Below are 144179 nucleotides of genomic sequence, written 5' to 3'. Positions count from 1 at the left end.
GTAAAACTTCCTCTGATAGAAAGCAAGTTTTTTATTTTTGAAATCGTGGTCCTGTGAAATAACAATGACAAAATAGTTATAAGAATAACAACAAATTTTCATCACAAATTGTAACGCTGGCATTTATGTAAGTAAGCATTTCACAGTAAGGTCTACACCTGTTGTATATGGCGCATGTGACAAATACGATTTGATTTTATGTGTATTTTTTGTAATGAAGGGGACAAATTAAAGAATACTTCAAAGAAAGGAGCATTTAAAGTCATCTCACATTTTTGCCTTTGGTCTCTCTCTCCAAGCATGTTTTTTTCAAAGACTGGACCAACTAGAGCAGTTTGAAAAAGACCGGAGGCATGTTGAATGATTGTCAGCCATGCAAATAATCACTTACTTACACTCTGTGAGTTTGCTTTGGATAAGGCAAATTACCATTTGAAAATGAGCTGAAAAACACTCTAGGCAACAAGCTTGCATCATGAATTTCAGCTATTTCACCACAGCTACATAAATAACCATACACAAATGCTTACAAACATACACAAACACACTTCCATCTACAACATATCTCAGAAGTCTGTTACAGAGATATTACTGTACATGTGAAGATGACTTGCCACAGCATTGCCTTGCATTTAAGGTCAGTGATGATCAGTTTCTGACTGAAGAGTGAAGCACTGGCACTCTATATCGTGAAAACAAAGTCTCCCTCAACATTTCTTTTATGATGCTTATTATCTTTGTCTGACAATATGGTAAGTTATTTTCAAAATCCCCAAAAAGTCAGTTTAGGTTCTTAATTGTTGATACTACAATGCAAATAGTTATTCATGACACAGCTACGGAGTTCAACTCATCCTACTCTTCAGTTTCAGCCTCAGTCATTCCTCCTCAGGGAGGGTGCTTCAACAATGTACTGCTGGTTGTTGCTTAGAACAATGTTCAGATATGTATACTGTTTACATAATGCTTTAAGTTTTCCTCTGTGGCCAAAGTCTGGACTATATAGAACACTTACTATTAAAAAACAGAAAAACAGGAAGTTGCTGAGCTAGGACGAATGTAGCTACAATGCTGTTATTTCTCACAGTTATGTCTATCCAGACCTGACCTAAAAGGCATCATTTGCATTACAGTTGGATAAATAAGCTGACTAACCTCATCTTAATAAAAAATGATGACACTTATTAATATCATTGCATGAATGTTGGTGAACTGTCATGGCTGTCCTCGTGTTCTTCCGGGGCTTTGTCTTGGCTTGACTTGGCGGATTAGAAACAACTATGCTGCTTTTTAATCAAAGTGTGGTTATCCCTGGAGGGAAAATGACTGTCGTTCGGATTAAACAACCCAACCAAACAACATTCTGACATCGGGAAATTTGATTGTAAAGCACTGCTTGACACTGAATGTCTGTATGAGCCATAGAGTTAGTTAGAGGACTCATCATATAACAGGTTTGGGTCCTCTAACTAACTCTATGATATGAGCCATTCCAACTCTGTAGGCCTGTGGTCTAAGTCTGGAATGAGCACTGCGATGGTGGTGGGTGGAGGGACTCATTCGGTGTCGACTCCAAGTTAGAACCGCACATCTGCCACAAAGTTGGAGTGAAAAAGGAGAAATGAACAATAGACCTGATCAGAAAACATTGTCCATGCAATGGGTACATTACATGTTTTAGGAAACAGAATCAGTCTTTCCAATGCATAGTAAAAGTGTGAGATTAGAAAAGGAAGACTACTAAAACAGCACAACACTGCATTGTTATTGATTAACTTGTAATTAATTAAACTGCAGAAATATGTATTGTGGAACATTATGTTAACAGTGAGGCCATTTCTTGTTTTTTTTATAGCAGAGTCTAAAAGAGGTTTTCCTCCTCCCTCATCTTCTTTGTTAGTCCAGTCTTCTAGACAGGTGTGACGGCCTATGAGCCTGAATTGGATTGCACTGTATCCGTGTGAATAGCAAGGTGGTAGAAAAAAAGAGTATTCCTCCAAGCCCATTTCCCATCTGTCCTGATGATCCGTTTACTTGCTGAGTCTCTGGGATGAATTCAGATCTCCTGAGCACAAAATGAAGAGTTTCCCAGCTTCCAGATTCAGAGGTAAGCAAAGTTTAAGCTATAGTACCAAACTAATGCCAGTTTGATTAAATGGTTGAGGACACAAACAGCAGGGTGAGTTTCTGATCCCTGCAACAGTGCAACAATAGTTCTCTGGTTTACACTGGGATCTGTCATTATACTCCCATGACAGCATATGGAGCCTCTTTGAGAGAAACACCCAACACTGTCTGCAATAAGTTATTAAGACTGTAAATACTATACTTTCATAACAAACAAATATTTTAATTACAGTAGGGTAATTATAGTGTGTGTAGACCTTTTTGGCTATGGTTAAGCATAACTTCATGTCTTCATCACAGATCCAGTCCACAGTTTGTTTTCTGAAATGTAACACAGACTGTAAATAACTTTTGTTTACCACTACTAAATTAAAGCTTATTTGTTTGAGATTATGAACACAAATCATTGCGATGGCAATTGAAGTCCAATAAGGCCTATCTTAATCCCCCATTGACTTAAACAGTTCACTTAAAGGGTCCAAAAGTGCTGTCATACAGTATTTAACAGGGTTAAAGAAACAAACAAGGATAGATTGACTGCATAATTTAGGAGAATAACAGTTCTATTCAATGGAAAAATAACAATATTTCTTGCCACATTCGTCTTCTTATCAGTGCGATGAATAATCCTGCTCTTTCCGAAGAAGTGAGACAGACAGCCCCACTTTGAGCTGTCATAATTAACTGTCTTCACTCAACAATGGGCTTGTATTTCTCAAAGAGGATGCTTATTAACACATAGACATTATGTGAGATTGAAGTGCATGGATCTCTTAGGGACCACAGAAGCAACTGTAAAGTGTTTTACCCTATTGTTTATGTTTTGCATTGTTGTATGGTACCGTGGTGCCAGGCAACCAACCTATAGGCCGTTTAATTTCTGCTGGGCTAAGCACAGAGATAAGACAAGGCCTGTGCCCCCTGGTCTAAATCTGTCTGGCATGGCATGGCTCTCCCTCCCTCCCGTTCGTTACCCATGGGGCACATACACACCTCATTAACAACAGAGTGACCCTTGGCTATGCATGTGCGAGATTCACCGCCCTAGTACATAACAAGCACATTGCTGTGATGTTAGGATGAGGCCCACCTCATGGTTAGGGTCTTTTCTCCTAACATTCCAATAACAATGTAAAACTGTGACTAGGTTCATGCCCCTGGGGATTTTCTTGTTCAAATCACACAAAAAAGGGGTCCAAATGGAACAGGCAATGGAGATAAAGTAATACTAGCTGTATATTGTCTCATTATACGCTAATAGGAGAAACGTACATGGAAATGGTTATATGATGAATACATACGAAGTAACCAATCCTGAGTTTTAACTGAATAGGCTGATCCACGGTGTGTACATCAAGGTTGATTACACACCTACGTCGAAAACGAGATGTAGGGTGACATCGACCTAGTTTTGTTTGCATTGAATAACCCATATCCTTGCTCTTTTTCCCCCCAAAAATGTTGCTTTCCCTTTTCTCTTTCTCTGCCACGCAGGGCTAGGTCAGGTCAGAGGCGATGTGGTTCAGGCAGGTTGAGGCCGACAGGCCTGGCGAGAAACAACCTGGAACAAAAGACAAAGTATTCAGGTTCTGTCACTTGCTCCAAACATTCACCTTCACCCCTCAAGGCCTCGGCTCCCTCTGCAACACAAAACAATATCCCCCGTGGGGACGCTTCAACGGAGGCCTCTGAACGACGAACCACCGAGGTCTCGCCTGTGAAAAGTTTTGATCTCGTCAAGGGAAATCCCAGTGGGACCTCGCTGGTGAGCTCGAATGCAGGGAGTAAACGGTGGAAAAGGGTGGAACGCACCTGTTTTCATATGACAAAGTCTGAAGGGGCAAAGAGTCTCAAAGGAACGATAACCTTCACGATGGGTTTCAAAGGTCCCATGGTGACCAAACATTCTGCCTCTGTGGAAAGAGTTCCTTCTGTGACATCAGCACACGGGAGATTTAGGAATAGCGATACATATGCATGATTAGATTCATTGGGCTAAATATTCTCAGTACTGAGAGGCTGAAGGATATTTACAGTTTCAAATATTTTCAATCAAGTAATACATATGCTAATCAAAACAATATATGCTATGAAATTAGATGAAAGAGTATTATTTTCATAGAGCCTCTCATATACTGATGAGAGAAGGCAATCCTATGTATTGAGTTTTGCAGATAAGACTTTGAGAAACATTGGCATAGGCCTTCTACTCATGTCAATTCATTTAGAAAGCGACACGGGAGACCAGGGGTTTAGTCTTGAGAAGAAGAAGAAGTAAAAGAGTTTGTTGTTTCACCGCCTTTGACTAAGGTCATACCAAATTAACAGTCTTTCTACTGCATAAAAATAGCACACCATTAATTTTTTTCTCATAAATCTTAAAGGCTGACCTGATTTTTAATGTTAAACTACGTGAAGAAATTAAAGAGGAGAGGGGGAAAAAAAGAAAAAAAAACATTCCGATAAGCAGCCTGCCTGTCTGAACTAATTTTAGCAGTGTCGTCTGCACAGGTTTTCATGTGGGATCTACAAACCCTGAGATACTTTGGGTTCTGGCATGGAAACAATTAACAAAAATCAAAGGACCAAAAAAATGACTAGAGTATTTCTAAGTTGTTTGAATGAAAATGTTAAAAAAGGGCATTTTTTTTCATTATTTTTGCAGAGATTTGGCAACTTTGTGGTCAACCAATACTGCAATCCCTAGAATTGTAATCAATTTTCAGGTGATAAAGCAATAGCTAACAGTAGGGGGGATAAATTGTTTAATTACCACCACATTTGTTTGCTAACAGGCTTAGCTCTGTCTCAGCACTATGGTCAGTATTCAGTATTTAAATAGATACTAATTATTTCCAGTTGAAGGTCTTAAGATTTGTCAACTCTTGTGCAACACAATGATAAAGCACGGCTTCTTTCATAACCTAATCATTACAAGTACATTAGATGAGCATAACAGGCTAAGAGGTTACGACTTTATTAACATGTGTACCCACTAGTAAAGAGGTCTGGCATTAGCCAAAGACAGATTATGTCTTCAAATCAAGCCAGAACTGATGACCGAGTCTCCCTAAACACAGTCAATTATAGAATTTTCATTAGGGTTCTTTTGTGCTGTGTATTTGTTATTGTTAGCTTGATAACATGGAACACTGACTTTGGATTGACAAGGATTTACAGTGGTGGATTGTATACAGAGTACAAGCCCATCCCATTCCAAAGACCATGAATACCAATTGGAAAGAGTCTACTGAAAAGAATTACTGCAGTTAAATTGTGATTTTTTTTCTAAAACAAGGGAGAAAAGCGAGATATGTTTAGTGTACAGCAGGAGAATGAATAACATGCTAATCAGCCTCTGAAGTACTGATGAACTTTTCAATCACAAAGGATAAAAATGATGACTTGAAAGCAGCAATATTATTGTGATAATTGAGTGTTTTCACGTTTCAGTAATACTTATTTAAAGAAGAAAAAAGTTGAGAATTACGTAAGTAATTAGAATTGTCTGTCTAATATTGTTGACATTATGGAACACATGGTATCTAGGCTAATGTAGGCCTTCTACATGTGATTCTAAGGTCACTACATCTGGAGGAAAATATCTCCAAGGTTATTTTGCATAGGCTACTGTACTTACACTGGAAAGGAAAAGGTGGAGCGAAGGAATAGACTGGTTATGCTCTCTTCCTTCAGCTAGAGGAGTAGGATTATGCAGATGAAGTCCTGAGGTATTTGGAATGAAAGGCAAAGGGAAGTCCACCACATTATGCTAAAACCAGACCCAACAATGTCGGCTTTATTTTTAGCAAAACGAACAAGTAAAACAACTGCCCAAAAGTATTATCATACACAATGAAATCAAAAGAAAACATGCATTTTTGAATCTCTGCAGTACTATTCTTTCGCACATGAACAACTATAATCCGACAAGATGCCTGTCCCGAACTCTGTTTCCCTGATAGCCGATCAAAGTATCATTTATTGCTCTTCAGCTTTAACATAGTATCTCGCTTTTCCTCCATCGACCAGCCAACATATCACGGCAATTAAAGAACAAAGGAAAGGGTTACCCCCTAAAAAAAACTCAACAGTATGATGAACGCTATTAATAAAATGCACATCTAGTCCCTTCCAATGTGAAAGGCGAACCTATGAGTCTTTGAAGCTCCTCTGTCTCCCTAACTTAACCCAGTCCCTGCTCGTCTGTAGCTCTGCAAGGCCTTTAATGTGGTGAGCCCACGAGCCATTCCTACTGCCACACAATCACGTCACTGTACATCTTCAGAATGGGGATTATTTGCATTTCCTGGTCCATTTGCGCTTCAATCAAAAAGCCCAGGACCCGCGTACAAAAGAAAAACCACCCCCAAGTAAAGTAGTCCATAGACTCGAACCAGATGAAGCTTCTCTATTTTTACCTTTCCCTGCCAAGAATAGTCTGAGACATCCTGTATGGTTAAGGTTTAGACCCAGTGACTTTAAGAACTCAATTGACTGAGGTTTGCTGAAGGAACAAAGGCTTTTTGGTGAAGGAACGAATATCCTGTCCAAGTGTTTTTGTACTCCCATCTAATGTATTTTAATCTTGATCTTTGACCTTGCTAAAAATAATCCGAGAAGTTGCACGTTTATGTGGCTGTTCTTCATCTTATCAAGCCTCCTGAAGATATTTTATTATGATATAGAACAGCAGGTGCAAGAGGAAAACCTTTATCACATACCCTCATCTGAGATGTAAAGCTTTTCAGAATGTTTTGTTGACAGGTGTGAAATAACGTAATTAGGTACTGGGTATTTCACAGTTCTCTTCTCCGCTGAACGCTGCAAATTCCATAGTGATTTGTTGCTCATTAAGGAGTGTCCCCCTCTGGCAACAATTCTACACCTGTGACCATTCAAAAGAGGCTTGCACAAACTATGTACAATCAGTAACTACCGTACTCCAAATAGGAAACAGATCAAAAATATAACTAGAGATACCTATCAGCTTCTATGGTTATAATCAGATTAAGACATAAAGAGGTTGAACAAAATGACATTTATGCTGAGATAAGAGAATCCAAAATAGTTTCTTACTGCAAAATGTAAAGCACTTGCTTTGTCTTTGTACTATGGGTTTCTATGGGAGTACAATTCAAATAAAATAAAATAATCTGTTTCCTAACTACTCTCAGATCCATATGCATTCAGAACCGGAAATTGAGATTAATTAATTGTATTTAATTCTAACCTTTTTTATAAGTCAAGAGCTCTAGTGGGTTATTTCTAATTTAAAACTGGAGCTATACCAGCCATTAACGCCCCCCGATCCTTATTAAAGACATTTCAGGGCATCCCATAGCCACAAGGCATGGTTTAAATATATATCATTTAGTGTCATTTCGAAAGGAAGCTTTTAGAGAGAACAATTGTTACTCTAATTCCGTCCTTGCTTCTATGTGTTTTAGAAACAAAGATGTCATTTTAACTCGATCCGTTTACAAAGACAATGTATTTGAATGTGATCCTTTTGGAGGATGCATTGATATTACACAATTAACGGAAATTCTGAAATTGTATCAAATTGGTACCGCTTCTAATGATTGCCAGTCGACGTTCTGTGTAACGCTCCATACGGTAAAGGAGCTGTATAAATGTTTTGTTGTGTGTTGTGTGTTTAGAACTGTGCTTATTTGAGGCCAGAGGATGTGACAGTAGCCTGGGAATGTAAGCCAGCTGGAGAACCAACCATCTAGCCATCCAACCATCCAAGCATCCAAGCATCCAGCTATCCAACCATCCAACCAACTAACCAACCATCCAGCCATCCAACCATCCAGCCATCCAACCATCCAACCATCCAGCCATCCAGCCATCCAACCATCCAGCCTTACTGTTTCCTTAGCTAGCCAGGCAACATGTGGTTACCAAAAAGAATCGCATCAAAACACACCACAAATCAAACCAAACCAAAGACTAACAAAACAACTCATTTGCACACAAAGGAAAACTGAATTAAATATGGCCTTCCTCTGAAAATGACTCTTGTAAACAAGGAGCTGTGCTAAGATGATACAGCTGGATATCCACTCTATAAGCAACGGTAATCATCACTCACTGTTTTCCCCAGCAGCCAGCCAGTATTCCTCTCTCCCTCTACCAAACAGTCTTAGGATTCCAAAACAGACCAAACAAGGACGGAACACAAGTTCAGTTGGTAGGCTAAATTAAGTTGGCTTAGCTTAATAAAATGTCATTTATCAGTCTATTTCACCTTACAGTACATAGCATCAAATACAATTGATAATGGGACACTAGGACATCTATTAGTTACTGTGGAAATGACTGTTTAGTAGGTCGCGGTTCTGTTTCTGGGGGTAATCTCTGGTTATTCCAATGTGCCAGGTGTTCACTGGGGGAAAAAACGCATGAGTTTACTGGCCATTCTTGAATTCATGATGTCCCAATAAAGAAGGCTGTTCCCTCCCAGTCAAGTTAGGAGGTCATACCTCCATGCACTGTGTTGCCACCATTGGGAATTACGACTTGAAGTGATCAACAACAAGAGACGCTGCTCAAACTTTGCTTTTCAAAAGATTGTGCTCTAACTCCAAACTTGGAATAGAAACCGGAATAGTAACCCACAAAACAGTTGTTATGCCCCAAAAGTGAGACAAAAATTAGAGTTGATCTCCTTTCAATATGTTCAAAGTCTTCTAAATGTCTTGCTTGAATGAATGGATAAATATCCCCAAACACTGGAAACCATTCAAAATAGAATAATATTCCTTTTCCAAGAAAAAAGGAGAGAAAAAGATTATCGTATGCGAAGTGTTCTAAGTTCTTCATATTCATGTTATAGAATTTAAACTACTTCATCTTCTCCTCAATCCCCCGGGGAACGTTCTCACCAAGTTTTCAGTCGCACATTTTTTTGGTGACTTTAATTCAACTTGGCACATATTTCTTAGAATACAGTGAGGCTCAGGGGAAAACATAAATGTGGTCTCACTTGTTAGTGGAGGTTTTGTGCTAAAAAAAAAGATCAGACAATGGCTAAGGGAAAGGCCCGCCGTACGTCTTGCGAGGTATTGACACAGGAGCTATTGCTGAACAAAGTAGATCCGTGAGAAAGGAGAAAGGAGAGAGAGAGAGAGAGAGAGAGAGAGAGAGAGAGAGAGAGAGAGAGAGAGGGAGAGAGAGAGAGAGGGAGAGAGAGAGAGAGAGAGAGAGAGAGAGAGAGAGAGAGAGAGAGAGAGAGATAAAAGATTATCTTAATTATCATTCAGGAGCCGCTTAGAGCAGCACCTGTGCATGAATAATATCATTTATAGGCACATTGAGATGTGCATAAATCCCCTTAAATCATACACATTAACAGTATAACAAGGGATGAACAAGTCTGGTTCTCTCGCAGGCTCAACTCGGAGAGAGGGGTAGTCATTGTCAGCCCCTCGTCCACCTCAATAAGAATGTAGTTCTTTATTCAAAGGTGCTGGCTTTCTTTTCATTCCAACATTTGACTACTCAGTGTAGTGCGGTAGAGAGGTCATATTAGGCTACATATGCCCAATTTTCATGTCTGGTTTGGAGTTTCCGTTTTTCGGCACATGAAATATCTATTCCTTCACCCGGCATTAACTTAAAGAGGTGACAGTGAGTTCTACACACGCCATTGTCTAGATGTGAGAACCATTTGATAAACAGTATGAGCGAATGAATGAGATATTCCCATGTCACAAATAATCTGTTTCATTTATGTCAAACTTCCCCAAACCATACAGGATCAATTGGTGAATTACAATAAGCTTAGGAAAACAAACATTTAGGTGAACAAAGAGAATACACGTGCTGCGCAAGAGCTTGATAAATGCTAAATAAAGCATGGAACAAGAAGATCCGAGTAACCTTTCCTACAAACTGTACAGCATGTCTGTCTCCACGAACAATGCATATGAAATTCTGTGACGCCAGAAGACCTTGGAACAGCATTTATCGTTAGAGAGTTAGAGAGTTTAATATTCACATGTACAGGGTTGCAGATATGATTATAGGACACAGTGAAATTGTTGTGCGCCGAGCTCCAGCAATGCAGGACAAAGTGAAATAAAACAATAAAAAGAGATAACAATAACAATTGAAATAATAGTATATACAGTTGAAGTCGGAAGTTTACATACACTTAGGTTGCAGTCATTAAAACTTGTTTTTCAACCACTCCACAAATGTCTTGTTAAAATTCAAAAAATGATGTCATGGCTTTAGAAGCTTCTGATAGGCTAATTGACATAATTTGAGTCAATTGGAGGTGTACCTGTGGATGTATTTCAAGGCCTACCTTCAAACTCAGTGCCTCTTTGCTTGATAAAAATATGTGTAGACCTCCACAAGTCTGATTCATCCTTGGGAGCAATTTCCAAACGCCTGAAGGTACCACGTTCATCTGTACAAACAATAGTATGCAAGTATAAACACCATGGGACCACGCAGCCGTCTTACCGCTCAGGAAGGAGACGCATTCTGTCTCCTAGAGATGAACGTACTTTGGTGCGAAAAGTGCTAATCAATCCCAGAACAACAGCAAAGGATCTTGTGAAGATGCTGGAGGAAACAGGTAAAAAAGTATCTATATCCACAGTAAAACGAGAACTATATCGACATAACCTGAAAAGCCGCTCAGCAAGGAAGAAGCCAGTGCTCCAAAACCGCCATAAAAAAGCCAGACTACGGTTTGTAACTGCACACGGGGACAAAGATCGTACTTTTTGGAGAAATGTCCTCTGATGAATGATGAAACAAAAACTAAACTGTTTGGCCACAATGACCATCATTATGTTTGAAGTAAAAAGGGGAGGCTTGCAAGCCGAAGATCACGTTCCCACCCGTGAAGCACGGGGGTGGCAGCAACATGTTGTTCTTTACATTTTTTTTTCTTTTTTTCACTTTATTTAACCAGGTAGGCTAGTTGAGAACAAGTTCTCATTTACAACTGCGACCTGGCCAAGATAAAGCAAAGCAGTTCGACACATTCAACAACACATGGAATAAACAAACATACAGTCAATAATTCAGTAGAAAACGTCTATATACATGGTGTGCAAATAAGGTAAGATAAGGAAGGTAAGGAAATAAATAAGCCATGGTGGCGAAGTAATTACAATATAGCAATTAAACACTGGAGTGGTAGATGTGCAGAAGATGAATGTGCAAGTAAGAGATTGGAGATGCTTAATGTGAGTCTGGAAGGAGAGTTTACAGTCTAACCAGACACCTAGGTATTTGTAGTTGTCCACATATTCTAAGTCAGAACCGTCCAGAGTAGTGATAATGGACAGGCGTGCAGTTGCGGGCAGCGATCGGTTGAAGAGCATGCATTTAGTTTTACTTGCATTTAAGAGCAGTTGGAGGCCACGGAAGGAGAGTTGTATGGCATTGAAACTCATCTGGAGGTTAGTTAAAACCTCTCTGGGATAGGCGTCCCGGTAGCGGAACACTAGTTGACAACATCCGGTGAAATTGGAGAGCGCGAAATTCAAATAAAAAATCGTAATATTAAACATTCATGACAATACAAATGTCATACATCATTTAAAAGCGTAACTTCTTGTTAATCCAACAGTGTTGTCAGATTTCAAAAAGGCTTTATGGCGAAAGCATACCATGCAATTATCTGAGGACAGCGCCCCACACCAAAATACTTTTTCAACCAGCACAGGTGTCACAAAATCACAAATAGCAATTAAATAAATCACTTACCTTTGAAGATCTTCCTCTGTTTGCAATCCCAAGGGTCCCAGCTACACAATGAATGGTCATTTTGTTCAATAAAGTCCTTCTTTATATCCAAAACAGTCTGTTTAGTTGGCGCCAATGATCTCAGTAATCCACTCTTTCAACATGCATACAAATGAATTCAAAAAGTTACCAGTGAAGTTCGTCCAAACATGTCAAACGATGTTTCCAATTAATCCTCAGGTACTCTAATATCTAAATAAATGATCATATTTAAGATGGAGAATAGTATGTTGAATAGGGAAGATAAATAACGAAGTGCACGCACCTCATTCACGCGCCAACAAGACCACTTTTCTAATGAGAGACTCCTTGGAGTTCTTCAAACTACTTGTTTATTTTTCAAAAAACAAGCCTAAAACTCTTTCTAAAGGCTGTTTACATCTAGTGGAAGCCATAGGAACTGTAATCTGGGTCCTATCTATGTGTATATCCCATAGGCAACCATTCAAATAACCTGTGACCTCAAAAAAAAGTATTTCCGGATGGATTTTCCTCTGGTTTTTGCCTGCCATATTAGTTCTGTTATACTCACAGACATTATTTTAACAATTGTAGGAACTTCAGAGTGTTTTCTGTCCAATGCTACAAAGTACATGCATATCCTAGCTTCTGGGCCTGAGTAACATGAAGTTTACTTTGGGCATGTCAGTCATCCGAAATTCCAAACAAAAACCAGTCTCCAAAACAGGTTATAACACAGTGTTCAAAGAAGGGCCAGAAGTGTACAGAATGGTCTTGTCTGCGTAGAGGTAGATCAGAGAATCATCAGCAGCAAGAGCGACATCATTGATGTATACAGAGAAGAGAGTCGGCCCGAGAATTGAACCCTGTTGCACCCCCACAGAGACTGCCAGAGGTCCGGACAATAGGCCCTCCGATTTGACACACTGAACTCTATCAGAGAAGTAGTTGGTGAACCAGGCGAGGCAGTCATTTGAGAAACTAAGGCTGTTGAGTCTGCCGATAAGAATGAGGTGATTGACAGAGTCGAAAGCCTTGGCCAGGTCGATGAATACGGCTTCACAGTATTGTCTCTTATCGACAGCAGTTATGATATCGTTTAGGACCTTGAGCGTGGCTGAGGTGCACCCATGACCAGCTCTGAAACCAGATTGCATAGCGGAGAAGGTACGGTGGGATTCGAAATGATTGGTAATCTGTTTGTTAACTTGGCTTTCGAAGACCTTAGAAAGGCAGGGTAGGATAGATATAGGTCTGTAGCAGATTGGGTCTTGAGTGTCTCCCCTTTGAAGAGGGGGATGACCGTGGCAGCTTTCCAATCTTTGGGAATCTCAGACGATACGAAAGAGAGATTGAACAGGCTAGTAACAGGGGGTGCAACAATTTCGACAGATAACTTTAGAAAGAGAGATTTTGCAGCTCTTTCAGAACATCAGCTAAATGGATTTGGGTGAAGGAGAAATGGGGAGGCTTGGGCGAGTTTCTGTGGGGGGTGCAGGGCTGTTGACTGGGGTTGGGGTAGCCAGGTGGAAAGCATGGCCAGCCGTAGAAAAATGCTTATTGAAATTCTCATTTATAGTTGATTTATCGGTGGTGACAGTGTTTCCTAGCCTCAGTGCAGTGGGCAGCTAGGAGGAGGTGCTCTTATTCTCCATGGATAGTAAGACAGAACTCTGCAGGCTATCTCTGTAGTAGATTGCAACTCCGCCCCCTTTGGCAGTTCTAACTTGTCGGAAAATGTTTTAGTTAGGGATGGAAATTTCAGGGTTTTTGGTGGTCTTCTTAAGCCAGGACTCAGACACGGCTAGGACATACTGGTTGGCAGATGTCCTAAAGCAGTGAATATCCGAATATCCAACATTGTGGGGGTGCTTTGCTGCAGGAGGGACTGGTGCACTTCACAAAATTGATGGCATCATGAGGGAGGAAAATTATGTGGATATATTGAAGCAACATCTCAAGACATCAGTCAGGAAGTTAAAGCTTGGTCGCAAATGGGTCTTCCAAATGGACAATGACCCCAAGCATACTTCCAAAGTTGTGGGAAAATGGCTTAAAGACAACAAAGTCAAGGTATTGGAGTGGCCATCACAAAGCCCTGACCTCAATCCTATAGAACATTTGTGGGCAGAACTGAAAAAGCGTGTGCAAGTAAGGAGGCCTACAAACCTGACTCAGTTACACCAGCTCTGTCAGGAGGAATGGGCCAAAGTTCACCCAACTTATTGTGGGAAGCTTGTGGAAGGCTACCCGAAACATTTGACCCAAGTTAAACTATTTAAAGGCAATGCTACCAAATACTAATTGAGTGTATGTAAACTTCTGACTCACTGGGAATGTGATGAAAGAAATAAAAGCTGAAATAAATCATTCTCTCAACTATTATTCTGACATTTCACATTCTTAAAATAAAGTGGTGATCCTAACTGGCTAAGGTGTATACAAACTTCCAACTTCAACTGTACATACAGTACAGCAACAAATGAAGGTAGAGTAGATCAGCACACAGAAATGTCAAGTATTCACCCACTGCAGACCACAACCCGCGCTGTCAAAAGTTCAGTGTAATAAGGGAAGCCTTTGTGTGGTACTAAAATTCAACAGGCCTCCGTCTGGGTGGAATACTTCAGGCCGAACAATGCCAACAGAGATATGGCATTTGCCTCCATACATCATTAGCCTGCCGACCGTCCACTACAGTGGGATCTGTGTGTGTGTGTGTGTGTGTGTGTGTGTGTGTGTGTGTGTGTGTGTGTGTGTGTGTGTGTGTGTGTGTGTGTGTGTGTGTGTGTGTGTGTGTGTGTGTGTGTGTGTGTGTGTGTGTGTGTGTTTGTGCAAACCCTACATGTTAACGATGCTATTAATGTCATTTATGGGAAGTGAGGAGATCAAGTTTTTAACAAATAATGAATCTCACGGTTGAACTGTAGCAACCCTCTACCCCTCTCTAAATAACTATGGGTTCTTATGACTGCTTATAGCAAGCGGTATAATTAAGGGAGCTACATGTATAATTTTTCATGGTAATTTCCGAAAATGTCCATAATATATAAAAGCCTGACAGGCTTCTGTTGTCAAGACTGCACCCTCCCTATCTAACATCGTCATCTCCTCCTCAAGCACAACGAACAATGACAGACTGGGGAAAGCGGTAATGTAGAAATTGCTCTGTCATTTCCTGGTTACTAAAATTCTACATCCTTCCTTCTAATTTGAGTTTTTGTGAAAAATCAAGCACTGAGTAGTATAGGGAATCATTGCACCATCTAAATTGCTATGAAAAAAACGTTATGTTTTTAAGACTGTTTGAAGTTGGTGGACAAAAGTAAAATAGTCTCCACCATGGTCCGTGCCATCTGGGATCCTTGGGACATAACCAGCATGGTCCATGCTATCCTTGGATGCCGGATAGCACTAACCTCTCCACCGTGTTGTGGGAAATTGGATGTGTGGGAGGGGGAGAGTTGTTTATAGTGTTGTTTCAATTCCCCTAGCTTACATGTGGGCGAAACATTCTACATGTAGTACCATTAAGCAATAAGGCCAAAGGGGGTGTGGTATATGGCCAATATAACACAGCTAAGGACTGTTCCTACGAATGACGCAATGCAGAGTGCCTGGATACAGCCGTTAGCCGTAATTAGAACAGTAAACAAATCATTTGGCGTCATACCCGTGGTATATCGGCGTTCAGCGAATCAGCATAAAGGATCCAAACTACCTGGTTTTTAATGCACTATACTCATGTGCAATTAATGCATTACAAATAAATCCTGAGTGCCTCATATAAACTGTTGCCAAAATCATGAATACACTCCTAATATCTCAGATTTTTCTGCCAGTGTGATTTTGTAATTGTAGTGCGTTGACCTCAGGACAAGTGTCACAATAAGGTTAAAGAATCAGAATAATCCAGAGGAAATCAGTTGGTATGAATACTCTAATATTATGACGTCCTGGTTTATAATTAAATATTTGAACTCTGCTTTATTTTTCTCCCCACTGTTTGATTTCTATAACATATTGCCTCACAATAAATGATTCATGTCAATTAGCTCTTCATCTTCTAAGATACAAACTCATGTGATCCTTTCAACAACTATTAATTTCATAGCGACACAGAGCTCTCCCTAGAAGCATACTACTATTGCCTGAGGACATATCTCTTAAATAAAAGCATCAGATCTTTGCATACCTACGATTTACATATTAAAGGAATGGGAGATGAATGTTAGAAGAATTGGGCATAGCAGTCTAATCATTGCCTACCTCTGACTGGAATTCTAAATTCTTCTGGGTCTCCCTTCTGAGACATAACAGAAAGAAAATTAAGAGGATCTTTTCAAGTTCATTATTCTCGAGACTATTCGAGTGCTCAGCACACTTTTACTTGGAGCGATCAGACTCAGTTGGTTGTATGGTGCTCTGATTCTACTTCTGACAACTCAATTCCCAGAGTTAATGGATAGCCTGTATTCTATCAACATGGAGTGAGTGTCGTTGTCTTGGTTCTAATGAACCTGAAGATGCTCTTGACGTTTACCAGATTCACTTTTTGTACTGTATATACACTGAACGTACAAAACATTAGGAACTCTGCTCTTTCCATGACAGACTGACCAGGTGAATCCAGGTGAAAGCTATGATCCACTTCAATCAGTGTAGATGAAGGGAGATAAAGAAGGCTTTTTAAACCTTGAGGCAATTGAGACATGGATTGTGTACCATTCAGAGGGTGAACGGGCAAGACAAAATATTTAAGTGTCTTTGAACGGTGGTAGATGCCAGGCGCACCGGTTTTAGTGTGTCAAGAACTGCAACGCTGCTGGGTTTTTCACGCTCAACAGTATCCCATGAGTATCAAGAATGGTCTACCACCCAAAGGACATCCAGCCACCTTGACACAACTGTGGGAAGCATTGGAGTCAACATGGGCCAGCATCCCTGTGGAACTCTTTCGACAACTTGTAGAGTGCATGCCCTGACGAATTGAAGCTGTTCTGAGGGCAAAAGGGGGTGCAACTCAATAGTAGGACGGTGTTCCTAATGTTTTGTACACTCGGTGTACGTAGATAAACCTTTTGGATATATCCAGATAAACTTTTGGGATATTAGCCTGGCTTGGTATCCAGTATTTTTGGAAGAATAACTTTTGGAGGAATAATACTTTTATCACCATGAGGGTAATACCTTTGACAAGATGGAAAAAAATAACCATTTATGAAGTACTATGATACCACCTATGCCCAGAGTTACAGCATAGAATATAAATCTCATCCACTAATCATTGTGAGGTCATTATAATAGAAATTGCCCTTGCAATTACAATCTATGCAGATAGAAGGCCCAGCGAGATGGCATGAACGAAACGTATCGCCCTTATCAAGCTGGCACACCATTGATTCATGTGCCCTATGGGTATGCATGCCCTGTATATGGGTAGACAGGAAATGAGGTTGCCTGCCCACTAAAGATGCCTGACCATGGCTCTAATGGGTCAACGCCGTCATGGGTGTCACGGGCATCACTGCCATGCCATGTATCGTCACTTTGACCGGTCCTGAGTCTGACCCACTTGTCCGCCCGATCCACCCATCCACACGGGGCAGTGCGGCCTTCCACTACGTCATCCACAATTGGGCCTGACACTACAGAGGTCAACAGTAATGCAATCTCACCACAGGGCTAATTAGGATATGCCTTCATAGTATATCAGAGGAAGTAGATGAAGTATCCCCCAATTAAAGTCCCTCTCCGGGGAGACAGCAGATTGAAGCTCCACTGATCACTTAAATGAAGGACGGAGGAGACACTCATCTCAACAAACTTCATTCCTGTCCACTCACTGGCTAACTTCCGTTTGAAAGATGTCAGCAATACAAGCAGTACCCCGGAGAGATAGTGTGTACATGATTGGATTCAACAGTTACATGTCAACATTGTCAGCATGCCCGAAATTATACATCTAATCAAGCAACATTACTCATTGAAAATATAGATGCCATGTTATTAGAAATCCACATAATGTGGATAGTTCACTAGCAAATATCCAAAAGCAGCATTGTCTATCTATTCAACTTTAGTCCCTCTCGTGGAAGTTATCATGTTTCAATCTAATGTGCATGTCTCAAAGACAGCAGAAATAGAAGTGCGCGATGTTGTCTTAACTGTGTAAATGTATTCGTTTGAAGGCATCGGTACACACAGAGGGCTGTGGAGCATCACCCGTTTATGGATGGATCCCATTAAAAGTGTTTCCTGGAAGGTCATGTCTCATATTACACACGGGACAGACATGGAGAGTTACAGTCAGACTGGCTCTGTTACACACAGAACAATCTCAGCTACCACAGCGGTGCAGGCTGGTCCCCGCAGATAGCTAGCGGCTGCCAAGGTGGGCCAAGCCACCCACTTCGCTCTGGTATCCCCATCGGCAGAGCACAAACACAGCACAAACACAGAATAGAGACACTTCCCAACGTTCTTCTCATTCAATTCAACTCCAGTCTTAACAGAAACAATCAACTTATTTTTCAAATGGTTCAGTGCTGAATCAAGTCTCTGGCGTGAGAGGTCTCTGGTATTCACAAACCCTGTTTTTAATGAAGTAAAGACAACACCCACACAACCATCGCTAGCTTTTCCTGTGCAAATTTGGAGATGATTACAAGTGAGAAAAGCAGAGGGGGGCCTGGCTTTCTATCAAATAAATCATGTTTTTTTTCTCCTTCGTTCCTCTTCTTCTTGTCAACACATGTTTCTAGGTGATTAGTAATGATGTACGCTCACAACCACAACTAGGTCTCATTTACTGTAGATACGAGACAGATCAAATATATACTTACACCCTTAAATCAGAACCTGCTTGGTATTGACAACCGGTCAAGCTTACCGGTACATGAAGGAAACATACAGTATATTTTAGAAGAAAGATATACTGTAGATATTGCAGGGTAGTGATACAGGTGTCCACCCTACGAACCGTCCATGAATTAATAATCTAGTACTAGTAGCCTACTCAAAGGCATTCTGTATGTCCTGGCAGACAAAATATAGAATGAATTCCTTTACATAAATAGAGTTTAACCACATGAAATGACATGCAAATGAAGTATGCATAATATTATACCCAGTGAAAAAGTTGGTACTACAGCCTCAAAAACCTTCTTTTTAGAGTGAAAAGACACTTTTACAATACCATTTTTGTGGTTTTACGTAACAGCCTATGATTGAATAATACCCTCTCGGGAGTCTTTGATCTCATAAAGGGGAGGCAACTTTAAATGTTGTACAGATTAACGTTTCAAAGCAAAAGAATGACTGAGAACCCTTTTTTTTTTGCAGCATGAGTCAAGTATCATTACACTTCAAAAGTGCAGGCCTCACACTGAAGCTAATCATTAAATAATTCTCTGAAAGGAAATATACCTAATTATAGGGAGTCAAATGTATATTATGAATCTCTCTTGCTCACAGAGCTGAGCGCTAGCAAATACATATTAGCCGTTGGGGATTATTACTACGTTCACCAGCCTCACCACTTTCTGCATTATCCGCCAGATTTGTTCCACTGACGTCCATAGAAGATGACTGAAATGAATCCCATTGAGTACAATAATTATATATGCTTACATGCAGATGTCACTGTCCCTATCTCAAAAAGAAAGAGAGACACAGACACTGCCTTTACGAGATGGGCAGTTCAGTTAATAAAGTTACTTTTCGGGTCCGTCTCTATCAAAAAGTACATCAATCTCTTCAGTTAGAACAACGTTAGTCCATAATTGGTCAGTGTTATAGGTGCCCAGCTACACTTTATCATACAGTCTCCTTCAAACAGAACAATGTGCTCTAAAGACTCATTTTATTGAAGCATGTCGTTGTATTAGATAGCCAATTCCCCCTAACAAATTGATGGTAATTATGTGATATGATCAACACTAGCATACATACATGTCCATGGAATGGAATTATACTCCCAAAAAGTGCTTTATCTCAACAGTGTTTGTTATATTCTTTCTTTCTTCTTGAGATATTAAGCCATTTAATTACCGTTAAGAGCATTAAGGAGCGATTTTAAGTATAATTTGCAGTTCATGAACTGTTTTAAAAAATTACACTTAATGTAATTAACTGCTGTCATTAGGCCTAATCCCAGTAGGATAGGAGTGAATGCTTGCTTTAAGAAATTACATATACGTAAAATTGCATTAATTTCAATCCAACAAAAAGGTTTGGGCTGCAAAGGTTTGGCTCCCTCAATGGCATAATTATCTATTTCCAGAGTGTGCAGTGTAAAAACAGTGTTAAGTCCATTAACTCAGGCGCTTATTCACCGTGCATACTGTAATCATATACCTACCATGTACTAACCTCATAAATTAATTGGCAATGGCCTCTTCAGAGCCAGCGCTAAATGTTGTACAGAGGTTAGAGAGCCCATACAAACATCTGAGCTTCAATCAGTCTAGCTATTAACAATACCCTGTTTACTATCATTCAGGCTGCGTACAAATCATAGCTTGACATCAGAAAGGAGGGCAAGCAGACAATGAGTCTTGCGAGAGTTAAATGACTACATGAACCGTACTTTGAATTACATCGTCCTTTTTTTGTCTGGTGGTGAAGTATCTAATTAAAATAGAGATATTTTCCTGTCAAAAATAGTGGGGACCATGTTTAATTAAGTCAAGAGGACAGTAACATATTAGTGACATGAACGTCTAGGCAGTCATCCACCATTTGCATGATGCCTTTCATAAAAAATGCATGTGCCCATCTTGAAAGGATCACTATAATTTGTGAAGGATTATTGTGCACCATTGAAATTAATATCCCTGGTAAAGTTTTGTACAGAAAACCCTGAAGGTGATCACTAGCTTTCAGAAACCAGGCTATAGCCTTATCACCCTATATGGATAGGGGATCATGTGGTTAACCGTCTCATTGATAAGGTTAAAGAAGTGTAGCTTTGTCTTGGCCAATGGTTTAATCACCTCGGAATCATCCCATCCTTCTAACCTATGGCATCGCAGATTATCATTGTCGTTGGCCGTAACTGACCAGTAATTTAAATAGATATGATTACACCTACACCGGCATGCTGGGCCTAGCACGAATTAAACTCCCCTAGAAATGTGTAATGAGTGATGTTCCCTGTACCCAGCTGAGGCCCTGCAGACACAGCCATGATCCAGCATTCTAATCACCCGTCAGCCAAAGCCACTGTTGCTTCGCATTAGAATCTGTGTTTGTGCATATCAAAGAATCCACAAACGCGTTGGCAAAACACATAATCACTTTCCCATCAGAGAGATGGAGAGAGAGGGGGGGGGTTATAAAGGGGTGAAAGTATGGATGGATAAACTGTGCAGACTGGTGTGCAAGAAAAGAAAAACAAACAAAAAGAGAAAGGAAGTCTTGGTAGAGAAACCATCATATCACAAGACCAACACAGTCTAAACAGCTTACTTACATACAACGCCTGCTGTTCCTGCCATGCCTCCTTTCCATACCACGTCAACTATGCTGCTAGGGGTTGTGAACAAGTGCATCAAATAATACATGCAAAATAATAAAAGTCTATGCATCGTTCTTTGCTCCACACAATGCCCAACCCCCTCCAATTTTGGAGAACATTGTTGTCTTTGTGCCCTTTACTGCTCGCCTGCCTCCTCCCCGCTCTGCACCTGCTGCATTCATCAGAGTAGCGAATGCAGGCTGGGCAGGCTTGGACCTCTAGTACTCCCTCAACTGAGAGTGAAGGTATTCAGTCTGCTTGTTCTGACGCGTTACCTTGGAAATCAATACATGAGATGACGTTTAAATAGATCCTAATTGTATTTTATTGGTAAAGAATGTATTGTGATCAACACATACTAAACATTTACAGTTGAATATAGGTTGGTGTAGTTTTCTGTGTTACAGCCCTTTTGCTAAATCGAGTATTTTACATCATGGGGCAGAAATCCATGTGTGTTAGCATCTTTGTCGCAGATGGTGTAGCCTTTCATGATATGCAACACATTTAAATAGTTGAGAACTCCTTGGCTTGCCACCATTCTCAACAGTGCATTGGAGTACAAACTTCACGAGACTCTGCCCTTCAATAAGGATATAGTTCTGGTTGGGTGATTTTCTTTTATTATTATTATCATAATTTTTTTGGTCTGTTTTTGTCCCACCACTGGCACACTGGTGCACCACCTGCTCTGGGTCTCTTTCTGCTTGGGCCAGACTGAACAGCTAACAGCTGGCTGCTCTTCTGACACTCTGATTGGCTAATCCCTACTGGTCACTTGTGCTTCTCCTGCCTGCCTGTCATTGAACTTTCTCTCTCCCAGTGCCAGGTCTGGGCCTTCTTCACAGGGGCCGTCCTTCATACGCCCTGAGAATGATATGGGCAGCATATGGGGATATGTAAATAATTGAATGAGGTCAAAAGTCTGAGCTCTCCTCTCTACCTCTCTCACCCTGGATATATCCTGGATCTTATGTGAACCTCTTATTGTTTTTTTTGCTAAATGTTTACTAAACGTTTTGGAAATAAACAAAACGTTTTGGAAATAAGCTGCGTATCCTTTATTCAGAGTTAATTCTACTGAATGTACCTTTTATTCAGTTCAGTGGTACACACTTCTACACACACTTCTATTAGAATTTCCTTTTCATCTGAGAACTTGTGCATGCCAAGGGCCATAAAGTTTCCCTACATAATATGTCGGCGAGGTACAGTAGGTGTCGAGCCAATGACAATATGAAGCAACGTCACTATAGTAAGACTTGGAGATATGAATGGAAGCAATTGTGTACCCTGAAGGCAAAATCTACACTTAAAGTCTGAGTCTATACATAAAACCAGTGATGAATCATCCGAGTTCATACGTTCCAAACACACCACCAATCTGGCCAAAACATACGGCAATATGACATTATTAAGAGTCACTGTAACAGCATGTTGTCATTGGGTGTGTTTTCCTCCCAAACATTCGACCAGCTCGGTTAAGTACTTTCAAATGAAGTTTTAAAAGGAAATTGTTGTTTACTTCAAAATGATTGACTGGGGTAACAAATAACAATACTAACGTCATGATCTCCCTTATTGTGGCACAGAAGGGTACTAGAATGTGTCAAATACATTTCACCTGGAGTGTTCTATCGTCCTTGAAGGTATCTTCTTCTCCTTCACCTCTGATCTCTGTGGAAGCGTTGCATTCTTAATCGTCCCGAACAGTTAACGGTACGTGGTTAAATTCAGTGGATAATCGTTTAAGACACTCCTCCCCTTTTATCTGTGAGATAGCACCGAATGATCAGATGGCATCAGGATCAATATGAAAATTGGAATATGCAAAGCATGTTCTGTGTTTGGCATTGCTCAACCTTTTCCCTTTCATCTTAGCCTTTTGATGCTGCTTTGAATCTGCATCTGCAGTGTGAGCGGTTAATAGCTATAAGTATCTTCACACGAAAGTACTTTTAGCTGGCATCCACCTTTCATTTGAATGACTTCATTTGTTTCTTTGCTTTTTTCTGTAATGGTAATATGACTGTCAATAATCATTAAGTCTATTGAATGTTATAAAACTTTTGAAAATAATGATAAAAATAATGAATTATTGTGTGATTCAGTGTGTGAAAAATGTAACTCGTACTAGGAAAACTACCAATTTTGGGGGAATGTGGGTCTTTTAGTTTCAGACGACTCCTTTTCTGAGTGACAGGTGTAGTTATGTGGTTCTCTAGCACTGCTACAAAAGCATGAAAAAATGTTGAACATAAGGCATTTGTGTTCTGTAATTTGGCTACTTTTATTCGAGCATGGTCATTTCCAAGAGAAATTACAAATTAAAAATTCAATAATACTTTTACAAAGACATTTCAGGAAAGATTTTCTTCAGTCATGGTATCATACATTGTATCTTAACAGTCCCTCTTCATTTTTTTAGCAAAAAAAAAAAGATGAAGAAAGTGGAATTTTTTTAGTTAAAAATACAGTGTTTTCACAATATTGTATAAAAGTTCCCAAATTTGGAATTTCCAGTAATTGGAAAATAAAGGAAATAAAACAAAATAATATAGTTGAAAATTCGCATTTCACAATTAATGTTTCAAAACACAATAAATGCTCTCTTTACGTAAAATTTGCCCCAATGATCAACGCCAAGTTCATTTTTACTAAAATATATCTATATATTGAAGAACTATAATACTGTACACTACAGTATGAAATAAATAAAATTAGGAAATATAAAATGGGCCACATAAATAAAATGTTATTCAACCTACAAACAAAATGAATGCAATTTTGTTGTTTCAAAAAATTGTTTGGTGAAATACTGACAAAAGTTAATGAAATAAACCTGAAAATTGCACAGACATATGTAAACTAAGGAACTGCTGCCTAGTGTACTAATACTGACATGGGTGCTTCAAAGATCAAGGTGAGCTATCTCTTAATACCGAAGCTGGTGAAGAGGTACCGTGTGTCACCCTCCTTTCACACAATACAAGGATGGCACTTGCAGAAACACACAGATTAAAAGGTTTGCATATAAGGCTTTTTCTTATCAAAAACACCTTACAAAGGCTTTCTCCTTAATTGTTCACACGATCCTTCCATCTACTGTACTGTACTGTCAAACCGTTTTCCCTTCATTTCAAGGTCTCTTTAAGACTTCATTACCTTAAAATCAAACAGGTAATATCTGTTAAGTTCCTTCACAGAGAAATTCTGAGGCCTAAAACTGTGTGGCTAGCTGGCCTGACGACAGGGCAAAACTATAGACAACACATTAAGTGAAAGATAAGTAATACAACTGATGGACTGTAGTGTGGAGACTACTTATTTTTTCAACACTGTATAAATATATACATAGGCAATACTTTTTTATTATTTTTGTAGTGATTATAGAAGCGAAGTGCAATTTGTACAAGTCACTAGTTTGTGCTATAAAGACTATGGAACACAGAGTTTTTAGGATGTTAGCACCACACATATTTTTAGGCCTTAATACTGTACAATATTTTAAATGTATTCATTTATTCATTTTTCATTTTTGCATAATGCAGCCTCTTCTTCCACAATTCTCCCCCCCACCCCACCCCACCCCACCCCACCCCAAAATCAAACTTCAAATCAATGTCTCCTTGGGCAGACATATACAACCACCACCCCTTGAGTCCTTCAATACAAAGCTTCCTAGAAGCTTCAGGCACGTGCATGTACAGCTTCAACAAAGCAGCGTTAAAAACCAAGCAGGTAACAATAATGAACAGAAAAGTAAGATGGGAAGCTTTTTAAATGCAGTAGTTTTATTACATGCCATTCCCCATATTGTCCTCGTGATCCGATTTGGTTTCTGTTTTCCCGTCCAACGAACTATCGTCCATCGAGTGCTCTCCGTTCTCCTCCTCATCCCTCAGCGTGTCTGGATCTGTGTCCATGCTCTTGTTCTCGCTCTCCTCTTCCTCTTCCTCAAAATCCTCTTCCCTACGTCCTATTTTCACATACGTTCCTTCAACTTCCTTCTGACGATCTCTCATTCCTCCGTTCATCCCTCCTTCCCTCAGAATGCCCTCGCGGTCCTCCAGGTCGGGGTAGCCCTGAGGAGTCATGCCCTGTAAGTAGGCCCGGCTCAATAGTAGCTCTGTGGGCTCTAGGTGGCCCTTCTCCCGGGCCTCTCTCTCGGCCGCCTCCCTCTCCTCGGCCTCCCTCTTGCAGTAAGAGTAACGGTGGTTCATGTGCTGGGAGTAAGAGCCCGAGTGAGAGAAGCGCTTCCCGCACTTGTCACACTGGTACGGTTTCTCGCCAGAGTGCAGTCGTGAATGTTCTATAAGGTGGTGCTTGTGTTTGAATGCCTTCTTGCAGATTTGACACTGGTGTGGCCGTTTACCTGAGGAGACACAAAAGGAGAGGAAAGCAGACATGAGTTTCCCAGCTCGCTACGTTGTTACTACATTTAACACAATTCAAAACATCAGGAGGAGAACAAACAGAAACTAAAGGTACATTCAGATGATTCGAATGGTATGAAGCAACTTGAACTATCATTACAATATCAATGCTAACTTTGTCATTACTTATTTGTTTATTCTAAATGAGAAGATAAACAGCTTAAATAAACCACAGGGTCTGTCAAGTGTTTACACTATGAAATTCCCTCCTATCGCTAAAGCATGGAGGAACAGAATCACAAACACTTAACAAACAGAAAGCTGTGACAAATAAAGAAACAAATAGGAGATGAAAATTGAACAAGAGACTCCTATGGCTACGCTGATAATCTCAGTAGAATAATTCAAGTGTCTAGATGCCTCTGTCCCTAAATTATTTTGGGACTCTACTCTACTCTGCTCACCATGTAAGATGGGATACCCTGAATGCAAAAGTGTGAGACGAGAAACTCGAGCCGCCCTACATTGATGGAGTGAAATTTCATTACATCATGCTACCAAATGATCTGGCTAAATAAAAACTCTCCCAGCAGCCAGCAATGGTGGCTCGTCATGGTGTATATCATGGGGTGGGGAGTGTGGGACAGTTGCACCCCTTTTGAATTTACTACACCTCAGCACATCCGGAAATATAACAGTCTATCTGACACAAATCATAAGATAGAGTTTCTCCTTTGGCATTTCAATCTTCTCGTGACGCCACGTGTGCCACCAAGCACAGACACCAACACATCTGGCCAATTCCTAGCCACAAATAGCCCTGGAATGCCTTCGACACCTTCCATAACTGCTATACTTGCAACACACACCTCTTAGTACCACAACTAGATACACCTGCGAGCTACATAAAGCATGCGGTATTCTGCTACGTGCTGCATGTAGTCATGTGTGTAAAGAATGATGCAACTTAGTGAAAGCGTTTCATGGTGAGAAGTGTAAAAAAAAAAAATGGCGTCAACACACACATGTTCAATGGGTTAAACCGACCTATCACTGATTAGAGTGATAGTCAATAAAGGACCGGTTTGGTCAAGTGAAACTTTCAGCAGTCTGTCTCTGTCTCTTTATTAGTTATATGTGGGTGCGCTTAGTGTGTTTTGTAAATAATAATAGGGTTAATAAAGGAGCATGTGATGGATATAATTAGAAATGGCCAAGGATGACATTTACCTCAGACAGTGCCCTCATGCATTATGCAAAGCAATGACACAACATTTAGTTAGGCTCTTTCTACCCCATTTTGATTTAAGTACGGAGCTTATATATTCAGAGAAAGGTATTTCTGGCATAACCCTAATAATGTAATGTTTTGCTCTACATATTTTAGTAAGTATATCTCCTCACCCCTGTCAATGAAGAAACAAGTTAGGTCTCGATTTACATACAACTGAAAAAGAACAAAGCAAGAAAGAAGTGGGGAATGAACAAAATTAAACAATCGAAAGGGTTTAGTAACACAAAACATTAGAAATAAAAGCAACGGGGTAAGATAAGTGTTCCAGAACAGTATATACCTGTGTGTTCATATTTGTGTCTTAGGAGGGAACTGCTCTTCTGGAATGTTTTGTCGCACAAGTCACACGCGTACATACCACTTTCTGTCTTCTTAATCTTCTTCCGGGACAGACAGGAGTCTGAATCGGTCATGTCATCCAGTCCTGACATATAATCTGCTGTTCCGTCTAGCAGCTCCCCCTAGAAAATGACACATTTATCAATCCACACGTCAACTCAATTTAGTACCTCCTGATGTTTGCCTGAATGAAAGATTGAATGGAACTTACGTTTTGGACCTAATTACTAACACTCCAATACAGAGCGCAGGTGTAAATATAAAAGGCAGACTACACTGTAATGGTTGACAATCTACCCTGAATGTTTTTTTTACATTTTTTAATCTGTCCTCCATATATTTGAATCAGTCTAATTTTATACTTGAAAGAGTTTTCATTCCATATCTATCTGTTCTTTATAAGGGAAGATTAACCCGATAGGCTTAAACTTAAATTAATGGCGGAAAATATTATTACATTAGAAGGTCATAATAATAAGAGAAATCCCTTTGCGGGGCATATTGTCATATTCTTCTAATTTCCAACTCATAATGATTAAATCAAGAGGTGTTCTAAATGACCAATATTGAGAAGCACAATTGCTCTCATTAAGAAGTGCTCGCTCTGGTCTGACAATGACTCCTTTGGCAGGGACACTTTTTTTCTTACACTGTTTTTAAAGAACAGATCTACTATCATTCCGCAATCAATTTGAGCTAAATGCCCGTAGCTGTATTTTTAAAATCTAATTTAATAACTTAGAATAGGAAACATTATTAATACTTTTTTATCAAAATGGTTCCCTCTATGTTAAACAGCCTTCAGCATTCAGTGGGAATGAACATGGAGCCTGTGCATTATTAATCTACATGTAGAAACTCATTTTGGCTTTAGAGTGCAACTCTCTTTAAAATAAAATACAAGACAGTGGCAGAGAATTGGAGTTGGAGTCAGATCCTCTGTGCTGTGTGCAGCTCCAGGGCTTACCCTTTGCCTATTGCACAGATCACATACACTTTGTCCCTCACACAATTCACACAAAAAAAATACATAAGGAAAAAAAGAAAAAAGAAAGTAGGCTGAGACAGATTGATTTTAAAGGGTACGTAGTCTATGTTTTACTCTGGAATAGACTACACTGAAGAGCTGGAGACGTGATGCTGCCTGCACTCTGTGGTAAGGACAATTGACGGTGGAGTCTGGCAACAACTGAATCCCCCACATCATAATCTCCTCTGAAACAGCAATTATGTGCTGATATCGCTAATGACGTCTGCTTGGAGAACTGACTCCAGGCGCGTTTGACAGCTGGTTATCTACCTGACTGTGTTTTCTCCACGGTTCAATGTGCTGCAGGTGAGCTCATTAGAGTACCTTTTAATTAGTGGCACAATGAGCAGATTATTTTAGAGAATTTGAGAGGAGAGAGAGAGAGAGAGAGAGAGAGAGAGAGAGAGAGAGAGAGAGAGAGAGAAGGTAAGGATGGAGAGAGAGAAAGAGAGGGTAAAGATGGAGAGAGAGAAAGAGAGGGTAAAGATGGAGAGAGAGAGAGAAAGAGAGAGAGAGAAAGAGAGAGAGAAAGAGAGAGAAGGTAAAGATGGAGAGAGAGAGAGAGAGAAGGTAAAGATGGAGAGAGAGAGAGAGAGAGAGAGAGAGAGTGAGAGAGAGAGAGAGAGAGGGTAAAGATGAAGAGAGAGAGAGCGAGAGAAGGTAAAGATGGAGAGAGAGAGAGAGAGAGAGAGAGAGAGAGAGAGATAGAGAGAGAGACAGAGAGACAGAGAGAGAGGATAAACCTGAGGCTTAAAAACTCAACCACAAGCGGCTTATCTATTTACCTGGAAACCTGGCTTTCGCTGGTATTTTCTCCTCTGCTGCTGCTGCATTTCAGCAAAGGTAGCTGCTCCTGTTGCATAAGTGTAGGCCATGTGTGGTAGGAAGCCCATCTGATCCAGACCTGGGTATGGCCTCAGCCCAGGCATGCTGGCCTGCATCGGAGACATGAAGGTGGCAGGTGGGAACGCGCTCTGTTGCGGAAGCGACGTGTACATAGGTTTGGCACCGAAGGGGTTCATCCCGAACAAGGGGCTGGTGCTTTTGTTGAGGTCTCCATTGTGGTGGTTCTGGCCTCTGGCTTCAAACTCCTTCTTGAGATAGGCCAGGTTAAGTGGCTCTTCGAAGTGTTCTCGTGGGGAGGGAACACTGGAGTGGTCATGGTGGTTAATACTGTTTAGTTTAGGTCTGCTCTTCACGGTCATGGCATGTTTGGGCTCCTTCATGAGCTTTGGCAGTGACAGGTCCAGTGGTTGTTCAGACAGGTTCATGTTGAGGTTCAGGTCCTCAGACATCAGGCTGTTTGGAGTATATGAGCTACTCTGGGAGTTTTTGGAAGATGTTGAGGAAAGGTTCAAAGGTGAAGGTGTGCTGCTCCTGGACTGGTGGTCCAATTTGGAGTGGTCACCCATGTGTTTGGTGTGTCCACTGAACGTATTAGCCTTCATGAGTCTGAGCTGGTTCTCACAGCTGCTGACGTTGTTATGGAGCTCTGCAATGGAGGGGGACGTGATACGGTGGTCCCGGTTGCGGTCACGGTCATTATACTTGATCAGGGACACTGGGGATCTAGCTGCCATTGAGTCTTTAGAGGGAGTGTGGTTGTGGTTGCTTGCGGCTAGAACCATATCTGCATGGTTGCTCCGTTGTTGTTCTAATGGTGGAGTTCTTGGGGTGCCGTACTGGTAAACTTTCCTCTGCTCGAACCACTCTTTGACGAATTCCTGAGGAAGGCCGACTGCTATGGAGATCTTCAGTAGTTCCTCTGAATTGGGCTCCATGTTCATAGCGAAGTAGGCCTTGAGCACTGACATGTGGTCCTTGTACGGGTTGATGGGGCTTTTCTCAGACAGCATGGACGAGAGCAGGAGGGCATGCTTCTCTGTAAACATCCCCTGTTTTGTGGGCATAAGGTTCTCGCTAGTCTGGAGAACTGTCTTGATCTCCTCATTCATTTTACACAGGTAACGTTCATGCTGATGCAAGGGAATTGGACCTGGGAAGGCTTCTTTGCAGTATTGGCAAGCAAAGGGTGTAAACATAATGTTGTTCTCATGCATCTTATCCTCTGTACCTAAATCTAGCATGTGGTTGGATTTCTCGCGTTTGATAGTGCTAATTTGTCTCTTTGAGTCTGTGGTCAAGCTCTGGAGACAAGCTTTGGCTTCGTTCACTTTTTCTAATGTGTAGTCGATGATGCTTTTAGTGGCACCATTATGGCTGACGACTGGAAGACCAACCTGGTGACCCCCCTGTGACGTCAGTCCCTGTTTCTGCTCCTCGATCTGGTTGCCGAGCTCCTTCATGTAAGCTTTGAGCCTGGAGATCTCCTCCGGTTTGCAGTCCATCTTCTGCCTGCACACAGTGTTGTCCACGATCTGGAGCACCTTCTGGACCTCGCTCAGGTTGTTGCTCAGGGACGGGTAGCCCAGGAGCTGTTGTTCGATCCCCATCCCCAGGTGCTGCATGGGGCTCTGGGCTGAGCAGTGGATCCCTAGCGGGCTGCTATTTCCCCCCATCCCTCCGTTCATGAAGGGCCCAGGTGCGCCGAAGCCATGGGAGGCCATCATGAGTTTGTAGTCGTTGAAGTCTAGTGGTTCTGTTTTGATGTTCAGGTGGTGGTTGTTCTGGTCCTGGTGGTGGCCCAGGAGCTTGCCGTTTCCGTTTCCGTTCTCTAGCTTGTGTCTCAGCTGGGTGATGGCGGTGTTAGTGGGGGAGGACGAGGCTGATGTAGGGGATGAGCCTGTTTTCATGTTGTTGCGCATCCTCCCGTTGACTGCTATAAGGCCGATGCACTTCTTGCTGCTGATGTGAGAGCTGTAGGAGCCTGAGTGGGAGAAGCGCTTCTTGCAGTTTGGGCATTCGTATGGCTTCTCACCTGAAAAGAGACAACAATGTATACTTTAAAAAGAAATATCTGCCATGAGCGCATTTAGAATGTCATAAGGAACACACATATTCTCAATGATTAAATATAAGTGGGCTAAGGGGAAATGTATCAACAATGAACACCTTTAATGAATGCCAAACTAAAGTGTAAACACTGAACTGCTCAATTGTGAGATTGGCAGATAGAAGGAAAATAAGTAGCTCAAGTCATCCATTGGAACAGTGGGAGAGAGAAAAGAAAAACGCAATCGATTTTTGTACACCCTGTGAAGTTCACCACAGCCTTAAATCAAGGTTATGCATATTCAAAGTGGAGTGCACAGGCCCCCTTGCAACCCACCACTGTGAATCCGCAGGTGTTCCTTCAGATGGTGCTTGTATTTGAAGGCCTTGCCACATTCTGTGCATTTGAACTTGCGGTTGCCAGCCCCCTGGTTCAGCAGTTGGTGCTATAGAGAAAGAAGCAGGTATTTACATAAGTTCCACTAACAACATCACAGGGGGAAAAGAGTTCACTAAACAATCACTATCAGCCCTCGGTGCAATCGACCGACAAGCCAAATGTCTCACATTGCTACACAGCCCATCTTGCCTCTTTCTACTTCCAACTCCAACGAGAGAGTACAAGAGTGGCGCTGATAACAGAGGGAATCACATACCTTTTAATTTCCTGCCTCTCGAGCCAAGGAAGCATGCCTTTAGAATTTGGCAGCCAATAAAATAAAATAAATGAAAGGGGCTCTTTTTTTTTTAATATAGTTTCCCCCTCATTAGAAACAAGCAATCTGATCTGCTTTTATTAATTTGGGGTAATCACTCGAAAGATAGTCTGACTATTTCACAAGAAGTCCTTCCCTGTATTTCACATACCTGCAAACAACAGTATTTTTACATGAAGAAACAACACATTTCCCTAAATATTGAAACGTCTTAATTGGAACAGATTTCCCCTCATCATTTGAATCCTCAAACGTCTCTTTAATAATCGTAGACTATAGGATGGGACTAGGCCTCGATTCTCTGTTCAAAGGTAAACCCCAGTTGCGGCCCCTCAAATTTGCAATTCAAACAGGGGGAGGCCTCTGCCTGTTTCAAAATCCAAATATACTAGTAACAACAACAACGATAATAGCGTACGTGCAAACGGGAGGCACGCCAGACGTGCACAATTAATTCTGAGTAGGAGGTGAACACGTTAAATGCTTAGGCAATACAAAATATCTCTCAGCAGCATTCGCTACCAAGGCAGGCATAGCAGGAAGAAGCAGCCAGCGTCCTGATCCAGCCTGACAACTGCTGGAGTGTGCTGACTCTACCCACATTCCTGGGGAGACAGATGGCGTAAGGGAGGACACAGGGAGGGATTGTTCAAACGGCAGCAACCTTCAAAGATCGAGCAGGAGTGGGTCTGTCTGTCGGTGGGGCCGCCAAGCGCCAGTCAAGGACCCCACCGCTCGTATGTTGCTGAGTTGCATAAACAAACAGCAACAGCTGCTTTGGCTCCCCCTGCTTCCCTCTGAGGACCGCAGTAAACTTTAGTTGTGCCAATAAGATACAATCATTCTCTAATCCTAATTGTCAATGGCACCAACAACAGCAAATGTGTTTTTGGCGGAGGGGGACATGCTATCCTACATGACTCAGGGAAGGTTGGGGATGGGATGTTGGATGTTGTGGGCGGGGCGCATGGGCTGGGTATTCAAATATTATTGGCTCGTATTAATGACACATTTTCTCTTGATTGGTTAATTGGAAAAGGAGTGTTACAGGTTATTTTATATTGTTTTGTGGTGTTTATGGCGAGGGCATATTTTCCTAGGTAGAGACAGTTCTCATGGGACATGGGATTAGGGCTTGCCTGTAAGCGATGACACAACGATTCACTAACTGCACAACACATTTTATTTATTTTTTCTTTCTTTTTTTTACCCCAAGAGGACTTCAATTATCACTACTGGTTTTGTTCAGATTCACTTATGTTTTTAAACACGGATGGCAAGCAAATGTAACATCTATGATTAGAAGGTTGCTTTCATCCACACAGGATGTTGGATGTGATGCATGCAAATTGTCAACAAATTCCCAGCTTAGTTTATCTAAAAGATAAAACATTGAGAGTGAGTGAGACTCAATAATAAGTGTACATGTTGATTCTGACAGAAAACTCAGCAAAAAAAAAGAAACGTCCTCTCACTGTCAACTGCGTTTATTTTCAGCAAACTTAACATGTGTAAATATTTGTATGAACATAACAAGATTCAAAAACTGAGACATAAAGTGAACAAGTTCCACAGACATGTGACGAACAGACATGGAATACTGTGTCCCTGAACAAAGGGGGGTTCAAAATCAAAAGTAACAGTCAGTATCTGGTGTGGCCACCAGCTGCATTAAGTACTGCAGTGCATCTCCTCCTCATGGACTGCACCAGATTTGCCAGTTACCCCACTATTCCACCAAGGCACCTGCAAGTTTCTGGGGGGAATGGCCTTAGCCCTCACCCTCCGATCCAACAGGTCCCAGGCGTGCTCAATGGGATTGAGATCCGGGCTCTTTGCTGGCCATGGCAGAACACTGACATTCCTGGCTTGCAGGAAATCACACACAGAACGAGCAGTATGGCTGGTGGCATTGTCATGCTGTAGGGTCATATCAGGATGAGCATGCAGGAAGGGGACCACATGAGGGAAGAGGATGTCTTCCCTGTAACGCACAGCGTTGAGATTGCCTGCAATGACAACAAGCTCAGTCCGATGATGCTGTGATACACCGCCACAGACCACCTCCAAATCGATCCCGCTCCAGAGTACAGGCCTCGGTGTAACGCTCATTCCTTTGACGATAACCGCGAATCCGACCATCACCCCTGGTGAGACAAAACCGCGACTCGTCAGTTTTTTTGCAGTCCTGTATGGTGGGTTTGTGCCCATAGGCAACGTTATTGCCGGTGATATCTGGTGAAGACCTGCCTTACAACAGGCCTACAAGCCCTCAGTCAAGCCTCTCTCAGCCTATTGCGGACAGTCTGAGCACTGATGGAGGGATTGTGCGTTTCTGGTGTAACTCGATCAGTTGTTGTTGCCATCCTGTACCTGTCCCACAGGTGTGATGTTCGGATGTACCGATCCTGTGCAGGTGTTGTTACACGTGGTCTGTCACTGCGAGGACAATCAGCTGTCCGTCCTGTCTCCCTGTAGCGCTATCTTAGGCGTCTCACAGTACGGACATTGCAAGTTCTTGCACTAGCCACATCTGCAGTCCTCATGCATCCTTGCATCATGCCTAAGGCATGTTCACGCAGATGAGCAGGGACCCTGGGCATCTTTCTTTTGGTGTTTTTCAGAGTCAGTAGAAAGGCCTCTTTAGTGTCCTAAATTTTCATAACTGTGACCTTAATTGCCTACCGTCTGTAAGCTCTTAAAGACCGTTCCACAGGTGCATGTTCATTAATTGTTTATGGTTCATTGAACAAGCATGGGAAACAGTGTTTAAACACTTTACAATGAAGATCTGTGAAGTTATTTGGATTTTTACGATTTATCTTTGAACGACAGGGTCCTGAAAAAGAGACATTTCTTTTTTTGCTGAGTTTAGTACTGCATAAAGGAAATGCTTGATTTTAAAGAACATAAAATCTACTAGTTGAAGTGAAATTAAGGAGCAGATAAAATGTCTAAATTGGAAATTAACATAATCATTTGATCGTGAACATAAGACTGCAAAATCATATCAGACGGGGCCATCAAAAAACCATTTAGGGCCTCAATTAAAGTTATTACCATTAAAAGATCTGCATCTCCAAAATGCCATGAAAAATTCATAATGATTGCCAATCAAAATGATATATTTTCCTCCAAGGGATCACAGCACATTAGAAACGAAGTAAGTGAGGGGAACGGGAAGGGGAGAGGAATAATAAAGGGATTGAGAGAAAAAAAGAAGGGAGAAGGGCCTACGATCCTGAAAGTGATTGAAAACAGCAACAGCAACAAAAAAACGAGGGCACATGATCCTCACCTGATCTCTGTCGGGCTTGTGCGTGGCCATATGTCGCTCAAGCTGAGTGCGGTAAGCAAACGTGTAGTTACACAGGGGGCAGGCGAAGTTCTCCTCGTTCTTCTCGTGGCGGTACTTGATGTGCTCCTTGAGCGATGTCAAGCGCTTGTAACCCCGGTCGCAGTAGGGGCAGGTCAACAGTTGGGCGAAAGCATCTGGAGTTCCAGGTGGCAGGTCTGGGTAAGGGAGGTGGGGGGAGAAATGGAGGGGGGTGGGGGGGGGAGAGAGAAAGCAGTCCAAAAGGTCAGCAAATCAATGACAGCTAATGGGCGTACTGCCCGGAATGGTATGGGAGGTATCACTGCAATCTGCTCTACAGAGTGCCGTCGTCTCAGGCTGGCATCCATGCCCTGACACGCACGCGCACACACACACACACACACACACACACACACACACACACACACACACACACACACACACACACACACACACACACACACACACACACACACACACACACACACACACAGACTCTGCCTCCCCCCTCTTTTTTTTATATCACATACTAAGACACACGGGAAAATTCACACATACTAAATTGAATTAGCTTTTAATTGACCTATAGACTTTAGAATGTGTTGCATAACATACTTTTGGCTTAAGTAATTGTGTTGTTTCTTTGACTTTTGATTTAAGACAAAAATGAAACGTGCTATCTAATCTTACACTGTTTTACACTGATATCGTACAAATGTCAGTCTGAAATAAAGCACCTTGACCTGGTTTTTAAGAACACTACCTCACCCACCCTCCCCCCTCGTCCTTCCTTGCTCCCCTTAACCATAGTCCCCTCGCCTAATTGCTTTTAAGTGGCTTATTTAATACCATTTTTCCCACACTTTCATAATTTCTGAAGTACGTATCATAAATCCATTCTAATTCAATCCCTGTTCCCCCGGGGTTTGAGAGGTGTACTATCTTATTTCAGACCTCTGGCAGCTGCTGCTGCTCAAAGACTGAAGGACCGAAGGTAAACACAGAGGCATCCAGTGAAGAATCTGTGAGACCAACAGCTGCCCATGTCACTGAGCCACAGAGACCAAGAAGAGTCCAGCCACACCACTGCTGCTCTGTTCTCTTCTGGTGACGTACGTAGCAAGAGTCTCAAAGGAGGAGTGCTGATCCAGGATCAGCTCCCCCATGTCTATGTAATCGTATTCATTGTGGTCTAAAAGGCAATACTGATCCTAGATCAGCACTCCTACTCGAAAACATTTCAAACATATGGCCCCAGCTCACCCTTGTCCATGTAGTCTTATTCATTGTGATCTAAATGTCAAAATGTATCCTAAATCAGCACTCCTACTCTGAGACGCTTCATACATACAGCCCCTGTCCCCTGGTTCTGTTCTCGCCGTCCCTGGCTGGTCTCTGGATTCTTACCATTTTCCTCCTGGCCGTTTGTTTCAGGCGCTTCGGGCGTGCCCAGACGGGACAGCTCCTCTCCCTCGGGTGCTTCTGGGTAAATGATGGCAGTGTCGCCCCGCTGCAGGTACTCAGCGATGCTGACCACGTGGCTGTGGCTCTCGCTCAGGCTCTCCTCCTGGAGCTTGCTGCGCTTAGCGAAGAACTCCTCAAACTCTGAAGTGCAATCAACAACATTCTTAACTGAAAAGAAGAAGAGAAAGAGAGAAGGAGGAGGAGGGAGAGCGAGAGAAAGAGAGAGAGAGAGAGAGATGGGTTTTGAGAAATTGAATTCTTCACTCCCCAAGAGAAATGTGTGTTACAGCAATACTGAGAATGTGTCGGGTCTAAATGGGATGAAGAAACTCCACAACAGACATTAAGGTAGTGGTTGTGGGAGAATACATCTGAATTACTGTGTTATCTTGTCACGCAACAGCCACTAAAACAAGACATATGAGTTCATCTTAGAAAAGTACCACCTTATATCGTGGGAATGTATTTCAGATAAACATATTGTATTTACTTGCAATGTATTACCAGTTACACAATAAATGTGGGGAACACAATTTAAACTGGTCAAATGACTTCTAATTCTTTTTCATACGTGAAATGAAAATAATTTGTATTTTACAATTTTGGATCTTTGAGATTATATCTATTTAATTAAGCCTCGGTGTTTAAGCCTCTCGAAAACAACATTTTATTTTCCCATTGTGTAGCAACAGTACAATCTAATTCCCTGTGTATTGACAAGGGGTCAATAAAATGGCTCTGGTTAGTGGATTGGCTGTGGAGCAGATTACAGAGGACAAACCACGATGTAGCACAAAAAAAGCTTTAACCATAGTCCTTAAAATACTTTCTGAAGCTGTCTTTCTGAAATTGCTGAAGTCACACATTGTGTGTTTTCTCATATTCTCCAGTCCCTTCTCTTTAGGGAATCCCAAAGCTGCAGAGTAGAGATAGCCGTGGCTCCAATAGCAAACAAAGCTAATCAAAAGCGGCAACCTTCATTAGTCAACAGCAGATGATAGACTCTCAAAGGTTCACGTTCATTCAAAGCTATACTATACGGCATTCCGACAACCTGAGGCAAGTCTATATTCTATTACCCCCTATCATATCACTGTCATAAAACTTGTCACGTATAACATTGTCGTGCTAAATGTTACAGGAAGTCACGCAAACTAGTTGATTTGACTGGATGTGGGTAGTTACTTATTTAATTAGACATGTCCAAGCCAAGATACATTTTTATATTTGTGATTTGTTTGGCAGTGATTATTTTATGGGTCCAATTTGTGAAAGGTCAAGGTAGTGTATTTGGTTGTCAAAAGTGGCATGGAAATGTCACTGGTGCCAAAGGATCTTGTATTAAATCGTATGAAACAACTGTTAACTGGGCAGCTCAATTTCCTGCATCCTCATTAGGACTTTGTCTGAACTATTTGAGAATCATCTAATGCATTTTAGAGACACAAAACTGTGAGGATGCTTGAGATCTCTATATTGGATTCACAACTCGCCGTTAAACAAATATGTATCTTCAGGTTATAAAAACACATCAAAAAGATCAAATTTAGACTAATTGGATTTTGCAAATGAAATGTCATTTTGGAAGTCACTGTGTTGCCAACTAGCTTCAAGCTCAACCTCGTGATGCCTCCCTTGAAATGACTTTCTTCTCTGTAATAGAGGAAATCACCTGGATAAAAGAGCTCTTAGGTGGCAAGACGTGATTGCAATTTTCCTTTCTTAAATGTAATCCCATGGTGGGTTCTTTCTTCCAATGCAATGCCAACACATTGTTTCCATGGCCTTAACGGAAACATTTGCGATGTCTACATTTCCACAAAAAATGTCACCACACATGCACAGGAATGCGTTTGCACGCACGCACGCACGCACACTCGCACACACAAAATCAACAAAATATATAAATAAATAAAAAGAAGAAAAGAAGATTCCTAAGGAAGTATTCCCCTTGTGTGGTGAGTGTTTACTCAAACGGTGCCGAGGCCAGTTGTCAGCAGCGGTCAGGATGATATCATGGAGGGAAAACTTAATGCCCAAGAGGCTTGTGGGTGGAAATCAGCTTTGTTTACTTAATTAAAAATGGCAGGTAGGATTAGGTTCCACAGTTCTGTGTAGAAAGGACCATGCAGGGACACTAATGCTCTACACGGACACAGAGATACACAGCCACCCACACAGGGATTGGAAGGGTGGTTGGTCTCGGCCTCGTCTTTCAACACAATACAGATGTAGGATCTTAATTTGAGCCAGTTTGCTTCAGCAGGGAAATAATCCTGCAGCAGCAGGAAATGTGGATTACAATTAATTCTGGTCCAGGACTATGCTTAATCTGTGTCTGGGAAACCGGCTCCACAAGTTTTAAATTTCCTGCATTGCAGGAAAGTTCTTCTGCAACAGGGTTATCAAATTAAGATCCTACGTCTGTACATCAAATCTCCTCACAATGGATTAAATCAACTCACCTGTACCGTTTCCAACTGTCTGAAGAGTGGCGTCAGGCCCCAAAGTGTCATAATCGTCTTTCATTTCATCTGTGGAGAAAAGAGGGGAGGGAGGAGGGGAGGGAGTAGGGAAGGAGAAGGAAAAGAGAAGTTCAGTTCAATGCTGCAGTGTACCAAGCAAACCCAAGCCTCACAATGAAGCCTTCAGAGGAAGGTACGGAGATATAAAGGGCTTGCTGTGTTGCACTGTGCCGAGGCTTTGTGTGGCATTCTTAATGAATGCTATCATCAGGACCAGACAGAGCCTTATTTACCTTAAAAACAACAACGAGCGGTGGGAAAGAAAGCTGCTCTGCCATTCCGGGGGTAGCGAGAGTCGCCAGAAAGAAAGATTAATTCAAGAAGCCAGCCCCATCCACCTGAACAATCAGAGAGGAGTAACCGGCACAAAAGGCCTTGCAGTTGTTATTCCCTCAATGTGACACTACTAACTATCTACATGCGGCAGAAAAAATGACAAACTATACAGGGGGTTTTCGCAGAAAATCCTGAATTGTGGGCTTAGAATCTATTACCAATCAACGTAATGCATAGTCTTAGGAACGCCAAGGGCAGACTTGCATTTTGTCCTGGCACAGGTAAGACAGCCATAAATAAAGGACCCCAGATTGACAGACAGGCTCATAAACAAGGGAGAGAACAACTTTTGACATTGGTGGGTAAATTCTCTTGCCGTGCAGGCAGCGGCGAACAAGAGGACATTGTTGGTGTTCATGTCCACAGACAATTAACTTAAGGAGTCCTCTGTGACTCCTTCCTTCCGTCCTGTCTTTGAAAATTAAATCAAGGTACTTCCGAGAAGATACTGGCTGGTAATAAAAATGGCTCCTGTCTCTCTCTGTTTCTCCTTGTTCTAGTCATGTGATTTCTATGGTCTCAAGGATACTGTGTTGCCATGAAGGGGTAAACAAACAAATCAGTGGATTAAGGGAATAGAGGAACTCTCTCCTTTACTGTCTCTTGCACCTTGGACTTAACAGAAAACATTTTGGAAATGAGTTTGAAAAGTACCTGACAAGTTGTGTGAAATCTTCAGAATAACAAGTTGGCTGAATATTTGTCATTGAATTAGTAATCACGAATCATATGCAGGAAAAACAAATATAATATATATCGTATATTTTGGTGCACAGTGAAAAATCTGGTGTTTTAATAGTTGGTTCATTTCAATAATTTTTCTGTTTCTTTCTGTTAAAGTGAGACTGTTTCCTTCTGCACCAAACAGATAAAAAAAAACAGCCAATAGCTTCAGAGAATAAAAAAATGGACTCTTTTGAACGAAAAGTACTCAACTTTCCCTTGACATGAAGCTTGACTGTGTGGTGGAGAAACATGCCAGACATTTTTCATTTGCATATGAGGGGGTTTGGAGTGCCGTTGTCTTCTCAGTAATGACATCAAACCAGGCTGCACTCTAAGGAAATGGCCCTTTAGCAATATTGTTGAAGATACACTGGAGTATTGTGAGCAATCAAAAAAATCCTCCACCACAGCCACAAATATAATTCTGGTGTTTAAGAGACCAGCATATATGGATAGTTACTTTTTTTGTCATTTCTAATTTACTGAATGTTAATGAAGCTCTCTTTTCTTCTTTCCCACACATTTCTTTTTCCTGGAAAGTGGGAGAGTTCGCATGGATGCAGCCATTTTGGTTTTCGCAGCCTTTAGTAATCCAATTTCACTGCATATTTTCGATATGACTCAAGGAGCACAAGTGGGGATTTGCTTTTTTGTCCCTTTTTGTCCCCTCTTTACCTTGAGCAGTCCCTATTATCTGTATGTGGTCAAGGAATGAGAGTGAGAGAACTTCCAGCAGGAGGTAGGCTAAGACCATTTACACCTACCTCACTCTATGGCCCTTTGCACAGATCCTTTTTTGGGCCATTTCTATTGCTTCCGACAGCTACACATCCATTGGAGAGAGACAGTTTTTATAGTTGAAAGTATAATGTGAGTCAAAAGCCAGTCTGCTCTCTCTGTCTGTCTCTACCTGATAAATCATGTAAGGAGAGGGGGAGTGTGAGAGAAGGCCTGCACTTAACTGAAGGATGTTTAAGTTTCTGACTGCGACCTAGGAGGGGTCCAGAATACCTTTCCCCTGCCATAAGTCCACCTATTTACTTAACGCCATTGATGCTGTTTGTTTTGAATACATTCCTATTTTGTATGGCCAGTTAGCATTGGAACAGGGCGCAATAAAAACAAAGGTCCTCCTCCTCCTCTCTGTTAGTTCTCTGAACGGCCTTGAACAGAGGCCGGGTCAGGAGAAGAAAGAGACACGGGCAGAAAGGGGAGAACGCAGGTGATTTGTTTTAGAATGATAGTGATGTCATGTTTTCCAGCCCACCGCATCCACCGCCCCATTGTGGGATGAAAGAATGTCAAGGACCATTCTAGAACACAGAACTCTGATTGTGCTGGCACCGGAAAGGCACAGCTAAGAAACATGTGCAGTGCTCTTCAATTCAAAACCTGTATCCTTTGGACAGAGTACTAAAGCTGACGTAGAAAAGGCAGGGAGAAAAGCACCGCTTATCTCAGGGGAAAGCTATGTGCTGAGGTATCATTGTAGACAGTAAGGCACCGTGAAAGAGGGAAAAAGGCAGACTAACATAGTGCCCACAAGCTTGGGAAAGAGAAGACTCCCATCATCTACACTAATTAACTACACTAGGTCTCAGAAATATGGCCGGCTACGTTCCATCACGTGAGAAGCAGATTATCTGGGAATTGCAACGTAGTTGAATTACAGACATTAAGGCACCACAGACTTTTATCAAATAAACAATTACTGTACGCTTTGACTACTTGTTTATTTTTCTTTTATCTTGAATTATTTGAACATTTCTATTTTGAAAGAATCGAACCCCATATGGATTGTTACGGGTGGGGGCAGAAATATAAACATCCGTAAACATAGCAAAATAATGCACCGATTGTCTACGACAGCTGTGTTTTACAGTTGTTATGGCGATAATCAGTAACCACAAAGTGAACTTCCTCCTTTTCAATAGATTAGCGTTTTTTTTTGGAGCGCAATAACATTTTAGATGGTGAAATATTTCCCCCCTTTTTTCAGCACTCTACAGAATCCAGTTCATTAGGAGAAATGAATAGCTAACACCGGCTCATGTAAATGGGGTGTCTTACATGAGTTCTCGCTACACTCTGTTTCTGTCACACCGCTGCAAGAATCATTGACTCTTATTATACATGTAAATGGCTATCATAAAAATAAAAATTTCATTTAAGATTGTTAATGACTTTTGCAGCAGTCTGGCTTCCTTTAATGATTATCCCCTAGCCCTAATTAAAATTATTTATCTTTCAAGCATCCATGACTAGGCTCTCTGCTATCAGTGATGCTCCAAAGGAAAAAGTAAGGCGTCTCCAAAGTTGTATGTATCACCTGCCCGAAATGATCTAAACTAGATTATTAGCAAATTGACCTATATCAATCATATACTGAAGCTCTGATCATATTGCAATTATAGAGACAATCAAAAGAGGTCATTCTAAGAAAATGTCATGTGCGCTCTTAATTTCATGATTGAAACGCTATCTGTTAATATCATCTTATGTAATTCTGGTTGACTTTAGTGAGGGTAAAAATATGTTCGAGATTTAGCGCTGGGACAAGCCGAGTGAGTTTCAGTCATGCGGGGTGTAGGAATCTTCACCATACCTCTGCCATCTTAAGTGGCACATCATACGTTTCCTATTTATCGTCAAGTTACAGTAATGTCTCCTGACTCTGCTTGCCTGTCAACTCACTGCATGTCAAAACGTGGTTTGATCTCATCCCCTTCTTATGACTGCCATGCACAGTCAATCTCTGCCCCTGTTACTGTGGAGGTGGGGGTGGTGGAAGGGGGAGGAGTTGGCTAGCCTATCATCTCATGGAAACCTAAATAAATCGGAAAACATTTAGGCCGTGTGTGACGCTCACCAGTACCGTCGACTGAGGCGTGCAGCATGTCGTTGTCATGCCAGACATGGTCTACTCCGCTGTCCCTCATGTCATCGTCCTCATCCTCCTTTGTCGTCAGGGCGTGGCCCACCCTCGGGGATCCAGCGTCGTGGTTATTCAGGCTGGCAGGGCTGCCCACCCCGTTAAGTAGGCCGTCCTCCTCTGATACCAGCAGCTTGTCCTCATCCTCTGTCTCTGAACCAGTATCCATCACGTTCTCATAATTCAACGCTGCAATGAGGGAGAACACAAAACAAAACAAGATAGGTCACTAGAGGAATTCACATTTGGTGCTCATTGTACTGACCTTGAAATGGAAAAAAGGTCATCGAGGATTATGTCCTTAGATGAAGTCATGATTGCACTGCACTGTTAGGAGCTAGTAACACAATCATTTCGCTGCACCTGTTATAACATCTGCTAAACTGCTCGAGTGACCAATAAACTTTAATTTTATTTGATTACAGGTTAAACCCATTCCCGTTTGGGACATGGGCCCTTTCTTGTGGGGGTACATCCCAATTACAAGAACACCCACAGCGACAGACTGGAATCTGTAACTTTACCCATCATGGTGTGTGGAGTCAGTCAGCTGCTACATAGACACGCCAAAATAGCCACAGATGTTCTCTCGCAGGTGACTGACTGCCTGAGATGCCAACCTAGCTACACCGTTCCGTTGGGCTCACAGATCTAAAGCATGCACGACGTGGCTGAGATACTCTGCACTTCTGATATTTACAAATGTCAAATAGTCATACCGCCCTGCATTGAAACTTCTTAACCCCAAATCATTTCATCACATTCACCACTCCTAAATAAGTGACGCACCGACTGTACTGCGTTTTTCGCCCAGAACTTGACAGATATCAACCGTCAAGTCAAATCTTTACAATGTTAAATGAAATAAAACATACAGTGTGAAAAGAACCCAAACTTAACCAAAACAGGACCTGCGCCCCACTCCTTTCCCTCCGTTCCCTCTCCTCTTGTCTTTTTCAGGGAGTGTTTTCAATGAGTCGTGGTTTGCGGAGAGAAATACTGCGCAGTCGAGCCGCACATTAAAATAACTCACACAAGTAGCGGCCCGCTTGATTCCACAACACTTGGTCCCAGACACATGGCGGCTTCTCTTAAAATAGGCAGCCTGTAAATAAGGGCTGTGAACTCAATTGAAGGTGGCTGTTTGGGAATTAGTCTGCCCTCACAAGGCTGGTTCTCTAGCCTCTCCAGTCTACACACAAGGTCCATAAATTGTCTGTCCTACGAAGGAAGTCGAAAGACTTATTAGAGGAATAAACACAGGACATTAGCTCAGCGAGAGAAACAGGGCCGCTACATCACCGCATCGTACACAGACACACCTCACTGCTAGTTCCTAAAACATTATTCTAGAGAAACAGACTCAAAACAACCGCAGAGGGGAAATCAGAGTATGACACCATGGGAACCAATTTCAAATGTGGCTAAGGGAAGGCGAGGAAAAAGCAGAGTGCAAACATTTTTAAGGTCCGTTTTAATTGCTGTACTGTAGCTGTGTATGACTACTAAATAAAACCTTAAAACCTTTGAAATTCCAAAACTGAGAAGGGAAAATAAATCTGATATTTATTTGTTTATATACTATGGAGAGTAATAAGATTACGGTGAGCATATGCAGTATGTTCATGCATGATCTTTGTATAATCCACGGGCCTGCACTTGCCTTCCGAACAACAGGTGCAAATTCAAATGAAAACAGCTACGTAGACAGGGCCAGCAGAATCAGCTGACCTGGTTAGAATACCAATTGACGGGGGAAACAAAACCTTTTCAAGAGGTGTGACCACAAGGGTTTAGGCAAGTGCAGACTGGGTAATGCTCTCAGACACGAAAAAAGAGAAAGCCAAAGAAAAGCTCAAAAGAAAGTGAGACATTCAAACTCATGCTGTGTGGTCCCAGATATACCTTGGTACACAATTGATAACATGTTATTATTATTATTATGATTACAATTCCCCTTTGGTCCCTTCCCAACTTACCCCGACACCCCCATTTCTTAGCAACACAACGTGCTGTGGACTCCCTACTCCCCTTTCTCCCAGGCAGGTTTCTAAGGGTGGCCTAGCAGGCGGGCGGCAGGGAGTAACAAAGAAGCAGGAGGCCTGGGAAGCTATTACCCCGCCCCTGCAGACCTGATCTCTGGACTCGGCCTGAATACCGACGAATACCCAGGAGGAGTGAATGACATTATCTAAGGATGGACAGGTTTTAAAAGGCCTTTCTTTACATCCCAAACCTCTCATAGAGCATTTTTCAGTGTGCTATAGGTCCATGTATAGCGTATAGGTTCGCGCATAAAGAGAGGCGCTACAATGTGACATCTTCAATATTGAGCAATGGACCTGGAGACAATGGGCCTTGGACATAGAGGAGAGGTGAAGATCATCCCACTCATCCCATAATCCCACTGCAAACCTCTAGACATCTACAATTGTCCAAACCAAACCATAAAAGCTACTAAACTCCAGGTTGGGGGATCTGTGCTTCCATACAGGTCCACATGTTTTAGGGGAGAGGTAGGGAGTAGGAGAGGGGAGCTCACTGGATGTGATCTCCAAGCTAGAACATTGGCTATCAGACAGAACATTACTCACCAAAGAGCTTGGAGAAGACAGAAATGACAGTGTGCGACTTGTCAATCAAAGGAGCAAGTAGCATTGACATCAGAAAGCCGGCTTTGTCTCGGTGACATCTCTGACAGACGCCTCAGTATACTATAAGCACCAGCCTGACGTCGGGCATTGTACTCTGAAACAAAGTCATTTCGAAACCTACTAATGTTAGCCTACACTCTGCCATTATTTTGTTCTATACCTCACCACTAATCAATCTTTTGTGTTTCTAGACGAGATAGACAAAGAAATCATCATGTTTACTTTCTAGGGCTACATTTTCTTTCAGATAACACTTTCTATTTTTCTCCTCCTTTATTTTAAGTGCCACCCTCAACAAAGGCAATTACAGCTGGCATTTTGACTGATGCTACCTGTTACCAGCTGATTTCACCAGCTCTCTTCTTTCTCCTGATTTGGAGGTAAATAAAGGGAACGACTTTTACAGATAATTAAAATGACACTTGTAATTGCTCGCTTGAGTCTTGCTTAATATCAGGCTTATTCGTGGCTGACATAACCCTTTCAGAGCTCTGGTATTAGGCTGTCAGGCATACCAGTAGAGGGCATTTTCAAAAGTGCATTGATTATGATGTCTATAACCTTCCAAAATTACCGTTTTTTTCCCGTTGATGGATGAGAGAGCGAGTTATCCTTTCAATGTATGTGACAAAAAGGAGTCTGATTTGAAATCTCAACATCTTTCTTAAAACAAATAAAGACGTTTGACAATCAATATTTCGACTGTGGCAGTTTCTCTGTACCCTTCTTATAAAAAAGGGCACATAATGTCATCAAAACCGGAAAGTGTTCTTCCAAAGAGAAAAGACAGGTTAAGAACCCAAAAATATAACTGTGTTTTACTGTTGAGCTGTTAAACAAACCATAACTCTCACACTACGAAATGTGCGTGACATACATTCAGACATCAACCATACAACCCTTGAGTCATACACTGACCCTCTGAACATACCCGAAACACACACTCAAATAAACATACCTTGGGTGAATTTGCTGCAAGCGTGCATCTGTGTGCCTACTCTTCTCCTTTCCCTACACTCTTCCACAAAGCCCTCTCAACAGGCTCCCGAGCTGGGAGGCGCTGGATCTGCACTCGATCCATAATGAACAACCCAGAAGAATATCCAAATAACCACTTCTGTCTCATGGAACAGGTGAGACAGAAGGCGCCAGAAGATCTATTCCACCCAGTAGGTCTCTATGTCCATCACAGTACCCTCTATTTGGAGGCGGAGACTTTCCAGTTCCCAACCAGCTTCCCGTTAGATGTGATGGGGAAAGGTGGTAGGTGACTCACACTGAAAGCCTGGCTAACTGGCCGTTGAGGCTTAGCTCCAGGTAATGTTGTGTTTTCTGTGGCTATCAGTGTCGGTAATGGGACAGGACTTTCACCCTATTGGAGGAAAACTGCCCTGTCTCATGAATGAGAAACATGCAGATCACCTGAATGGCTACAAGGGCAGAGAGGGATGGGGGGGGGGGGGGGGGGGGGGGGTAGAGGTGGAGAACGGGGGAATAGGAGAGGTAGAGAGGCATTAAGGTAGAAAATAGGTCAAAGCCTTGTGGCTACCCCACTGGAAGGGGTTTTAACAAGGACCTTTTAACTTTCACAATTCCTTTTCACGACAGAGTTTAGGGCTCTGAGTAGGCCGTTTAGGGTAGGAAGCGTTTGGGGGTTGTAGGTGGGAGGAACGGCGGGAAGGTTTAAATATATTCTTCTGTCTTCGGAATTTGAAATATGTCTAACTTTGGCTTTTTACTCATTAGGAAGACTTGCTGTTTTACATTCATTACATACCGAAAATGCTTTTGACTGTCTGTATTCCAGTGAGATACACAAGAACGATTGAGATCTTTTGCACGTCTACTAGCCTGGTGTTTCACAGGGGCCAGAACAAGCAAGCCGTAAGCAGTAAAAGGACAGTGGCAGAGGGCAAACAAAGAGCTGAAAGGAGAGGGGCAGCTTTGTAGAGGCGATGAATGGTGAAAATTCAGCGATGTGTAAACCAACCTGGGAGTGGGGAGTGTGTGTGTGTGTGTGTGTGTGTGTGTGTGTGTGTGTGTGTGTGTGTGTGTGTGTGTGTGTGTGTGTGTGTGTGTGTGTGTGTGTGTGTGTGTGTGTGTGTGTGTGTGTGTGTGGTTGTGTGTGGTTGTGTGTGTGTGTGTGTGTGTGTGTGTGTGTGTGTGTGTGTGTGTGTGTGTGTGTGTGTGTGTGTGTGTGTGTGTGTGTCTCTCTCTCTGTGTCTGTGTGCATGGGAGTGAGTAGTGAGTGATTCTGAGTGTGTCAGGAATAGGTTGGTTATGTTCAATAATGTCTGCCATGAGGCACTCACAGTAGCCTGACTCTAATTGAATTAAACTCCCATTTATTTGCAGAGGCCTGAGCAACAGGCTGGAGAAAGAAAGCTTCAAGGTTTGCTCAACTGCTCAGAGGGCCCACCTTTACTCGCCCTGTACAGATCCACCATCTGTGCATCACCGCGCACATGTTCCTCCTCCTCGACAAATGTTCTGGGCCCCCGCCTCCCCAACGCAGGAGCCAAAAAAAAAAGGGGGGGGGGGGAGAGAGGCAAGGCACACAAAAGCTCCCTAGGCTGCCCTCAGTACTCGAGGCAGAAAGCTGGGGAGGAATTAAAAAATAATATTTATAAATAAAAATAACAATCTCCCAAGATCACCGGCTCAGGTGAGATCGATTTCCAGCTGAAGGTTCCTCTGGCTGCTGAGATACATCAAGCAAAGGAAAAGGTTAAAATTAGAAAATTTAATTTATTTGATAATTTCCCAGAATAATTAGTGTTAATATGGGTTAATTAATATGCAAATCTCTCAGCAGATGTTCTGCAGCGGGTCCTTGCTCCGAGAGTGTGTGTGTGTGTGCATGTGTGTGTGTGTTTGTGTATGTGTGTGTGTGTGTATGTGTGCCTTTGCAGCCTCTACTTTCTCCTGTCTGATTTTGGCTGTCACTTATTGGCTATAATTACTGTAACTAACCAAATACACACAAAACCTTTCGGAGGAGGAAGGATGAAACACTTTCCAGTTTGAGTCGTTCATCGTGGGCAAACTGGTACTTTGCTCACACAATTTCAAATTTTCTTTGACTATAGTATAAAAGCCCCTTTTAGGCTTCTTACCAATTTTCCCAATGAATGCAGCAAGCGGGTACTTAAACTATTCGAAATGTGTGTGCTTTTGTACGTAAATGTGTACAAATGTAAATTGTATAGTAATCACTACTGGGAATACCAAGGGAGCACCACCTGCACATCAATGTCGATGTTGGACTGTTGACAAATCACCTATGCCTGCTCAATTTATGCAGATATTTATAAGCAGATAAATAATGAAATGTCCTGGAATAGGAATAGGGGATCAAATAAGTAAATTAATGGTGTTTTATCAAGAAGAATCAGGTTTCCTATCAAATATTAATGTTACCCCAAAAAGCGCTCAGCTGGAAGTCTCCCCACAAACACACAAACCCTTGCTTTAGTTTTATTCACAATCAAAATATTACATATAAATCCAATGTATATGGCACAAGGAGAATTCATCTTACAGTGCGTATAAATGTAACAAACTTCTTTTGGAATCGTATTATTTCTTGTTATTTTTTAGCTTCCTAGATGGTCTCAGCCTGCTAGCTGGGTACAGTGCTCTGCTCTGGAGGCCTGCTCACTCATGAAGAGAGTATCCATGTTCTGGATAGTGGAGTAGTGTGTTGCTATAAGCTGAGAATCTTATCTGGACCTGTCCTCTCTCTCTCTCTCGCTCTCTCTCTTTCTCTCTCTCTGTGGCCCTGTCTCTGTCGGGCCTCCCGTCTCTCCCTCTATCTCCCTCTCCCTCCCTCCCTCTCTCTCCAGCCCTCCTCACCAGTTGCAAAGGGACACCATGGCTCGCTGCCACAGGTTCACACCCCCCACCTCCACCTCCCCGCCCCAGTGTGCCCTCCCCTCTGAATGCTATTTTATAAGAGAAATACACACACACACACACACACACACACACACACACACACACACACACACACACACACACACACACACACACACACACACACACACACACACACACACACACACACACACACACACATAGAGAGAGAGAGATACACAGTTCCAGTTCCGTTCCAGGTAAAGGAATCTGCTGACGGGGCCAGAGCAGGGCCAGGGCCTGTTGTTGGCTTGATGTGGGGGAGAGGGGGGGGGGGGGGGGGGCGGTAGGCAGGCAGGCAGGCACCAAATTGATAGTCACAGCACAGTGTTATCAGCTAGCTGTTTAATATGACCTAACTCTGTTGCTCTGTCTGTTGTTGCCGTGAGTGAGCTCAGGCCCCCAGAGCGCCAGTGGGGCCTTGTCCCTTGTATACAGCCACCAGCATGATACCACTAGTTCTCCCTTTATGTATCCATGCATCACTGTCATCAATTACAGTCTACTGTACTACAAGTGAGTGCGTGCGTGCCTGTGTGCGTGTGTGCGTGCGTGCGTGCGTGCGTGTGTGCGTGCACGTCAGAGAGAGAGACAGAGGGAGGGCAAGAGAGAAAGAGAGATGTGCTTCGGAAAATGTCTTCTATCCCATTTCTATTTATCAGGGACAAAGAAAGGAAAGGGGCATCACGAGGAGTATCATCTACTCTTACCAAGGCCACAGAGCATGACAGAGTGACTGCAGTAGATGTCAGAGACATGCCTCTTCACAATGGAAAGTCTCAACTCTATCAAACTGACAAAATAGAGCCTTTTGTTGTTGGATACGGGTCATATTGATAAGTCATAACCTCTTCATATAAGGCAAACCTAACAGGAAGACGTTTTAGCTGGAGATTTTGCTTGCATAAAAATTGACATGCTATTTAATGCAACTAAAGTGAGGATGTTCTGTGGAATAAGCAGCGATGTTTTTTTTAGCTCAAGGGCCATATGCCCCATTTTAATAAAAAGGAATCCATGAAAATAAATTACTTGCACTAAGTATATGCAAATTCAAATGTAAGCAATCAGTGCAAAATTAATTTAGCCAGAACTGATTAAAAGATTTAATAAATCTATATACAGTATTGCTTCAATCTGATATTGTAAATGTATTACACTTCCTGTAAGATTAATTAGTATGCTACAATAACATATTGCACTGCCAAAATGGATTACTGTAGGTTTTTGTTAATAACAGCTAAGCAGAACCTGAGTTGTAATTATACACTCTTACAAAGTAATTTGATGGTGATTTCCTTTACAATGAGAATAAAATATGTACAAAAAAAGTAACAAAATGTATAGGCCTGAGGTTATTTTTTATTTATTTTTGCTGGCCTGTGAGAAGCTAAAACAGCTCAAATCCTTTCACAAGTCTGACAAGTTGAGTTGTTTTGTGTTCCCACAAATACTTTTCACCTTTCCTAACTCGCCATAACTATTGTACAGACCCTGAGATAAGTAAATGGGTAAAAACAACAGTTTGATCTGGTCAAGGTTGTTATGCATTCCTGACCAGGCGGCTGTAGCCTACAGCTACATTTATCTCAGGAACACTGAGTTTGCACCTGAAGCCTAACACAATCTGTCAGTTACTCTATTCTCTCTCTCTCTCTCTCTCTCTCTCTCTCTCTCTCTCTCTCTCTCTCTCTCTCTCTCTCTCTCTCTCTCTCTCTCTCTCTCTCTCTCACTGATCACTCACTCACTCACTCACTCACTCACTCACTCACTCACTCAATCACTCAATCACTCACTCATTCACTCACTCATTCACTCACTCTCTCTCTTCTCAATTCAATGGGGCATTATTGGCATGGGAAACACATGTTTACATTACCAAAGCAAGTGAAATAAACAATAAACAAAAGTGAGAAGAAAACTCTCTCTCTACTAGATTCCATTTCTCCCCCTCTCTTCTCTCACTCTCTCCCCCTCGTTCTCTCTCTCTCATTCTTTTCCCCTCCTATCTCGCTAATAGATTCTAATGGACAAAAACAAGAGAAACATTTGTATTCACACAGTTTTAAACACTGCAGGAGACAGCTTGTCAATCTGACTAAACCCATAAGAGAAACACTGAGCAAAGCCATTGCCATACAGCAAAGTTGATTTATTACCATTTCTTAACTAAAATAATTTACCGGCAGCCAAAACGATGACCACGTTTAATTCATGACCTTTTACCACATAAAATATTAGAGCTCTTTGTCGCCATTGAATGAAATGTATCCAACGTATGAAATAGAGGCTCACTGTCACAAGATGGCATCTTGGAAGACTTCCAAGCAAACCGGCATTGTTTGGGATTCATTGTTAGGGGCCGGGTTAGTAGAATTTTCCTGATGTGTATTAAACACAATGAACGAGGTAAAAAAAAAAAAAAATTGGTGTGAAGGCACACTTTCTGAATCGCATCTGTGCTCTGAGCTGGAGAGAGACAGAGAGACAGAGAGACAGAGAGACAGAGACAGAAAGAGAGAGAGTATAGAGAGGAGAATGAGAGAGCGAGAGGGAGAGAGAGAGGAGAGAGGAGAATGAGAGATAGAAGAGAAAGAGGTGAGAGAGGAGAGAGAGAGGTGAGAGAGGGGAGAGAGGAGAACGAGAGAGAGGAAAGACCGCTCACTGTCATAAAACTCTGCTGGTCTGCCAGTATGTCACCAGCTGGGGGCCAGGGGGAAGGGAGATGGAAGGTAGGGGGGTTTAGAGGGATCAGGCCCCTCAGATGTGAAAAAGATCAGAGGGGAGAAGGGGAACCCATCCACCCATCCAGGTGAGGACCAAGCCAGGCGGTGGGAGTAGGCACGGTCCCCCCCCATCCCCGGTCTAGTCTGCATAGCCCCCAATCTGATCTGATCCAGCCTGGGTCTCAGGCTTTTCATTCAGATGCTAATGAGTGTGTAAATCACATCTGGTCCCCCCTCTGTGCCTGAATCTTTGTCACCTGAATAGCATCCCCACCAGGTATCAAACGAGCTGCAGGAAATGGGCCTCTTTTCATCCCCTCATCCTCTCTTCCCCACCAACCTCTCTCCACCTCTCTCCAATCAGCAAATGAGCGGCGGGCGAACCCCCTGACAACAGGCCTCAGCAAGGCTCTGCGTCCTACAGGGAGGGAACAGCCTCGGGAGACTCAGAGGAACACAGACACAGAGCCTGATACTGTTACCACTTCCCAATTAGTCAGAGAGGCCAGGAGGACATGGCTTCCAAAGAGGACTCATCACCTGACACAGATGTAAACGAGGATACCAGGAAACACATTGGATGCAAAAACTACGACGCTCTTATTTGAACAGAGACACTGTATGACGAGTCACATAGATTTCAGAACCATGTGTACTGTATGAGAGATGAGTTGCATTAGTCGATAGTTCTTTAAGGAGGCAGACGAGAGGTGTAAGTCACCTCTCTCTCTCTCTCTCTCTCTCTCTCTCTCTCTCTGTCAAACTAAATGAACAACATCATCACGCGTCCCAGCCCATAAGTTATGGATGACGTGCGTGTGTCAACACTATCAGAGACACATTTTCTCACATTTTCTGCCTCCCGCCTACTACTCCCATGTTCCACCGGCCTTTTCACCACCCAGAGCAGAGCAGAAACGACGCCTTTAATTACGTCACAGGAGGGTCTCCCCGTCACCCCACCAGTCGGAGAAAACAGAGCTGCTTCTTCCAAGTCAATTATAAATCTGATTTCTGACCAACAGAGCGGCCATTCCAAAGAAGGACCCACGTGACACTTGGGAACCATTTAAGTGTCTTTTGTCATGCTAAACACACCTTTGTAAGACCTCACCTTTAACCAGGATTCTTAGACAGAACACACCAGCCTCTAGTTTATTACGCAACAGAGAGGTTTTAACATAACAAATAGCCACCTATACCCATCTACATCTGTTTCTTCGTCATTGGAACGAAGAACATCATGGCTTACTGATGTTGCGGTTTCAACAACATTGGAATTTCATTAAAAAAATAAAAATAATGATATCACAAATCATAGTTTCAAGTCACACTGTGACATTTTCTAACACGCACTGTAGAACTAATGCAAAACAAATGTTGCTTTTAAAGGCACGTAGTCCATCAAATCTGCAATAACTGAGACAATTTTGTTTGTTCAGTCGTTTTTTAATAATAAAGCAATTTCATTGAATATTGCCAAAACATGACCTCTTGCCTGTCAGGCCCCGTGAATAAAATGACCTGTGATTAAAAACAGTTGTTTTCCATGCTAACCACACAAACCCATTTCCCTGTCAATTATATGCATACTTGGGTACGTACTATATGATATATCGTATATGCTCGTGCCCCTTACATAATTGAGCAGTTTCTTTGGCATAGATGATGTGGAAAGGGACCTGGGAAACGTAACGGTGCGTCCGTACACACACTGAGAGTTTCTCTTTTCGTAAAAGAGTATAAAGGAAATTTTGATCTCAGGCTTTCCCCCCCCGCCTTAGCTCTACCCTTGGGTTCAGCTTCCCCGTGTTCCTGTCAATCCGTTTCCTTTTTTTGATCAGGAGCATGAAAGAGTGAGCATGTGTGAATGCTGCAGGTACCTGGGGTAATGCAAGGTGCTAATTAGCTCAGCAGGATAATTGATGTGTAGATCGCTCGGCGAACAAACGCTTCGACTTGTTTGCGCTTCTCACTTTTACCCTGCTCGCTCGCTCCCTCCCTCCTCGCCTCCCCTCCCAACACCCCCTCTTTACCTCAACCTTAATTAACAATTCACCTGCCTTGTTAAGAAGATGGCAGGGCATGCCAGGCTGCCAAAGCAGCAACACAAAGTGCTTTGTAGGAGGAGGAGGAGAATTCAGCTCCAACAGGTTGAGATACCTCACATTCTATAATCTACGTCAACCCCGGATCTATTCCCTGTGCCAATAGCCCGGCCTGGGGAGAAAAACAGCAGCTATTGCTGTTATATACTGAGAGACGAGAGCATTATAAAAGAGCAAGACAAGCACATGGAAATTCTAAAAGGAAACCATTTCTAAACGAAAGAGCATTCCATTAGAGTGCTTCCAATAGGCCTCTATTGTTATGCCCCCTATAATGCTATTTCCTTCATCTTTTGTCTTTGGGAAACTATTATTAGCTAAAGCACTCACAGCTGCCTGTGAATACGTTCAATAGAGGGGGTTTGAATTCGTTCATTAACAACTGAAAATCCGCTAACACATTTGCTGAGGCTTGCTAATAAACTAATAATGACTGTTACTTTTAATTGGGAAATTGGAATGAGGGAAGAAATGAAAAAGGTGCCTGAGGTTTGGTGAGACAGAGAGAGAGAGAGAGAGAGAGAGAGAGAGAGAGAGAGAGAGAGAGAGAGAGAGAGAGAGAGAGAGAGAGAGAGAGAGAGAGAGAGAGAGAGAGAGAGAGAGAGAGAGAGAGAGACCGGCCCATTAGCAGGACAGATGTGAAGGCAAAAGGTGAACAGTTGAAATGTCACCTCCTCACCTCCCTGCCAACCACCAGTAATCTGTCTCCGACTAGTTTACAAGTTAAACACATTATAGTGCTTATATAGTCTCATGTTGAGACCGCACCGAAACGCACACACGCACGCACGCGCGCACGCAAACACACACACACACACACACACGCACGCGCGCACGCAAACACACACACACACACACACACACACACACACACACACACACACACACACACACACACACACACACACACACACACACACACACACACACACACACACACACACACAGGGCTCAGTCACTGCCTGTGAGCTATCCCCATTCCTCTAAGACACCATTAGGACTAAAGGAGGAGCGCTAAGCCAGGCAAAGCATTAAGCTCATTGTTTCTTGATACTTCCTCAAAGTCCCTTGGAAACGTCCTTCTCTCTCTTTAAGAACCCCCAGTGACTTAGCTGGTATCAAATGTTCATCTAGACCGGAAGTCATATTCATTCTACTTTCCCTGTTAGGGCTCTCTCAGGCAGAATGATATGTACAATGTAAACTAGAGGAAATGTGCTTTGGGAGAAGACTTCCCTACTGGCCTCGTTGAACTCTATACCTGCTAGGAAACTGCTTTTCACTACACTTTACACTTTTTCACAGATCTAACTGAAGAAAATAAGGTTGGGACTTATGTCTATGCACACAATTGTCTACAACATAATCCCTAAATATTCTATAGTCATTGTATCTTTTCTTTATATATATTTCTTTCTTCGGTTTTCTTTTCAAGATAAAAGATATGTGGGGGGAAATTAGACTAGATCTATATGTTGAATTTTTTTTCACCCGTCCCCAATGTGCCTTTTCTCAGACAGATGACTGTTGTCCTCCAAAAGGTTCGAGAAACAGAGAAAGCGTATTTGTCCATATTTGAGTCAGACAAACTGGCAGTTTCCGTCACCAACCTGATAATTCTCCCAACATCCCTCACCCACCCTGGCCTTTTTGTTTTCCCTCCCTGCCTTTTTCCTGTCGCCATCTCGGTATTTGATCTAACACAGGCAGGCGGCACGAAGGGTTTACTTTCCCCCTCCAAGACAGGGTCGGCTACGCAAGAAGCAGGAGGAAGAGAGGGGAGCTAGGAACTTGCTCGAGACAGACAGGGGAGTTTAGCAGAAAGGCACGGGGAAACCTGTCCCGTGGGTGACTTTTAACAAAAACCTTTCATCTTCCCAGCTTTCCTCAAGACAGTGCACTTCCAACAGAGTTTCTCATTTGAACTATTACCTGATAAGGAAACTTCTCTTTTTTCCTTCTTCTTCTTTCGAGAGCCACAGAATGAAAAAGGGGAAAAGTATCCCCCTCTGTATCCACGTTAAACCTCTCATCGCATTGAACACGAGATATATGGCTATTAACTCCTTCAAACCAGGTAATTACAGCTGTGGTAAACAGAGCTGTGGCAGATCAGAGTAGAGCAGCAGCTCAGGACCCACGTCGTAGGCTTGCGTTCAAAATGGCACCCTATTCCCTATACAGAGCACTACTTTCGACCAGGGCCCCGGTCAAAAGTAGTGCCCTATAAGGGGGAATAGGATGCCATTTGGGACACGCATGCTACACTTAGTGCGTTAGGTAGTTAACAGGACAGAGGTAATAATGCCAGGCTGCTGTGGGATCCATTTGCGGATAACTGCTCCGTCTAATCCATTTAAGTCAGGAGGTCTTTGTGCAAGGAGAGGGCTGTGTGTGTGGAGACGGTGAGAGGGGAGAGCACCCGTGGGTATATCTGATGCGTGGGTCATAAATCACATGGAGAGAGAAGTGTGGAGCTCAGGCTCCCACAGTGAGGAGTGGATGTGGGGAACGCCCCTCAGAGGGAGAGGGGAGAGACTCTGAGCCTGAGACAAACACTGGGGCTATCAACACTGGGTTAAAACAGCAGTGAGCCCTGAGGAGTGGAAGGGGAGAACCATTGCTGCATGGTTACACCGTCACCCTCTCTCTCTTTCCCCTTCCTCTGCTCTACCCCTGGCTCCTCCCCTCCTAGCTGCACTCAAATACAGGGAGAGAAGGAGAGATGTTAACCCAAATAAAAAGAGGTGAAGTATTAGTTTGCTTCTCGCTGATCTAATCTTTCAGCGGTGCCCTTCAATTATCTCTCTCTCTCTCTCTCTCTCTCTCTCTCTCTCTCTCTCTCTCTCTCTCTCTCTCTCTCCTTCCCTCTCCTTCCCTCTCTCTCCCTCTCTCTCCCTCTCTCTCTCTCTCTCTCTCTCTCTCTCTCCTCTTTCTCAATTGTTGTTTCAGTTGATGAAAACAAAGAGCTGACGAGACATTTTATGTTGTTCTTGTGACACACACGACATGCAGAAGACTCCCACATGGGTGCTCAGGGTCGGACAGGAAGGGCCAGTCTGACAAGGTCCCTAAATGTTCTGGTAGTCTTTCCCTTTCTGTTTATGTTGTCAAACATACCCAGATACTGACGTATATATATATATATTTATAAATATATATATATATATATATATATATATATATATATATATATATATATATATATATATATATATACATGTGTTACTTTTCTAACATGAAAACACTAAATCCTCTGTAATGGACAGCTAGTACATCCCTGGGGCTTACACAGGGCAAAGATAGAGCTTTCTGTTGACTCTTGTGACAGACAGACAGACAGACAGACAGACAGACAGACAGACAGACAGACAGAAAGGTATTTGATTGGCTCAACCATTTCTTTGTGTAGCTGCTGTGTGGTGTTTCAAAGGTGCTATGTACTGTATGTCTGTTTGTTTCTTTTCTGGTTCTTATCTGTTTTGGTCGGTGTGAGGTGTGACAGAACGAACGGGCAACCAGTTCCCCTTTTAACTGTGTTCACAGGGTGACAACCACCCAGCCGATCTACTGCAGAGAGGGAACTAATCATGCATTGACACCTTGAACCGTTCAAGTCTCTCTCTCAGAGTGGAGCAGCCGCATCTCTCCCCCTGCCTGGCCTGTTCGCTCGCTGTCAGTGCTACAAATTGGCTTCAAACGTGAATCCAAGGTGCCAGAGAACCATTACACAGACAAAGGCTTGAATTCCACCAAGGGCCTAATGTGTCAAAATCCTTACCCTGCACTACAGAGGAATAAACCTCTTCATTATAGCTTGTTATGGACTCTGTTGTACATTTGCTTTGCCAATACCCGAGCACATTAGACTCAGCCAGACTACAGCTCTTTTCCTATTGCTTTTCCTATGTCCATGCATCACTCCAATATTTGTCTGTGTCTTATTTGAGAAAAGGATATTTGGCCACGAAATCACATGAAAAAACACCTGGGAAAATTCCTGACAGAAAAAGATGTTGTCATTTACCCACAAGAGCCGAACTATGTAGAAGTAGGAGGCTTTTCTAAACCTCAATTCTCAATAGGGTTAAAAAAACAAAACAGGACCGCAACAAGGGCATACCCAACCCAAACAGACACCTGCACCGTTCGGTAAACAGTCTACCGCTGACAGAAGGCTGTCTGTAATTAGACAAAGTAGTAATCTTGTTCTGACAGAGAGGATTATATTTGGTCCCGGTGTGACTGGGGAAGCCGATTTCATTTCCTGGAAAACCTTTCCTTCCTTCCTCCCTCTCCGCTCCTCTCCTCAGATCCTCTACAGTTACCTGACTCAGCTGCTTGTAGGAATCAAATTCAGTCAACAGATAACAGCTAATCATTTGTCACCCTGAGAAGCAATTCCCTGCAATTGCCAAGGAAGAGTGCGCCACTTTATTCCGGCGCTCTGTCAGATGGCGAAGAAATTGCATTCCGCCGCGCCGCGCCTAACCTCTTGCTCTCCAGAGTCACCCGTAACAACAGTTGACTTCATCAGGAGGAAGCCACCATGGCCAACCCTGAACAGCATCGATTTAGGCGAGGCTCACCCCTGGCCCCCTAAGCTCCCCTACCAATCCCCCACTACACCCAGACTTGGCAACCCAGTGGAAACACAGACAGACTCCACACAGCTGTTCCCTTCCAGTATCCCTTAAGGTGTTACACCGTGTTGCTCCTTCTACCGTCTTAATCAACTGATCGTCATTGTCGTAGCTACGGTATCAAAGTACCAGAACATATTCTGGAAACAGAATCCCATTCCAAATTCCAAAAGAGAATGTGTCCATGTTTGTTGGGACTGGAAGTAGCCTAGGCTGCTTATTGCAGAGAGAACTGTCAGGGCTTTGCTTTTCATGTGACCTGAAAAATAATTTAAGGTTTTAAGAGCGAGAAAAATGAAATAAATTCCCCAGGTTCATTAGGCTTTTAATTTGTGTTTGTTAACTGGCTCCTGGAATACAGCCACACAGCTACTTAATTGCATTATACATAGATAGCATGGAGATGTTCGTAGCAGACAGATGGCGAGAGAAAAAACATAATACTTCCAGTGTGCAAAAGTACCTTTAACAACTAGCAAATGTAGTGATTTATTTGAAAAGGACTATTCTATTAGATTAGCAATGGCATATTAGCGTAAAAGAGGCTAACCGAACAAAAGATATTTGAAACGGCAGAGTCTCCGAGAGAGCGCTCATGTTGATTACGCAATGCTACGTCTGTGTGTTGCAGATAAGAGCCAGGTACAGACACAGAGCTGGATGGTTTGTAGCCTACGTGTGTCTCAGTGAGTACAGAAGAGAGACAGTTGGAGGGAAGGTCAGAGGAATGAAACATCTGTTGAGTTGTTTTTTACCTAGAAAAAGGAATGAGTCGGCTCCTTCTGTCAAACAAGTGTCTAAGCACAAGCAGGAACTAGCGAACCCGACACCTTCACAAGGCCTCACCGTTTCACGCCGCGGTATAGGGTGCGACATTTCTGTCTGTCTTTACATAGTGTATCTACACTATTGTAGATATTTCTAGTAGATGAGTTATCATAAATCACTCACTACAGCCTCCATGTCAATGATAACTATTAGCTTGCCTTTGCAGAGTAAATGCAGTCAGAAATATAATGCATCCACCACTGAATGTTTAGAGAGGATTTTTCTTCCAAAATCTGAATATTTGACTATTTCCACATTTTTCAATCAATGACTTGATGTAGGCTTTAGCTATTGTGCTGGGAGGAAAGCAAACGTCCGCCCCTCTGAAATGGGCTGCAAACAGACACAAATTCCCAGGGAGAAGTCACATTTTCTCAGGTTCGACTAAATAATGTATGCATACATTTGGCATGATGAAGCAATTTTAGCCTTTAAAACCCAGGAGTACTCAGGAGGAACAAGGCCCAGCTTCCTGCATGGCTGAATAATTCAAACATCCAGGTGGAGGAGACTCAGAATACTTCTGGTTACATAGAGGAAGAAGAAAAGGTTTCAATTGGCCAATACCTAGGAGAGTGTCCAATCAAATCTCACAATATTTGCCTCTTCAAACAGATGTTAGAAGAAGATATTTTGTAAGAAGACAGATATTGACACAAGATAATAATTAACATCTGTGCCAATGACTAAAATAAACATGGTTTAGGAAATCGAACGTAAAAAAAAAAAAGACTAAAAAAGAAACGACAGACTAGGACGTCAACAGGCGAGGAAAAACACAAACGTGGCGAAATCAAAGGAGTTGTAATAAGAGGAGGTTTGGTTACCTCCCCACTCGGTCTGTCGGTCGCAGAGCGTCAGAAGTCAGAACCCAGATGAAGGTTAAAAATTGAATTCTGACTCAGTGTGTGTGTGTGTGTGTGTGTGTGTGTGTGTGTGTGCGTGCGTGCGTGCGTGCGTGCGTGCGTGTGTGCGCGCACGCGCGCGCGCGTGTGTGTGTGTGTGTGTGTGTAAAAATCGCATTGTGAGTCAACACCCTGCTGGCTTCTTGTCAGGTTTCAATATGTGCCACAGGGAAATTCATACGCCTTCTCTCTCACAAATCTGTGATGACATGCTCAGGATCACTCACAACTCACTGCTGTCTAGAAGTTGCTGGAGTTCAGGTTGCCTTTGGTGAAAGAAAATGCTTAAAAATACATTCATCCTGACTGAAAAAATATATATACAAAAGAGAATTGAGGTGTTTCAGACATCACACAAGATTGTGTCCTGCAGTTTTGATGTGGTACATGGTCTGGGGATGGATGGATGGACACCTAGTTAGTTTGTGCTCTGAACATATGTAGGCCTCCAAGATGGAACTGTGTGGGCGATTCTGCGACCAAAAGTGAGCGTGTTAAAGGGTATTAAATGAAGGACATAGCTCACTATCTGAATCCCAGGACAGCTCAATCCTATGGTTGCCAAAGTTCAAAATGAGCTGAGGTGTCCAAGAAGCCTTCACAAGTGAGCTCAATAAGGAGAGGGAACACCTCGATCATTACAGTTTAAATCTTCATAACAGCAACACTGGAATTGTGGTTTCATTATTGTTTGAAGCAATACAGAAACTAGAAAGGGAAGAGAAAAGGGAGGAGGGGGAGGGAGAGAACAAATGGAAAAAGAAAACAGCGGTTTCCCGGACTAGAGGAGGGCTGTGGAAGTGTTTATCCTTCTACCTCATACTTAACACCCCACCGGCACTCAGTATTTACTGCCCTTGGTGGCCAAACAAAGAGAAGTATGTCGTCAGAAAGTAATACAAATCAGTAAAGCAGGAACCCCCCCACCTGGCCAAAGGGCCACAGCGATAGGTTTTATATGTTGCAAGAGCTGGGATCATTTTCCACATCCGGGCAGCTAGGCCCTGGCTTCCTACGCCAAGCCAGAGCAGTGCGAGGAGAGTGGGGCCGCTGCTGCAAGTCCATCTGGGAGGGCCTGGAGCAACATGGTTCATCCCACAGAGTTGTCCGGATGCCAGCTCCATTACATCAGTGGCAGTACCGGAACGCAGGATCACGCACTCCGCGTGGAACAACAACTGGTCACCTTTGACCCCATTCCTTGAACCACATCGCCGCCACGATCTCGACCCCCAACCCAGTCACCACCTACTCAGCCTGGCAGGTCTGCATCGAACCTTCACAAAGTGCTAAAAAACTTCACAGGTCCCCAGGGATGAGTTCTTGCATGGCGGACTTGGTGGAGGTTGCCCTGGCTAATTTAATAGTCAGGCCTCCACACTCCCCCGTGGTGTGTGACCTCCCTCCCTCCCTCCCTCCACACACACACACACACACACACACACACACACACACACACACACACACACACACACACACACACACACACACACACACACACACACACACACACACACACACACACACACACACACACACACACACACACACACACACGCACACACACACACACACATACTCCTTCTCCCTGCTTAGGAAACAAGGCAACTGGCAACATGTGGCTAAACAACATAAAAAGCTGATGTGTTCCAACAGTGGTTTTAAACTAAACCTTGAATCATTCAAATACTAGGCCTATACAGCGTGTATTTGACTGAAGATCAGAGGAACCTTGGCTCAACTCTTATCCAAGGGAGCCTGTTACTGTTCATGTGTAACCACAACTAAGGGCAGGTGAGCAGTTGGATGCTCTTGTTGAAGACTGTCATATTTTACTTCTCAGTCCTCCGAGGATCCAGACTAATACATTGTGGGGGTGAGGTCAGTACTACTGGGTTGGAGGCTTGGCTTGCTGTTCATTCCTGGCATGCAATCTGTATTAAACACTAATCAAAAGGGGAGCATCGCGCTCTCCCAGAAGTTTGGTTGGAGCGAAAAACTTGTAAATTCAGATAAAAAAAGGTGTGATGGGTCGGCACCCAAAAAAGATGTCGCATAAAGCTTACTTTATTTTTTTTTTATTTTTTATTATTTTCACTGCATCAGGGATAGCGTACACAGATGTTTCGGCTTTGCAGCCTCCTTCAGTGTGTAGGTGCTAGGTGCTAAGCTTTGTGCAACATCTTCTTGAGGGCGGACCCATCAAACTTTTTTTTGTTTATGCAATCTGTAGACAGTCTTCAGTGGGCTGTTCTTTTCTCTCACAGGATCTGCTTCCCAAATGGCACCCTATGCCCTAGATGGCGGACTGCAAAAGTGGTGTAGCAAATAGGGAATAGGGTGCCATTTGGGATGTAGCCAGGGTCTGGCTGAGGATAAGCCACATTTGCCGAGTGAGATTCCTGGGATTTGCTGGGCCCGCCCACACATACTCTCCTCATCAGGAGTGGATATGCTCGGGTCACAGATATGAACACGACCTCAATTCCGTGGGTCTCCGGAGCTAAGGACATTACAATGTAGGTGGATGTTGTTCTGCTGGAGTCTGAATATCTCCACAATGCATTGTTGCTCCCCTGTGAACTGCATACAGTGCATTCTTGGTTCACTGTGAACTGTACATTATCTGCATAAATGCTTTAGGGATTTAACGTCATTAGCTATTTACCGAACAGGGGAAAAAAATGTTTTGGTACACTTTCTGGGCATGAGCTACTTCCTTTCATCTTTCTTCATCTCTAAGTGTTACCTGAAGCTAGTAAACAACATACATCTCTTACAAGAAGACGTGAACAGGGATTATTGAGCACGGTTGATAAATAAATGCATCAATAACTAGGTCTGTGGACTTTTTTGGTTGAAAAGAAGCAACAGAAGAAGAAAACAAGCTGAACATTTGTATTAAGCACCGAGGCTAAAATATATTTCCTCCAAGTGTATCACATCCCATACAAATATGCATTCATTAAGCCTTCCTCTGTCTTTTATCAGCTGCAGTGGGGAGAGAAAGAAAAGAGATTCAAGCATGATGTCTAATTACAGTCCCAAAAGGAGAGCTCCTCGCTCCCCCACTCTCGCCCCGCCTCCCCTCCAACCTTCCCTTTCAGAGAGACAGAACATTTTGAGGACAAGGGCAGGCATTTTTTTTTAAATAAACATGACCCTTGTGAATTCTCCCAAGGAAAGGAGTGACTATTTGCTATTGGCTCGGAAGGGCCTCGGAGCGAAAGAGAGGGAGGGCTCTTGGGCTCTTGACGGTGACACCTCCCCTAACAAAAAGACAAGGGGCTTTATCAGACAGAGGTTGCCCGTGATAGCACTCAGGCTACGGAAGTGCCACTCACTGGCACTTAAAGCTGTGCCACTCCATAGCCTCCATAGCCCCTAAGAATAGCATAAAGTTCAGTTAATAAATGAGGAATTATAACGCAACACAACTCTAGGCCTCCTTCCTTCTTGCAGGTTAGGATTGCAGAGGAGAGGGAGGGAAACTGGGTGAACAGAAGTTGTAAAAAGAAGCAAGAAGAGACTATTTGGAACTCTTCAATCCGATAAAGGATTATGACACAGATAATAAATATATTCAACCTTATAAATATTTTAGCTTGGCTACTCCCTGGGCTTAATGTGCTGTACAGCGTCTAATTAAGCATGTATCTGATAGATGCCACTACATAATGATGTGCTGATGTCTAGGGGGTTGGCCAGGAAGAGAAGTATCCATTGAAAGGCATGATTTGTAATAATGATAGCCATGATAATGATGCTACTACTACTTCAATTAAAAGTACTTACCAGTACAGCTGCTACTACTTCGACCAGTACAAGGCTACCCACGCACGCACACACGCACGCACGCACACGCACGCATGCACGCACACACGCACACACAGACACAGACACAGACTCCAATTGATAGGCATTGATTTACATGGATCAGTTACACTCTCTCCTCGATTATGTAGAAGTACCTTTTCAGCAGTTAAGGGGCAGTGTTATTTCAGTGCACCTATTTGTGTAAATGTCCTGCTAAATTTTGCAGTAGAGAAACTGGTCTGGGTTCTGCTGATCAGGGCAGTTTGGCCTCCAGGACATGCTTGGCCAAGCACTATTTGAGCTGTGATACACTGACGCTGAGGACTAACACACACACGCACACACACACACACACACAGACAGACACAAACACAGACACAAACACTCGCTCCAACCAGTGTCAGAATTGGAACACACATTTACACACACAAAACGGGAAGTGTCACGCTAGCAATAACATATCTTGACTGAGCAGGACAGAAGTGTGAAGTCCTGTGCCACTAAGTCACTCTAATAACAAGGACCAATAGCTCAACGACCCAAAAATGTTTCCTTTTTAGATAACAGATTTTTCAACTGTATGGGTCCTAAAGTCATTGGTGAAAGCCCATAAAAGGCCTAACAATCACAGTAAAGAAAGGAAACCTAGCATCGTTCTTACACAGGATCTTGAGACAATTTATAGTCCCTGATTACATACAAAAATCACCAATCGTTCTCTACTCTGGGGAAAATTCCAATTTGGACCCAAACTAGTTGATTCTTCTGAGCTTCCCTTTGTTTAAGGGTCAACGGGGTTAGCAGGGTAACATTGAGAATGCCCTTTTCAATGCCCTTGGATCAAAATGTTACCTATTGTCCCTTGAACTCCTGCATTAGCTCTGCCCTGAGTCAATTTAGACACTGTGAGAGAACGAAATGCTAGCTAGACAACAACAAATGACACGACTTCATTGCTCAATTATTTATACATTTGATTCATGTGCTAACCAGCTGATCGATGCAGATTAATACATGTAATTGTCATTTTGGCAGCGTTCCACGCCTCCAGCCACCTTTTAAAGAGCTAAGTGAAGCCTATAGACTAGACTGTGTTAGCGCAAGTGATAGACACAGCGATGGGGACTACACTATCCCCTCCGCTCAGGTAGACCGTACACACACTGGACTTTTTTTATCACACCAGTGCATTCCACTATTACACTCAGAGTGTAATGCCTGCAGTTGGATGCCCCTCCCTCCCTCTACATTAGTGACCTGGTCTGTGTCTGACAGGCTCTGCCCTGCTCTTAATTCCATGCAAACACGGCTGCCAAGTGCCCACGAAACAGGCCTAATGAGAACATCATTGTATTTACCTTAGATAAGGTGAGCTGCCTGAGTAGATAAAGCCAAGATAACACTATGTTTGAACGGAAAACGTGTAGGTAGTTTATACGTAGGTCTTTCGGCATTCGAAGCGCTCCTCGCGACTCCACGTTGTGCTGTACTCTATAGTTTTCAGAAATATATATGTGGCATATTAAATGTACTATCATTCTTTTTTCGTGGTGTAAAATTGTGTATCCGGTACATATTGGCTAGGGTATAAACTGGTGGGAAAAAACTGTCAACAATTCAAATAAGGGTCAGTTAGCAGTAGTTTTAAAGCAGTGTTTGTCCATGCGTGTTTGAGACCTCATATCGCCTCTGCGGTGTGCTAATTGCTAACTGATATTTCTCTACCAAGTGACCCAGTAATGCTCACACTGGAGGAAAGGTCATCGGTGAGTCCTTTATTTTATCTCTGGCCGCCCGCAACACATCGCCGCATTACTCCCTGGAGCGCTCTCTTCAGATTTAAGGCGTCTCTCTATCCGACGGGGATCCTTAAATGTGTCACCTATTGACCAAGGTTCAGCAGAAGGTCATAAATACATGGATGGACCTTGACAGATAGACAGATGGGACACTTGGAGTGTCTTGCAGCTCAATGATATACATAGGATACAGCCATTCATAGACGAGTAACAAAGCTGAAGTGTGGCACGCTCCATGGAGGAAAAGGAGGTATCCACCGCTGTCAATTTTATGTATTTTTACTCCCTGTTTCAAAGTATTTTGTCCCCCGGTGGCACCTATAGTGTGCCAGATGTGTGCCTCCTGCATGTGACCTGAGACAGCCCTGGAGCCAGGAGCTGGGGTAATTTCTCGCTCTCATTCTACACCGTCGATCGCTGCAGCTTTTTGAGGTGAGAGAAACTGACAGCATTAACTCTCCAGGGCAGAACTTTCCAGTCAAGTGGATCAGAGGACTGAAAAATCGCTTATGAATAGTCATTAGGCCTTCATTACAAACCCCTCACAACCCACTTCTTCCTGTGCAACACAATGCCTTTTGTCATCTTCACAAGGTGCATCATTTAATTGCCAATTGATTTTTTTCCCTATATGACAACATGTCACATAACAAAATGCAGCCTCGGATTCCCTTAGGGGCAAAACGGCAGTTGTTACTCTTGTCATCCTGCATGGCTGTTGAATAGTCTTTAAAAAATATATACTGTATATAAAAGAAAGAAGAGGATTTTTCGCTAAAAAAAGCTTAAAGATCCTTATATAATGTTTATAATGTATAACATGTTCTAGGAGGACCAATGCTCGTTTATGTGTCTTTGTGACCCCTTTTTGGTTTCACTCTATTTTCAAGGCATAACCTTCAATCTGTGTTGGCTTATGGTTTTACATAGTGGAGACAGACCATGTCTTGTGTTTGGAGACAGTAAAATGTACAAACATGTCCCTTCACTGAGGAATATACCCATCTCTGTCCATGACACTAAGAGATGTGGCATACCTATTTGTCGCACCATAAATAAAGGACAAATGCCTTGATCGCAATGGAGGCAAGCCATCAAAAGATGTTCAGGTTAACATTTTGGTGACAATTTATCTGACAGCCTTTCAAATATATCTTTTAGACATCCCCCTTTCCTGTCATGAGCATGCAAGATGGAAAGAGGAATCAAAAAAATTGCAAAGGCAAGTTACTTTCCTCCTGGTGCACAGTGTGTATAAACCTATCTGATATCGCAACATCCTTCTACATCTGTCCTGTTATTGTTATAACCCTACTGGTGTTCTGGACTAAATAATTGGAGTGTGTGTGCTCCCTATTGTAATGACATATAGTATCCAAATCAACAGGGTTATCAGTCAGATGCACTTTGCCTGGCTCCGTCTCCTGGGGACACCGGTATTGTGTCAGCTGGGCAAAATATTATAACATCCCCGTATTTACAGAACAATTTCATCTGCCTGCCTGCGCTGAACGGATTGAGCCTGAGCCTGCCTGCGTTCGTCGAGCCTGCCTTCAAATGTGGGTAAATCAACACAGTTCCCCTTTGACACAAAATGCAGTGCGATTACCGAGTTGGTACAGCCTTAATAAGCTGAATAATGAGGGAATTTCAGAAATGCACAAGCGCCATTATAGTCCAACAATAAGAGCTAGGAGTGAGTAAACCAGCGCAGGGCAGAAGGTAGGCGTGGGGATATAATGAGGCCAGTGTTGTAAGTAATGTACTCTCCATTGTGCTACCATGTAAATGCTGCTACCCATTTCTTCTTCACATTCATACACACACAGCCTCGGATTTAAGCCAGTCGCAATCTGAGATTTCTTCTCTTTCTTCGAAGAACGGCACAGTGGTGTCCCTTATGCTTTTCTCTCTTTCTCTTCTCCTTCACCCTCTCTCTCTCTCTCTCTCTCTCTCTCTCTCTCCCATTTTTTTCTCTGTTTAGTGACAGGCAGTGACAGAAACTGGCACCAGTCTTGCTTCTTGAAAGCAAACATTAAAGCTCATAGGATGAGCTGCAGGTGTGTTACTGCCAGACTCGTAAACACGCCACTAATTACATATTTTCCCCTCCGAATGACAATTAAGGTCAGTGAAATAATTGCAGTTCTTTATAATCCTTGCTGCTCTAACTGGGAATGATAGGGAGGAATGGACTTTCTGCTCCTACAGTGTTTGGACTTCTCTTCCTTTGTTGAGGTGCTCCTCCTTTCCCTGGTTTACTACTGTACCTAACACTGTCTGTGAAGCCCTGTGTCTCGTATACCTGACAACCCTCTTCTGATATCACAGGAAAATGTAAACAACTACAACTTGATCATTATCATCATTAATTACATTGACATTTCACGAGACAATATTTGTCTTACCATTTGAAGTACGAGTCTGCATGATACTAAATTATGTCACACCTCTCACAAATCACGTCTTTGGCCGGCTCAGTCATTTTCTCATTGGCAAATGGTTGGAGGAGTGCCTACATTTCAGCTAAAACAATCTCAACAATCTCAATCTCAATCTCTTCTGCTCTACTGTCAAGAGGCAGGGGGCACTTTGTGAACAGACACATGCATCCAAAGAACTGTCAAATAATTGTCTGTTTTTATTAATAAGTCCCAAATATTGCTGTTGGACAAGGCCAGTAGAAGTGCCTTGGCCTGCACTTCTTCTTCTTCTGTCCTCCTCCAACAACTTGTCTGTTATTGTAACACAACGTAGGTGCAGGATTTAACAACACATACTTGGTTGGTTGTCTTGACGAGGGCCATAAACTGTGCTTGACTATCAGGACCGCCCGGAGACCTGGATCTATTAAGACAAGCATCCAGCCGTGCTTGAATATCTGTCCTGTGTTTCTTGGCTTGGGCCTACGCCATCCAGGTGGATCACATTTAAAAGCGAAGTTCCACCAATGAAGAGATGGCCCTCTCTTGTCCATAGAATTCCATAGAACTAGTACCATTCCATAGAACTCTGCGAGCCTGAAACGGAGGATCAACCTTCCTTCCATGCTGGGAGTAAGGCAGATGCTGCATATGACATACCAAGGAATCTTTATAGGAACCCAACTAGTACAGAGTAAAACGATAACTTTTGAAAACTGAGGCTTGATTCAATGCACTTTGTTTAAGTATCTCTGTTCCATTTGTTGATGCTAATCTTTGCAGTACTTTTTACAAGCTGTTAATATTGATTGCTGCAGAGAGAGAGGATAGGAGGGAGGTGGTTCAATCCCAATAACAGCATTCCATTACGAAGACGCAACAAAGAACCGTGCAGAGTGTGCAGCGCCTCTCGCTCATATACCGTAAAGCCATGGTGTTTAGAATATTATCAAGTAGATACTGACTCAAATTGATTTGGGTAATGAATGCCTGCACCTTAAAATATAATAGCCACTTATAGTAATTACCTTCACAATTATCAAGGTCACCTAACAAAACAATAGCAGACATTTTGAGGACCCTAGCAGACACACATTTACTGTGACATGATGCTATCTTCGTATCTTCGTATCCACGTATCTCTTCGTAAGTGATACGTGGATTTTTTAAATATAATTTTTAACAAATACATTGGTTTATTTTCAAGTGTATCACATAACTATGGGTGTTGTATGCTGTACCAATTCACTTCAATTAATCTTAATTGTTTTAATTGGGGAAATTATTGAACTATGAGAGAGACACATTCAATTAATATTTTTTCTCCTATTCTTTCCTTTCTTTTTTTGAAATTGTCCGTCACTCTGTTTCCTTCACCCAAGCCCTCGACGCATGTCAACTTGTCAGCCAAATTGAGATGACAACAGCGACACAAGTGAACTGTCACTCAGAACACTTCAGCTTGCCCACTCCCAGATATCCGAACCTGTTTGTATCAAATCAAACATTTTCATATAAAATTGTGTACACGCTTGAAGAACACTGCCCCGTTTTAGAATACAAAATATATATTTAAAACTTCTTAGGGATCGGCGTCCCGTCAACTGGACAGTTATAAATCATGCAGCGCATTGTGTCAAGATCGCAGATTTTAGAGAAACAACAAATGTAGGTACATACAGTTGAAGTCGGAAGTTTACATACACCTTAGCCAAATACATTTAAAGTCAGTATTCAACAATTCCCGACATTTAATCCTAGTAAAAATTTCCTGTCTTAGGTTAGTTAACTTTTTATGGCTGCAGGGGCAGTATTGAGTAGCCAGATAATAGGTGCCCATTTCAAACGGCCTCGTACTCAATTCTTGCTCGTACAATATGCATATTATTGTTATTATTGGATAGAAAACACTCTCTAGTTTCTATAGCCGTTGAAATTTTGTCTCTGAGTGGAACAGAACTCATTCTACAGCACTTTCCCTGACATGGAGTCAGATTTCAGACATCTTGGCCCCTGATCTGGAGTCAGTTTAAAGGTCCCTGTGAATGCTATGAGGATACAAACACTGCTTACGTCTTCCCCTGGATGTCATTACGTGGTGACGCTTTGAATGGAGTCGATTGCGCAATCAGAGCCTCTATAAAACAACACAACGTGTAGGTAGTGTCCCTTTTCCAGCTGCGCCTGATGCAAGGTGGACACGGACCTGCTCTTTTTCCAAGCTTTAGTTTAGCCAGTAATATTTCTCCGGTCATGTTTTTGCTCGTTATAGGTGTTAAAAACATCATAAGGTAGTTAATTTAAACCGTTTTATAGCAATTTATATCCGTTTAGTGCGATTTTGAGGCATTGCTTTCTGAGACACTTTGAACCTCTGGGCACGTTTCCAGTTCATGCCGAACGCAGTGGGCATTTCCACATGGCAAGAGGACAGCTTTCGACCAAAAGACGATTAGACCCAAGAAAGGATTCTTTGCCCAAGATTCTGATGGAAGAACAGCTCAAAGTAAGAACAATTTATTATGATAAATCGTGTTTCTGTCGAAAAATGTTAATCGCTTATGCCGCCATTTTGTTAGATGTAGCTTCGCTTGGCGCAACCTGTATTGAAAAGTAAGGATAATTTAAAAAATGTAATTCAGCGATTGTATTAAGAATTAAATTGTCTATCAATCGCTGTCCACCCTATATTTTTTTAGTCACGTTTATGAGTATTTATGTATAAGACTAGATCACTGTCTAATATGGTGCACGACATTTTCTGACCAGCTGGGCTACTTTTGTCATTGTCTAACCATGATTTTGGTGGCTAAATATGCACATTTTCGAACAAACTCTATATGTATGTTGTAATATGATGTTACAGGAGTGTCATCGGAAGAATTCTGAGAAGGTTAGTGAAAAAATTAATATATTTTGGCGATGATTACGTTATCGCTCTCTTTGGCTAGAATCAATGCTCTGGTAACGTTTGCATATGTGGTATGCTAATATAACGATTTATTGTGTTTTCGCTGTAAAACACTTAGAACATCTGAAATATTGTCTGAATTCACAAGATCTGTGTCTTTCCATTGCTATGTGCTGTGTATTTTTAAGAAATGTTTTATGATGAGTAAATTGGTAATACACGTTGCTCTGTGTATTTATTCTAGTCGATTTGTGATGGTGGGTGCAATTGTAAACTATGATTTATACCTGAAATATGCACATTTTTCTAACAAAACCTATCCTATACAATAAATATGTTATCAGACTGTCATCTGATGAGGTTTTTTCTTGGTTAGTGGCTATCAATATCTTAGTTTAGCCGAATTGGTGATAGCTACTGGTGTTGAGAAAAAATGGTGGACAAAGAAAAATGGTGTCTTTTGCTAACATGGTTAGCTAATAGATTTACATATTTTGTCTTCCCTGTAAAACATTTTAAAAATCTGAAATGGTGGCTTTATTCACAAGATCTGTATCTTTCATTTGGTGTCTTGGACTTGTGATTTAATGATATTTAGATGCTACTATTTAATTGTGACGCTATGCTAGCGATGCTAATCAGTGTGGGGGGGGTGGGGGATGTTGTCATAGGTGTACCGACCTCGGGCTTGCAGCCATATTAAGATCACCACTTAATTTAAGAATGTAAAATGTCAGAATAGTAGTAGAGAGAATGATTTATTTCAGCTTTTATTTCTTTCATCACATTCCCAGTGGGTCAGAAGTTTACATACACTCAATTAGTATTTGGTAGCATTGCCTTTAAATTGTTTAACTTGGGTCAAACGTTTCGGGTAGCCTTCCACAAGCTTCCCACAATAAGTTGGGTGAATTTTGGCCCAATCCTCCTGACAGAGCTGGTGTAACTGAGTCAGGTTTATAAGCCTCCTCGCTCGCACACGCTTTTTCAGTTCTGCCCACACATTTTCTATAGGATTGAGCTTTGTGATTGCCACTCCAATACCTTGACTTTGTTGTCCTTAAGCCATTTTGCCACAACTTTGGAAGTATGCTTGGGGTCATTGTCCATTTGGAAGACCCATTTGCGACCAAGCTAAAGTCTTAAGTCTTGAGATGTTGCTTCAATATATCCACATAATTTTCCTGCCTCATGATGTCATCTATTTTGTGAAGTCCACCAAACCCTCCTGCAGCAAAGCAACCCCAAAACATGATGCCGCCACCCCCATGCTCACGGTTGGGATGGTGTTCTTCGGCTTGCAAGCATCCCCCTTTATCCTCCAAACATAACGATGGTCATAATGGCCAAACAGTTCTATTTTTGTTTCATCCGATCAGAGGACATTTCTCCAAAAAGTATGATCTTTGTCCCCATGTGCAGTTGCAAACCGTAGTCTGGCTTTTTTATGGCAGTTTTGGAGCAGGGGCTTCTTCCTTGCTGAGCAGCCTTTCAGGTTATGTCGATATAGGACTCGTTTTACTGTGGATATAGATACTTTGTACCTGTTTCCTCCAGCATCTTCACACGGTCCTTTGCTGTTGTTCTGGGATTGATTTGCACATTTCGCACACCAGAGTCTCTAGGAGACAGAATGCGTCTTCATCATGAGCGGTATGACGGCTGCGTGGTCCCATGGTGTTTACACTTGTGTACTATTGTTTGTACAGATGAACGTGGTACCTTCAGGCGTTTGGAAATTGCTCCCAAGGATGAGCCAGACTTGTGGTCTACAATTTTTTTTCTGAGGTCTTGTCTGATTTCTTTTGATTTTCCCATGATGTCAAGCAAAGAGGCACTGAGATTGAAGGCAGGCCTTCTGGCCTTGAAATACGTGCACAGGTACACCTTCAATTGACTCAAATGATGTCAATTAGCCTATCAGAAGCTTCTAAAGCCATAACATCACTTTCTGGAAATTTCCAAGCTGTTTAAAGGCACAGTCAACTTAGTGTATGTAAACTTCTGACCCACTGGAATAGAGATACAGTGAATTATAAGTGAAATAATCTGTCTGAAAACAATTGTTGAAAAAATTACTTGCGTCATGCACAAAGTAGATGTCCTAACTGACTTGCCAAAACTATAGTTTGTTAACAAGAAATTTGTGGAGTGGTTGAAAAACGAGTTTTAATGATTCCAACCTAAGTGTATGTACATTTTCGACTTCAACTGTATAAGTGTCTTATATCGGTTGAAAGCTTAAATTCTTGTTAATATAACTGCACTCTCCAATTTACAATAGCTATTACTGCGAAAAAATGCCATGCTATTGTTTGAGGAGAGCTCCTAATAACAAAACACTTTTTTCACCACGAAAATTTTGATAAATTCACCTCTGAAGGTGAAATGTGTACTTACATTCGGAAATTTTGCTCTGATTTATCATCCAAAGGGTCCCAGAGATAACATTCAGTGTCGTTTTGTTAGATAAAATCATTTTTCATATCCAAAAAAAGGTCCGTATCGCGATTATGTATTTCCACTTAGTTAATTTGCAAAGAAAGAAATCTGTGAAAATCTCAAACTAAACGTTGTTTCAACAAATCAATTCACATTCGTCTGTATTCCTCAGAGATCCTAGAACGTAACAAGACTTCACTATATCATTAGGGGTGTAGTATATCCTATAGGACACCATATTTGGTCAGAGAGCGACGCCTTCATGGCACGCCGATGAATCGGGCGGTCTTCACTTGAACGACTCTGACTTTGTTAAATAAGCACCAATTGGGGTCAAACAAAGCTAGTTAGATAGCCAATGAGCTGTGCTTCATGTGAGTATCCGGAAACGCTGTGTCTGTCGCAATATGTAGGTGCTAACCTTTCGCAACAGCATGCCTTTTCCTTTTGGACAAAAATTATTCGAATATTCAGAGTTATGAAGTTATGAAAACTGGTTGTTTTGCAAATGTTGAACTTATAATATGGCTACTAATACTGGAAAAGCTAAATCAAAGTCCAAGTATACGGATTTGACAATATTCTTGCAGAAAAATGTAATATGAATGCAACTGTCTCCTTCACGATTTGCCCAAATGTACCTGGGTGACTTCACACTAAATGTCATGGAGAACGCTCATACTTCAAGTATCCGTCTGAAACTTTGCACATACACTGCTGCCATCTTGTGGACACCATCGGAATTACAACCAGAGTGATGGCTAGAACTGGGACCTTTCTCTTGCATTTCAAAGACGGTGGTTGAAAAAAAATGGTTGTTTTTTTATTTGTATTTTCTTCTTCCAGATCTATTGTGTTATATTCTCCTACATTCAATTCACATTTACACAAACTTCAAAGTGTTTCCTTCAAATGGTACTGAGAATATGCATATCCTTGCTTCAGGGCCTGAGCTACAGGCAGTTAGATTTGGTATGTAATTTTAGGCGAAAATTGAAAAAAAGGGGGCTATCCCTAATTTAAAAACAGTCAAACAGCTGAGTCTGACATCTCTTTCATGACACATTCAGAATTCAGCGCAAGGGCAACACTCCATACTCCGGAATCGAAATGTCAATATGAAACATAAACCAACCTTAACTAATAAGAAACTTTTTACAGATTAGAATTAACTAGCTTGTTAGGAAAACCACACAGATAGCCAAGTCAGCTAGCCAATGGCTTTCCCAATGCAGTGCTGGAGTAGAGTATTACTCCCACAATCTTTTTAAGGATCATTTGACCATCAAACAATGTTGGAGTGGGTTTCCTTTCACACACAAAGCCCAGTAATAAACACTTGGCCTTTGTCTCACATACGCTCGGCTAGAAAGATGACCTCAGCTTCAAAACAATAAAGGCCCTGTAATGCACTCTCCAGAGGCCTGTTGCACTAACTTTGTTTCACTTCAATACAATTTCTGAGGAAAAAAAAGGAAATACGTTGGACCTTATCAACTCCTTCTGCTCTATCACAAAGTATGTCAAATCTGACATTAGGGCATACCAGCCGGAGAGACTACAACAAACTGGGACTATAATATGAGTGTAATGAGTTTCAGTGTGTGTGCGTGTGCGTGTGCGTGTGCGTGTGCGTGTGCGTGTGCGTGTGCGTGTGCGTGTGTGTGTGTGTGTGTGCGTGCGTGCGTGCGTGCGTGCGTGCGTGCGTGCGTGCGTGCGTGCGTGCGTGTGTGTGTGTGTGTGCAAGAGCGAGAGGGGGGAGATTGAGAGAGAGAGATCAACATAGAGAGAGGGAGAGCGTGACTGTGCATTTGGTGTGTGGTGGTATAGTGGTATTGGGGGGGTGAAGCAGGGGGGCAACCTGAACAGCTAAGAGGATCAAATATCTAAGCAAAACAAAGGCTGTGTCACAGGGGCGTTCAAGTCACAAGCTCTGTCACTCCTACAACAACAGACCCCTCCCCAAACGTCTAGTCCCGTTGCCCCGACAGCGACGGTCACAAAGAGACCCCAGATATTACAGAGAACAAAACAGCGGACAGATGTAGGTATTGTTATGCAGAGTATCTTCCTCTTCCCCCAGGGCTGACCATTTCCACTAAACGTCAACAGTGAAAAACTCTGATCTCTGCAATCCTTACCACTAAAAACAACAACAAAATATCTTGTGTTTCCTTTTTGACTTGGGCCTGTTTAGCAGTCTACGCTCTAGATCAAGCTAACCAACTTTCTATTTCTAAATGCTACTTTTTGTTTTGGCCTTACTATAGGCTGATGGAGTCTCGACTAGGACAATACGGCTCGGTCCCCCCCCCCCCCACCTCTCTCTTCATGGTAATCTCGTAGGATCTGACCCGTGCCTGAAGTGGCCTAAGATGAAGCTGTGTATTATTACAGCTGGGAGCCCAGCGAGACTCAGTGAGACTCGGGGATAGGACGAGCCCTGATTGATTAAGAGCAGATGGGCGTCGCCCACCGTCCACACATGGCAAACAACAGATATAGAAAGGCTGTGTCTACATTCCCGGAGTAACACTCACATTGGATGATTTGATTTGATCGCGCTCCTCTATAGTAGTCAGAGCTGGACCAACATTGTCTTCCTTATCCTCCTACACCCTAAGACCTTTGATCCATCTTTAACAATGAGGGAATATTACTTACAGTCAATCTTGGGATAGATTTGTTTTTTTTTTAAGCGTACAAATACTGTCCAAGCAAAAGGTTTGCTTTAAACCTGAGGCCCCTTATGGTCTTACCAAAGATAGGTTGAAACCTAGCAGGTTGAACCTGCCCTGACTGTTGTGGGTCTGTAAGTAAAGCTCTCTTAAATTAGACATGACTCTGTCTAATTGTTGAATGTCATGTGGTCCAAGCCACAGTGTAAATCCTACCCCAGTCTAGACAGAATTCTTGACAGTCCTACACGAATGTCTGCCGCAGTCAGATGAGGTAAATGCAGAATGGCAAGGTAATTTGACATAAGGCACTTCTCCCAGCGAGCAATATAACGTGGCAGCAGAAGCAGCTTTTTAAAGAAATCAATTAAGTTTTAAAACGGTGTTCCTGGCTGGCCAGGGTGAGGAGGGTTATTATTCTGGAGGATTGAAGGGGGTGGGTGGGGGCTGGTGGGTGGCTGGGTGGATTCTCTGGAGGCAGAGCAGACCTCCGTCTTTCAGTGGCAGTGGTCTCCCAGCCCTCACCCTCCTCCTCAAACGGCACCGAGGTTTATTTCCTGCTCACACTGTGGCCTTAAACTGCTACCTTCTCGTTATAAATCTTCTCAGGTTTCACCTCCAAGTGTCTGTGCTCCTGATCTCTGACTGGCGTTCCTAGCAGCTATGTATGACTCCGCGCCTGGAGGGCACTGATGAAGGGCCTTCTGCCCTTGCTCTGTCATACCCTGTTTAAGATGAGCTATCACTTTTCAAAGGGCTGCTGCGATTGGTTCGGAGGGGGGCTTTGTGATTGGGGTGCAGGGGTAACAGGGAAAATCTGGACTTCTGGCTTCTGACTCTGGGGAGGGTAAATGGGATAAAGTGGATTCATAACAGTTGGGTTCTGTTGGACTTTTTTTTATAAAACCCTCCGTCTTCGCTACATATGAGGTAAAACGAACTACTGTTGGATTTCAATTGGTTACTACATGTAGCCTTCCCTATCAAAGAGACAGACAGCTCAACAGGAAAAAAGGCTTGGTTCTTACAAACACCTTCGCAAACAATCACGTTGTCTTAAAGTTTTCTCTGTTTGATGTGCTCATAAACAGATAGTCTACTGCTTCATTGAGCGTAGACACGGTGTGTTGTACTCAGCAAAATAGCCATTGCTTCTTGAGCCTCTCAACCCCCTTTCTGCCCCCCCCCCCCCCTCCCAGTGCTTGCTAAGCTACATGGATACACATCAACCAAAAGGGGAACAGGCTAAACACATAACTCTTATTTATGACGTTCAATTCAGACTCAGCAATTCCGCAATTCATTTTCATGATCAATTACAAAACCTGAAGGCATCTGTAATGCAATTTGTGTGACAGCACACACACACACACATGCACACACCTACACTGACTAGCTGTTCATAGTGTTTGCCTAGTGTTCCTGCAGGAATACATTCAACTGCCTAATTTTCTTTTATGACATTTGTTTTGTGTTTTTCCCCAGAGAGCTTGAGAGACACCTAGATGTTTGGTAATTACTGCAGGATTTCTGTTCGCTTGAGACTGGTGAGTTTTGAGAGACACCTACATGTTTGGTAATTACTGCAGGATTTCTGTTCGCTTGAGACTGGTGAGTTTTGAGAGACACCTACATGTTTGGTAATTACTGCAGGATTTCTGTTCGCTTGAGACTGGTGAGTTTTGAGAGACACCTACATGTTTGGTAATTACTGCAGGATTTCTGTTCGCTTGAGACTGGTGAGTTTTGAGAGACACCTACATGTTTGGTAATTACTGCAGGATTTCTGTTCGGTTGAGGCTGCTGAGTTTTGAGAGACTGCTCAGGAAGTAGTCCAAATATTTTGGAATGAGAACGAGGTGAAAGCAAGGATGGAAGATAACGTGTAAAGGGAGCCAGGTACCAAACTCCTAAGACTTGACCTTCCACATTAATAATGTACTTGTAAGGTAAATATATATATTGGCTAATGTCAGCATTATTCAGTGCTTTATTTGAGATATTCAAATAAGCGAAACTCCCCTGCTGATGTGTTTTCCAACATTACTTCTCATAACATGTTAGATTTTATGAATCATTACTTGGTTGTCTAGGGAATATTCTGCATTGAGAAAGGATGGTCTGAACAGCTTCTTTCTCATGGACAGGAAAATTCATTTCAATATATTTATCTCCATGAATACATTTTTGCAGTGGAAAAATAATACAAAATCACAGAAGTGTGTTGGGGGATGAATAACCCAGATGCATGATGGTAGTTGGAAGCTCCACAAAACATTAGAAAGGGAAATTGCACTCAGCAGGAAGAAAAATCATTGTGTTACCCCAGGTGAAAAATATTGTTGCTTTGCTTAAAAGTGCATGCAAGGCAAAGGCAAGCCACATTATTAGAATGTTTAAATATTAATTATTCTGCTGGGTAGTAAAGATGATCGAGTCACAGTGTCAACTACTTTATTTTCCTTCCAGAAGCCAGAGGAACTCTTTTCTGTGAAACGTGATCCTGTATTGTTTCACCATCTTGGCAAACAAACAAATGTTTTTAAGGTTTTGCGGTTTTACTGTTTTTACAGATTTTGAGTTCTTCAAGGACTAATGGTACTTGCTTTTAATTTCTTCATTTTTATATATCTATAAATGTCTCAATGCTTTTAGCAGGACTACTGCATAATGTATATAGGAGAATGTGTGCAATCTTATATTTGGCACAACAGCTTTAGTACTTCTTTCAGGTGTTTCGGACAAACGACTCTACACGGAATCCGACATCTTAATTTAAAAGAATTTGGAAGGCAAATTAGAATTGATCTGATCTCAGTTGTCAATACTTACAGGTACCAGTCAATACCCAATAACTCAGATACATTCATATTCCCTTGCAACATAGTTACGAATTACTTTAGAGGAATTCATATGAATAGTGTCACTCCTTTTTCCTTTTCTACGGATGTTTGTTCAAATGGCTTTCTGCTATCTTTTGTCAGAAAGGCAATACAAATAGACTCAGATACATAGCGTTTGCCCAACAAAGTCCTGTATTATTTCTGAGGATCTTTTCTAGCTCTCAGGTAAATCAGAGAAAGCTGCTAGTTTCCCCGCTGTATGTCAGAGAGAGATTCAAAGCCGCTGGCTTACAGATAGGTATTAAGACTGTAAGATCTAAAACACTTTGGGAGCCTTCAGAGTGAAATGGATAAAGATACAGAGGGCTGAGGGCAGAGACTTGAGGGAGAGAAAGAGAGGGGGGACTAGAGAGAGAGAGAGAGAGGTGGGGGGGAGTGGTGGAGGGGAGCTAGAGAAAGAAGAGGCCCCGGCTTCAGCTCTCTGAGACTCCTCGCTCCTTGCTGTCACTCATGGCTGCCCTGCCAGTATTCCCCACCTGAGACGGATTGCGATGCATGTTCGAGTCACTCATGCACAAGAAGCAATACACAAGTTTGGTGTAAAGCCACTTTAAAAGCTCATCAGGCGCATACTTTGCTTGTAGGAAATACCTTATTCATGACGGAGGGAGCCGTAGCCTAGGTAATTACTTGAATCAAGGTGGCCTCGGAAATGTTTAAATCTACAAGGACGTGCAGGAGCATGAATAATGCAAAATAATTTGCATCTAAATTTTTTAAGTGTGCTTTATTCAAAAACTAAAATGCGGCTTTGATTAAAGTTTGATGAGTGGAAGCTGAGAGCTCTGTGCATGCTGGGAAAAGCTCCTTATTTGTAGAAATGATTTAGAATGGTGATAAAGGGGCAGGGAGAGGAGAAGAAGAAATGGGGGAGAATAAGGCCAGAAGAAGAAACTGCCAATAAATAATCATTAAGGTAGAAGAGCATTAGTGTGTCAGAGAGGGTGTATTGTATTGAGAGAGGGATATTGTAATACGCTGCCTTGTAAGAACAGTTCTTCAGACAAGATGTTTATAACCACATACAGTACATACAACCACACAAAGGAGAATACAGTATGCAGCTGTGTAATGCTCTTCCACACAATCATTATTTTTTCTTAAAGATGGCATTGTGAGAGATATTTGTTTTCTATGTGGATGCATGTCATATTCAAATATCTAGGGGTGTATATTTTCTCTAAAATCACGTCTCTTAAAAATAATCGTGCACACTTTCATTGCATGAAATGAAGTTCACAAAAGTTGACCTGTTTACCTTCTGTTTGTTTCACAAAGTACAGTTACAACATAAACCATTTCACAGTGCTTACCTGCTTCTTGACGAACGCACCCCCACAGCAAATTGGTCAGCACCGAGAAGAAAAAGAAGAAAAAAAACATTGATTAATAACGTGTCATAGGTCATGTTATTGAGACAAAAATAAGGAACTGTTTCCTTTAGAAATAAGGGAAAAAATGATGCTACACAATATTGTATTGACTATTGTGCTACAGAAAGGCACACGACAAGAGACAGTCATTGTAGGTTATGTAGTAAGGTCATGATAGGTGATTATACCATACAGGTCTAAACAGACATTGTACATTTTGAAAACGATTTACAATGACCTCTTAGCTTTGTCAAATGAGCACGGCACTTGGAAGAGCAAGTGAGAGTAATGTTTGATATTATTCCTTAATAGTAGGTGTGAGTTATTTTTTTGGTCATAGACACTATTTGATGTAATATAGTCATCTGTTGTCCTATAGATTGATTTAATGGGTAAATTCAGAAAATACCATCTCTTCATAACTCCTTCTGGTCCACAGCATATATATATACTGTAAGTAACACGTTAATTACTGCTATCTGGTACTCCTGTTTAATTTGCATTTAACCTTAACCTAGTCCCTGTTTTACTGCCTAGTGTTCACATTTCACACTCTCTCGTTTCCTCCAAACGTCCTCAATCTGGCTTGGCAGTCACTATTGAATATACTGAGGCTGAAAAAGGAGACCAAGGACTTATTTCTGATCTTAGGTCCCAGTGTGATTCTTACACTAAATATCATCCTAAAAGAAACAACCTGAACCGAGGCCATATTCTCCCCTCTATCCATCCACAGGCCCACCCAACCAACACACACACACAAATCAGCACACAACACACACACACACACAAATCAGCACCCCCCTTTTGTTAAACAAACCATATATCACCAACTTTTTTTCCTTCCTGCTTGCATTGCGTTGGCCAGCCAGACTAAAGAAGGGGGACTATTTTTAACGTGGGCAGTCTAGAAACAAAGGCCTCTCCTGAGGCAGACCCCCTGCCTAGTGGGTCACCTAGGTCTCTGCGACACTGCTTCTTTTCCCACGCTAACCTCAGGGCTCATTTGCATCGCGCTGGCTGTTGGGGCGATTATGTTCAGGTGAGCTGGTTTGTATGGGGCCGGGGCCATAAGATATGACAGGCAGAGAGGCTTGGGGGCTGGAGGCCTGCCGCCTACCCCTGATCCTGTCCTTAATTGCGACTGACTGGCACCCGACACAATCACCCTCTTGATTCAGCAAATTGTCCTCAGAGTAGCTTGTGGTGACCCCGGCCTGCGTAAATCATCTCACAGCAGCTGGCCCGAGGTAAACAAGGAGCAATCTCAATTCCCCCAGGACAAAAGAGAGGGCTTATATGTTATATATATTTTTTTATATTCTATCAGTACAGGTCCTCCTTTATGTAAGGACAGTTCCTGAGAAAGCATAGCACCAAAAGATCACAGCTCAGTGAATCCAACTGTATTTGCAATATTGCAATATAGCAATGCTGATGCCTACACAAATATACAAATGTCTTCATTAGTTGAAAACCAAACCCAATCGAATACAACTACATTTGAGATGTTACATACTAGATGTGACAAAGGGAAAGGTCCTGAAGTAGCCAGTGTGTGTGTATCGTGTACGTGTATTTCTCAAATATAATTGTCAGCATCTGGGCCTGTCCCTCCCAGTCTCAGAGTGCCAACAACGTCAGACAGGACAGGGTTCTGTGTTCACAGAGGAGTGTAATTATCATGTTTCCGAAAGGGAGGATGGAGGATGTAATCTCAGGCCTCTGATTAAAGGGGAAAGAATCGAAGTGAGCAAGTGAAGGCTCCCTTACAAGTGTGTTTAGAGGGAGACAAACCTTTCACAACCATAACACTTCCACTGACCACTGACCAAGGAGATTACGCTTACCAAGAAGGAAGGTTAGTTAGCATTTAACCAGAGGTGGAAGTCGGACTCACACTGTGAATAAATATGGCATCCAACTGATAATAGATTACAAATACAAGGTACTACAATGGGCACTTCAATGGGATCCTTTGAATATGCTGCTGTGGTATCTTTTTTATTGGCAATGCTAAATCTATGATACTCGTAGTTACCGTGTATTATCAGGAGAACATGGAATGTTAAAGGGGGTGCCGCTTTGCTTCCAACAAGATGGGGAGAGAAGTATAGAAAAACTGGATAACTGTCAACATTGCCCCTGCAAGGTTTTCAATCTGTCAGTGTGTCAAAGTTACCTTAATTTCCCTCTCCTCCCAGAGAACTGACCATTTGAACCCGCCCAGAGAAACCGCTCCAACACATTTCCGAAGCAACATCTCCTGTGACAGAATTCTTTTTTTTTTTAGACACCCTTTATTCACTCAGTCCAAGAAAAAGAAATCAGCATGAAGAATCGAGCACACTGCATTTGTTCCCAGAACATCGGCCTATCAGTCATGCCGTTTTATCAATGGTACATTTGGAATTAAGTTGAATTTCAAGATGTTATACCATCCCTCCCCACTTTCGAACAACTGGTATTCTCAATCTTCCCCCACAAGTATATAATTTTCTACCGTTTTGTCAGTTTTGTGTCCTTTTCCATAGATTCACCTGCGATTGTGATCTGTTTTCACTCTTCCAGAGAGGTTGGCATTGTGGGGAATGTGATGTTTATCTCTGGAAGACGTGCTAACACAAAGCATGACCAACAATGAGATGGGAAATACAAAAAGCCAAAGTGTAAGAAATGACAGATAAAACTCCATGAATTGTTGGGGGACGTTCCTCTTCTTCCTCACTTTCTTTCTTTTTCATGAACAGCTTTTCTTGTTTCACTCTGCTTCAGCTTCTATAGTGACATGTATGCTGCCTGTCTCTGATTGGATGAAAAGAGAAAACAACAAATAAAGCAGCCATTTAACCCGTATGCATTACCATGGCTACATCACATGATAACTCTACAGACAGAAGGTTGACTGGATGAAAGCTGAAACCTCGGAGCCAAATCCTCCATTTCAGTAGCATGGATGATCAAATAGCACTAATAAAGATCCGTAATGATGAAACAGAAGAGAACGTTTCTTGGAGGCCTCATTTGGTAAATAAATGAGCTGAAAGAACTGTGCAAAAGTTAAAAATTGTCTTTCAAGCTCTTCTAAACACGCCTGGGCTGAGTTACGCATCACCGAGGCTATAATCTTCACTCAATCTCAGAAAATTACCCCCATCCTCCTTCTTCCTCCTCCTTCCACCCCAAAAAACCTTATCAGCAGATACTCCCCTTCACTTTATTTCATTTATGAATTACAAGAAAGATGCTATTATATATTATTAATTTTGGTGCTGTTCTTTGGCTCTGGCTTCGTTCGGCGGCGAGCTGCGGATGTCAGAGCGGTGTAATTATGTTCTAGCCGGGCAGCCATCCGTTTCCTTTCAAAAATTTACAGGATTCTTAATCACGTTGCTCATTTGGGTGCACAGTAGCGAGGATGGCGCAACACAAACAGGGCACGTCTGTTTACACAGAAACACCTGCTTAGCATTGATAGCAGATGTCAGTCAGTGAACAGAACAAAAAAAGGAGGAAAATGGAATTAAAAAGGCAAGCATCACCAACTTCTTATTATTTACTTTACTGCGAAAATGAACTACTATAATGGTGGATAGAGAGAGAGAGGAGAGAGAGGAGGGAGCGCATTACAAACGCCAAGAAAACTAGGGCTCCTAATTATGCCTAGTTTTTTTTTTTATTCTCTCGTTTAAACATTTTTTTTCTCCCACCTTAATTTTTTTTTTTGCCCACCTGCATGGAATGAGAGCAGGCAAGCCAGCATCCTAGACATGATGAGATTTGGAGCCCGTTTTTATCTGCTCTTTTCCGGTTAAGAAAACATCTATGGCCTTATATTTCTCTCCGTTTGCATCAGTCTTTACTGCATTATTCATTTGCATTTTAGCGGGTTGGGTAATTAAATCTCTCCTAGCTGGGATGCTGTTTGTTCATTTTGTATTTAAATAAAATGTGAATATTTTTGTGATGAAAATGCCGAATGCTGTTAATCGACTTTCTTCACCTTATAAATGGATGACTATGGGCGAGCAAGCTTTGAAAATACTTTATTGTTCTTGCCAGTCTCACTAAATGGCTTCTTCTTAAGAGCAATAGTCACAAGTCAACAACTGCATTGACAAACATTATTTCACTGGATGAGTGAGCTCGGCCAGGGATATTGGATCCCATGGTGACCTGGCTTCCCCCCACCCTATAGTAAAATATCAACAACAAAATGGCCACCGAGGACCTTTGTGACACACTGAGAGACACAGACACAAAGATACAAATAGCGGAGACACTGTGCCTTTAAAGCCCATCTGGCCTGGAGACGTAATAAAATTGACGTATTGATTCCTTTGAATTTACGAATGCCTGTTTCATAAACTCCATTTCCAAAGCCTAGCCCTCTTTAGAGCGCTGTCATTTTCCCCCCCAAATGGATCAATTATGGGCCCACGTAATCCCGTTACCTGTGAAATCCACGCATACTTCCCCCATTTGCGGCGGTTCCCAGGCGGACAGACTCACATTAAGCACACATAAACAAACTAGAGGTTTTCCCTGATATTAAGGATTGTTTTCTCACTGTATATTATTCACTGAAGAACAGTGACTCCCTCAGGGTTTAGGAGAATAGGAGAAGGAAGCTCTCTCCTTTTTCTCTTCACATATGAGTAAGGGAGGCATACCCACCTTAATACATCCTATTCAACATCCCCTCCTCGCTAACCCTGCCTTGCTGCCCGCCTCGAAAAAAACTGAATACAATAATAATGTCTCGTCTTTATCTGCTCACAACAAGTTAGTACTAATCTATGACACAGCAAATAATACATCCAATAAACTGATCGATTTTTTTCTCTCAATCACACCATACAACTTCAATATGTGCCACTATACCCTCTAAACATTTAACATCTATCTTTTCATCACCTTGTTTTGAACATTGTATGAAAAATGACTACACTGTGTTCCTTTGCGTCCATTTTCACCTCCGCTGTGTCCCAGACACCTTACACGAGGCGGGAAGTGATAGCCTATACGGTATCTCCAGAAATGCAACATGTTTATGGGTTTCTGCCTTCTCTGTGTCACATTGAAAACAAAAGGTGGGAAACATCCGAGGTTGTAAAACGTTGGACCTACATTACCCGGTGTGTAGACGTAAATGTAATGAACTGTAGCAGGGCAAGGTAGCTAGGCATAATATGATAGGCTAGGCCCACTCCCTCCCACCCCATCTCCAGCCACTACAAATATGTTTTGATATCTTACATTCTTGAAGTAAAAAAAAAAAAGCAGAAAAGAATCTGTCCTGGATCTTATTTGCCACACTCCAGCGGGCAACAAGCGGCTCAGTTACACTACACTTGCACTGAACAATCTGTCTGGTAAAGGTTCACAAAATTCTGAAATACCTTGTCAGATACTGCCTGACCTGTTCAGCAGAGTGACTCTGAAAATAATAAAATAAATAATAATGAAGGGATATTCTGTGAAGGAGAGAGGTGAGGAGGGAGAGGAGGGAGGTGAGGAGGGAGAGGAGGGGGGAGAGGAGGAGGGGGAGGAGGGAGGTGAGGAGGGAGAGGAGGGGGTGAGGAGGGAGAGGGGGGAGGTGAGGAGGAAGAGGAGGGAGGTGAGGAGGGAAAGGAGGGAGGTGAGGAGGGAGAGGAGAGAGGTGAGGAGGGAGAGGAGAGAGGTGAGGAGGGAGAGGAGGGAGGTGAGGAGGGAGAGGAGGGAGGTGAGGAGGGAGAGGAGGGAGGTGAGGAGGGAGGGAAAGGAGGGAGGTGAGGAGGGAGAGGAGGGAGGTGAGGAGGGTGAGAAGGGAGGTGAGGAGGGAGAAGAGGGAGGTGAGGAGGGAGAGGAGGGAGGTGAGGAGGGAGAGGAGGGAGGTGGTGCGGCATATATGAAAGGAAGCACTTTCTGCCTTTCTACTCGGAAGCTCACTGCTCTCTCCTCACAATCAGCCATGCACACCCCAGCCATTGTGCGCAAGGGGCTTTAAAGATAAATGGCTGCATGTTAACCACATTTGACATGCTGTACAGTGGCAGCCACCTTGGGTCTCAGGATGCAGCCAAACAAAAAAAATACAACAAACAATCCCAGCAAGGATGTCAAACATGAGGAAAAGTACAAGAATTTGTCACATATCTGTAAAAGTTGTGGCTCGCTCGCTGAGTGCACCGGAGGTTGGAGAAAGAAGGGAGGTGTGTGTGTGTGTGTGTGTGTGTGTGTGTGTGTGTGTGTGTGTGTGTGTGTGTGTGTGTGTGTGTGTGTGTGTGTGTGTGTGTGTGTGTGTGTGTGTGTGTGTGTGTGTGTGTGTGTGTGTGTGTGTGTGTGTGTGTGTGTGTGTGCGTGTGTGTGTTGTGAGGCCAAGAGATTGATGAGCTGGGGATCTAAAGGCACATACTTGAGTAAATGTTGCCACTATCCCAGACTGACAAACTTGGGTCATATCACAAAACCTCTTTGATAAAACACCACAATCAAAAAGTGATATTGTGGGGAACGTCATGTAACATGTTATATCCCTCTCATGCCCGTGCTGACGTCACAAGGCCAGTCAAGTGATGAACACTTAGTTAATTAACAGACAACATATTCAGAAGTACAGGCCGTCAGTAGCTAGCCTGTAGTCTGCTCCTTCTATGGATTTATCTGGAAAATCGGACTGAGGTCGTAACTGAGGCCAAGAACCTGACCATAGAGTTCTGGAACCAAACCGAATGGTTCTGGAACCTGTAAAGTTCTTGGAACCAAACCAAGTGGTTCTGGAACCTGACCATAGAGTTCTGGAACCAAACCAAGTGGTTCTGGAACCTGACCATAGAGTTCTGGAACCAAACCAAGTGGTTCTGGAACCTGACCAAAGAGTTCCATCCCAATGTGCAGTGCTGCTAAGAAACTGTTGGATGGAACCGGACAATGGAGAGAACTCATTGTTTTTACAACTGGACAATTCTTCCATTATCCTAATGACACACATTACCTTATTCCTTGGCCCTGCTTCTCTGATGGATTTATCTGGGGAAAAACACCTAAAACACCTTTCAAATGCCACATGTTCCTATCTCTGGTGTTTATTTTATCAGTAGCAGCCGAGAGGAATTGCTAAAGGGATGCTAACGAAGACTGAATTCCAAATAGGTTCAGTGTTTTGCAAACAGTTTCACCTGCATGCTGGGAACAGGGAAGAGGAGGAGGATGTCAACCTCAGTTTGCACAGCCTCCTCAGTGCTGCTCCTTTTATAAATTACCTCATCAGTGACTGAAATTAACACCGATTCTTTCAGGCAATTTCTCAATTTCCAATGCTAATTACGTTTTTCTCTTTACTTTTAAATTCTGTACCACCTGTTTAGGGGGGGAGACATCTTAGGCAACGGAGACGCGTTTAATCACAATTTTAATTAACCACGGTGTAGATGTAAAAAAGAAGCAATTATAATGCAGATGAATGATGATTTTCCCACATTAAATTGTTTTGTTTCTTCGTTGTGTTGATTGCATAAACACAGGCGGTGAACAATTTTTATCTACTGTAATTTTGTAATTGTTTTGCGACAAAAAAAATTTGGGGACAGACAGACTGAATTCATCTGTTTACAGATTGTTTCATTTTGTTTAACCCTGTAATTGCTGCCAATACGTGTTTGGGTTAAAATGTAATTTTGACAAGCAGAAGCTAGGCAGCCCTGCTACTGATGTACTTAGACGGTATCAAGCCCAACATCCTAATGTCTGTACACATTGTGGCATCTCTGTACACTCACCCTCTCAAGAAAAAAAACAACAAAAACTTAACTACATCTTTACCTCCATTGACCTTATCCAACTATTTAACTAAATGAAAGTCACTCTCCCGCCTCCCTCCCCTTTTACAATTGAGCAGACAGTTGCAAATAAAAGCACAGATGGGTACTACAAGAATGGACTCATAATCTTTACAGGCTCATGAAAATATCATTGGGTTTGAAGAAGACTGGTGTCTTAGAGGACTTTTACCGGCTATGTTCTCAGGAACTTGCTTTTATATTAACGTCACAAGCGCTGCCACCATAAAGACTAAAAGACATCAACATTGCAAAATTCCCCTCAAATGGTATTGTTTCTTTCGCTAAAAGCATTTGTTGGCTAACAAACTCAACTGATATTGAGACGCACCTATAAGGCAGATGTGTTTGGCACAGAGGTGAATTAGATTGACCTGAGTCAGACACACACACTGTCATGGCTTGAAATGGTGGAACCAACATACCCATTAGAGACCAGAGAACTGTTCGCATTACTGCCCACATTTGATGGGGAGAGGAGATATCTGGCATGGCTGATGGCTTTGGGCCTACCGGCCTTTCACCCTGACCTGGCTAGCGTGGTCTGCTACCGGACATCTTTTCCCCCTTCCCCTGTCTACCTTCCCCCACATAGTTGCCTGCCTCCCCCTCCCCTTCACTAATCTCACTGCAAACAGCTTTCAGTTTGAGCAGAGACCATAAAGAGGAGGAGAGAAGGGAGGGGAGGCATCGGAGTCCTGCAGCCACAGGCAGTGCAGTGAAGCTTCTCTATTAAAAAAACTTCAGTATGAAATGGGGGGTGGGGGGGGGGGGGCTCAAGTACAGTATGTGTATGCAACTATAATTCGTTGCTTTTGTATGGGTTTTGAAAACTGGTTCGCGAGAGAGTTTGAGCACAGTGTGTAATTCCAAAAAACAACACCAAAATCCATAATACTGGTCATGAAAATAACCCATATATACTATGCAGTAAACACAGAACTTCTGAGCATACATCAACACAAAAAAATTGAATATTTATGAGTCTCTGCTCTTCTGACTTTCCAAGAGCACCTCAAGAGATTCACAGCAACACTTGGTATATATATAATCATATCTTTGGAGAAAAGAGGCAACCCCTTTCTGAATATTAGTGGTGATGGCTAGGAGTAAACAGAGCATAAAATCCTGAGGAACTGTGACAAGGCCCATATGCACGCAGACAATACCAGGCCAGCATCTCCATGCCTTTGTTCCCAGCTTAACAAAACTCTGCCGTCACACCACTTTGACTCAATGCTGCCTGTCGAACGGCCATCAACCCGTCAGGCCCTGGCTGTCACATGCAAAGCTCACAGAGAGAGAGAGAGAGGGGGAGTGAGAGACAGAGAGAGGGGAGAGATGGAGAGAGGGCAAGAAAGAGAGATTGAAAAAAAAAGACGTGAGAAAGTGTCATACTTCTCCCAAGCTCTATGGCTGTTAAAGGGGAAAATACATTTTAAGCATGTGTGCATAGGAAAGATTAAAAAAAAAAAAAAAAAAAAGAGAACATACAAGAAACAATGATAGTCACCTAGATCTTTGACTTCCCCTTTAATAAGAATATATGTTAAGAGGATTTCAACTCTTGCTCCTTAGGGGATTTGAAACATTTTACAGTCGAATTTCCGTCCTGCTTTGTGATGTCGCAGAGACAGAATTGGAGCAGTGCGGAATCACTAAAAGTTTCATCAAACAAATCCTTATCTCGATTTCTCTAAGGGGTATAGAGGAGAGTAATTCAAGAAGATAACGGTACTGCTCATCTGTGTCCTGCTACATCCCATTTCTATGTAACTCGGGCGATTCAAGGTGCTACAATTGCACTTGTTCTCTCTCTTTGTGTGTATGTGTGTGAGTGTGCGTGCGTGCATGTGTGTGTGCGTGTGTGTGTGTGTTTGCATGTGCACGTGTGTCTGTGCATGCATGTGTGTGAGTGTCCAACTTTGTCTGATGCACAGAGTAACTCTGAAAGCCTGACGCTCAATATCCACTACTGCACTCACTCACTGAGTGGTTTTTAACCTCAGCAAAATCATCCATTGCACTAAACCAATTTTTCCAAGTCACTATTCCAGCCAAGCAACAAATGTTTGTACTCAAATCCATCTCCCCCAAAACCCAATAAAAGACAACACTAAAGATGGCCATTACCACAGAGATTTGGAAGCAGAGGAGAAAAAGGGAAGAAAAAGGTAGAGAAAAAAGGCCTCATCCCTTCATCCGCCTAACTTTGCGCCCATTACCCCTGTGACCTAGCTCGCTCAGGGCCCGTTTCTCTCGCTTCTCTCCTCCACCCTGGCCAGCCAGGGAGAGATTTGTCTCACCCTCCCGCCCTGCCACTGTCAGTTCCCTGTCTCTTTCCCCGGTCCCTACCCTGGCTGTCAGGTTCTGGCCTGCCAATTTCAACTTGAAGCTTGACTGAGCTGATTTGATGCAAATACCTCAGGGGAGAATCCTGAAACTGATGAACAGTTATGTCAAGTCGATTTTGCACCGTTGGGAAAAGGTAACCTCTGCGTCGGAGAGGAAGAAAAAAACACAACAAGGTTAAAGAGAGAGAGAGAGAGAGAGTCGCTTTTGGTGCACATGTAATAGCGCCCAGCTCCGCGTCCCCCCGCCGCCCCGTGTCCCCTCGCTGCCTCTTACCGCTCCTCAGAAATGGTAACTGTCAGTAGAAGTACTAATTGCAGATGTGCCAAGCTGCCGTTATAATAAAATCAGAGGCAGTGTGGACATTAAAAATGGCTGCCTCATTTGCGAGACTGCTGAAAAGGTAGGCATAACTGAATATTTCATGACTTTAATTACTAAGGAATATTCCTTTCCGGCAGTATGGAACGAGTGTTGCTGTAACTAATTATGAAAAGTAATAACATTAGAGATCCTGTGATTGCCAGTTTACAAGGTAGCCTACTCGGCATGTTGAGATACTATAATATCCCAGACCCATATAATATTAGAATACATACAGGGAAAACCTCTGTTTCTCACACTCTCTCTCCCTCAACCTCACCACCTCTCCACGTGTCCCTGCCATTTGAATGAAAACCGACAGAATATCGAGAGACTTTCTCCTCCTACACATTTTCTTAACAAAGCCCTGATGCAACCAGGTACCTGGACCGTGAAGTGCAATTTGATTAATCCTTTAATTCACAAGACTAAGCACCTGTGTGGCTCTAACCGAACTTCCGCGTTACCAGCCATATATTTACACAACTTCATCATCCTGACTCCCTGTGATGTCAGCGGCTCAGTTCAATACGACTCTGCCCGTACATTATTCAACTATGCTGCTGCCAATGGCACATCCCAGGAGTAATGTACGACCACTGATATGGCCGTGGAGAGAAGGAAAGTACAAGGTCTGCTTTGATGGGCATGCTAATACTAATACCCCTAAGTAGTAAGAATAACAAAGTGATGGAGAATTTATCTCAGGAATGTTGGAACAAGACGCTGGAGTGATAAGAGTGAATCTTCCTTTGGGTAGGAAAGCAGGGAGTAGCCAGTAATTACTGACGGCTGGGGTCGAGCCTGGACTTACAGAGGGTAAACAGTCAGTGATAGTGCAGGTAGAGGCTAGGGTAGTCTAGGCACCGAGTCAGCCCAGGCCTTTTTTAGCCGCAACTAGTCCCAACCCCAGCCCCAACCCTAACCTTAGCCCTCCACCCCTACCCCATTCCCAGCAATATACCCTAGCCCTCAACCCCAGCCCTTTTCTCCTAACCCTGCCTCCACCCCATGGCTCTGGTCCTGTGTGTCAGAAAGGCTGAGGACAGGCCTGTCGGTGTGATTATCCTCCAGCTACCTGAGGAGGTGTTTGTTTGACATTGGTGTTTGACAGCGGCGGGACACAGGCCGTTCAGTGGGGGCTCCATCGCCAGTCAGAACCTATTAACACAAGAATTCACCACTGAGTTTTTACAAGGCCAGACTGGTTCTCACACTATCTTTACACGTGTCCTTACTACCGATGACATTTAAAGGGGGGCGGTGTGTGTTTTCTTCTCTCGTCTTGGCTCACTTTTACCAAAGGTTATGTTTGAATAACAAGGGGAAATGTAATTTCATACAATTTCCTCTATTGCTGCAGCGTTCAGTTAAGAGCTCATTTGATCAGGCGATAAGATGAAAGCATTTAAAGTGACAAAAATGTGGTGCTACAAATGACTGAATCTGCACGGCAATCAACTGCAATTGCATAGAAATAACAGTGGCACGGCTACCTTACATAATATTCTGAATGGACCCAGTATGTCCTTAATCAAGACAGACACAACCTTCTCCATTTCCAACCAGGCAAAGGTAGGAAAGTAGAAAATCTCTCTAGGTGACTTGGCTTCCAAATGATTCAAACAAATGAAAGGAAATGACCTGGAAAGAGGCAACATGTTCTATTAGGCGTTATTAAGGGTAATAGTATAACAGTGTAAAACGCATTGAGTCATGTGAAAAAGTCCTACATTTCCAAATGTCATGATACCTTAATCTGACAATCTCTTATTGATTGTCCCATGTGTCCATGACCTTGCCAGAAGTGCTCTTCCACCCGACAATCAAACATACAGCAAAGCGTGTGTGTGTGTGCGTGTGCGTGCGTGCGCGTGCGGGTGCGTGCGCACACGTCCGTGCGCGTGTGTGTGTGTGTGTGCGTGCATTTGTGGTCAGACCTGGTGAAAAAAACAAAATCTACCAACTTCAGAGGATCAAACAGGAAACTGAGGAATAGCTTTTAGCACTGTTTTACCATAAAGGTGACAACTTTGAACATGCAGATAACGAACAGTGGACCGAGAAATACGGTGCCATTCATACACTACCAACCACATCAAAAGCCATCTGATCAGATAAAGAGCCTTTTATTTTCTAGTGTTGCTGCCTTCCTTTTTAGCTTTTTAGTAGACCCCCTCCCCATCCCTGACAGCAGTATGGAGCGCTATGCTCTTAGTCATTATCATTAGCACACCAATATTTCTATAGGCCATAATACAGTCATTATTGAACTTGCGGAATACATGCTGTTTAGGCTATGGGGGATGTGGAGCAGCCACAAATGTCATGCATGTGGGCACTATACTTACTCACTCATGAGCAAAATCCAGATGTATATTGTAAGAGGACAATCAGCAGGATGGGATATTTTCATTGTGATTTCCATTGTATTTCTCTTGTTCTGAAGCACAGGCGGTGCATTGCGAGAACCGCCGAGTTGCTGTGTATTACGCTGACTGTAAGTCACATGCGAAACATCATAATGAAATGGAAGATTATGCGCACAAAACACGGTGCCTTTAGACTTGTAATTTGTTTAATTAAGAAATCGAAATGTTAGTTCACACCTGCTATGCAACCTGTCGCGAGTCATATCATGTGTACCTTGCAAATAGGAAAGTTGACACGTGGAACATTTTGAAAATCACACGCAAGCCATTGTAAACAACTAGATGTGTGCAAACAGTGGGATGGGAACCGAATGGATGGGCCGAATAAAGACTTCGCATTTTCACTTGAGAAAATGTCAAATGAGGCATGATATTTTTCTAACATGTATTTTTCTCACCCAATGCATAAAACATTGTGGGCTTAGGATAAGGAAGTACACAGAAAAATCGAAAGCCCAAATGCATGCAATTATTTGCCAGTCCACTGAAGTTTCAATTTCAGTGTTTGCCTTGTGTCTGTATCACACACACAGAAAAAAAGGAAAAGGAACGAACGAAAGAAAGAAGAGAAAGACCTTCGACTGAATATTTTCCAACTTCAGTTGTGTGTGAGTTCACATCACCTTACAGGGGAGTGGATATGAACTGTCAAATCACAAGAGGACGGTGACAGAGACGGGCTTAGAGGACGAGTCACGGCGGAATGGCACCGCAAACACCTTCAATTCTGTCACTTCTCCTCCATCATTCAATCTTTCACACCCGGGAGTCCTCACACACACACAACCTGAACTACGGACAACACACACACAACCCAGTACAGCATGATATGATCCAGCGCAGGACAAAGAATTAGAGGTGGATAAAGTGAACCCGGGTCTCAAATCAAGTCAAACTTAAGACTTAAGCCTCATCAAAACATTATCAAATGTCTATTCGCTTTAAGCATTATGATAATTGAGACATTAAATCAACATATTAAGCCCAGGGGCTTGAGGACTGCCTTCTCATTGGCTATGATTCATGCATTTTTCTTAGTCACTGATGACGCAAGAAACTCAGCAGTACTACTTGCATTCTGTGGTCCTCAGCAGTGACATATGTAAGCAGCACAGAAGACATTGCCAGCAGAACAGCAACTAGAGCTGAAGCTATTGCAGAGGGAAGGAATTTCAGCTATAATGATGGGTTGGCTATTCTATAAAGCCAAGCGAGTCCCCTATCCAAGATCTTGTAGCTTTTCCACACAAAAAATACCGAGCAGAACATGGAACAGGCTGTCCCGACTCTTTACTTCAGAAAACGTACATAAGAAGAAGGCATCGGAAGGGAGAGAGGGAAAGTTTTCAACAGAGCTGAGAAAATGGTCCATGCATGAGAAGAGCAGAAACCTGAACTGTCCAAGTAAAGAGTGAGTGTGTGTCCACAAAGAGTTAACCACTTCCCCTGGTATCGAAGCATGGGTTAATATCACGCCTGCCTAGTAAAGAATTATCCCTGCACCTCTCGGAACAAAAGACTCCTTTTGCAAACAGACTCCTACTTTCCCCCAGTGTCCAAAGGTATTTGCTGAAGTAAATCTGTCTAAATCCCGGTTAGCTTGGGAAAGGGGGAAGGTGTAATAATAACCATTTTTTTTTCTTATAAATAAAGTTTAGGTTGGAAAATAACAGAAAGAATATGGAATTCATATCACATGATGCATTTCAAGTTGTAGGCTGAAGCATCCCCCCCTTGGAAAGCTTGGCAACGGATTTGCATACATGATTCTTTAGTCTGATTGAGAGAGAGGAGAGAGAAGAAATAGATCTCACGACACAATAAAGATATCTCGCCAACCAACTTAAGAGAAGAGTGGAGGCATTGCGGTTAAACTTTGGTCCAGATTTCTAGGAGGGGGGGGGACCAAATCTAATCTTAAAGTAGAAAGAGTACTGAGCTATAAAAGTAAAGAGAAACAAAAATGGCAACTCTGTTTGAACGGGTTTTTATTTTAATCTCACAACACAACTACTAAACTTTTCTCAGTAAACCCGGCAGTGTATCAACTAACATGATACTTTGAAAGATCACAATGCAACAACTCCAGAAATAGTCTCTCCTATTGACCTCGTTCACACCTGCTCTTCTGGTGACATACAAAACACACATCCACAAGGAATCCCTACAATATCATGTGAGAATGCAAATTGACAAATAACAGTAGACGTAAGCACTGCTTTGCGCTCCAATTCTTATTTCAAAATGGACAAAAAAGAAACACCCCTAAAAAGTAATTGTGTCTGAACACACCTGCTCCTAGCTAGTACAGACCTCTTAAGTTAGAATCTGATCCGTCTCAGACACGTTTTCATTTTTTTACTTTAAGTGTGAGAGTGAGTGTCCATGAATAGTACAGGCATGCCATCTCGTAACACTATCTGACCGTCAGGAGGGCCAGGCCTACCCCGGTAGAGTAGGAGCTATATTAGGCTAGTAACCAGGGGACGCCCAACAAACAGCCACAAACACCTAAGTTATTTTGCTCACCACCCACCCTTCTGCCATTTTTTTTTGTTTTTTTTTTGCTATTGCTCTCCTTTCTTGCTTTCCTTTTTCCCCCCTTTTCATCTCGGCCTTTCTGATGCTGAATGCAAATGTAGCCTGCTGGCGGTGAAAGGGCTGAATTGTGATTAAGAAGAAGAAGAGCTCCTTTCTTTGTTCTCCCCTCGGGGGATGTTTACTGGGAGAGACACGGCGGATCAGATATGAAAGACATTCAGGTCAGCATTGATGTGAGCGAAAGTGAAATCGTACCTAAGGCATTCCAAAGACCGCGGTGTCAGGGGTTCAGCTAACGGTGCCTCTGCTGTGTGTGTTCTCCCCGTTAGGCGAAAATATCTTCATAAGCCAGAGAGGGAGAAGAAAATAGAGAACCCAAAACAAAAAAAATAAAATGGGAAAGATTTTTTTTTTAAACAGACAAAATTTTGGGGATAAAGTTGCGTATCGGTGTCCGACTGTAGAGATGGTGATGTTCTGTCCAAATCAGAATCATCTAATACTGGCGTGAATCTGGTTCGTCACAGCAAACACAACATGTGTTTGTGGCTGAATGTGATGTTAAGGAGATCTATGTAGTTTTGAATGAACTAAAACCTTTACTAAATCGAAAGTCACCACACTAGGCAATGGAATGCATATATTTTTTTTATTATTATTCCCGGAAGTTCTGAAATCTAACAGGTAGAGATCCGGTAACACAAAAGTGTTCAGTGGTGTACGTCCGACTACCGTAGTTTGAGCCGAAGGATATATTTAGCTTATGATGAGCCCCGTTTGATAAAGAATTATAAACATCAAACTACACTGATGCATCAACCAAACTGTATCTGCTTGAAAAGGGTGAAAAGGGCAACAAAGGTCTCGCATAACGACATGCCAGAAATCAGGATCCGGATGTTGTTTTTGGAAAAGTGCACAAAAACACACATCCTCAGACATGCTGTATCTACCATTACCAGATACCATCAGTCTATGAGTCTTAAGTAAACAATCTAATAATACCTCATCATATGAAATAGCTTTTCTAAAAACCCTGAGTCTGTCTGAACACCTCATGCCTCACCACTGTCACTGCTGCCATGCGAACAGTGCAGGCCCCTGCCCGAAAGGAGATCATTTCTTGCTGGCTCGTAGTATCTGCAGTAATTATTTCACTTGCTTAAACAAAATAATCCTTCTCTAAACACTGATGCACCACGGCAACACCGCCCTGTCCATTTTTTGCCCGAGTGAAAAAGCCATCAGGAAAGGTAACTAGCTTTGGCTGCTTAGACAATTGCACCCTTGTGGGAATGGCAGCATGAATGGTACAGTGGACACCCCAGCACTATTGACGTTATAAACATGTAAATGAAACACATTACGACTGACAATCAATTGTCCGTGAGCGCCAGCGAACCTGCCCTCCTTTTCCCTGTGACAGCAACAAAATAGGGCCTACCTTGGGAAGAGGAACAATTTGTGAAAAGGGAAAGGGGGGGGGGGGGGGGGGGGGGGGGGGGGGCGATGGGGGATTTTTCTCTTCGACTGGGGAGTAAATGCACCTTAAAAGCAAATGAATAATAGAGATGGACAAAATGTTTAGACTGGAAGGAATCTGCCATTGTTTGGGCTGAAAGCAGGGCTGAGGCTAAAGAATTAGTAGCACTCCTTTATATCTTTAGCGTGAATGCACACAGGCTTTTATAATCACATTCACAGCATTGTATTAAACTATTGGAGCCAGAGAGAGAGAGAGAGAGAGAGACAGAGAGAGAAGCTGGAAAGCTTCTTCTTTTTTTATATACCTTCAATTATGTAATCAATATATTCTGGAGCATGGGAACGTCTATGGAGAGGCTTTCTGTTGATTGAAAATGTATAGGTCTTTGTATTGTATTACAGGAAATATCAGACAAACGGACCTTTGGGAAAACTGAATGTCTACGTTTATATTTGAAACTTCCCCTGAAAAAAAGTGGTGCCATTTTTATGTACTGCCTCGTAAAATGGCACCACCCAATACAAGCGAAACCACATAACACACACAGCTCCAACATTACTCCAGAAGTTGAACGTAAACAAAATAGATGAGCGGGAGATACTGATCAGTACCACTGGCTGTCATTCCCCTAGCAAATGTCTCTTTACCCATACTGAGAGGGCAATAGAAATGTGGAAACGGAAAGTGTGCCATTCAAAAGTACTCATTTTTAACAGTATTGATTGACTAATCAAGTTAGAGGGGAAAAGGTTTGTGGAGTACTTTGTCAGCTGTACTTATAAACACACAGTGAGGTAGAGCCCCACAGCTGGGTCTGACTTGCAACACCTGGGAAGGCAGGCAGAGAGAAAACTCCAACAAAACTACAGGGTTGCCAATATCACGTTGCACCGAACTGTGAGATTGACTTTACACTCTTTAACTCTGGATGTGATAAGTATGTACAGTATCATATGTGGGCCTATAGAATCACACGCCAAAGTTGTGTTATCAACAAACAGCGAAGCTAGATACCACCATGCATGGCTAGAAAAGCATTATTACCTACTATAATGTGACCAAATAACCTAATCTGAATAAATTGACCTGGAATTCCAGAATCTCACTCTAAGGTCAGAATACTGGCTATAAAATTTAGCCGTAAATGTGAAACAAAACGTTGAAATCCTACTAAAAAATATTCTATAACTACAGAGAAATGTCTTCTGGATAACATGACAAACGATCATGCATAAAATAATTAATTTTTTCTACCCATATAGTAAATAAATAATTGACATCATCAATCTATCAATATTCAAAATATTTCAATTGATGGTCTATGTTTTCTGTCTTGTTTACTGCATTCAAGTAATCTCAGTATGTAGGCTATCGACCTGATAAGGATCCTCATATATAGCCATATAGTGGTGTTATCTATCGGCCAGACACACAAGCTCAGCTCCTATGACATCTCTCCATGCATCCAGGGGAGAAAATAAAATCCACTCTGTCTGAATAGCTCAACCACAGCATTCCCAAAGGGAGAGAGCTATTGAAGGCATCTCGTGACGAGAAAATGTAAATAGGGGGGCAACTCCGTGATCACAATGGCATATTAAAAAAATATGATAGAATCAAGAATGCCGAATTTCTACTTGCTCAGTCAGCCTATTATATGTGCACACTGCACACCACATCAGCACTGAGGGGGAAGCGACTAAAATACCATGCTAATTATTTTTGCATTGAGAGTGTGTGAGGCTGCTTGCTGCTGTTTCATAGAGGGAACTTGAAAGGATTCTTCTTTCTGACAAATGCAAATGTCAATCATCAGGTGTGTGTTGGTCAGAAAACACTTACTTGAATGGAGTGTTTTAAAGTAATCCAAACTTTTGTTTACTGGAACAGGTGGGAACTGGTGCTCAGAGGCAAGAAAGGAGGCAAGAACAATCTTATCTCCTAAAAACTACAGCGAAAAGGGGAACTTACTTTCACTCCTATCTTTTGTTATTCAGAACCACAACAAGCTTGAAGCAACGCTTGTAATTGTCAATGACTCTCCTTGTATTGATTGTACGAAATCAATACACAACATTTAATAAGGGAAAGAGCCACATAAAGGGAGACATTTCACAAGTACAAGCAAAATTCATACGCACTTGATAATGCCACTTTGTACAACAACAGAGACTGAAAATACCAGGTACAAAATAAAATGCTAAGCATTCCCGTGTAAGAAAAGATCTCGGGACCCAGACATGTGGTGATGCTGGATTTACTTGTGCACGGGGTGTATTGTAGTCTACAGTCTACAAAAGGGAAAGGGACAAACGTATATTCCCTACGAAAAGCCATCCACGACATGGTTCAATAACTCCAACGTGTAACACAGTTCGGTGGGTTGACAAACAGTTGACAATAGAGTGACAAACGTATCCTTCACCGCTATTTGCTCCATACAAGCACTTTATATTGCTAATAATAAAAGAAATAACACGAGACACACCACCGGTCAATATCACCATCTTAGCGCACATGCCATCTTATTTGTTTATAATAAATTAGTAAACTAAGCTACTACAGCATGTTCACAGCGAATTGTCCCCACGTGTTCTGTTTCATATTCTTGTCAGTTGCCAAAGGTGTGGGACACTAATCATTCCTTAGTAAAAGGGGACAATGTTTCGAGAGAAGGTAGATTTAACACTGTAACAAATCATTTGGGTACAACGCGAGAACTAAACATACCAATAACGTTTAGACATATACAAACGAATTACATTACTGGCATAATATACTCAGAAGTGTGAGAATCTTAGCAATGTGTAGCATAAGGAACAAACACTTGCTGGAAAAAAATGCTCAAACAACTAAATCTACAGGTACGTGAACTACAGAACAGCAAAAAAATCAGTCCTCATCTAACGGGTTTGTCTTGGTGGACAATAAGGGACTTCGCGACTGAACCGTTATATGGGCAGGGAAACTTTCTGAAATTCCTCTCACTGCTACTCAGTCTTTTCGCGCAACGATAAACTCTCAACTTATTACAACTTCCGTCAAATCGTCTCTGTAAAAATTACGAAATGAGCAAAGACGTTGTGCTCCTAATTTCACAATGAAGGAAAGACAGTCCCGCCTGTGTACACAGTACAATACGGACACATTACGCATTGTTTCCCAGTTAGAAGTGTCCCTTTATTTCCTATGAGACGAGAGCAGAGAAAAAACACGCATTTGGTAATTCGTAGCCAGCCCCTCTGAACCACAGTCACAGTGACAACATTACAGCTCTAGATCCACAACAAACATATTTTGCAAATGACAGTTTGTTATTTTTCATGTATCTTCTTACCGTTTTTCCTTCTTGGATTGGCTTGTTTTCGCCTCTTACACCTGGGGCCATCCGCCATGATCTCGTGCTTCATTGATAAGAGTGGATCAGATGGCAGCTCGCATGGACTCGACTCCTTGAATCAGCAGCAGCAGCAGCAGCAACACGCAGGCTCAATATCTAACAACCAAACACAGGCAGCAACAATGTGGGTACACTGGACTGACTAGGAGAAACGATTTAAATATCAGGCGCTAAGTAAAACAGAAAATATTACAAAACCCAATATACACATTTTATACCTATGCTAGAGTACGATAAGGGGTCGATCAATGTATTGTTGATCTGTATAATGCCAGTGATCGGGATGATGATAAGTGGAAGTGAACATGACGACGGGGAAGGAGAGGCAGAGAAAGGGGGAGACAGGGAGTTGCACCTTCAGTATGAGGCATAATTCACTAAGACATGGCCGTGCTGGGTTAAGCACGCGTTATACATTCTGTTAATTCAAACAAGAAAAGTTTTACCATTGATCATTTTCTTTCTTTTGTGCTGTTTTCATTTTATGTTCTGCTTCGATATAAAAAAAATAACTCGTATACCGCAAACAGTAGGCCTACATTGATTTCTCTGGGTTTATGTTTTTTAACCTACTTTTTTTTTTAAATTGAGAGTAACCTATATTTATGATGACAGACGCAAGGTTAAAGTTATGAGTTCAACAATAGGCTTTGTGTCAAATGTAAATATCACAGGGTTGAAAGTAGAGCAATTTCACTCCGCTAGGCCTATATCACTTACAACACAAAACAATAAAAATGAAAGATGATACAAAAAGCTATGTTGTGAAATACGTAAGGCTAAATGCATAAATGTAAATGTACTCCACAATTAATTTACGAAAATTACTACATTTGTTCATTTAAGATACATTTTAGATAGCATGCATATTTTACGTTTTAGGCCTATCATGCTGAAAAACGTACATACATAAATAAGTAAAAACAGACAAAACATGAAAACATTCATGCTTTCAATGGACTAATCGTGCAAAATGAGTGGGTTAAATTCTGCCAATGGATTGTATTACTATGGGGAACGACCCACGACAGGAAAAAACAAATAAACACACAAAAACTAACAAATACCACAAAATGATGTGTCAACAAAAATACAATTATCCAGACAGGAATTGAAACATATTACAGCTATATGAACAAAATAATGTAAATGACGTTGATATGACAAGCGAATATTTACCATATTGTGAGACACACAACTTCTACTCTACGAAACCAAAAGATACAGAAAGACACTAACAAGAACGAGTTGGATACAAAAGGGTGCGTGCTTGGCTCGGTGAAAGTGAATCCAAAGCTGAATAAGACCGGGCTTGTTTTTTTCTCGTGATTTTTCGGCTCGAAGAGTAGGCTTTTCATCAAATTCTATAAAACTGCATCTTCTCTGTTGGAACGCAATTTCAAGCCTAGATACTTAAAGCGCACCTCTACCTCATCCACCTGTGCAGGTAGAGAAAGTTTAAAGTGAACGCAATACTATAGCACCAAAGCCCTTATAAAAGCTCTAAGTCGCAATCTCTAAAATGATAAATGACCTATTTTATAAAGGTTATTAGTCGAGGTAAAGAAATGGACACATACCTGATTTCGTATAGTAGTATCTTTTCGGTTGACTTCGGTTGTAGTGATAACACAAGACTGCAGCGTTAAGAAATTGCGGAGAGAAATGTGCAGGGATCCTTGCAACGATAATAAAGCCTTAGAAATAGTGGTTCGGAAGGACCGTTATTCCTGCTAGGGCAGGTTAGGACTGATCTCTTTCAGACACTCCAGGAAACAAACCTGGGGACGGACTGACGTGTTACGCCTCTTCTAATGACATTTTTTTTCTTTTTCTTTTCTGTAATACGGAGGAGAGGAGAGAACCAACCCTGGGACACGCGCCACCTGTCTTCACGGGAGGGGATAATTGAGCAGGACCAAACGTGAGCATATTTTGGTAAACGTGATACGTTTTTTTTTCTCTCTCCCAGGCTGTTTGATCCGAGTGAAATGAACTGTGACTGTCGGACTACGACTACCACGTATAAGCAGCCGAAGAAGCAAGAATATTATCCGGAAGAGAAGAAAAGTTGGAACACTCTCATATTCAACCCACCCGACCACAACTGAAAGGGGGAAAAAGGACCAAAATGATAGCGTTGCAAGTTCGACTGACTCTCACACATACCAGGGATGAAAGAGTAAGGGTTGCAGAGTGTTAAGGAAGTGAGCATCAGCGGTTTGGGTTGTTAATGTTTTATATTTGTAAACGTTTATTTATTTGCCTCTATGGACGTGCGTTTATTTTTACTATCGTAATAACCACTGTGAGTGGCGCATGTATAACGACGCATGACCCATGCACCTACAAGAGCGACAGAGATGTGTATACTGAGGTGCTTCTCGCACGTGCCAGGTGGAGTCAGGTGCGTTCAGGTACTGTATTTGAAGTTTTCCCTGCGTGTTTTAAACAAAGTGTATGTAAACTCATCACTCTGACCAGGATTGAAAGACGTCAAGTGTGTACTTTATTCCTTTTTTTCACAGGTGTTATTCAAGGTTATATCGACCAAAATATTTCACTCTATTGCAACTATATGCCATGGTTATTACTCCAATTAAGGTTTCTCTATTTGATTTATTCATGTATTTCCTTGTGATGCCATTGTTTCTATTTCTGTCTGTCTCTCACTATAGATGGAGAGGGAGGCTCCACCTTTGCAACGCTGTGATTGGTTATGTAAATAAAGTATTATATTTTCTGTCCTGTCCTATGCACTTATCAACTGTATGGATAATTAAATCATCAATCAAGAGGCTCGACTGTTTGATGCCTTTGTCCAAAGCCAATCAGATTCCAGAGAACTCGGAAGCACAGCTCGAGAGGAAAAGGTGCTCAACATCTGGCATTAAATATTCCAAAAGGCGGTCGATATAGACAGCACAGCTGAAAATAGATTGATATTAGAGTATTTTTCAATCTTTTTATCTGCAATTAATTTGAATGAATTATATATAATTGTATTAATTACGATTATGATTATTATTAAGAATATTCATATATTTTTTTATTTGTAATATTGTGATTATTATGTTTATTATTACACGTACAGTATTGTGTTTATTTGTAGCATACTACTCTATTTATGTTGCACTGTTATATTTTCATTAGGTAGGTATGTACAAAATAACTTTGTTGTCATTTATGCAGCTGTTATTGGTCGCAGCCAGGTGATAGTGCGTTACAGACTGCTTACCGCTTTACTGCAGCTGGTAAGTAGGCTACTCCAAACTCAAGTTTTGCAGCTCCACGGAGTAATCTGCTTTGTGTGTTAATGTTATGTACAGCATGTGTGTGAGATTAAGACTGATGTAGTCGTGCGATTCGCTTCCGATTTTGACAGCAAATATTAGCCTGCAATTGCATGCCAGATAAAGACGCAAAGTCATTCATTTTAAGTGCGCACTGAATGTATGTCAAGCAAGTGCATGGTCTCTGTCTGACTTGCCAAATCCCTCTGTGCTGCCGCTTAACAACTGGAGCGGTGTCCCTGCTCATTCATTCCCGCGCGCTCTGAGTGACACCGCTCCTTGTTTCCAGCTTGAATATTTTATACAAACATATACAGCGTGAAAAGGGATTACTGACGATAGTTGACCTATAGGGGGACCTTAGAGTTAATGAATCTGTTAATTTAATTGAGAGGAAACACAACACACTCTTGTGGCTCTAGAAAGCAAGTGTCTTTATTTTTACGTGCCATGTTTGCTGGTATGAATTATATCAATACGGCAAATATATATCCTTTGTCAGTTTTATCATTACTTGTGCATTTAGCAAGGAATCAAATATGACCGTTTTATGAAGCAGTAAACACATATAGTCTATGTCAATTTCAACTAGGTTGACATTTAAATGATCATGTGGTGCAACAATAAAACTGTATAGCTTATATCCTATGCACCACAGAAACAGCATAGGCCCATGGTTTATAACATAGTGTTGCAGTACAGAATACACAGTGGAATCAGTAATGATCCTGGTATTTAACCTGGTACTTATTCACCCAGTCAACTGGTCTACACACCTGTCAGGTACAAGGATTACAGTGTTAAAATACACTGCACTAATATATTTAATAAGTGAGGATTGCAAAATATGTCAAAGTCATTACTGACCGCTTAGGGTCCCGAAATCACCCTCGTCAGGTGGAACATATTTTGAAAGAAAAAGGAGGGAAGGTGGAGGATGATGAGTGAAGCCAAGGCCTTTTTTTTCCTGCCACACAGAGAACAGACGGTGACTCCGTTCAGTTAATAGACTACACTGCTGAAGCACACTACGGTTCATGATTGTATCAGGCGCCAGATGTTACCTCTCACCTGCTATAACAGTATCATAAGCATAACACGTTTTTTCTTTGTATACTAATATGACGTTTTATCTGACCGTTGCCAAGATAACTTGTCGGGTAAAAGTACAGCAGTTACACAAATCCTAGTCTATTGTATAATTACAAAACCAGCCACAAATTATTCTATTTTCCAAAGATATATAATTGATGTTGTCCTCCCCATACAGTCGCATGGAAACACAGCTATCTTGGGATTCCAAGTCCCTGCAGGACTGCTGTTCTGTGCTGGGAAAGGAGCAGCTTTCGTGATGGAATTGCTCCCCTGAAATGTTACATCTGTGCTAAAACTTAGGAGGAGGAGAATGCACAGGTGGTGGTGGGAAAAGAATCTAATGGAATGGAATCCCCAAACTAAATAAGAGAGGGGGATGAGAGGAGGAGGAGGAGGAGGATGAGAACAGGACTGTGTCATTTCCTGTACATGAGAACATACCCCAGAGCTGCTCTACATTTCACTGTTTTAATGTCGCCCTTAAATAAGTTCACAAACCACAAGTATGGTATATGGTACATCACGGTAAGTAAGATTTATGTTGAAGATAATTTAACGTCTTACATAAAGTATGACTGCATATATCCTATATACCGCTGACAGCTTCTAACAACGACGGTGAGTATACAGTATGTCTGAGGCCCTAAACATACAGTTGACAGCCTTCTAAAGATGTTTGGTATACAATACAATGTATAAGGGCCTAAATGATAATGGTGTGACACAAAGCATCTTCTTTACCAGATCACATCTATCCCTCTAGTTTGTTTGTAACTCTCCCTCTCTCTCCCGACACTACAATCACCACAACAACATCGACTGTCGGTCTCTCTATGGGACCCGTTCTGTGATATTTTGATCCCACTGCTGTAGATAGCTGTAGATACTATGCCATTTAATGCTCCACCGTTGCTCGCAGTGTAACAGAGTGAAGAACATGAGAGATTGATGGACAATTAGAGAACAGAGGCGACCGTGTGTGTGTGTGTGTGATCTTCGAGGAGAAGTCTCAAACACGGAAAATGAATTTAGTTTACATTCGCTACAGGCCTTACAGGCAAATGAGCACGTCTCCTTTGCTTGTGCTTTTCTCAAAACCACTTCAGATGTTTCTCGGTGTATATAAAAGAAAGTGAGACAGAGAGAGAGAGGAGAGAGAGAGAGATCGCAAAGTAACAGAACAGATTGCTTCGAAGCAAAAAGTTTACATCAGAAACATATAGATTTTTCTTCTGTTAGTTGCTCTTGTTAAAATCAACAGTGTGAGTGCATGGTGACTCTCTCTGAGACTGTGAACAAAAAGCTGACGTCAGAAACGTATAGATTGTTCTTCTGTTGGTTGCTCTTGTTAAAATCAACAGAGTGAGTGCATGGTGACTCGATCTGAGACTGCGAATTACAACTTGTTCATTTGAGCTGCTCAAATAAGAGACGGATCAGATGCTCTGCTTTACTTTGAGTCTTTCCTGTGGAAAGGGGTCAGGTCCCCAGTGGCCAGAAAAGTAACAGATTGGTGGAGGGAGGCTGTGAGGGACTCAGAAAACCAGCGTTTCCGTTTTAAAATGTTGATATTCCCTCTTTGCGAAGTATTTATACCCAGAAGAGATAAAGACATAAAACACAATAAGTTCATATTTGACATGGACAAAAGTTAGTCCTCTTTCACACAAAGTGTGTTTAAAAAAAAAAAAAAGGAAAGCTGCTCAGGAAAACAGGAAAACGTGTTTCACTCTCGACTCGAAAGATGACTTATCGCTCCCTGGAATTAATAAATGAGGGGGGCGATGATGCATTATTAATCAAACATTTGAATAATTGTTGTATCTCTAATCTCTTCCCTATATTTGCATATCAGCCTTTTAATATCTGCTTCCATATATGATGCTAGCTACTTCCTCTTAGGACATAGAAATATAATTAATATAACTAACTTATTTCCTCAAACCAAACCATGTCTACTCTCTCTCTCTCTCTCTCTCTCTCTCTCTCTCTCTCTCTCTCTCTCTCTCTCTCTCTCTCTCTCTCTCTCTCTCTCTCTCTCTCAATTCAATTATATATGCTTTATTGGCATGACGTAACAATGTACATATTGCCAAAGCTTACTTTGGATATTTACAATATTAAAATAATAATACTCAATATTGTCAACGGGATAACAGTAACAACAATAATCAAAGTTCAAAATAACCATACATTGAACAATAACAATAAGCATAGAGGACATGTGCAGGTTGGTTGGTCTGTCAGACACTGTCCCTATGGCAGGCAGCAATGTAGTGTGCTGCCAACCCATAGCTCTATGCGTCCTCCCCCAACAGGACGGGTAGCTTATTCTCATCAGAGCGGTCTTTGAAACCTTGAATAAGGGTTTCAATTTTGGGGAAATGACACTCTCTAATTGTTAGACTTTTTTTGGACATTTCGTCAGGAAATGCAGCTCTGTCTCAGGTTCTGCTGTTGTGCAGTGGTTGCACAGCCTTTCCTCTACAGGGAGCCAGGTTTTCCTGTGTCTACCCTTCTCATTGGCAAGACTGTGTGTGCTCACTGAGCCTGTACTTTGTCAAGGTTTTTCAAAGGTTTTGAACAGTAACCATGGTCAAATAGTTAGCCATGGTGTACTGTCGATTTAGGGCCAGATAGCACTGCATTTTGCTTTGTGCTTCTGCTTGTGTTTCCCAATAAGCAATGTAGTTTTGTTTTTGACTGTGTTGTAATTTGTTTTATTCTGATTGGATGTTCTGGTACTGAGGCTTCAGTGTGTTAGTAGAACAGGTTTGTGAACTCAGCCCCAGGACCAGCTGGATGAGGGGACTCTTTTCTTTGCTCAGCTCTTGGAATTGCAGGGCTTGGTAATGGTATGAGAGGGGGTCACCGTATTTTAGTTGTTTCCAAAACTGAATTGCTCTTTTTTGAGTTTTTATTATTAGTGGATATTGGCCTAATTCTGCCCTGTCTCTCTCTCTCTCGCTCAACAATTTCAATACGGTGTGTTCGTTTACACTAACCTGGTGCATAGCAAGGGTAATATGTCTTGGATAAAAACCCAAGAAACTCAAATTGATGTGGCTGAATAACAATACAGAAAATTACATGTAATTCTCCCCACCCTCCCAACTACCAGCCACTGTTTATTTAATGGAATTATGGTAGGATAATTATCAGGTTGGATATCTACCAAGCATCAGTGTTCATCAAGGTTCAGTCCTCCTAAGAGGGGGGGGGGGGGGGGGTTACTTTGACTCTTAAATGACCAGGATGTAAAATAATAGAGAATACCTTAGTCATTGTGAGTTGTAACACTGTCTATTGTTTGTGATTTATTTTCATCCTGAGAAAAATAATAGTCCCAGTGAAGCTGCTGGTCACCACAGGGTAGGTAAAGAGCGCTCAAGGCTTTTTATTTGATTTAACAAGGCAAGTCAGTTAAGAACAAATTCTTATTTACAATGACGGCCTACCCCAGCCAAACCCTCCCTTAACACTGGGCCAATTGTGCACCACTGCTATGCAATGGGACTTCCCATCACGGCAGGTGGGGATTGAACCAGGGTCTGTAATGACACCTTTAGCACTGCTATGCAATGCCTTAGACCGCTGCGCCACTCGGGAGCCCCACAGTTAACAGGTATACCTGCAATGGTTTCTCCTACACTGGCAAATTTAAACGGTTTAGGCAAATATAGGTGTAGATATAGTCTTGTTTCGCTTTCGTCAAGAAGAAATTACAATTGCTATTAAAATACTCTGTCACACAATACATAATGTATCAATATGTGAGTCAAGCTTGTTATCAGCTGTAACTGTCCTGTGTATGGAGCACATCAATACAGGACAACTGTCAAATATCAGGGTTATAGAACTATAATGAACAAATTACTATTGTGATGTGATAATTTCCCCTCTCTCTCTCTCTTCTCTCTCTTTCTGTAAAGCACTGGTCTGGTGCCCTCTCACTCTCACCTCTCACTGCAGTCTTTTTGGCACTTCCATAAATAGAGAGAAATTGAAGGGAGTTGATTCCTCTTTGATCCTGGTGCTTGTTGTCAAAGCGCCTGGGATTGAAGAGACTGTTGGCCACAATTGACTGCGACAATTAGGAGATGATCAGAGCCCTGGAGTGGAGCACTTAAAGGGTAATTTACATGTCAGTTTGTTGAATAAAAAAAAAAGAAGAGGGAAATGAAAAAAGATATTCAGCTCAGAATTTTTTTTTTTTTTTCATTTTTTTTTTCTTCTATGCCCGCCTTGTAAACTGTAATTTGTCCTCTTGCTAAGGAAAAACCTGGCAGAGGAGCTAGGATGTCCATTACCATTTGAAAAGAAGCAATCATGGGACCACTGCTGAGCCTATTGTCCAGTGAAAATGCTGATTTGCAGGCAGTGAGTGAAGGGAAACCTTCTGCTGAGGTAACTCCTATAGTAGCATCCTAATGGTCTCTTCTCTCTTCTTCTGAGGTTTCTATTCTAAACACCTTCAACCCCCAACACTGCCTGTCCCATTATTGGGCTGTTTTATAGCTAGGGGAAGACAGTGGACTCAAGGCAACCTCCTGGTCACTGAAAAAGAAGAGAGGAGGGGACGTAGGGAGGGAGGGAGGGAGGGAGGGAGGGAGGGAGGGAGGGAGGGAGGGAGGGAGGGAGGGAGGGAGGGAGGGAGGGAGGGAGGGAGGGGGTGTAAAGCTAACAGCAGGTTGATAGGATAATACCCGTCATCTGTTGCCTAGGATCATTCATATTGTGCCCACCCGTGCGCCTGGTCACTCCCTTCACTCCATTTCTCCTGACTGCCATGTCAAGTCCTCTACCTCTGTCTGACTTGGGTTGTAAACTTAGTGGGACAATACAGGGACTAGGGAGAGAAGGTGGAAGGGCTTCGAGGTGTTTTTGTCCAGTCAGGTCTCCCTGTTTAAATAATCTCCCACAATAATTTAACTCCCCTCTTTTTTTGACTGTATATGAACTAATCCAGATATTCTTCTTTCCTGTCAACATATAAACATATCCCTAATCTGAATCTGTCTAATGCCCATATAAGTGTAAATGAGTAAAACGAGTAACGGAATCTATACTGAAAAAAATACATAAATATAAAATCTAAGCGCAACATTGAACAATTCCATTGGTTTTACTGAGTTACAGTTTATATGAGGAAATCAGTCAATTGAAATAAATGCATTAAGCCCTAATCGATGGGAATACAGATATACATCTGTTGGTCACAGATACAACAACAAGAAAATGGGCTAATGCGCACCCACACGACGCCTGCAGTTGTGAGGCCGGTTGAAAGTACTGCCAAAATCTCTAAAACGACATTGGAGGCGGCTTAAGGTAGTGAAATTTATCAAGGCGAGACACAGATGCAGATACAGGAGGCAGATGGTAGGAGTCTTACAATGTTTAATAATCCAAAGGGGTAGGCAAGAGAATGGTCGTGGACAGGCAAGAGGTCAAAACCAGATCAGAGTCCAGAAGGTACAGAGTGGCAGACAGGCTCGTGGTCAAGGCAGGCAGAATGGTCAGGCAGGTGGGTACAGAGTACAGAAACAGGCAAGGGTCAAAACCGGCAGGACTAGAAAAGGAGAATAGCAAAAATAAGTGCAGGAAAAACATGCTGGTTGACTTGACTAAACATACAAAACAACTGGCAAAGAGAGACAGGAAACACAGGGATAAATACACTGGGGAGAATAAGCGACACCTGGAGGGGGTGGAGACAATCACAGGAACAGGTGAAACAGATCAGGGCGTGACAGTACCCCCCTCCCCTCCCCCAGCGACGCCACTTGGCGTCCTACCTGGGCGCATATCTGGCTGACCGGGGTGTCAGCGGTGGAAATCAGCAATGAGGACCGGGTCCAAGATGTCTTTAGCCGGGACCCAGCACCTCTCCTCCGGGCCATAACCCTCCCAATCAACCAGGTGCTGGAAACCCTGCCCTGTGGTCGAACCTTCAGGAGGCGTCTCACCGTATATGCTGGCTGGTCACCGTTAACCCGGGGGGAGGGATGGGCCTGGAGACAGAAGACAAAGGACAGTGAGACACGGGCTTAATCCTAGACACATGGAGGGTAGGGTGAATACGGAGGGTATGGGATAACACAAGACGGACAGCAGTAGAACTCAGGACTCTGGAGATGTGAAAAGGACCAAGGAACCCAGAAGACAGCTTGCGGGACTCTACCCGAAGGGGCAGATCCCGAGGGGAAAGCCATACCCTCTGCCCAATGCGGTAGTGGGGAGCTGGGGTCCGGCGACGGTCCGCTTGTCGACGATACCTGGAGTTGGTCTTGAGAATAGCCACCCTGACTCTTCTCCAGGTACGTCAACAGTGGCGGACAAACATCTGGGCCGAGGGTACGCTGACCTCCTGCTCTTGTTCAGGGAAGAGTGGAGGCTGATTCCCCATGGAGCACTCGAAAGGGGAGAGTCCCGTGGCAGAAATGGGAAGGCTGTTCCGGGCATACTCCACCCAGACCAGTTGACGGCTCCAGGTAGTGGGGTTGGTTGAGACCAGGCACCTTAAGGTGGTCTCCAGGTCTTGGTTGGCTCGCTCCGACTGATCGACTACCATCAGAATTACAGTGTCACCATCAGACGGAGGGAGCCCAGTGACAAAGTCCAGAGATATATGAGACCAGGGACGATGAGGGACCGGTAGTGACTCGAGGCCAGAAGGAGCTTGCCGTGGAGTCTTGTTCTGATTACACACTGTGCATGCGGCAACGAAGGCAGAGACGTCAGGGACCTTTGTGGGCCACCAGAAATGTTGTCGGAAGAAGGCTAGTGTATGACGGGACCCTGGATGACAGGCCAGCCTGGAGGAATGTGCCCCATTCCAGGACCGGACTGGATTAGGGACAAACAGCCTATTAGCCGGGCCCCCTTCAGGTCCAGGATGGGAGCCTTGCGCCTCGCGGACCAGGTTCTCAATACCCCAATCCACAGTGGCAGCAAGTCATGAGGTAGGGAGAATGGTTTCAGAGGTCGAGGGTGTTGCAGAGGAACTGTATTGGCGGGAGTGGTGTCAGGCTTCACATTCTTTGACCCTGGGCGGTGGGAGAGGGTGAAGTTAAATCTGGTGAACAGGAGGGCCCACCGGGCCTGCCAGGTGTTAAGGCGCTTGGCTGTATGGAGATATTCCAGGTTATGGTCGGTCTAGACCAGGAATGGCTGTTCTGCTCTTTCCTGCCAGTGCCTTCACTCTTCCAATGCCATCTTTACCGCCAGGAGTTCTCGGTTCCTTTCAGCAGGATTGAGACGATGGGACAGGAAGGCACAGGGATGAAGCTTCTGGTCCTGGGCAGATCACTGGGACAGGATGGCCCCCACTCCAACATCCGAAGCATCCACTTCCACCACAAATTGATGCGAGGGGTCCGGATGGATGAGGATGGGTGCTGTTGTGAACCGATGCTTCAGGTCCACAAAGGCTTTGTCGACAGCTGGAGACCATTTGAACGGTACCTTGGGAGAGTTGAGTACCGATAGGGGGGCCGCCAGGGTGCTGTAGTCTCACGTGAAATGGCGGTAGAAGTTTTCAAACCCAAGAAACCATTGCAACTGCACCCTGGACGTTGGTTGAGGCCAATCCACCACTGCTTTCACCTTTCCAGGATCCATCTGAACATTGCCCTCAGCAATGACATATCCCAGAAAGATGATTGTAGAGCAGTGGAACTCACTTCTCGGCTTTCACGAACAATTGGTTCTCCAGGAGGCGCAGAAGGACCTGTCTGACATGAAGAACATGTTTTTGTGCAGATCGGGAAAAAAAACAGGATGTCTTCAAGGTACACAAACACGAACCGGTTTAGCATGTCCCGAAGCACATCATTGACCAAAGCCTGGAAAATAGCAGGGGCGTTGGTGATTCCAAATGGCATGACCTGGTACTCATAATGTCCACTGGATGTGTTGAAGGCTGTCTTTACCTCCTCAGATAATCTGTGCAAAAAAGTATCGAAAAGAGACTCCGGATTCCAGGCACTCTTGGCGGCCAACGTACGAAAATCAACGCGTAGTCTGCCACACTACAGGAGTTTTGACGTAAGTCAAGCAGTTTACTGGCCACCTTTCTCCCGGAAACTCAAATACCTTTCTCACTTTTGCCATGAATTCCTCCAGATGACCACAAATGCCACAAATGGCAAACCCAGGCAGGTACAAGGATTCCCCGTATCGCTCCGGAGGTGGTAAGCGGGGTTCTCGGGGAGCCGGGATAGAATGTACAAACTCACCACAGATAGGGGAAAAATTACTGGATGATTGGGGTTTTTCAGAGATAACTCCCTGATTTGCTCCATAATAGCCTTTAACCCATGGTTGTGGCGTTCCGTCAAGGACCCGAGCCCTTCCAAAAGGCCCTGTACCAATTCCTCATGTCTCCTAATGGTGGCTCCCTGCAGGGAGACAGTACAGAAACAGGCAAGGGTCAAAACCGGGAGGACTAGAAAAGGAGAATAGCAAAAATAAGTGCAGGAAAAACATGCTGGTTGACTTGACTAAACATACAAGACGAATTGGCAAAGAGAGACAGGAAACACAGGGATAAATACACTGGGGAAAATAAGCGACACCTGCAGGGGGTGGAGACAATCACAGGAACAGGTGAAACAGATCAGGGCGTGATAGAAATTAACATTAAATTCTCTGGCAACAGCTCTGTTGGACATTCCTGTTGTCAGCATGCCAATTGCACGCTCCCTCAAAACTTGAGACATCTGTGGCATTGTGTTGTGTGACAAAACTGCACATTTTAGAGTGGTCTTTTATTGTCCCCAGCACAAGCTGCACCTGTGTAATGATCATGCTGTTTAATCAGTTTATTGATATGCCACACCTGTCAGGTGCACAAAATTTGAGAGAAATAAGCTTTTTTGTACGGAACATTTCTGGAATATTTTATTTCAGCTCATGAAACATGGGACCAATACTTTACATGTTGTGCTTATATTTTTGTTCAGTGTAGTTTACTAATCCCAGGAAAATAAGATTGATTAATCTCTCTGCTCTGGTTATTAAACTCAGCTGAATTAGGAATATAGAGACAGGTGGAGGTGGGATTACAGATGACAGATTTCCCCAGATTGGGAATATATGCCCAGTCATTCCGTTCACACTCAAACTACCATACTGTATGGATCTACACAAACATACACAATAATAAAGACATGCATGAATAAAAATATCACAATTTGTAATGCATTTATTCCTGAAACACCACAATTTGTGTTAAAGTGTTTAAACTCTTAAATCCTCACCACTTAATTATGTTGTTAAATGGACTGGCTATATATAATGCTATATTCTAAACAGGCAAGAAGGTATTTTGTAAAACATACACAAATAAATACAAACACACACACGCACGCACGCACGCACGCGCACACACACACACACACACACACACACACACACACACACACACACACACACACACACACACACACACACACACACACACACACACACACACACACACACACACACACACACACGACTTCCGCCGGAATCGGTTCCTCTCCTTGTTCGGGCGGCGTTCGGCGTCACCGGTCTTCTAGCCATCGCCAATCCACCTTTCATTTTCCATTTGTTTTGTCTTGTTTTCCCACACACCTGGTTTACATTCCCTCATTACGTGACGTGTATATAACCCTCTGTTCCCCCCATGTCTGTGTGTGGAATTGTTTGTTGTAAAGTGTTTGTGCATTATAGACTGGTTTGCGACGGGTTATTTTAACCCATATTTTGTTGTTCTGGGTGCCATCGGTTTTGCCTCATTAAACTGCTCCGGTTATTACCCAGTTCTGCTCCCCTGCGCCTGACTTCCCTGCAGCCAGTTACGCACCTCTTACTTACACACACACACACACACACACACACACACACACACACACACACACACACACACACACACACACACACACACACACACACACACACACACACACACACAAACACACACACACACCTCCTTCACCTTCCTTTGCCTTGTTTATCTTTAAAGTCTTATTTTCCTTCGCTGCAAAGGTGACAAACAGAGAGCAAAGTAGCTCTACAGGGGGAATAAAAGCAGACATTAAGACACACACACACACACACACACACACACACACACACACACACACACACACACACACACACACACACACACACACACACACACACACACACACACACACACACACACACACACACACACACACACACACACAGGGTAATGAGAGCTGGAGACACACAGACCGATATGTGTGTGTGTGTGTGTGTGTGTGTGTTTGAGTCTTCGCCTTGTTCCGTCAGAGTAGACACAGAGAGGCGCTGGCAAATCTGTATCAAACCTCAGACACAGCAGGAGGTGTAGGTCTCCCAGGTAATGGTTAAATGACGAGCAGATGAACTGTCATCCTATTGATTTAAGTGTTTTGTTCCAGCCAGTCACTATTAACTTTGACTTGTTTTGTCCCTTATATTCCCAGTGAGGTACTGAATAAATAGGTGGGTGTAACAAAATACCAGGAATTCAAACACCCTTTTGCTTGTTCGATGTGTGTGATGACAGACAAATAGAGGTGTTTCCTTTAAGTAAATGGTTATGTCTGTGCTCTGCGCATGGGGCCTTTCTGCTTTTGTTTAGTGCATACTATATCTGTTGTCAGAGCATTAAACTACATAAACTACTATCCATTTAACCATTGCCCCTGACCTGATCTTTGACATTGGGGCTAATCAGTTGTCCCGACACTCATTTTGCAAAGTTGTTTCCAAATACAGGTAGGTTGTGGGTGGCTCAAACCTTTTCTCATCCCTATGTTCACCTCTTTGGTCACTTTGACATGTTCTCCCTCAACCCAGCGTACAAGTCTAAGCCCCGGTATGAGACAGTTCTCAGTAGCCTGGTCTAAGGGACAGTCCTCAGTAGCCTGGTCTAAGGGACAGTCATCAGTAGCCTGGTCTAAGGGACAGGATCAGGACCTGAGCTTGTGGGTTTTGAGGTCTGTGGCCTTGAACCATAAGCATGACCTGGTCACTGGAAAACACTGTTAGAATCCCCCCTTCTCTTTTCTCGCCGTCTCACTCTCTAACTCACCTCCTCTCTCTTTCCCTCACTCACTCCCTCCCTCTCTTTCTCCCTCTCCACCTCTTTCTCTCCCTCTCTCACTCACTTGCATCACTGCCTGGTATGGCAACTGCTCAGCCTCCGACCGCAAGGCACTACAGAGGGTGGTGCGTACGGCCCAGTACATCACTGGGGCCAAACTTCCAGCCACCCAGGACCTCTACACCAGGCGGTGTCAGAGGAAGGCCCTAAAAATTGTCAAAGACTCCAGCCACCCTAGTCATAGACTGTTCTCTCTGCTATCGCACGGCAAGCGGTACCGGAGCGCCAAGTCTACTTCCAAGAGGTTTCTAAACAGCTTCTACCCCCAAGCCATAAGACTCCGGAACATTTAATCAAATGGCTACCCAGACTATTTTCATTGCCCCCGTCCCTCTTTTACGCCGCTGCTACTCTCTGTTATTATCTATGCATAGTCACTTTACAGTTTTTTCCAATTGCTAACACACTAAAATGACATGCACAGTACAATTATTTAAACTGACACAGAGAGCAAAACCTCTTCTCAAGTCTCCAAAAGTCTAAACACATTTTCTGCTTTACACACATTTTGCAATTCAAAATGGCACTTTTTAAATGCACTGCACACGGTTCTCTGCATAAGACACAACAATCTGACATAAAGTCACATGTTTGCCATTTAAAAACACTGCCATTCAAAATGACACTACATGAGCTAATTGGCCAATACATGTGCCACCTGGCCAAACACCTCAATGGTTAATTGTTACCACTTCAATCAGGAAGTAAGCACTATGAAAAGACCACAGGTGAGCATCTTTTGTTTTACAACAACAATGGAAGCCGTTGCAGAGAGAGGAAGAGGAAGAGGAAGAGGGAGGGTGAGAATGAGAGGGGGAGGAAGAGTGAGAGGTAGGGGTAGAGCTGATAGAGGAGTTCATGGCCAAAGAAGAGAACAACTTTCAAATGAAATCAGAGCAACCTTAGTTGATCATGTCATCAACCATAGGCTGACAATGCGAGAGGCTGGACAGAGAGTGCTGCCCTACTTGAGCCGTTTTACTCTCGCCTGTGTCATCTGGACATTTAGACTGGAGTACAGGTATGTAACCAACATTTCTTTCACACTATGTAGTACACCCCATGTCATAGTGTATCAGTTGGGTGACACCTGTTTACTTCATGAATGGCTGATGTCATACACTAACTGCACAAATTTCCTGTAGAATTTACTCTACTGTGGGGGAAATATCTTTAGGCTGCATTGTCCAAGCCCTATATTTTAGTTATTTTGTTTTTCTAAAGGACTGAGAGACGCAACCATGGTGGAGGAAGGGGCCAAATGTTCACCGGGGTACAGGAAGCTGCCATTGTAAACTTGGTTTTGGAAAATAATGAAATCAGATTACGAGAAATTCAAAGCCACACCATCCAAGACAACACCATATTCAACAACGTTCAACGAGTCAGTCTGTCCACATTGGCTTGCATTCTCAAGCGAAACCAAATCAGAATGAAACAACATTATAAGGAGCCGTTTGAGAGAAACTCTCGAAGAAACAAAGAGGTCAGACGAGCATATGTGGATGTAAGTACAATATTGACTGCAGTAAACTACACGCAGCATTGTTTCCCAGTGTACTGGATAACACCATATTGACTGCTTTTGTTCTTTGTTTTCAGGGAGTACTGGAAATGGATGCTCATGCAATACCACATGAGTTCATCTTTATAGATGAGGCTGGGTTCAACCTAGCAAAGACCAGAAGAAGGGGGAGAAACGTCATTGGCCACAGAGCCATTATAGATGTTCCTGGCCAACGTGGTGGGAACATCACAATGTGCGCTGCCATCTCCAATACGCATGGTGTCCTCCACCGTCATGCCAACCTTGGACCATACAACACAGCCCATATTCTCACATTTCTGGACAGACTCCACAACATTCTCATACCACCAGAGCGTATGAATGATGCAGACCATCAAAGAACCCGGTACGTTGTAGTATGGGACAACATGAGCTTTCATCGTGCAGCCCCAGTCCAAAACTGGTTTGCTGACCACCCACCATTTCTCGTGCAATACCTCCCACCATACTCACCATTTCTGAACCCCATAGAAGAGTTATTTTCGGCATGGCGGTGGAAGGTATACGACCGGCAGCCCTTTGGGCGCATGCCTCTTGTGCAGGCTATGGAAGAGGCATGTGATGAGATTGATGTGGGTGCGATTCAGGGATGGATAAGGCCCTCAAGGCGCTTCTTCCCTCGATGTCTGGCAAGGGAAGATATTGCCTGTGATGTGGACGAGGCGTTGTGGCCAGACCCAGCTGTGCGGCAAGATGCTGCCTAATTATTTTTCTAGATATTTTTTCTGCACATTTTTTCTGCAATTTTTCTTTTTCAGTTTACTGTTTTTTTGTGAGCATATTTTTGTTCAGTCCAATGTAAATCTATCTGCTGTGCATATGTTGCACTGACTTGTTTGGTGAAAAATAAAAAATGTAATGTTTCAACAGCATGTGTGTGTATCTGCAAATATTTCTGTGCATCTGAAGAATTTTCTACAATTTGAACTATTTTAGTATTATGGCAAAGCATACTAAAGATGAGAGTGCTTTTCATTATGCCCAACAGTGTGTAGTTGGTTAGACAAAAATCTGGTAATATGAATGAAGTGTGTGCCATTTCGTGCAAACGTTTGATTTTGGTAATGCTATATGTAGTTTTGGTTGCAGTGCTTCATTTTGCAGGATATATGAGGTATTTTGCAGTGTGGGTGTGTGGTTTTGTGAATTGTGTTAAGTATTTTGATAAAACCAGCCTAATTTGCAAAATTGTGTTTTAGCAATTGGGAAAAACTGTGATAACTCTACCTACATGTACATATTACCTCAATACCTCGACTAACCTGTGCCCCACACATTGACTCTGTACCGGTACCCCCTGTATAAATTCTCGCTATTGTTATTTTACTAATGCTCTTTAACTACTTGTTACTTTTATTTCTTATTCTTATTCATATTTTTTAAACTGCATTGTTGGTTAGGGGCTTGTAAGTAAGCATTTCACTGTAAGGTGAAATCTCCATACCAGTTGTATTCGTTGTATTCGTTGTTGTATTCGGCACGTGTGACTGATACAATTTGATTTGACTTCCACTCCCCCCTCTCTCTTGCTGACCTCCCCCCTCTCTCTCACCCCTATCCCTCTCTCTCTCTCTCTCTCTCTCTCTCTCTCTCTCTCTCACTCACTTCCACTCCCCTTCTTTCTCCCTCTCTCTCACCCCCCTCCCTTCCCTCCTCCCTTACTCCCTCTCTCCCTCTTTTCCTCTCTCCTGTTGGTTTAGCTCTATCCTATCAAATAGGTGTTTGTATCCCAAACAGTGTCACAGTAAATTTATGTTTGATCTTCTGCCAGCGATGGCATGGTCCACGGATATTACAGTCCATTGTCTGACCTGATGCTTTTTTAAAAGGTGGAATGCTTTATCAATTACTATTAATGTTCTGTAAATAGATAAATACTTGCATTTTCTCAGATCGTTTACATAAAAACGTATTTGTTGTATTTCAGTGCGCAACAAAAACATTATAGTTTCACTACCTATAAAGTGCCAATAGGTCTTTGAAAGTGGCAGGTAGCCTAGTGGTTAGAGCGTTGGGCCAGCAACCGAAAGGTTGCTTGATTTAATCCCTGAGCTGACAAGGTAAAAATCTGTCCTTCTGCCCCTGAACCAGGCAGTTAACCCACTGTTCCTAGGCCGTAATTGTAAATAATAATTTGTTCTTAACTGACTTGCCTAGTTAAATAAAGGTTAAAAAAATTACATAAATATTTCCCCAAATATTTTGGTGAAATAATTAGGTGACGATGAATGTTTTTTTTACTGAGACTTATCCAATTCTATATTATTTTTCTTGACAAAATAAAAAAGCTTTTACCCTAAACCCAAGAATTCTTCTCTGCCCTGGTATTCTGTCTCCCTCCCCAGCTTCCTCCAGCGAGTTATATTTGGCTTTTTTGCCCCTCATTACAGAATTGTTTATCAATAGGTGCACCAAGTGTCAGTCGTTTTTCTCATCAAACAAGGTCTGACAAAGAGAGTGCGGTGCATGGGAAAGAGGCAGCTAGGTGAAACTAATGCCATAGATGTTTGATTCATCAGGGGCTTATTGTTAACAGGGACGTCTGATTGTAAAGGCTCAGTCAAGCAAAAGAGTGCAGAGTAATCAGTCGGATTTATAGTTTGCAGGGTTCAGGAAAATCAACGGCAGAAACGTTTTGGTCTGGCCGAGATGGGTCTGACCAAACCCCCCCACCCTAACCCCCTCACGCACGGGGGCACGCATATGGGGCACACGCATACAAACACACACACACACACACACACACACACACACACACACACACACACACACACACACACACACACACACACACACACACACACACACACACCAGGCAGTTCTACTAACCTGCACCCTGCATGCCAAATAAGGGCTTCCTGTCAGGTGGTAAGAGGTACAGTGGGATTGCAGCTGTATGGCGTGGCCTATCAACCTATCATACCTTCTGACTTAAAGATAACAAAAACCTGCTTTGTACTCAGCTGTGTTCTTGTTTTCCTGTTCTTCCTTGTGGACAACGTTTGTATTTTTGTTATTCCTCGCTCATCTCGAGAGATCAGGGGGCACAGAAATAGGGTCAGTGGTGTGGCGGGGGTTGGGAGTGAGTCGGAAGTGTGTGTGTGTATGTGTGTGTGCGTGCGGGTCTGTATTTGGGCATGTGCGGAAGAGAGAGAGAGAGTAAGAGAGAAAGAGAGCAAGAAAGAGAGATTAAGAGAGTAAGACTGACAGAGAGAATGGGATAGATGGAGATGGACAGAGGGAAGGAGAGAGAGGAAGTGAGGGAGGAAAAACTGCCAAGTGTATGAACACATGCTATGTTGCACTGGATTCCTCAAAGCTGGCTTTGTGTTTCCACATTCTCAGATTTTGAGAGAGAGACAGAGAGGGAGAGAGAGAGAGAGAGAGAGAGTGAGAGACAGAGAGAGACAGAGAGAGAGAGAGAGAGAGAGAGCGAGAGAGAGACAGAGAGAGAGAGAGAGATGGGTGACTACGCCCACTTCATCCACCCACCACCACCCATCCCCCAACAACTGTCACACACTGCCTACCCTGCCCCTGACATCCCTCTCTACAGCTCTGCCCCCTCCCCTTTTCACTCTGTACCTTGCAAATTAGAGACAGGCCTTATTGAGAGGCAGATGCAGGCCTCCTAGCGAATGAGCGGTAAGCTGTTGTACTTTAAGCCTAATGGGAAGTTTTATATGCAAGAGGCCTTGAACTGATTAGTATAATTCCTGCTTTAATACAGCAGTCCCTCCAGATTAAGGTAAACCAAATGTTGCAATCAGAGATTAGTGTACCTTGCTGGTTATTAACATCCCTGCTTGTTCCCAGCAAAGCGCGTCAGAGAGAAGAGAGAGAGAAAGAGAGAGAGAAGGAAAGTGAGAGAAGGAGAGAGATAAAGAGAGAAGGAGCCTTTACTGAAGCTGTGCATTAATTCCAAAGGAGCTCCCCCCCCCCCAAAAAAAATGCTGAAACTTGAACTTCTGCACCTGTTGGGATCTTGGCGGTGTGTGCTGGAAAGGAGCTTGCTATGGGGGAGGTGTGGGGACTGGAGTGGAGAGAGTAGGGAGAGTGTTCGGAAGGAAGCAGAAGTGTTCTAGCTGAAGTACCTGTGCACCTGTTTGGTCGTGTCACGTCTTCAGGGGAGCTCTGCCAAATGTCACATCCTGACTGGACTCTTAGAACGCTTTGTCCGTCGACTCCGCTCGACACACTTGGCCTCTTGTGTCTCTAATCCCATTTCCTTCCACTTCAAGACACACAACGTTAAACAAACACGGGTCAGCAGCAAGCGGGCACGTCCAAGACAGACGCGTTAGGCTTCATAAACAAGACGTTTCTTCTCACAAATATCCCAAAGATGTGTCCGTGTCGGGTGTCTAAAAACATTTCCAAAAGCATAGACGAGAGAGAGCAAACTTGTGTTATGTTTAACCATTGGCTGTGACATGTTTGCCGGCTGAATATGTGCCAGGCCAGGCATTGGGTATTTGTCTTTTGGTTAGCACTGTTTGGAGGAACATAATTGGAGTTTTGCAGTTCAGTGAGAATGCTGAAATGCCTCTGCAGCATTTCCATAGCTAACTCGCTCGCTAAGAGCATCTATGAGATCTACCAAAGGTTGCAGCACCACTCCTTCTGCCTCTCTGACATTGGTTAAGACGGTTCGCTAGCTAATCCTCTATGATAATGCAGGATATCAAGGTCAGCTCTGTGTCAGAGGAGAAGCCATTATTATGGACGGTGACCCAAACAAACAGATAATTAGACTACAAACAACGCTTCACCCCCCCCCCTGAGTACGTGCAGGAATAGATTTGTACATCAAATGGCATGTTTAGACATTCCGCGCTGCGTTCCAGTTCACCTGAGTATCGGACGGTTGATTGCAGACAGGCTAATAGGTAAAAGGTTAACAACACTTGACTCATCAGCCGCTGCAATCGTCTATGCAGCTTCAATGTCGAGCACAGGCTTAACACTGTAGATCCCATTAACCTGGCAAAGACCATTTAAACACTCCGACTGAAAAGCCTATTAGGTTCAATTTGAAACGCTTCGCTAACCGGCCTATACCGTTCGACTGAAGTGATCCTTAAATGACCGTGTCATCTATCGTGTATAGTTCAACTTTCCGTTGAAGAACTAACTAAACGTTCGACATGAGCACAGACTTCGTTCGTACAAGGCGTTCAATGATCGTTACCAACCGACTGTCGCTGAGAGCGTTGTACTATCTGAACCCTTGTCCACATGCCAGTCAACCTGCAGTGTGTTTCAAGTCAATGCCAAGGACAAAGACCTCGCAGAGGTAACAGTAAAAATGTGTTTCCCGTAACGTGTTCATGTTGAAAGCCTTGTTGTAGAGGAGCTGTTATGCCCGTGAGTCTAGATGTAAGAGTAAAGCTCAACATTTGCACCACTGCACTGTGCGCGGCTGATTGTATTAAGGTTAGATGCCGGAGTGGAGGTAAGTGAGGATGCCTTTCATGCATCATGCTCCTTCACAATGTTCACACACATCTGATTCAATCTGGGCGACGTACAATAATGTGCGCAGCGCAAGGTAGGCCTATGCTAATGTTCTGCCCCATATTTTAGAATAACATTCTCATGTAACAAGCACAATTCTGACTCACTCTACCGTGCCGTCACCTTATGACGAGGCCTCTAGGCTACTTAGGAGTTAGGAGTTAGGAGTTAGGAGTTAGGAGCTAGGAGAATTATAATAAGGTGCATCACTCTGGTTCGTTAACCTGTTCCGAGGTGAATAAAAATATGAATGAATGATTCCTTTGATAATTGTTAAGAGAAATATTGTGCCACACTATTCTTATCCTACGTTTGTGCTTATCTGGTGCAGTGCATGTGCTTCTAGTGTCTATTAAAGTACTCTAAATATTCTGTTATAGTCTTCATTCATTTGCTAGAGAGAAACGGATACAGTTGAGCTCTTCATTTCAGAGCCGTACTGAAACATGCAGGAGAACAATACAAAACTGAGCCCCACGCGACTCCTCACAACATAATCAAATGGGGACATGGTGACAGTACGAGCGTCTGACAGGTCGATAGTTCGGATGGGTGCCTGCCAAGCAAGCCATCGCTAAATATACACAAGGGTCAGTCTTTGGCAGCTCTTCTCCATTGTCAGTTGCTGGGGCTTCAGGTTTTCTGATAAAAGAGGGCTGGTTGCGAAAGTCAAGTGACAGCCATGACAGTGGAGAGGGCGTGGGTTGGGGCCTCCTCGGCTGGGCTGCGGGTGTGGGATTGTGGGGGCTGGTGGTGGACGTGTGTAGAGGGACCTGGTGGTCGTGACCTGTGGGAGGTTAATAGCTAGGCCCAGGCGGCCGGTAGGGAGATAGGACTTGTCATGGAGGTCTCCAGACGTTGTGGCCAGCTAGAGTGATGGTCCTGACTGCTGTGGTTGTCCTGCTCTTTCCTGTCCTGTCGGGAATCTGTGGCTCTGGGCCGTGGCCGCATTGCTTTGATGAACACAGCACAATGTTGAATGGGAGTGTTTTGGCAGCTGAGGCAGTGGGGCTAAAGCTGCTGGTCAGAGATAACACAACCTTACAGAGCTCCCTGTGTGCGCCCACTAGTGATGGCCGTCCCATCACAGAGGAGGAACAGGAAACAGTCCAACAGGCTGTAGTTAAATAGGCTAAACTTCTGGGCCCCTCTTCTCCTTTTGTCTTCCTTAATTTTGGGGGGGGTTGTTGTCTAAATGTATTCTGATAAATAGGGGCAACTCCTCCCCCTGACTGTACCAGTTAAACACACACACACACGCACGCACACGCACGCACGCACGCACGCACGCACGCACACATTCACACACAGATGCACACACGCACACGCACCCACACACACACACACACACACACACACACACACACACACACACACACACACACACACACACACACACACACACACACACACACACACACACACACACCACTTTTGGTATTAATCTTAAATTGTGTCACCCAAATACGTCCTTTAAGAAACGGAAAAGCTCTCAGTATAGTGACGCAGGTCTTGAGATGTTGTACACATGAAATTGTTTCATTATGATCTTTATCCTCAACGTCATATTCCATTTTGTGCGACTCGAGCTGTTTCCCCTGTCCAACTGTTCCATTCTCCGTGTAGCCTGCTGCTAGAATGGACGGAGAGTTTTTTTTTATTTTTTGTTATTTTTTTATTTTTTTATATCTTTAATTATTATTATTTTTTTTTATTTATTTATTTATTTATTTTTTTTATCCCATTTTCTCCCCAATTTTCGTGGTATCCAATCGCTAGTAATTACTATCTTGTCTCATCGCTACAACTCCCGTACGGGCTCGGGAGAGACGAAGGTCGAAAGCCATGCGTCCTCCGAAGCACAACCCAACCAAGCCGCACTGCTTCTTAACACAGCGCGCCTCCAACCCGGAAGCCAGCCGCACCAATGTGTCGGAGGAAACACCGTGTACCTGGCCCCCTTGGTTAGCGCGCACTGCGCCCGGCCCACCACAGGAGTCGCTTGGAGCGCGATGAGACAAGGATATCCCTGCCGGCCAAACCCTCCCTAACCCGGACGACGCTATGCCAATTGTGCGTCGCCCCACGGACCTCCCGGTCGCGGCCGGCTGCGACAGAGGCTGGGCGCGAACCCAGAGACTCTGGTGGCGCAGTTAGCACTGCGATGCAGTGCCCTAGACCACTGCGCCACCCGGGAGGCTGGACGGAGAGGTTTTGCTCGAGTCGCAACAAAATGGAATATGACATTGGGGATACAGTTCGGAATGAAACAATTTCATGTGTACAACATCTAACGACCTGCATCACTGTACTGATAGATTTTCAGTTTCTAAAAGGACATATTTAGGTGGTTTTTTAGAGCCAAGGATGAGGAAGCGACTCGCTGGTTGCGGTACATTTCTCAAAAAATAACTGAAATCGCTATAATATGCCATTTACATTTGGTTGTAAAAAAAGCTACATTCTCCTTCACCTCTGAAGCAGTCATCAGGAAGCAAGGCCTAATCTCAGTAAGAAAGGTGATGCTTGACTTTTCAGTGGGAAAACAGAGAGGATGTGACGGGCCAATGGAAGCACGCAAGACCTGTCGACCTTGTCAGTGTGTGTGTGTGTGTGTGTGTGTGTGTGTGTGTGTGTGTGTGTGTGTGTGTGTGTGTGTGTGTGTGTGTGTGTGTGTGTGTGTGTGTGTGTGTGTGTGTGTGTGTGTGTGTGTGTGTGTGTGTGTGTGTGTGTGCGTGTGTGTGTGTGCGTGTCATGGTCTCTAGGAGAAAAACAGGACTGTGTCTCAGTCAGGAAGGAAGTGAACGCAAGGTATGATAATAAAACACTATCAATTATAAATGTGCACACCTATGTAAGTCAACAGTTCATGCCTCTGTCTATGTCTCGTCATGTCCAACCATTGTTGTGAGATTTCATTACTGAAATATTCCTTTAATGCAGTAGAAATTGCACATTTCACTGAAATTGCAGTGTTTCTCAGCGTCTTGCTGAGTTCTGGTGACGTATCAAAACTCGGAGAAAAGCGGTATTATCACACAAGATTATACAGTGTTTGCCTTGTTGTTCAAGGAAAGCCCACACGTGCTGTATCTATCACACAAAAAACATGACAAACGTTCAACGAACATAATCTGAGCGACACCGCGCTCACGCTCCGTTTTGACGGCGGCTGATCTCTCACCAGGTATCAAAATGTTGGATTTGGCCTTTTCGCGACAACATAGGAACCTCGATGCTACAGTAACCCGGCAACACAAGCAATGGGATAAGTGCTTGATCTCCCCTCCGAGAGAGAGAAAGAGAGAGAGAGAGAGAGAGAACGGGAGGAAGATAGGGAGAGAGAGAGCAAAGGAGGGGGTGGGGGGGGGGGGTGTCTTCCTGACAGTTCCGAAACTGAATTAAATCAGAGGGATTAAGGTTACCTGTAAAGAGCTGTCAGGTAGATTTACAGGGCCTGCTGATAAGTCGAGCAGGAGGGTCTAAATACATGCTGGCATCCCGTTGCTAACAGCCAGTCAAAGGAAAAGAAAATGCTCTCATACACACACACACAGACACAGAGCACACACGGACGCACAAACACACACACAGCCACCACCCACTTTAATATCTGCCATAATGGGGGGAACAGCTGCCTTGATCCAGGGGAAAAGACACACATTTCAGGCAGAGAACACTGACATACAGGATTGGTCTCCAACGTACACAGCAACACAGCCCAGAACCTGTCCCCCATGAACCCCTGCTTTGCTAGATCCAAGCCCTGGCCTGTCCATGGAGGCACAGCTGCAGTATAAGCAATCATTCAATGCCACCAGATAGCTGCACCATATCACTGTCGTACGGGATATCTTCTTCTATGGGCTTTCAAGGGCTGCAATGAACATTTAGTAGAACTATCAATTCGAAGGCATTGGGGCTATTCAACGTTTCTTACAAGCTAAACACACCGTTTAGTACTTATATTGAAGATACAAGGTAGCAAACAAAAGTAGACTAAACTGTGAATCATGGATTGTTATGTCACGTGTACAGCTAAGACACATGCACACTCTGTCACTGCTTTTGAGAGTCTTCACCTGATAACACACTGTAGGAAAGAGTGATTAACAGTGTTGTGGTAGAGAATGTGCCAAGGGTGGAGCACTGTTACATCACCAGTAGGCCTACAACAACATCCTCGGTCCTCGTGAGGAACTGTACAGTCATCTGAGAGCAAAAGTGACTAAAGGTTCCTCCCACTAATCTTTGCATATCTTGAACTGATATTTTCAGTGAGTCTTTGCTATATGAGTCGTTGCTATATGAGTCTGCGCTATATGAGTCTTTGCTATATGAGTCTTTGCTATATGAGTCTTTGCTATATGAGTCTTTGCCATATGAGTCTTTGCCATATGAGTCTTTGCTATATGAGTCGTTGCTATATGAGTCGTTGCTATATGAGTCTGCGCTATATGGGTCTTTGCTATATGAGTCTTTGCTATATGAGTCTTTGCTATATGAGTCTTTGCCATATGAGTCTTTGCTATATGAGTCTTTGCTGTATGAGTCTTTGCCATATGAGTCTTTGCTATATGAGTCTTTGCTGTATGAGTCTTTGCTATATGAGTCTTTGCTATATGAGTCTTTGCTATATAAGTCTTTGCTATATGAGTCTTTGCTATATGAGTCTTTGCTATATGAGTCTTTGCTATATGGGTCTTTGCTATATGAGTCTTTGCTGTATGAGTCTTTGCTATATGAGTCTTTGCTGTATGAGTCTTTGCTATATGAGTCTTTCCGCTATCTTGAACTGATACTCAGGACAATCATAACTTTCTGTGGCCGTCATGGACAGAGTTAAGGGAGGTAATTATTTGGAGCTAATCAGGTATGCAGGGTTATCTCCTGAGTAAAGCAAAGGCTTTTGAAAATGTTTTCCTACACGAGGAGGTCAACCCCCACCCTAGCAGTCTGCACAGGTAGTTCAAGATATTTTCCCCAATGTAAAATAGATTTAACATATGGTAGCCCCCAAAAGGCAAAGTAGCAGTTAAAATGTAACATGAATGGCAATGTACAGTATTTGTTAATATAATGCTGTAGTATATTTTAATTACTTTTTCATTAGGTTATTGTTGGCGGTTAGATCTAGTTCTAAAAATACTTCCTACAATCAAATCGACCATGCAGTAATCTACACTCTTAGAGAAAAAGGTGCTATCTAGAACCTAAAAGGGTTCTTTGGCTGTCACAATATGAAAACCCTTTCAATAACCCTTTTTGGTTCCAGGTAGAACCCTTTGGGATACCCTCTGTGGAAAAAGTTCTACACGGAAGCCAAAAGTGTTGCTACCTGGAACCAATAACGGCTTCTACCTGGAACCAAAAATGATTCTCCTACGGGGACAGCCGAAGAACCCTTTTGGAACGCTTTTTTCTAAGAGTGTAGTGTGTACACTGCCATAGTATTTTCCATAAGAATAGGGGTGAATTGCATTGTGTAAAATAAAATAAATCTCATTGCAATGACCTGTCAGCTAGTGTCAGTTACAGCCTCATGTTAACCAGTCCTTCAAGACCACTCAGAGGCTATGTGAAGTGGTTCAGGTCCAATTGGGGCAAAGATCTCCTTTGGTGTGTGGCTAACTTCACCTCCACTATATGCTGTCTTCCCCGTGAAACCATATTTCCTCATAACATCTGAGTTATGGCTTGTTGAATTATGCTTCCCAAATGCCACCCTATTACACCCCATGGTATCTGGTCAAAAGTAGTGCGCTATATAGTGAATAGGGTGCCATTTGGGACTACACCGAAAAGCCATTAAAGCTCAGAGCAATGGATTAAAAGGCCTTTGCTTATTTTAGGCATCAAGGGTACGAACCCAACCATTTCTGAGTCATTCTAATTGAAAACATCAGTTTGCAACATTTACAAGGCCCCCGTAAAAAGGGTATTCCCCCGTGCTGTATTAAGTCACTGCACCTCGGTGTATCCACAAAATATATCATCCCTCCTCTCACCGCCTGCCGCTGAGGTTTGTATGGGAAAGCAATTGACGATTGTTGAGCTATTTAGCCTACTTTTCCCACTTTATTTATGTCCTCGTTGTAGCCAAGCATCCTTGCAAGGGTTGGCTTAGAGGGAATTGCTACAGGTCGACTTTCAAAATGCTTGGAAAATACAAGTTAAGATAGAGGCCAAGTCCCTTGTGGAAATGTTCTCACCCCTACACGATTAGGTAATACATAATGTATACAAATGTTATTTTATTTGATATCATGTCAGAGACCTGCAGGTGGGGAATGCTAGCTAGGAAACTAACGTTACAGACTGATTTTGCATCAGGTGGTTTGACTCAAACTAAATTTGAGCGAAGCTTGGAAAGATTATGTACAATGAATAAGAAAAGGTTTGTTGGTTCATGGTGTCTCACAGTATTCTAAAGTAATATTTATAAACATAGCCTGTTATAGGTTACAGAACCTGCATAGATTCGCATATTTAGGTGTATTTGGAGACATGATAAAACAAAACAAAACAAAATTCAATACATATACATGAATATCCTCTAGAGCATAACTTGGCAGACTGATACACAATAGGTGGTCACAGGTGAAGAGAACATTCTGTCTTCGTTTTCCAGGATATATCAAGAGCAATACATTACCTTAACAATCACCTCAACCTACAGAACCACCCACCATCCTGCTCTCCTCCCACTTCCTCAGAATACTCTACGTCTGAGAGAGGTAATGTTTTCTAAACACGACAAAAATGTGTTTAGCTTGGACCAGGGAACGTTCTCTAGATTTAACACAGACTAGGAGCTGATAGGTCGGGATGGGTCAGACCCAGTTTTTTTTCTTCTTCCATGAAGATTGCTGGCATCCCACACGACTGGTCATAGAATACTCGACAGCCATAAAAGGTTTGGTTTGAATATCTGACAGGTATTAGCTGCTGGTACAAAACTATACAGAGCCTTTAGGACATTTCTTGGACTGCATTTTGACGTTTCAGACAGTTATTTATCAAGAACAAGAAAGATACAATATTGAGGGATGCAATTGTATTGAAGGCATCAGTTATTACATCAGCGCACATGGCACATGCGGTTGGCTATACAACACAGTGAAACAAAGCTACTAGTAGGCCACGGGCGACCATGTTTCCAGCGATTCCACTGATAATCACTGCAACTCAGGAGGAGCTTTTTGAGCCTTTCGGTCTTTGTGGAGCGGCTGGTGGAGACAGATGAAAGCAGCGGGCCAGAGTTCACATCGCACCTGTACAACAGACACATAAACGGTTGCACGACGGAACACAAAAAGCTTTACGCCGGCAAGGCTTTGCCAACGCCAGGAGCTTCATCAGCGAGCGGTCACAAAGAAACCGAGAGCTAAACGGCCTCTCTCGTTGAAGAGGGAACAGGCATTGAAATGCAGATTGGGTAACTATCAACTGTCACCTGTTCAGAGCACTCCGACTCCGAGGTTACATCCCAAACGGCAACATAGTCTCTATGTAGTGCACTGCTTCTCAAAGGGCCCTGGTCAAAAGAAGCGCACTATATAGGGAATAGGGTGCCATTTGGGATGAAACCCTGATGTAGCCGCAGCAACTGAAATGAGTATATTCAAGGAACACTGTTTGATCTTTATCAACCGGCAAAGTCAATTGGGGATGATAGCTCTATTATTGCTGTCATGACGGAGTAAGGTGTTTTATCCTCAGTCACTATGAGTTCTAGTGCCATTTCAGTTATGACCAAAAGGGATAGCCTACAACCATATATCACAAGGGAAACAATTTATCTTCACTATAACGTCATAAACCTTTAGAATTTTTACAATATTAAAATCAGAGTTTTGAGCTAGAAAGCAGTAGTTTTTTTGCATACAGGTTTAATGGTTGGTCTTTACTGTGTTAGCCTAGTGTGTTTTGTCCTTTTTTCAAGTGGAAGTACTTCCAGCGATTTGACACAATTACACCGTCTCTTCCCTCTGCATTACCGTACGTCCCATTGGAAATTGCTCATTATCACGAGGCTTTGCCTTTTAGATAACTTATAATGAGGATGGTGGTGCTACATTTTGCTTTTCTGAGTACACCCGACTTCAAACAGACCTACTTCAGCCCAATTAGCATTAGCACTGAAATGCCTTTTTTTCTTCCACGTAGATATACTGTAGGGGCAAGCCACGGTCAGCCAGTTGCCACTTGATATCGTGACACATTCAGTCAGTCAGTCAGTCAGTCATTCATTCATTCATTCATTCATTTGTTTTTTAATTCCTTTGTTTTTATTTTCATGCATTCCTTCATTCATTGATGTTGAATCTATGACACCTATCGTTCATGCCCTCTTGTAACAATCTCATTGGGTGTCATGGTATCTACTCTGATAGGTAGATATTTCACATAATTACAATAATAAAGAAGACCCCCCCCCCCTTGCCCTTGTTTGACTTGACACATTTCAGCTTTGCGCTAGGTGTGTTTGGTTCGTGAGCGCTAGGTGTGTTTGGTTCGTGAGCGCTAGGTGTGTTTGGTTCGTGAGCGCCAGATTGTTTCAGTTGAAATGAGCAGCACTGAGCTGGTCCCTGAGCCCAGTGCTTTACCTGCCTGTCTGTCTGTCTGTCTGTCTGTCTGTCTGTCTGTCTGTCTGTCTGTCTGTCTGTCTGTCTGTCTGTCTGTCTGTCTGTCTGTCTGTCTGTCTGTCTGTCTGTCTGTCTGTCTGTCTGTCTGTCTGTCTGTCTGTCTGTCTGTCTGTCTGTCTGTCTGTCTGTCTGTCTGGGACAAGAGCCAGCTTCCTTTCCCATAATGCAGTTCCTCTATCCGGGGCACAGAGCCTATAAAGCTGTCAGTGAGCATGTAGGCCACGTCGCCTTTGCCACGGTTTTACAGACAAACAAAAAAATCCACCTTACTCACTCACACACACATGGACGGACGGACTTGCGAACGGCCAATGAATGAAGGTCAATGAATTCGGTCAATGAATTCCTAAAACAACAAGGATTTTGGAGTCACCTCTTCCCAAATAAGGCCATGCAACACATTTCACTTTCCAAAGAAGTATTGCATTATGAAATGGATTTCATATCAGTGGCCAGTAAAAGTAACTTACGATGAAGCATTGACTGCCATGTTACTACTGCCATGTTACAAGAACCAAGAGTCAGAACGATCTGGATAGATGAGCTGATAAATGTCTTTCCTCTTTTCCTGTGTTGTAGCAGTCCATCACACACACACACACACACACACACACACACACACACACACACACACACACACACACACACACACACACACACACACACACACACACACACACACACACACACACACACACACACACACACACACACACAGAGAGAGAGAGAGAGAGAGAGAGAGAGAGAGAGAGAGAGAGAGAGAGAGAGAGAGAGAGAGAGAGAGACCGTAGACTAGCAGTCCATCCAGTGTAGTGGGGGAGCAGGAGGGCGGGCAGGAGGCCTGCAGTCCAGTCCAGGCAGAGTAGAGTATAGTATGCAGGGCCAATGGCTCCTTGCCCTGACAAGGGATTATAGAAAACAGATGACTTACGCTTCTAATTTGTGGGCTTAAATTGCAAACAGGGTTTCAGGAGTCTGGGAGAGTAATACATGGCAGTAGCGGAGAAGCCACACACAGCCACATCACTATGTGGTCATTGCAGGTGAAAGTAAATGAGAACAGACAGGTTATGACGGTTTAGCGTATTACCATACACAAATTTTGAATTACCACAGTGGCTATGGAAGCTAGGTGAGACGTTGTCGCCGTGAAGGAGACATCAATATACTGAATGGGGGGAAACCAACACTAACAGCAACGATTTACTATCAGTTATTTAAGCATAATTATCTGCTTATTGTCATAACCCCAGTACATAATGAAAGTTAAATCCCATACCAACCGACAGGAGATAGAGGCTAGTAGGATAGGCAGTAGAAGTGCGTCTTTTCCTTGTAGTGTGGTCTTGGTTGCATCTACGTTAATGGAAGTGCTCAAGCAAAGTTGCATTGAAAGTACATGTGAAAATATTCAAGCGATGTGACTTACATAGCTGCAGCATGATTTGTAGGGCGTTAAAAGCCACAGTCAGCAGCACGTTAAACCTCCACCTGTTAGCAATTACCCTCTTTACTGGTCTTCAAGGTATGGAGAGAGACATATCTGGTTGCTGTGGCTGTTCCGGAAGAGTTGCGTGGATGGGACTATGAATGTGGCACTGGGGTCTTGAAAAAGGTCTCGGGAACCGAAACATTGACAATAAATGTGAGGTGAAATTGGCACCGGGGGGGGCATCGAGTCAGATCGAACTGAATCTTCCAGTTAAACAAGGGCTTGGAGGCTTGAACGGTTGGATGCCACAGAAGCACAGATCAAGAGGAATGGAAATATACTCCTCGTCTGGGACAGATGCAAGAGGTGGGTGGGGGGGGGGGGGGGGGGGGGTTGCCACCTGGCACCTGTTTGGGTCCTGCTGGGGGGGTTACAATGTTGGCCTTGTGGCCAGGGGGTTCCTGGATACACCACAGGATAAGCCCCTAACCTGCTGCACCGTCTGAATCCATAGTCCTGCGGTAACGGAACACGCCGGTAGGTAAAGCGTTCCATAAGCACTTGAGTTATTATGAAGGCTTATAGTCGGTGTTATAACACATGATCGGTGTTTTGTAAGGCATTGCAAAGGATGTTGTATGCATGCTCTTCAAATAAAAGTGTTACTGATAACTGTAAGCAGATTGCTTATGAATTTAGAGGAGCTTCTGTTCTGATTCTGACTGAGGAACAGGGGAGAGGGGGAGACTGACTGTGACAAATGATAAATACGTTATGTCTTATGACTGTGTAGTGAAGTCCATATGTAGGTATTCTTTAAAAAAGGGTTACCCCTTATTGCGTATGTATTTAGAGGGCTTCGGATCTCATTGTGAATGAGGAACAGGTCAGGGGAGACAGGCCACATCACTGACTGTCCAGTCTAGTTGTCAGCAGTAGAATGGTTGGGTAGACCTGGATAGACACTAATTTCCACATTGTGCACAACAAATGACATCCCATCAAGTTGATATTGGACTTGAAATGTCGATCGGGGGCTTGCTGAGAGGGCTGAAGATTCGGTACGAATTTATTTGAACTCCCGGGTTAAAGGAGATGTCATTGTGCTGATTTCATTGGTGTCTAAATAATAGTCTTGGGATAAATATGTCCCAAGCTAAACATACAGTATATTACATCTAGGTTTCATTTGGATTCACATGGAATACAAATGTGGAAGAATAGAGAAGGTATTTGCTAACACACACACACACACCCCACACACACACTCAAACACATGCATAGGGTAAATGCAATTTACTAGAGTGCCATACTTTATAAATTCAATGTTAAGAGGCCTGTCTTTTTACAATGTTCGTGGTGAATCCTTGACAACCATCCAAACACTGAAAGAGATATAAGACCTCTTTTCGCAGCGTGGGTTCTATATTTAACAGAAGAATGTTGTGCTCTTAGAGTAAAGGGTGGGGGAATAAAGGGCCATTTCAAAGTAGCGGCAAACGAAAACACACCAAATGTTTTACGCACTTATGAACTCACACACACAAAACAACTATAAAAAAAAGGCTTTTGAAAGGGTGACTTGATGTTGAAGCATTTTTCTTAAAACATAATAAAACATCCCATTCAAATATGAGTGGATTATTCAGTCTGGTAAAGTTCCCCGATCATAAGTGAATTAATAAGCAGGAATAGTCCTGTAAAATTCCCCATTAATGTTCCTGGTTATTCATGGCGTACAAGGAGATAACAGAATGCTAATAAAGGAAATATTCATTGGCCAAGGGTAAGCCACATTAGAGCTAGACCGCACACACACACACGCGCGCGCGCGCGGTCCCGCAGTCGGCCCTGTTGAAAGGTACATTTCTCCAGACATCACACACGCTATTTCACATTGCCCAGACAACACAGCCTGGCCTCCATGGTTAATTGTGCAAAGGTTGGCGGACAATCGCAATGGTGGTCCACACTGTACTTGACACTGGGGGTGAAGCTGGCTGCCTGCTCAACGTAGTCCATTTAGCAGCACAGCTGAAGTGTTTACATTCGGTGTGTCTGTCGCCCCATTGTCTCAGAATGAGGACATTGAAATCACCTGGTGGGAGGAAAAGGGTCCCATAGAAGAAAGCCTTTGTCTGAGCCGGGGGTGGACTGGGGGAACCCAGGCACCTTCCCTGTCGCCCTCTCCCAGGGTATTTTTTTGTTGTTGTTTTAAACCCTTCCTCAGTCAGTCATTAGTCGGCTACAGTGGGGAGGGAAACGTGAGGCCCTTAGCGGGACCTCAGCCTTTTCAAACAGGAGGAACGCCTTTTGTTTTTGCACCCTGTCAAAAACGGTCACCTAATTAAACCTGATATCTCTGGCCAAAGAGAAACCATTTGTTAATGGCTCTTTTGGAATTTACTTAATGAGTTTAGATGCCCATTGTGTTGGCACGGGAGCTCCTGTAAGACGACGCTCTGAACAAGAACGCACACACAAGCGCACACACACACATAAATGAGGGGCAAAGATTGAGCAATGGAAGCAACGAGCTGACATGACTGTGGTCTAAGTAGACAAGGTGAAGCATGAGGGAAGAGGGCTATGGAATCAAGGCAGGTCATTAAAAGGGGGAACAAAAGGGTATAATACCCAGGGGCCTGGTTCTACAGTTCCAGCCTGCCTGGCATTGTGTTGGTGCACGGCGGATATTTCAGGAGCTATCTGAACAACACCTTGATCATATCAAGTCGCTGACCCCGTTTTCTTCCGCAAACTCCAGCGGCTTCTTTTGGGGGCCCTATCAGTTGTCCCCCCCCCCCCCACGCACTTCTATGCTTTTGTTCATGTCTCAAGGCTTCGGGTCTCTCTTTCTTCTTGGATCTTTGGAGAGGGAACAAGCTTGTTAGCTGGCGTGGATATTTTGACTGGAGTTACACTTTGGCCACTTGCCTATGGAAACAGTGTCAAGGAACAACCTGACATAATTGTCACACGGGCAAGTCCTGGGAGAGGTCTTTGGTGAGGTTCAGCCTGATAAATATCAAAAGATCCTCACATCTCTTTTCTTTATCCCTCCTTTATTTTTCCAGTGAAGGAAACTTGTAAATTAATCTTAGAGTCAAAACAAGATTTATTTATTTTTTGCTTTGGATTCTCTCTCTAGTTATTTTTCAGTTTTTTGTCCCAGAAGTTTTCATCAAAGGGGGATAGTGTCTGAAACCTAGTGTAAGACCATGCTTGCAATTCAAAGATTTGATGTTTATTGAGGTTTGCAGGCCACAGTTTATTTAATGAGAGTCAGACTCTAAGCTTCAGGAAAGAAATAAACAAATAAAATGTGGATTTTGGTTTGGGAAAGACCATGGAATGGAGAAAAAGTCAGAAAGAAGGGTGAATGACATTACTGCGAACACAAACAAATAATTAAGGCATATAGTATGAGGATATTTGGAATGTGTAATATACAGGTAGATTTATGTTGCACGTACGCACGTTACAGCAACAACTGTGCGTTTTCACTTATGCGGCATTACAAAACACGTTCTGTTTCAATGCCATAATATATTCACAAACATAATATACATAATCAATACACTTTCGACCCTAGTCTTCAATATCATCATATTAATAATAGTAGTATCAAATGTTTTTTCATCATTGCTCTCTGAATTATGGCTGACGCAATACGTCCAAAATATATTTGAACCATTTTAATGTATGCTTCTTAGCATCTTCAATATGCTATTGCATGTGAAGTACATTCAGTGCCAACGTCACAGAGGCCTTGGCCTTGGTTGTTGAACCTGACGCATGTCAAGCTATTACTGGCCCGGGTAAAAGCACACTCTGTTGCTGCTGAGGTTTCCGACAGAGACACTATCCTCTCGCAAACAGCCACACCACCAGGAAATGCAACTGAGAAAGGCAGATGGTTCAGATACTTCTTCCAATTAATGAAGAAAGGAAAGCATAGGAAGATTGGAGGGAGAGAGGGAGAGAGAGAGAGAGAGAGGAAAAGAGGAGTGCGGCTAGGATTTTTTTATAACCCCACTCTTGTTCGTGCCCTTGCCTTAGTTAAACCAGTTAGGCCTGTTACATTAGCCATTGGAATGGTTTATGTACTTGTACCAATTCAATTATTTGTTTCGGCGAGTCAGCTGTGGAGGAAGCCAGGGAAGGCACTCACATAAATTCTAGCTGTTAATTTCCAAGTAATGCAGTGGCCGTGATCATTTAAGACAGGACAATTGATACTGCTGTCAGTGGAGAGGCCTCCGTAAAGGATGTTTTTACAGAACATCATGGTGACACTTTGCTCAGATGAATGTCCAGGAAAGGCGTTTGATGAATGTAATGTAGTAAAATAAATGGGGGCTAAAATGCCTCCGCACGTCTTGTTAAGAATATTTGATTCATCATATGAAATTCCGAACAGTTCTAGTTCCCCCAGTCGTCCGCCGAGGACCTTTCTATCATTTTCTGTTGTTGTTGTCATCAGTCAATATATGTGACATTGACAACACTTAAAGTCCCCCTCCCTCTCTCTCCCTACAGCATTTTATAGCTTCTCATTGTCAGGGCCCGCCGTAGATATACATTTCCATGTCAACTTTCGGGAGGTGTCAGATTCAGAGAGATGGTGGTGGATCGTGGGCGAAACAGTAATGTCAGTTCATGTATGTCACTCTGAGCTGGAGATGAGGAGGGTTGGGGCGGAACACTTACATCAAAACACACAAGAAACGCCCCGCGTCGGGAATATTAGCCGACACAAGGCGATAATATTCCGTGCTGAAGCACCCATTCAGTTGTGTGACTTGACCCTCGTGTCACACTCATGACAGTGTTTGGACGTGACGTCTGAACCTTATTGATCTCTCTTTGTGACTCTTTGTAGCGCAGAGGCTTGACAAAAAGGAAAGTTCTGAACGTCAACAGAAGGCTGCAAAGCTCCGTCGACTGCCAAGAACAAGAAACTATTTCCATGTCACAGATCTACACCAGGTTGGCTTCTCTCTCTGTTCACTTGCGAAGTCAGTCTGCGCCACTCCAGAAAATGAGCTCCTTTCTTCCTCGTCCCGTGGATCTGCTTCTGTTAACCAAATTCACTACCAAGATAAATCCCCTCCATTGTGGCTAAAGATTCGGTTTACATTCACGATGTAGTATACAGTATATCTTGTCTATGTTTGCAGTAGGCAGCACTAACATTTGCTCGCTATACCGCCTCAATGGAGCATGTCTTTTCTTCTGTTTTAAGGGGAGCATCAGCAGACCACTGTGGAGTGGTAACTCCAGCTGTGAAAGTAACCCCAGCTGTGAAAGTAACTCCAGCTGTGAACTATATGAATATGTTACTCATCCGTGCCGCTCTCGCGAATAACTAAGGCCACCGTCCTTAGGTGTCATCAGTTTTGGGGCCTAACAAGTCATATATTTTTCAACCTGAGTAACTTTTAAACATATCATGTTCATGAATAAGTATTCACTTTATTGAATGTCACCATTTTGCAACTCACCTGAAAAACAACTAAGGTAAGGTAGCACGGGATGTATTGGCCCGCTGAAGAAGTTACATATTAGAACATAGTTCCATACTGTATCTCAGGTGGGTCTGTTAAATTGTGGCCAGCACCACCTCAGTAATGTCATGATGAAGTTTACCTCGAGACAGCAGGTTAACCATTTTCTGCAGAGATACTGATTGAATATTATCTTCCAACCTACTAGATGTTCCCTGAAAAACTCATTCTCAGATTGACAAAAAATAGTAATCTTGGTATACATGTGTACATTTTACCCAGAGCTAAGAGTTAATAGTACGCCTAGCATTTCCCAGCATTTGGTTCATAACATAGAGAAAAATATACATGTATTTTTGGAGTATTTAAGGTGACACCTTGCTTGGTAATCCACTTACTGTCTAATTTCTGGCTTCTTGTAAACAAATTGATGTTATCAATTGTGATGTTGGCAAATATGGCATCCGATCATCTGCTTGTTGAATGTTTATCTACCCTCACACTCTCCCACCTGCTAAGAGGTGCCACGCTTTAATGAAATTGTTTGAATATCCCGGCCTGGTTGCTAAGGAACAGTGCTTCTTGTTCCTGAGGATGTGATGCTTACAGATTTCTGTCATCAAATAATGATTAGAGATGTGCTAACCTCAAGGTGTGCGGAGCACTGAAGGATGTATTCAGATGGAGATTTGTAAACAGCTCCAAGAAAGGGGGGGGGGGGGGGGGGGGGGGCTTTGTGTGTGTGCGTGTGTGTGTGTGCGCGTATGTGTGTTTTGCAAGTCTTGGCTTAGGCGCCAGTTCCAGGTCTGGCACTTTCAAAGGGAATATGATGGTTTTCTCTGTGAACCAAGGGTTTGTCATAGCTACAGTACCTCTGATGGCTTCATAGCCTAATGTCATTGGCAATGGTTTACTGTTGACATTATTGTAAGGGATAGCTAGACAGATTTCTGTAGTTTACAGAATTACGTCAGTGAGGAATTTGTTATATTTGTTGACAAGGTTGCTATGAAAAAAAACAAATGTCAACAACATATTTTCAGCGATTATAACTTGTCACGGTCAACTTAACACAGGACTCATTTTTGATCCTTTTTTCTTGTTTGATCTCTTCTCTTCAATCACATCCTTTCACATATTCATATCAGAAAATGTATCGCTGCTGAACACAACCTTACACAAAACTGGTACTATACAAAAATGTTGGACATCAGGTATTCATGAATGCATCTATGAATAATATACATTTATGTGTGAATGGTTGGCAAGTTATTATTTACATTTTTTTTCATTTCAAACAGACAGAAAAGGTCTTATGAAATGCTCATGTACTACATATGAATGTGTTAGGAAGTCCTAATCTAGCTACCCTTCAAAAACAATGTTACAGAGTGCTACCTAAGAAGTCCAGTCTTGTTTTATCCAACTCTGTGACGGACAGTCTGTCCACTGTCTTCCAGCTTGGCTTCCTGTTTGCGTCACATTGATTGTTGTCCCCCCTGACTGCAGGCGAGCCTTTGAACAATGGCATACAGAGAGCAGCACCTCTCCACCGGCTCTCAGAGTGGGATTCAATCAACATGAGGCAGGAGGTCCTCAGATTGCATAGCTCCAGAGCCTCCGATCCATGGGGGCACTAACTCCCATGCACCACCCTCCAAAACGTGAAGCCTTTCAATGTATCATTATTGGCTTACTCACCACTGGTTTGGATCAATTGTTCCTTCGTTAATGGATAATAATTGAAGTGTGAGTTCCGTCGTGCTACCATAGCGCCTCATACAAAGACAACACTAAAGGATGCGTTTAATTCAAGTTCAGAGTAGCATTAACGGGAGCAGGACCTAAATTGACATCTCTGTACGCTCAGAGTAAAGACATTTCCTTCATTCACTAAGGCTCCGAGGCACACTCTTGATAATTACAAAATCCAAGCTATAGGCTTCCTTCCCTTCTGACTGCATGCCTGAAACGCAGACACATCAAGACTAGAGTCATGCAGAAATGGCTCCTCTTGTGGGCTATGCATTAACGCCCATATCAATTGAACGGTGTTTAAGTGCTGTGAAAGGAGCCCAGTGCCAGACGTGAGGGCCAGAGGCGCGCCGCGTTACACAGAGCAGCACACGTTCGGTCAGCACATCCTGTGATCTGCGTCTCTAATGTGGATCGAGAGGAACGTTAACTGTGAAAAAGAAATGTCATCGTCGAGTCCTTTCATTCAAGATGTTCCCCTCAGATAAGAATTTCTATGGTTCCGGACTCAGCAACTCAAATCAATCGACACAATTAGAGGCCCGAGGCTATTACCATTGTGCGCACTAACACATTCGCTACACTGAATAACCTCTCCTCATTGAGAACAGAAGAAAGCCAGTGGAGGTGAGTGACTCAATGGGGTGAGGAAACCTGACCAGATACAGCTTCTAATCGGAGCCAATAAAACCCCCGTGACTGGAGCCGAATCGCTGTTAACCTCAGTCGCGCCGTACACGAATACAGTCAGAGGTTTATAGCCACAAAACACAAACATACAGGAAGTTCCTAGCCACCCAGTAGGATACGGTAATCAAACACAAGTGTTTTGGAGAAGTTAAGGGGATCACAAGATCAACTGCGGATGGTAAGGAGGGGTAAGGAGAGCGGATCTGAGGTGAGTGACTCATCATCAGCAATGGTTAACAGGAAAATGGGGTTGTGCAACCGTGACCATTGGCCATCAAACACACACACGCACACACGCACATGCACATATAGCGGCTGTTTTTATCCCGTGGCACGAGCTGAATGGTGGTGGCCGATTATACACACCTGTTCTTCTGCCTGGGAGATTTTGCAACCAGGGGAAAGAAAAGGAACAGCCCAAAACCACGGCTGTGCTTGCAGTTAAACAGATAGAGGAGGCCGGCCGCGATTATGTAACCTTAGTGTAACACTTGGTATGGTGTGTGGGCAGAGAGGGAGGGAGGGAGAGAGAGAGAGAGAGAGAGAGAGAGAGAGAGAGAGAGAGAGAGAGAGAGAGAGAGAGAGAGAGAGAGAGAGAGAGAGAGAGAGAGAGAGAGAGAGAGAGAGAGAGAGAGAGAGAGAGAGAGCGAGAGAGAGAGAGAGAGAGAGAGAGAGAGAGAGAGAGAGAGCGAGAGAGAGAGAGCGAGAGAGAGAGAGAGAGAGAGAGAGAGAGAGAGAGAGAGAGAGAGAGAGAGAGAGAGAGAGAGAGAGAGAGAGATGAGGCATGGGAGATTACACATAATTTTTATTGCATTTCTCACCAAATGTTTGCCAAATAAGAAAAAATGAGAACAAATCTGTCAGCATGAACAAATACAAGATACGTTTCTGATTGGTATTGTATCGTGGTTTATCACTGAGAAATGCCCAAAGGCACAACAATAGTATGTAATGTCTAATATGCTTCAAACAGTAAATAATTAGTCATTAAGATTAGGAGTGAAAATAATTACAAGTACTTGCTAAATGCTCATTATTGCTAATTATGGTTTATACAGCAACAGCAACAGCTGTATATAGAAAGTTGAACTGGCATTGTTTACCTGTTTTTACAGATAACGAAAATCTATTTCCTAAATGACTATTTCTATAGGACAACTTCTATAATGACTATTTCTATAGGACAACTTCTATAATGACTATTTCAATAAAATAAATGTTCTACCATGACATGGCATAAATGAATACTTACGTATGTATATACTATCTCTTCCAGGACCTTTTCTACACGGACTGTTTCGATAAGGATTATTTATATCAGAACTTATTGATTTAAGGACTGTTTCTATAATGACATTTCAATAAGGACAGTTGTCACTGCATATTTTCCCTCCAGAGGTCACGCTTCTTTCTTAAAAACGAACAGGCAATAGTTGGGATCTTGCGTAACGGAATGCAATTAAAACCTGCCGGTGTCAGATGCCAGGGTTTCAATCTTAAAAGGCTCCAGAGCCGAGACTTCCTCAACTAAATGAACATCGGGACAGGCACAGATTAGCCCTTAATTGAGAGGTTTGTCTAAATACCGCTCTGAAACCTGTGGTAGAAGAAGTCTCATCGAGCCTGATTGCCCTTGTGTTACACCATCCACCATCCACCCAC

General features: G+C 42.8%; 1 protein-coding gene across 1 annotated transcript; it reads right to left on the bottom strand.

The window, feature by feature from the left end:
- Positions 1-24991: 24991 nt before the first annotated feature.
- LOC120051244 (zinc finger E-box-binding homeobox 2-like) lies at positions 24992-103629 on the bottom strand. The gene is made up of 11 exons (XM_038998004.1): positions 103430-103629; positions 101787-101945; positions 81396-81401; positions 43269-43520; positions 39278-39346; positions 36756-36980; positions 35331-35545; positions 31654-31762; positions 29210-31302; positions 27414-27516; positions 24992-25760 (listed from the first exon to the last, which is right to left on the bottom strand). Exons 2-11 carry the CDS (start codon positions 101857-101859, stop codon positions 25183-25185), a joined length of 3723 nt encoding a protein of 1240 aa, XP_038853932.1. The 5' UTR covers positions 101860-101945; positions 103430-103629; the 3' UTR covers positions 24992-25182.
- Between the last annotated feature and the right edge of the window lie 40550 nt (positions 103630-144179).

This window comes from Salvelinus namaycush, chromosome 7 (assembly GCF_016432855.1).
Source record: "Salvelinus namaycush isolate Seneca chromosome 7, SaNama_1.0, whole genome shotgun sequence".
Lineage (NCBI taxonomy): Eukaryota > Metazoa > Chordata > Actinopteri > Salmoniformes > Salmonidae > Salvelinus > Salvelinus namaycush.
The sequence above is the reverse complement of the archived record's forward strand: the minus strand, read 5'-3'. Positions and strand labels throughout refer to the sequence as shown.

Excerpts from the sequence above, each read along its gene's own strand:
- LOC120051244 (XM_038998004.1), bottom strand. The coding sequence starts at position 101,859 with ATGAAGCACGAGATCATGGCGGATGGCCCCAGGTGTAAGAGGCGAAAA. Across the intron at positions 35,546-36,755 it reads AAACGGCCAGGAGGAAAATG|ACCTGCCACCTGGAACTCCA; the intron begins GTAAGAATCCAG and ends TCCCTTACCCAG. Across the intron at positions 31,303-31,653 it reads ACACCTGCGGATTCACAGTG|GTGAGAAGCCATACGAATGC; the intron begins GTGGGTTGCAAG and ends GTCTCTTTTCAG.